Here is a 121,896-nt window from a genome sequence, read left to right on the forward strand (position 1 = left end):
TTATGATTTCTGGAGAGTGGGGGAGGGGCGGAGGTAGAGTGTGAATGCATGAAAATCATACATTCAATCAGCCATATCTTTTATTGAATGAGAAATTTGAAAAAAACAAATAAACATTGAAACATTACTATTGTTGGTTTGTATCAGTTTTTTCTGTAATGTTAACTAAGTGATATGTAGTAAGTACTCACATCTATGATTAAATGACAATAACTGTTAAATGAACTTACAACATGGTTGACATCTGTTATAATTGTTGAGAAACAGACAAACGAAAACACTGATAACACACAAGAGAGGAATAATACTTTCATCAGGTTTGTGGTGGAAACTCAACAGATGTAATATACTAGTGTCAGACTTGTGGTGGAGACTCAACAGATGTAATATACTTCTGTCAGGTTTGTGGTGGAGACTCAACAGACGTATTATACTTCTGTCAGGTTTGTGGTGGAGACTCAACGGATGTAATATACATCTGTCAGGTTTATGATGGAGACTCAACAGATGTATCATACGTCTGTCAGGTTTGTGGTGGAGACTCAACAGATGTAATATACTGGTGTCAGACTTGTGGTGGAGACTCAACAGATGTATTATACTTCTGTCAGGTTTGTGGTGGAAACTCAATGGATGTATTATACCTCTGTCAGGTTTGTAGTGGAGACTCAAAAGATGTAATATACTTCTGTCAGGTTTGTGGTGGAGACTCAACATGCAATATACTTCTGTCAGGTTTGTGGTGGAGACTCAACAGATGTAATATACTACCATCAGGTTTGTGGTGGAGACTCAACATGCAATATACTTCTGTCAGGTTTGTGGTGGTGTAATATACTACCATCAGGTTTGTGGTGGAGACTCAACAGATGTAATATACTTCTGTCAGGTTTGTGGTGGAGACTCAACATGCAATATACTTCTGTCAGGTTTGTGGTGGAGACTCAACATGCAATATACTTCTGTCAGGTTTGTGGTGGAGACTCAACAGAGGTTTGTGGTGGAGACTCAACATGCAATATACTTCTGTCAGGTTTGTGGTGGAGACTCAACAGATGTAATATACTACCATCAGGTTTGTGGTGGAGACTCAACAGATGTAATATACTTCTGTCAGGTTTGTGGTGGAGACTCAACAGATGTAATATACTTCTGTCAGGTTTGTGGTGGAGACTCAACAGATGTAATATACATCTGTCAGGTTTGTGGTGGAGACTCAACAGATGTAATATACATCTGTCAGGTTTGTGGTGGAGACTCAACAGATGTAATATACTTCTGTCAGGTTTGTGGTGGAGACTCAACCAATGTATCATACTTCTGTCAGGTTTGTGGTGGAGACTCCACTGATGTATTATACTTCTGTCAGGTTTGTGGTGGAGACTCAACAGATGTATTATACTACCATCAGGTTTGTGGTGGAGACTCAACATGCAATATACTTCTGTCAGGTTTGTGGTGGAGACTCCACTGATGTATTATACTTCTGTCAGGTTTGTGGTGGAGACTCAACAGATGTAATATACTACCATCAGGTTTGTGGTGGAGACTCAACAGATGTAATATACTTCTGTCAGGTTTGTGGTGGAGACACAACAGATGTATTGTACTTCTGTCAGGTTTGTGGTGGAGACTCAACAGATGTAATATACTTCTGTCAGGTTTGTGGTGGAGACTCAACAGATGTAATATACTTCGATCAGGTTTGTGGTGGAAACTCAATGGATGTATTATACTTCTGTCAGGTTTGTGGTGGAGACTCAACAGATGTAATATACTTCTGTCAGGTTTGTGGTGGAGACTCAACAGATGTATCGTACTTCTGTCAGGTTTGTGGTGGAGACACAACAGATGTATCGTACTTCTGTCAGGTTTGTGGTGGAGACTCAACAGATGTAATATACTTCTGTCAGGTTTGTGGTGGAGACTCAACAGATGTATATACTTCTGTCAGGTTTGTGGTGGAGACTCAACAGATGTAATATACTTCTGTCAGGTTTGTGGTGGAGACACAACAGATGTATTATACTTCTGTCAGGTTTGTGGTGGAGACTCAACAGATGTAATATACTTCTGTCAGGTTTGTGGTGGAGACTCAACAGATGTAATATACTTCTGTCAGGTTTGTGGTGGAGACTCAACAGATGTAATATACTTCTGTCAGGTTTGTGGTGGAGACTCAACAGATGTAATATACTTCTGTCAGGTTTGTGGTGGAGACTCAACAGATGTAATATACTTCTGTCAGGTTTGTGGTGGAAACTCCACTGATGTATTATACTTCTGTCAGGTTTGTGGTGGAGACTCAACATGCAATATACTTCTGTCAGGTTTGTGGTGGAGACTCAACAGATGTAATATACTTCTGTCAGGTTTGTGGTGGAGACTCAACAGCTGTATTATACTTCTGTCAGGTTTGTGGTTGAGACTCAACAGATGTAATATACTTCTGTCAGGTTTGTGGTGGAGACACAACAGATGTATCGTACTTCTGTCAGGTTTGTGGTGGAGACTCAACAGATGTATCATACTTCTGTCAGGTTTGTGGTGGAGACACAACATATGTAATATACTTCTGTCAGGTTTGTGGTGGAGACTCAACAGATGTATCGTACTTCTGTCAGGTTTGTGGTGGAGACACAACAGATGTATTATACTTCTGTCAGGTTTGTGGTGGAGACTCAAGAGATGTAATATACTTCGGTCAGGTTTGTGGTGGAGACTCAACAGATGTATCATACTTCTGTCAGGTTTGTGGTGGAGAATTAACAGATGTAATATACTTCGATCAGGTTTGTGGTTGAAACTCAACAGATGTAATATACAAAGGAGTGACACCTAACTTGAAAGTCATCACAGTATACCGATATGTGCATGTGAGAATCGTTTGATGTACCTCAAAGAATCAAACTAGTCTTTTCTACTTGTCCAAAAGGTGTCGTACATGGAATCTTTAATTTTGCCATTATATGTCCCAGGGGTACAGAGAGCAAAAGTGACCATAACCTCTAGAGTATCCAGGATGTGTACTTCTGTGAGGTGAGCGGTGTATTATATAGTGGCATTGTACATTGTAAGTCTGTGTATAGGCAAGGGTGATGCACTCAGTAGAAGCAACTACAGAGGCCTAAAGCTGATTGATCAGGTCATAAAAATCTTGGAGAGAGTTATGGAGCAACAGATCAGACAACAAAGCCGGATAGATGACATGCAATTTTGTTTCATGCCAGGCAGAGAAACGACTGATGCCATTTTCATCCTACGACAACTGCAAGAAAAGCATCTCGCAGCTAATCAACTCCTTTACATGGCGTTTGTTGACCTTGAGAAGGCGTTTGATCGTGTACCAAGGAAAGTCATCTGGTAGGCAATGCGAAAGTTAGGAGTTGAGGAATGGCTTATTATGACTGTGCAGGCCATGTACGCTGATGCTAGAAGCCGAGTTCGAGTTGGGGACAGCTACAGCGATCAGTTTGATCTCAATGTTGGTGTCCATCAAGGATCAGTACTTAGTCCATTGTTATCCATCATCTTTCCGGAAGCGTTGTCACATCATTTCAGAGTAAGTTGCCCATGGGAGCTCCGAGTCAGCATGAATAAGACTAAGGTAATGATCTCAGGTCCAAATCTGGATACTCTAAGAAGATCTGGAAAGTATCCATGTTCTGTCTGTCTCAACAGTACGGGAAGAAACTCCATTCTCTGCACGAGTTGCTCTAGTTGGGCGCATAAGAAGTGTAGTGGAATCAAGGGACCCCTCAAGTCTGACCCGAACTACAAGTGCACTCGCTGCAATGGACTTGCTTGTCCCTTCGATGGTAGACCCATGTCAGAGGTAACAGTTGGGAGGAAAAGCTTGAAGTAGTAACAGACTTCTGCTACCTTGGTGATATGTTGTCATCTAGAGGTAGAAGTGAACTTGCTGTAACAACAAGATGCAAGTCAGCATGGAAAAGTTCAGAGAGCTGCTTCCAATCTTAACAAGCAAAGATCTGCCTAATCACAACAAGAGGCTGCCTCTACTCAACCTACATTAGACCTGTGTTGCTGTATGGCTCTGAAACATGGACAGTAACAGCTGCTACTCTTAGGAGGTTTCAACGCAATGATATAGCCATGATAAGATGGATCTGCCTTGTCAAACCGGAAGACGATGTTCCCATCCAATCTTTTCTCGATCAGCTAGATATCAAAGATATCTCAGGAATTCTCCAGACTAGCTGGTTACAAATGTGACCTGATTGGTGCTGACAAATATGAACTGGTAATGTGCGGTAACAAAAGTAACCTTGTGATGTTCACTTACAAATGTGACATTTTGATGGGTTGCAAATGTGTCTCGTCATGTTTGCTTACAATATGACCTTGTGTTCTGGGCGTACATGCAAATGTTATCTTGTGCTATGCACTGACAAATGTGACATTGTTATGCACTGATAAAAATGTGGCGTTGTCATGTGCTGATACAAATGTGACGTTGTTGTGTACTGATATAAATGTGACGTTGTTATATACAAATGTGACGTTGTTATGTACAAATATGACGTTGTTATGTACTGATACAAATGTGACGTTGTTATGTACTGATACAAATGTGACGTTGTTATGTACTGATACAAATGTGACGTTGTTATATACAAATGTGACGTTGTTATGTACTGATACAAATGTGACGTTGTTATGTACAAATGTGTTATATACAAATGTGTTATATACGTTGTTATGTACTGATTACAAATGTGACTTTGTTATGTACGTTGTTGATGTGACGTTGTTATGTACTGATACAAATGTGACGTTGTTGTGTACAAATGTGACGTTGTTATATACAAATGTGACGTTGTTATATACAAATGTGACGTTGTTATATACAAATGTGACGTTGCTGTGTACTGATTCAAATGTAACGTTGTTATGTACTGATACAAATGTGACTTTGTTATGTACTGATACAAATGTGACGTTGTTATAAACAAATGTGACGTTATGTACTGATACAAATGTGACGTTGTTATGTACTGATATAAATGTGACGTTGTTATGTACAGATACAAATGTGACCGTGTCAATGTTTGATTCCAAATTTGACATTGTGTTCAGTGTCTAGTTCCAAATGTGACCTTTTGGCCGAAGTCTTGTCCTAAATGTGATATTGTGGATGTCTGAATTCAATTTATATATATAGAACGGGCCTTGTTCAAGACTATACTTTTGCGGCCTATAAAGTTACCAAGCGATTGAATATCAAGTTTACTGTGTTTTTACTCAGATGCGAAACTAAGAGTTATTTTGTGGTACAGCTAACTTAAATATTCCATTGAGTTAATTCCGCTGATATTAGTTTTGGTGAAGAAGAAGAAGAAGCCCTCGACATTCTTCGGATCAATAACAAAGATAGTGAGGCGTTTTTTCATTACAAACGATGCATCTGGCCATCTGCTGCATGTATGTAAGACTTGAGGACACAGCTTGTATTGGACCTGGCTACGTGTACGGAGAACTGGCCACGAAAGTAACGACGTAGTGGGTGTCGAGTTGGCAGAGTATGTAATCAACTTCACGATATCAAGTCATTACGAGTACTGTGACCAAGTATGTCGAACAGTTGAGAAGTTGTAACTTACACAATACAATGGCGCCGTTGATCTGTGGTCTGAGGATAGTAATTATCTTATTCCTGTACTGTTACCGATCCACGGCCAGTGGAACAGCCTTGACATTTGAACTGCCCGAGACTGAAAAAGTGTGTTTCACAGAAAAGTTCAGGGACACGACAACGAAATTGTTTGTGTATAAAGTATTACGGGGCGGAAACAACGACATCAATGTATGGATCTTGTCGCCGAATGGAAAGATTGTGTACAAGGCGGATCGCACTACAGAGAACAAAATCTTGTTTGATAGTTCCTACGGTGAATACCAATTCTGCTTTGACAACGAGTTCTCAGCGTTTTCTCACAAAGTTGTTTACTTCGACTTGCGCAAAGAACAGATAGACAATTTAGCTGTAGAGGCGGGCAACACCATTCCCACGGTGAACACCGCCGCCGAGTCCTCCTGCGACAATATACACGAGGTGATGTCAATGGTGGTGGACTATCAGCGGGACTACCGACTAAAAGAGGTGATGGGGCGCTACATAGGGGAGGTAATTAATGCAGGAGTCATGTGGTGGTCTGTCGGTCAAACTGTCATTGTCATGGTCATTGGCTTCGGACAGGTATTTATACTGAAGACATTCTTTACAGAGAGGAGTTCGAAAACGTCAATATAAAATGACATTGGCACAAGTGAGAACAAGAAACATTTATACGGAACACGTGATATAGACGATAGACGAAAATGTTGACTGTGATTTCACTAAGTTGAATTTCTTTTCCATTACGACTCATCGATTTGAAATGTCCTTTCATTGATAATATTGGTATACATACATCCCTTGCTGAAGTCGCTAACATGAACAGCTGTGTGTTTTGTGACAGTGTGAAATAGAATATTATATTCGATGGCCTATTTGAAAGAACACTTAACAAGCTAATCGATCAAGTCAAGCTCGACAGATAATCCGGCCGTTGCATTGAATTATTTTCAGTTCATCAAACTCAAGTTTTGCACAAGATTAAACTAAGCTATCTGGTTCACTGACAGGCGGTGACACCTTTTATCGACATGTGGTAAAAAACGCACCTAGGCTAGACAACACATGCTACCTAGACTCCCGGTTAATGATTTTAGATTTCGATCCAATGTTATCCATGTTAAGGTATTATAGTTGGTGGTCATTTGATGGGTGTCATTTTTATTACTGAAACAACAAATATATATATCGGACAGGTCTGTTCTGGATCCTGACTTAGAATTACACACATTCATCGCAAGCTTTATGTATATGATACCCTTTTTCTTTTGCTAAGCCTCCACAACACTGTAACTTTTAGGGAACTTTATTAAATATCCCTTGATGTATAATTCAAATCCCAAACGACGGACTTCGTGTTGTTTCGGGTATTGTGTAATTTGAATCTGCATGGAACCTTTAATAAAAACCACTTAGTACTTGTACTATGGTAGTTACACTGTACTATGATTTTGTGGAGAAAAACAGTTACTAGTAACTAACAACACATTATTTTACCTAGTTATAAAAAGTGAAGTTCTACATCAGCTCGGGAGGCTTCATCAAATCTTCCAAGATAATACATGCATATTGTGTATTTAGTCCAAGAACTCCGACTTTAAAGCATGTCAATATGTACCAGATTGTCCAGATTCGCCCTGATTATATGTAATTGGTATGAAATGAAATTAGTTTAATGAAAACTCATCTTGAATTGATATCAACAATAAAACAAAATCGAAAAAAAGTAGATAGCTTTTATTGTTTTATATCAAAATATCAAAACAGTTTACGTCTATATATATATAGAGGAAAATGACTTCCCAAAATGAGTACATTATAAAATATTTAATATTTTTATCATATTATTTAGATAGTCAATGTCAACAAATAAGATATTTGTTTCCTTTAAACTTCTTACTGGTAACAAGAAATAATTTACAAAACAATGTTTGATATATAACTAGGATGTACACTTCAACATGAACAAAATGAGGAAAACGTAACAATTTCAAATATCACCAATTACTTAAAGCAATAACACTTGATTTTAATATTATCCTGTAAACCTACCGTGACCTATTATCATATATCCATCCTGCAAACCTACTGTGACCTATTATCAGATATCCACCCTGTAAACCTACTGTGACCTATCTTCAGATATCCACCCTGTAAACCTACTGTGACCTATTATCAGATATCTACCCTGTAAACCTACTGTGACCTATTATCATATATCCACCCTGTAAACCTACCGTGACCTATTATCATATATCCATCCTGTAAACCTACTGTGACCTATTATCATATATCCACCCTGTAAACCTACTGTGACCTATTATCAGATATCCACCCTGTAAACCTACTGTGACCTATTATCATATATCCACCCTGTAAACCTACCGTGACCTATTATCAGATATCCACCCTGTAAACCTACCGTGACCTATTATCAGATTTCCACCCTGTAAACCTACTGTGACCTATTATTATATATCCACCCTGTAAACCTACTGTGACCTACTATTATATATCCACCCTGTAAACCTACCGTGACCTATTATCAGATATCCACCCTGTAAACCTACTGTGACCTATTATCAGATATCCATCCTGTAAATCTACTGTGACTATCAGGACAGACTTCAAACTGTTCCATAGTTGTTCACGAAACTAACTGACCAGGGACACCATGTTTGTTTTTAAGCTTGATCAGATTTATCACTGGTTATATCATATGTATTTTTTGTGATTATATCAATGTCAATATTTCATCAATGTTATTGCATTTTAAAGTAATTCAAACCACACTGGGCTATACGAGTACCGTATCTAATACTTTTTTGGTAAATAAACATCCATAGATATATACATATGTAAAAAAAACGTAACAATGAAAAAGAGGGAAGTATAGAAAGCACCAAATAAGGGCTCTAAGATATATCACAGCAAAGTAGGACAGCAACAACAACATGATCAAACATCTGTAATACTGACTAAAATACTGAAGCAAGCAAATTGTAGAAGTTGAGCAACTCAAAACTACGTAATACTGATACATACACTAGATTCTCCTAACTGCAAGTGTTAAGCTACATACAAGTGGCAAAAAATTTCACCGATACCTGGGTGTCAAAAAGAAACTCGTAACAATTAACAGCCTGTCTATAATGACGACAAGGCTAATACTGATATCATTAAAGTGATTGATATATATGTTCCACAATAGACATGACAGCTGTATAACCTGTGGGTAGATTAATACTGATGTATCATAATTAATGACGTATATGTATACCACAAACAAATACACATCACACCTGTATTACCTGTGGGTAGCATAACGCTTCAAATGGTAAGATTGAGCGTAAAGTGTAAATATATACAAATTTTACAAAAAAATGAAGAACACACAATGTGGCGACATGAGGCCTTGGTGAAATGGACGGAATGGAAACATCTGGATTCTGTTTGTTTAGATATTGTCCTTTATCAATGTAGTTTGAACAGTTTGTTGGTTGTATGCATATCATCCACATACCTGTAATTGAAAAAAAAACAGGTTCAAGCAAAAACAAAAGACAATAAAATCATATATATGTATTTGAAAAACAACTTAATAAAGGATGGAGCATCAAGTGGGAATTTTTCCCATATATTAGAAAAGAATAAGATATTCCGCTAACGTGGATGTGTGTCTCTGTGTGTCTGTGTGATTCAATACAAACTACATCTGTATTTCTAATTTACATGCGGTTTAAGGAAGTTGAACTGGGTAAACAGTTGGTTTCATGGCGTTTTAAGGTTTGAGGGTGCGTGTAGTTATAAGTTCAACTCATCATCCATATTACATGTATGGATACCTTAAAAACCATCATTGGAATTTGAATAGATACCGTTAAATGCCTTGGTTTCAGGGGTGTTTTTAAAGCCCTTGTCCCATGGATTTCGCGGCCCCATAACCCAGAGAAACCTAGACAGCATAACAATCTTTCCGGTGTGTTACTTTCAGAGGAAACTTTTCCTTACTTACATTAAATAGTATATTTAAAGTAGAAGCTAATAATCATTTACATATTTCTATATTTAGAGAGAAAATGACGAAGATATTAGAAACAGTACATATCCACATCCTCTTTTACAACCTATACACTTCTACATTTTGTAGAGCTGAAGTTTGTCTTGACAAGTTAGCTGAACATGTATCATTAACAATTTAACTGTCGATATTCTATAGGCGATGAACAATAAATAGTTTTCACACCAAATTAAACAAAGGCTGGGTATAAATAAATGTAACGAACATGTATACCTTGTGATATGCAAGCTACAAACCGTTGATGGAGAATTTCTCTTTGGCTTACTAAGGAATAGGTAAGTTAGTACATTGTATTACCAGTGGTGCTGGGTTCGATACCTAATGGCATCTTTTACATATAACATGTATATTTCAATATAGATAACATTACAGCATTTTTTTTTAAATACGTATGTCCTTAATCGGAGACAACATATATGATACTTTTTACAGAATACAGAGCTATTCATTCAGGAATACACAAGAGGCAATGCAAACCATATATATAAACAATTCGTTAATGGTAATATACACGTAAATCAGTAATTTTGCCGTGTTTTACCGCTAGTTGATGTGTTTTATATTAATGATATACGTTCATACTCATTTCCCTTGGGCGAAGAGAAAGTAACGCAAATTTTAAGAGAATTTAGCTACATATCTATTTTCCCACCTGATTCAGGTACAAATTCTTGAAAAAAAATCGTGTTGAGTAACGAAATGCAAACTTCTTTAAAACAATACTGTACAGTAGAGTATGGTTAAGAATATTTTTTAAGAAATGAAACACATTCACGGGTACGTTGCACATATACATTCTGTAAAGTACTATAAGTAATGAACATATAAAACATGTTACACAATTGCGGATATCTGTCCCGGGCTGGAAATACTTACTTGGTCATTGGACTGTTGATCATGGGGTATCGGCGTGATGGTACCAATGAGTGCATAACAGGAACCCCTCCGGCAGTACCCCAGTTGGGAGGGGCCACTCTGATCAGACTTCCACTGGATGGCAACATTTGCTTCAGTGTTGAGTACTCCTCACATCGAGTGCTGGGATGTGATTTAAATATAGCTGCCTCTGGACCTCTATCATAACTTCTGAGAGGAGGTTCAATGGTAGGGACCCAATGGGTCTCTGCCTGTGGAAGGTCTTTAGGGGCTAACAGTTTATGACGAGGAACAGGAGCAGTAACACGAAGGTCAGTTGGAATGTATCGCTTTGTTACCCACACGGTTTCAGGCCCTTCCTCCAATTCCCTTCGCTCCTTTTCCTTGTCCTCTCGTTCCTGTAAGTATCTACTGTAAGCGTATTTGTAGGCGCCAAAGGCGCCCATACTGTGGGCCGTCATCTCCCGATAAAATTAAATAAATATCAAGTATGATGATTGACGATAAAGGCAAGGTAACCAAGGAAGCCGCAGATCACAGTGACTTAAGCGCTTCAAAAAAGTCGATATCACAATGACGCTTTAAATGCCACCGGTGTACCCTCGAATTCACACCCAAATATTTTAAACGCCTGTGTCTAAAACGGTTGTAGAAAGACAAACACAATAATAACGCCTATTAACACAAATTAAGAGAAGCTAGACAACTGTAATACTTCGAATTTGAAAAGTTATCGATTTCTTGTTTCATATACATCTAGACAATAACTAAATACATGACTTCTACCACTGGTACGACCTGTTGTAAACTCTACGAAAAAAAGCAACATGGCTGTGACTATTTCACGCATCGACCTCTCAGATAGTCCATTAAATGACCGACTGGATTTGCTTTGTTCTTCGTTTAGAAAAGGATTATTTATGTATCACTGTTGTTATTTCATTTTAGTCCCGTTTTCATTTGATTATTGATTTAGCCGTGTTTCCGTTAATTAAAGATCTGATTGTGCTATCGCATGGCGCCATTTCCGTGTTTTTTTGTTTCTGTCTCTTTCGTTTTTTAATGGAGTGTTTTGGTATTGGTGAGATAGGCCGTAAAGAAGTGTTAATGCATTTTAATACACACTATTCCATTGTATTGTAAAATTAAACAAACAAATTTGAATTTAAAAGTCTGATAACCGTCACCAGTATGTAACCTATGAGGAACTACATTGTTTCCCTTGCACACGCCTTACATGTATAGATATTAAAAGACGACCCGGGCTTCGAACATCGATTTGTATTTAAACTTCACTCGTCCTATACCAACACGGACTTTAGAGCCAACGATCGTATTACACATTGCACTTTCTAACATCAACCAGATAAAAACAGGAATGCCGTTTTAACATTATATACTGTAACTGAATTTAATCATTTACATACGAGTATAGTAAAATTGTACCTATGTATAAAATCATCTCCCTAATTTATTTGAAGGTGTGTTAAATTGGTTTGTGGTAAGGCACAATGTATGTATACTAAGGTTTTAGTCGGGTTTTTAAAAATTGAACCTAGGTATTATATAATTGTACACTGTACCTTGGGTTACACCAATTATACATCGATTCAATGCGTTATAGATAGGTTCAAATAAATAAACACATACTTACGGGAAAAAATATGCTGAAAAAAAATTCTCACCGAAAATTTCATGGATTATACTTGAAGTATTAAAATATTACTTGATTGGTGACTTTTTTTTAGTTTTGAACTAAGGCAACACATACTAAAAAAGAATCAAAAGTTTTTTTCATGTGGAAAGTTTTGCCTGGAACATGCCACGAAAAAAATTAGTGTTTGCTTATTTTTCGGTTTCAAATTGGTACGATAAAGACATGATGAGACGTCTTCAGTAGACAAACACGGCACGGGACCACCCACCAATAGAATATAGGATGTTTATATAGAAGTCGCATATACGCAATCGGTTCCAGTCGTCTTTTTTAACTTCTGGAAGCATTTCAGGCCAACATTCCAGTTTTGCTTCAGCGTCACAACACACTTACCATGGTGACACACTGGCCTAAATTGCTGTTCACAGATGAGTCCAGATTTCACCATGATAGTAGTGACGGCTGTGTTGGGGTGTACCGTTGGCCGGGAGTACGGTACATTGACGTGTTCAGCGTCGTTGATCCAGCGGAGGAAGTATTATGGTCTGGGATGAAATTACAACTCATGGGGCCATATCTTAACAGCAGAACGTCACCATGCTACCTTGGCCTGCTGTATCACAAGGATTTGTTTTCAAGCCTGCATAGTTGGGATGAAATGAAGCGACGATTGCCTCGGGAGCCAAAACACCCCGCGACATAAAATGCATGACGTTGTAAATACTCAATCACACGGTAGAAGGTTCCTTGAGCATTTCTGCATAATTTGATCAGTTACATGTGTGGCATGCGTCCATGTAAAGGGTGGACATACGTAGTATTGAACCTGTAAAACTGGAATTGCACCCTTCCTTTCTGTGACTATCAATTTCATTCCCAAATGACCTACTCTCTGATTCTCAATGTCACAATAAAGATAATACACAGTAAAGACAGATTTTGTGTAAACTATAACATACAATACACATATGTATTATTTTGCATATGAATCTATGATCTGAACAGTTTAAACGCACGGTTTCTTTTTCCATTGATACATATTTTAAAAAAACATAAACATAACCACAACATATCCAAACTCGAACTCAACAAACTAGGGCAAAGTGTGAACAAAAGAAATATTTACACATACATATGAAAAAAATGCGAGGCGAATAAGACGTTCCGTGAAAAATCCAAGTCTAATGACGTTTCTGAATTGATTACCAACATTTCCAATGAAAAGTGATCTTAAGCATACTGTATACCAGAAAGGACTTTGTTTTCAACACCCCCACAACAATTTCTCCCAAAGAGTATGCAGTATCCTAATTTACATATATATCGTGACTGTTAAGGAACGATAACTCTGGTAGAGACTGCACCTGACAGATGCAATATGTGACACGTCACAACAGCAATTATACAAGTGATACCGCTATAACACGTGACATCAATAAACACATAATATCAGTTGATCACGTGACATGACATCGATACAACATATACATACACTATAACGTACAACACGAACATCGATATCAATAAAGCACGTAATATCGATAATACATTTTACATGAATAGAACTCGTGTCACCAGTTCAAAACACGATTTCATATTACAACTAGATGGTAAAGAATGAGCCCAATGTTATAGATTCCTCGTTTTTTAATTCCCTGGAAACATTTTTCTGATAAATCTACTCTACTCAGGGGCGTGTCCGCCAAAGCAAGGGAAATTTATCATTCAAACTTTGTTTTTATTCGTTTTTTATTTCAAATACCATATGGATTTGGAACAAAAAATATATTAAGTTAATGTCATCACTGTGTGTTTCGTCTCGACTAATCAGAGAAGGTTAAAGTTCAATACAAAATACTAGGTGACATGCAGAGTGAAGGCGGTGGTATTATACCCAGTCAGACTTACCACCAGCTACACAGCCAAGTAGGCCGCCTCTCTTCCGTGGTCCATTTATATTGGACAGTAATCCTGGTGCCAAGGAACAGTCATGTTATTGAAAGGGCATGTGGATGGTACAGTCACAGCAGTGTCACGACACAGGCTTGCTTAGACTCGACAGTTACGGACAGTCAGACTTAAATTGAAATATACAAACAATGATATGTGAGGAGGGAAGACAACACAGGACTTGGGAGTAAGTAGTTACTGGTGGAAATTCCATCAGGTGAGTCAGTAGTTGTATATATACATGTTTGTTTTGTAGTTCCAATTCAATTTCCCGTAATTTGATGGTAAACACGTGTTTAATACAAAGCATACTGCAGATTGTTGTGCTGGCATTAATTTCCGATTTCATGATATAAACGGCAGCTTTCTTCAGCTTCAAATTTAATAATTTGTTCAGAATACACCTGGTCCAATTCATAACTACGGTGATTATATCAATATTCTGTTATAACTATGATGTTCATGTCAATATTCTCTTAAAACTATGATGTTTAAGTCGATATTCTGTTTTAACTATGATGTTTTTGTCGACATTCTGTTATCTCGACGATGTTAATATCACTAAGATGTTAATGTCAATATTCTGTTATATCTACGATATTATATCAATACCATGAAATATATTTTGCAATGTACTATGTGCAATGTAAACTAATGTATGTACCCTAAAAATGTCTAATTATTTCTTAACCATAACATACCTATACTACGTTTAAAAAGAGGAAGATACGGATTCGTTAAAAAAAAATCTGAATTCTTATTCGAATCGATAAAACGAAAACTGTAATGTAACATGAGAATAAGTTCTGGTGTTTCTGGGTGGTAAGGTGTTCTGCTTCATCGACGACATGGAAGTCGTGGTCAATCCGAGTAATGTCACGTTCTAAACATACGAAAGAGACTATCGACTTTGTATCAAATATGTGTAGGAGCGACGAAAAAGTCAAACTTGATGTGACATATGTAAAAAACATATGTCCGTCCGGGACCATAAAACTTCGCCTTAATCTGTAGCAATAGTAACTGACACTTTGGAATCTGAAGGGATCACATACCGATATTTGGATCTTTGAACAAGATTTACACTATTTCAACAATGTTTCTCTTATTTCCACAGTGTTATAATTCCTATCCTTCATATTTTAACACTGAATTTTGTCTGGAAGTGTCATATTTCTCATATTTTATAGTGTCTATTGCATAACATATCAATATATAATGATGTTCAGCATCATAATGTGTTTCGCTGTATCATACTGCATAGTGTAATATTGTTCTATGCTTCTATATCAACGTCATTATTTGTCCGAGTCGACACGTTAACAAGCAAGTAAGTGAATCGGCCGGGGTTTCTGATATATAGAGTATTTAAATCAGTGCTGTCGCCTATTCAGGCAAGGGAATTGGATATTTCCCAGCTGGAATGATACATTATAACCCCCGTACGTGTCAAGCTTACATAGATACAGATATTTTAATTGCGGAAGACATTCCTATTAATTTTTCAAGATAGTGATGAGTAGTTTTATGAGGGGTTGGCTTCAAATCTGCCTCTGTTAGGATCCACAATCCAATAGCATTATCACCTCGTTATACGTTATAGACCAATAAAAAAATCACTGATAAAGGTTTCCTAAGAACTTTACTATTGAAGGGCTAACTAATCTATACACACTCGGGGGAACCATCTTATTTATCATCTCCTCGGGTCTACACCGAACGTGTCAAACAATTAAGGGCGATGTTTTGTTAATTCATGTTCCAAGGTCTAGGTTAACAGCGTGTTTGTCACACACCTAGGCTAGGGAATATATCTATTGATGTGGTGTGTCACACACAGGTGAGATATCCGCTTCATCATGGTCTCAGGTCTGCACGGGATGTGTCACACACAAGTGAGATATCCGTTTGATTATGGTCTCGGGTCTAGACGGAGTGTGTCACACACAGGTGAGATATCTGTTTTATCATGGTCTCAGGTCTACACGGGGTTTGTCACACACAAGTGAGATATCTCTTTTATCATGGTCTCATGTCTACACGGGGTTTGTCACACACAGGTCTTTTCTGAACTTAATGAACTGGTTTCATACTTCATGATATGAAATGACTATACCATACCCTATCCTAATCAGTCTATATTAACTGCTGTGTATTTCACGTGCTGATTGATACATCCTGACGCACTATACCAACTAGTACAATATCGATGCCAAGATAAATGGTGCTCTGCTATTCCATGTTTTTCAATACCGTGGAAACGACCATTACAACGATGCCAACCAGTTGGCCAAACACGTATGCAGTGTATAAAGTTCCCTATTGCCACCTGGCTTGCAGTTAGGCATTGTAAGTACGGAAAATGGGGGCTGATGATACTGTTATAGAGATACAGGTTGACGATAGTAGCGCGATCTATCACCCTGCACGCTCACAAGGAAGGGATGGCCGACACCAGAGGGCGTTCTGTCGATTTCACTTCCATCTGTACTATACTAACAGAAGAAGGCGGAGAATTATTTATATTGTATGCACGGACTTAGTTTGTAAAGTGTATAATGATAACCTAGGTACTGTGCCATGTGGTAACTGACACGCCCTCAGTAACGTGCTTTTGGCGCAGGTTAATACATAGTGATTATCTGCAAGTTACATGCATTTTTACTTGATATTGTTGTGACGCACAGTGATAGAACACACCAGATGCTTCTGTCATTGTGCTTTCTAAAATTAGTCTTTATAAACCGAGTTACATACAAAATTAAAGATAGCAAAATACCAAATTATTTGTTAAAATCGACCGCGGAATAAGTAATGCAATGTAAATAAATCCACAGATGGTTTAAAACAATAGATGGTGATTTCGGTATTCTCGGCAAGATGTCCCCATGTATTCACAACTTCGTCTTCAGAATACCGAAATCACTATCCATTGTTTTAAATCATCAGAGGACAAAGTTGTGAATACATAGGGACATCTTATCGAGAATACCGAAATCACTTTCTATTGTCTCAGATGGTTTAAAATGATGGTGGTGATTTCGGTATTCTCGTTGAGATGTCACCATGTATTCACAACTTTGTCCTCTACTTAATATTATGGTGTACTTCTCTTATCTGTCATAAATAATCGGATTCCCGGCGGTGTTATAGCAGGGCATTTAGTTTGGACAGCAGGGTTCTCCTTCAAACCAGATGCCACTCATCACGGCGATATCTTAACACAAGTTGATAGTCTTGGTGTGTTTTAGGAATAATGGAATTTCTACTAACATCATTGTCTGGAAGTTAAATTACAGATATATGACCAGGCAGAAGATAGGGCGTCAATTATCAGTTATCACAGACTCACGTGTCATGTTTTAGTGACAGGACAGGACATTTCCAATAAGGCTACAATGATGAACTGTCTCCTGAATGGCGGTGTTATATGGCTCTACACGAAATCTTTGAACACCATAATGGTCCCGCGGCAGCCATTTCTGATTTCAATGTCTATTACACTGCTGGAAAGAGAGAAAACGATCTCTTCTACCATTCAATTAAGAAAATAATTAATTTAAAGAGTTTCTTTCTTTATACAACTGTTTCATGCTATTTCGCTTCCTTCTACAGGACTACGATTTGTAGCCTGTCAGTTACAGAGGCCTGAGTGGTTCCATAAGGTTAAAATCATGTTTGAGAACATCCCCTACCCCGGTGAGTGATTCATTTAACGCAGCAGAAACACCCAGCTGTCATGGCTAATTAAGATTCGGCAATTACATCTTTCGTTGCAACCAGTGTATAGTATACTTCAGAAAAGCAGAAAATGTTCAAAGTATACTTAATACGACCTTTGTCAATTTCCTTCGACCGTCTTGCTGAGATTGTTAATGGAGTGACTGGGACTTTAAGAGAGCCTCTCCATCCTTTATATATAGTGGCACCAACAAATGATAACTGTAAACCTTCCTTATGATTAACATCGACTTGTATCTACATTACTAGAATTCCTTCTACTTCATTATAACTCCGTCTTCTTTCTCTAAATGTCCGTCTACATCACTATACTTCGGTCTTCTTCACTGAACGTCCGTCTACATCACTATCCTTACGTCTTCTTTACTGAACGTCCGTCTACACCAATATACTTACGTCTTCTTTACTAAAAGTCCGTCTACATCACTATACTTCGGTCTTCTTCACTGAACGTCTGTCTACATCACTATTCTTACGTCTTCTTCACTGAACGTCCGTCTACATCACTATTCTTACGTCTTCTTCACTGAACATCCGTCTACATCACTATTCTTACGTCTTCTTCACTGAACATCCGTCTACATCACTATTCTTACGTCTTCTTCACTAAACGTCCGTCTACATCACTATTCTTACGTCTTCTTTACTAAAAGTCCGTCTACATCACTATAATTCCATCTACTTCACTGAACGTCCGTATCTTTTACTACAATTCCGTCTTCTTCACGGAACGTCCGTATCTTTTACTATAATTCCGTCTTCTTCACTGAACGTCCGTATACATTGCTAAAATTCCGTCTTATTTACTGAACGTCCGTCTACTACACTATAATTCCGTCTTCTTCACTGAACGTCCGTATACATTGCTAAAATTCCGTCTTATTTACTGAACGTCCGTCTACTACACTATAATTCCGTCTACTTCACTGAACGTCTGCTTCACTATAATTCTGTCTTCTTCGCTGAACGTCCGTCTACAATATCTTTATCAATATCAATATCTTTCCATACATTAACACTCCTGAAAGATTTACTGTTCATTTACTCTTTATGCATTTTACCTTATTGTTTAATAAACAATTCTAGATATGATGATTCTCCCTTGTAGATCGGCCATTTTACATTGTATTCGAGACAATTGATGACATTCTTTTTCAATGGTTTCCCCCGTGTATAACATCTAGAATAATATATTGGCACGCGCCTATAAAGAACATTTATTGTGATTCGCAGTGACAACAGAATCCGAGAATACCATATAAGTTCGAACCAATAAGCCGGTTGTATCAGTACTACAAGCTGCGGGAGGTGACAAATTTTTGTGTTTTACAAAATTGTCACAATAATTTGTAGTCTTCACAGCCAGCTGTGTTAAATGACGATAATGTTGGTGAGATTGTCGAAAGTGAAATTCCAGATTTGTATCATTCTAATGTGAATATCCAAGTGAAATTCGAAATCGATACCAGTAACGTGATATATATATATGGAGGGTATTTATTTAATATCTACCAATGGAACCAATTGTAACGACCCCTCGATAAAATCAGAACGTCACGGTCTATTGTTTCGAAAAGATTATCATTTTTGAAGTAATGTGTAAGTCTAATACCAAATGCGAGTAATACTGTGACCTCAATGTTACAACTACGGTAGTGAAAACAAACCACAACGTAAGACACAACACTGAATATAACCAGAAAAATCACACAATCAGCTTTTAAGAAAATCATTTCAACTGTATGAAGACCGAAATCAGGAAGAGGCGGGGATTGTTACCACCAAGAAAAGGTTTGGTTCGGTTTTATATAGTTTAACGCCCTATAAATAGCTGTGGTAATTTAAGGACGGCCTTCCTATGTAAGAGAAATGAGAGTGTGTTTTAAGAGTGTGTTTGTGGGAGGCTACGATATGTAAGAGCCGACTACAAAGTGCTAGTACCGAAAATACCCAGCACAACGCCCCACCAGGTTGACATACAGCTTGGAGAGGTATCTGTTCTGCCAGGTACCTAGCCATTGATGTGTCTGTTCAAGTTCGAAAGAATAAATAACAAGGACTACATGTAAACATATGTAGCTTACTGACAATTTGTACTTTGTGAAGCATTTGTAGACAGACTACCTGAGTTTTGTGTTGGTAGTGTATCTACATTTTCTTTGTTTGTAGACTGGCGATGTCGTCCTTGTATATTTAGAGGAAGTATACTTTGTGCAATGTCATCCTGGTATGTTTAGAGGAAGTATACTTTGTTTGTAGACTGGTAATGTCATCCTTGTATGTTTAGAGGAAGTAGACTTTGTGATTTTAGACTGGCAATGTCGTCCTGGTATGTTTAGAGGAAGTATACTTTGTGATTTTAGACTGGCAATGTCGTCCTGGTATGTTTAGAGGAAGTATACTTTGTGATTTTAGACTGGCAATGTCGTTCTGGTATGTTTAGAGGAAGTAGACTTTGTGATTTTAGACTGGCAATGTCGTCCTGGTATGTTTAGAGGAAGTATACTTTGTGATTTTAGACTGGCAATGTCGTCCTGGTATGTTTAGAGGAAGTAGACTTTGTGATTTTAGACTGGCAATGTCGTCCTGGTATGTTTAGAGGAAGTAGACTGTGTTTGTAGACTGGCAATGTCGTCCTGGTATGTTTAGAGGAAGTAGACTTTGTGATTTTAGACTGGCAATGTCGTCCTGGTATGTTTAGAGGAAGTATACTTTGTGATTTTAGACTGGCAATGTCGTCCTGGTATGTTTAGAGGAAGTATACTTTGTGATTTTAGACTGGCAATGTCGTCCTGGTATGTTTAGAGGAAGTATACTTTGTGATTTTAGACTGGCAATGTCGTCCTGGTATGTTTAGAGGAAGTATACTTTGTGATTTTAGACTGGCAATGTCGTCCTGGTATGTTTAGAGGAAGTAGACTTTGTGATTTTAGACTGGCAATGTCGTCCTGGTATGTTTAGAGGAAGTATACTTTGTGATTTTAGACTGGCAATGTCGTCCTGGTATGTTTAGAGGAAGTAGACTTTGTGATTTTAGACTGGCAATGTCGTCTTCGTGTTTGTGGAGTAGCTATATTTTGTCACTAACTCTCACGGAAATCCTTTGTATTTGTACTCGGTGTTACTGATCAGTGTTGTCGGTAAGATGGTAGTAGAAGATATACGGTCCTTAAAACATGTTTTCCTATTTGTCAAATCTTCTTCCTGACGTCAGGATATTTGATTTCGACTATCAAAAGAAAATGCACTGACATAACCAGTGAAAATGTATAGGGAGATGTAAGATATAATATTATTAAATTAATAGTGTATGCGTGCCACTATTAGCCGGACTAGTTAGCCGTACCTGTAGGAAAGAAACCTCCAATTAGTGAACAGTTTGATCCGAATCTTGTTTATAATGTATAACTTTCTGTTAATTTCTGAAGCTAGACATTTCGGAACTCATTACCGACTATGAAAACTGACAACATTTAATGCACCTAACGGTAGTATTCTGATACAAACTATACCTTAATTTTATTTCTGTGATTTAGAGTCTATAAACCGACAGACGAGTGTTCAGCTTATTCGATACCGCACGTGCTATATAAATAAGTGAGTCTTGTTATAGCCTTAGCTAACAAAGATGATGTCTCTGAGTTAATCCCATTAGCAAATTACGGTTCGGGTTCGGAAGGTGGAAGTTTGGTCAATTCTAGAATTAATTGTAGTTCTAAAATAAACTTTGCAGAATATTTGGGATAGATTAAGGGTAGGTAAATGTGTTATAACTTCATACAAAACACGAATATTAGTACCAGGATTCTTACAGATAGCGTGGGAAACAACCTGGTGTTGAAGTGAATACAGCTAGTGAGTATCAGTATTTTTTTCTATGCAGATAAAGAGGCATCTATTGGTTTGGTCACATGGGAAACAACCTGGTGTTGAAGTGGATACAGCTAGTGAGTATCAGTATTTTTTCTATGTAGATACAGAGGCATCTATTGGTTGGGTCATGTGGGACACAGAATATTACGAATAAAATATTACGAATATAGTATTCCATTAGATTCATCTGCTACAATTAATTATTAATTTAAGTTATGTAGATGTATAAACAAATGACGTTCCTTCACGCGGATTTTTTTTAATATCGTCAGTGGATTAGATTAATCCAGTTAAGGCCAGTAGGAGCCTCCACAATATCGACAGTAAACATTACGTTTCAGCATTTTTGTTTCGTTTACATACCATCATTTTAAGGAAATCAATATATGTACAATAAATGGTCATTTAAGAAATATGGTGACGTAGGAATATTAAAAGATGTCGGTTCCTAGCGTAAAGTATGTCATTGGAAGGGTTATTCATCCTTTCGCCCTTGGGATTGTTTTATGACGAGCATTGTCAAAGTAAATATTTATATTGTCATATAAAGTATTGTTGGCAAAGTTATTATATCATTGTTAGTACCACATTCATTACTGAATCTCAGCTCTGGTAAAAAATATCGCTGTATCGATATCTCTGGTCGATATATCATTAAATCACCGTTACCTGCATGTCGTAGTGTTTCAATGATGCTGTTAAGCTTTATGTGATCGTTCGCCATGGCTTATCAAAGCCTTCCAGGACGTATATTTCACGTAAGGCATACGCATAGCAGAGATTTTGCTTACAATTTGATCTATTTTCAAGATAACTATTTTGCGCAGTTTCATTAATGCTAAACCTATTAAATCTATAATATGTTGTAGTACAGTCATTCGTTCCACATACTCGCAGCTTTACGCCCCTTATTTCGGCTGTAGTGACCACTTCAAGAAAATATTCATTTGTGGTCTAACTTTGAAAATCACGGAAATACTGCCACATAAATAGGCAATTTGGCGTAAAACGAGGTCGTATTGGAAGATTCTGTCGTCAAGCGTTACCATAGTTACAGGTTAGCGTGTTGTCAGGGAGACGATGTAAATTTGCTGTTCTATAGGATATATTTGTCAGGATAAAGATTACACATTTGCATAATTTCATGTAATTTATTTGTCCTAGACTATTCTTTTTTGATAACTTCAGCCTCATGATTATTCATAAACGAAGTATGACAATATTGTTCAATTATTGGTCACTTGACAACCAACTCTTTGCGAAATGTATCTACTTTAAATTCTCGATCGATAACGTTCTGTAGCGTTAACAGGTTAATAGCTCCCTTAGATGGTGGCAATATATCGGCTGACCCACTACTTCTACGAATCACTCATTAATAAATGACCTCTGCTGTAGGATCTTTAACATATTAGATGAAAACCATCAGTCAATAGACAATTGTATTTATGAGGTTAGCAAATATTTTATTTGTGAACCTCTTAGTTTCGTACTTGCATCAGTATTTTAACTGACCATTCATAACTGAATTTGAAAATGTTACAGAAAAATATTTTTTCTGCATTGTTATATCATTTAGTAGCAATATTTATTCGCGTGAAGACGATCAGTAATGCTGTAATCTTCTTTAGAGTTGGGGAGTTAATTTTGACTTTTGATGTGAGGTAATGATTGGACGCTTGTAAGACTGGTTGTATCAGTATTTCATATCTTTCAGAGTGGAATATTGATGGTTTAACCAGTTTCACTACGACCAGGGGTGAAATATTGACAGAGGTTGGGTAGTTTCACTACGACTAGGAGTGGAAAGTTGATAGAGGTCGGGTTGTTTTACTGTAACTAAATCAAGGGGACTCTTCAGCCGCTTACCTCAATCTTTTCCTGCAACGAAATCAACATGGACAGCTGTTTCACCAAGCTGTATGATAAGGGTGATGATTTCAATCTTCCTATTGTGAGTGTTCCATTTCTTGACAGCAACATTCCTGTATCCAAAACCAATGGTGTTGATAACGCAGTTGCTTCAATATTCAGTGTTCCCATTACCACGATTTTCATGCAAGAAGTCTTCAACGTACGGGCAAACTCATAACACAGTTGGTGAAGTTTAACTCCCGTCATAGTGATTCTACTTCTTTGTGCGATATGAATCTGGACGTGTTTGATGCTCTTTAGACTGACCAAGGTTTACATGGGGTGTTGTCTATGAAGCAGAAGACACTTACTCTTCCGGAACACATGTCCCTTTTCTCCTTGTACTTTTCTCCATGTAAATCTTTTATTCATATTTTGTCCTAGTTTTATTGAATTTGAGTTTGGATTATGATAATGGTAACACATTGGTATTTTCTTAATGTTTGCGGGTATGTTTTGCTACGACCTGGGGTGAAATATTGATGGAAGATAGTGTGATTGACAGACGGATACACCTGCGAGCTAAACACTAGTAATCAATGCTCTTGGTTAGTTACATATATCTATCTTTAATTACATTATCGACCAAAGAGATGTCACAGGGTGTATATTTCTTTAACAGAACATTTAGAATGCAGATATCCTTGTCCTTAGTGGACGGTCAATACTACACGCTGGAAATATTAACAGTCACTACATTAAAATCACAGTATTGATATAACGGTTATTGATATGAGATGATTCATAAACGTATTGACATAAATTATATATATATATATATCTTCTAAATTACAGTTGGGGCGATAATTAAGGCTACAAGAAAGCATCGATTGTAGCCTACTGGGTCTGTCCACAGTAGATAGTCTTGTGGTTATGTTTACAGAAGGTAGCCTACTGGGTCTGTCCACAGTAACTAGTCTTGTGGTTATGTTTACAGAAGGTAGCCTACTGGGTCTGTCCACAGTAGCTAGTCTTGTGGTTATGTTTACAGAAGGTAGCCTACCGGGTCTGTCCACAGTAACTAGTCTTGTGGTTATGTTTACAGAAGGTAGCCTACCGGGTCTGTCCACAGTAGCTAGTCTTGTGGTTATGTTTACAGAAGGTAGCCTACCGGGTCTGTCCACAGTAACTAGTCTTGTGGTTATGTTTACAGAAGGTAGCCTACTGGGTCTGTCCACAGTAGCTAGTCTTGTCGTTATGTTTACAGAAGGTAGCCTACCGGGTCTGTCCACAGTAACTAGTCTTGTGGTTATGTTTACAGAAGGTAGCCTACCGGGTCTGTCCACAGTAGCTAGTCTTGTGGTTATGTTTACAGAAGGTAGCCTACCGGGTCTGTCCACAGTAACTAGTCTTGTGGTTATGTTTACAGAAGGTAGCCTACCGGTTCTGTCCACAGTAGCTAGTCTTGTCGTTATGTTTACAGAAGGTAGCCTACCGGGTCTGTCCACAGTAGCTAGTCTTGTCGTTATGTTTACAGAAGGTAGCCTACCGGGTTTGTCAACAGTAGCTAGTCTTGCAAGTTTGACTAGAAGAACTAGTCCATCGGATCATGTCTACAGCAGCTTGTCTTCCGGGTTCGGTCTATAGTCGCTAGTATATCGAGTTCTGTCTACAGTACAGTAGCTAGTCTACCGTGTTTTGTCTACAGTAGCTAATCTACCGTGTCTTTCTATAGTAGCTAGTCTATAGAGTTCTGTCTACAGTACAGTAGCTAGTCTACCGTGTTTGTCTATAGTAGCTAGTCTATAGAGTTCAGTCTACAATACAGTAGCTAGTCTACCGTGTCTTTCTATATTAGCTAGTCTATAGAGTTTTGTCTACAGTACAGTAGCTATTCTACCGTGTTTTTTTCTGTAGTAGCTGGTCTATTGAGTTCTGACTACAGTACAGTAGCTAGTATACCGGGTTTTGTCTATAGTAGCTGGTCATTGATGTCTGTCTACAGAACAGTAACTACTTTACCATGTTTGTATATAGTAGCTAGTCTATTGATGTCTGTCTACAGTACAGTAGCTAGTCTATCGAGTTCTGTCTACAGTACAGTAGCTAGTCTACCGTGTTTTGTCTACAGTAGCTAATCTACCGTGTCTTTCTATAGTAGCTAGTTTATAGAGTTCTGTCTACAGTACAGTAGCTAATCTACCGTGTCTTTCTATAGTAGCTAGTCTATAGAGTTCAGTCTACAATACAATAGCTAGTCTACCGTGTCTTTCTATATTAGCTAGTCTATAGAGTTTTGTCTACAGTACAGTAGCTATTCTACCGTGTTTTTTTCTGTAGTAGCTGGTCTATTGAGTTCTGTCTACAGTACAGTAGCTAGTATACCGGGTTTTGTCTATAGTAGCTGGTCATTGATGTCTGTCTACAGAACAGTAACTACTTTACCATGTTTGTATATAGTAGCTAGTCTATTGATGTCTGTCTACAGTACAGTAGCTAGTCTATTGAGTTCTGTCTATAGTAGCTAGTCTATCGAGTTCTGTCTACAGTACAGTAGCTAGTCTGCCGTGTTTGTCTATAGATGCTAGTCTATTGAGTTCTGTCTACAGTACAGTAGCTATTCTACCGTGTTTTGTCTGTAATAGCTGGTCTATTGAGTTCTGTCTACAGTGCAGTAGCTAGTATACCAGGTTTTGTCTGTAATAGCTGGTCTATTGAGTTCTGTCTACAGCACAGTAGCTATTCTACCGTGTTTTATCTGTAATAGCTGGTCTATTGAGTTCTGTCTACAGTGCAGTAGCTAGTCTACTGGGTTTTGTCTGTAGTAGCTAGTCTATTGAGTTCTGTCTACAGTACTGTATTTAGTCTACCTGGTTTGTCTACAGTCGCTAGCCTTGTGTTTTTTCTACTTTCTACAGTAGCTACTCCTGTGGTTTCGGCTACATTTGTTATTTTTGTGTTTTGTCTATGATAACTACGCGCGCGCGCGCGCGCGCGCGCGCGCGCGCGCGCGCGCGCGCGCGCGCGCGCGCGCGCGCGCGCGCGCGCGCGCGCGCGCGCGCGCGCGCGCGCGCGCGCGCGCGCGCGCGCGCGCGCGCGCGCGCGCGCGCGCGCGCGCGCGCGCGCGCGCGCGCGCGCGCGCGCGCGCGCGCGCGCGCGCGCGCGCGCGCGCGCGCGCGCGCGCGCGCGCGCGCGCGCGCGCGCGCGCGCGCGCGCGCGCGCGCGCGCGCGCGCGCGCGCGCGCGCGCGCGCGCGCGCGCGCGCGCGCGCGCGCGCGCGCGCGCGCGCGCGCGCGCGCGCGCGCGCGCGCGCGCGCGCGCGCGCGCGCGCGCGCGCGCGCGCGCGCGCGCGCGCGCGCGCGCGCGCGCGCGCGCGCGCGCGCGCGCGCGCGCGCGCGCGCGCGCGCGCGCGCGCGCGCGCGCGCGCGCGCGCGCGCGCGCGCGCGCGCGCGCGCGCGCGCGCGCGCGCGCGCGCGCGTCTTCTGTGTTTTGTCTAAAGCACTTACGTTACTGGCTCTGTTTACAATTGTTAGTCTTACGGGTTTGTCTATAATAGCTAGTCACTCGTGTTTTGTCTCCAGTAGCTAATATACCGGTTCTGTATGGCGTATTAGCATTGGTGTATCTAATGTACGAGATGGTGAGCAATCCACCTTCTTTTTTGCTATACTATGATCATACGTACATAAGGTGGAAAATAGTGTGACGAGATAGTGAAACACTTTATAAAGAGTACATAAGACGGTAGTCAAGTACTGAGGTCGATTCGGCCACACTTTGTTTAACACTTGGTCATATATATGTGCGAGAGACTGAGTAGTTTCTAACAAGCCTTTGTTATAAGCGATGACTGTCTGTGTTGTCATTTTGTTCAATATCTTGGTATTTCCTCTGTTTGTCGTTTCTTTGCTAGCATAGCCATGACTTTTTTCTCATATTTGGTCGTGTCAAATCTTACTACGAGTCGACAGAGAGGCAGACCGGGATATAATTACATATCTTTCAAGATTTGAAATGATAGAGGCAAAAGCCGAGTGTTACCCTACGCTTAGAAGACTCAAAAATATGTTGGCGAAGTGTTATGTGTTGCTCGGATGATGGCCATGTATAAGAAAGTGAAAACAACGACAGCGATGATGATGATGATGATGATGATGATGCACTCCACTTCACACTTTCATAAAGTTATCTTTTCCTGTTATCTGTGTCTCACCGATAATTACAAACTGAGAGGCACTTGACATTGTAGTTAGAAATGGCTTCCTGTAGACCTGACTAGTACACATGTCGGTACTCGGTTAATATTTTGGCGCGGTATCATTATATACATTAATACACCTTCACCCGAAGAGTCGTCCTAAAACATTACTTACTGTGTAATTTGCAGAAGACTAAAGAGGTGTATAACATAATGTTTATTCATTCCCTGCAAAAGAATATTGAAAGAAAAATACATGACAAAATCATAAATGTATTTAACATCCCTACATCTCAAAGATGTTCTATTCCTAAAATGAATGTTAGAATAATGTGATGTGTATGGAGATGCCCTTTCACCAGATATTCCCCTGTCTTTGGTCCTATAGGACATATCGATAGAAGACGAGTTAGCAACAGGTGGCTAAATACAGTGGCGGTGCATTATCTTACGAGAACTCATTTAAATAATTAGCGATGTGTATCGATGGTTATTAGCGGGTTCTGTTGATACACTCCGGTATCGATACGAAGGCAACCATCATTATCCAACAACAATAGGGAATGAAATCTATGTAAGTGTTGTGTTTGTTATTAAACTAGTGAACATGTGCTTCATCAATTAGGATGTCGGGTTAGCGTGTCCGCAGAAGTGAGTGATGTTTGTACTGCTTTATCATACACACACAAGGCATCAGAAATAATATGATTAATATCACCATAACACTCCATATCTCAAACCAAGGCTCAAAGGTCTTGAACCATACATCAAAATATCATGTTTGATGGTAATTTTCAGAGACATGTTACACTGCCGTCATAAACGGTAAATGCTTTCTGGGGTCTACCACTTTGTCAGGATCTGTATGAAACAGGTCGGGGAGGGAAAATAACATCTGATTGGTCATATCCACGCAATCTTGCCACGTGTTTCTCCATTTCTCTTTAAAACATGATAAAAAGAGTTCAAATTTAGTTTGTCTTGTTTAAAATCTTAAAACAAATACACTCACTCATTATAAGCGTGTGATGAAAGTTTATCTATTTATTTATCTATTTATTTATTTATTTTATTCTGTCGTTTCATAGTACACAGTTATCTGCTCTTGTCAGCAGTCATTATTTGTTACGGCATTTAATTGTGAAAGTAACACGAGAAAACGATGTAAGTTTCTCAAGCATAAACGACCACAGATTCTTCAACAAAGTAAATTAGAATGCAAATTACTGATAGCTGGGGACACTTTACAACTTTAACAAAAGTGTTGTCCTGTTCCCATTATGGAAAGTATCCTTTTAACTATGGCGAAATCTGACAATTCTTCAAGTGCACGCCTGGATTATAACAATTCAACAATTCACTACATTTGCGGAGAACTAACTGTTTATGAAGGAAACCACAGCAGACAAGTGTCGTAGTGTAATTTTTTTAGCGTTTCTAAGTAGGGTATGGCACTTTTATGCGCGTTTTTTTTTTACATTACAGTGATAACGGGTATACGACAATGATGCATTAAAAAGCGAACGGAACTGAGCTTACTGTGTAATTTATCACGAGGATATTCACATATCACTCGAGATATATTGCACAATCGAGGGAAATGGGATACGGAGAATTAGCTCGTATATCAATGACAGAAATATTTATTTACCGAACCTGGTAGTGTCTGTAATAGGAATGAGGTAACATGTTCTGTATGACAAGTCTTTCGGATAAGAAATGTAACAGATATTAAAGACTAAGTTCTCTCCTTCCCCTTGGCACCGCCCAGAAGAAGCCCGACGGAACAGTATCGGGCTGTTTTTGGTAGTATTGGACAGACCGGGCGGTGCCAGGCTGTTGTTAGTACAGCTGCTGATAGCAGAGCAATTTAATTTCAAAGTCGAACTGGAGAGGGAGAAAAACTCACTAGAATGGCTTAAAAATAGCAAACTATAAGATCTTAAAAGGGCAAATAAACTTGTTTGTTTTGAGATGAACCCAAGATTTCTGGGTACGCCCCGAAAATAATTCTTTAATTTTACCACTTTAATGGACACATCCGTTCTGTCCCTAAAATGAGCACAGTCTACAACAAATGTAGATATCAATAGCAATATGATAAATGTGAATATTGTCAATATATTTTCCATTTAGAGACAGAAATGTCCTGCCCATCCTAAATGTACACATGACCTTTAACATTTTGATATAAGGTTAATGACGTGGAGACGGGGTGCACCCCTATGCGTAAACCTGTATCACTCCAACACCGATTGGTGTCGCGGAAACGCAACAACAGAACTGCGGAAACTGTCGATCAAAACTAGAATACAGTCAACACATGTACTATGTCTACATTTGTAATGTAAGGATAAAACCACAGCTAAACCACATCCCGGAAACATAGAACGTTTCTTGTCCCGCCCAAGGACACGCATACTTGTCTAAAGCATGGATGTAACCGTGATCAGTTTTACAGAAAAAGTTTGGGGTAAATGATCACTTCCCTAACAGTGATGATGTCTTGCTGCTTGTGAAATTTTCAATCCCCCGTCTTATTTTTCCGATATTAGAATTCGGTGAACGCCCATAAACTCTACTCTATACTTTGCCATTAACAACAGGTCAAACATTACCGGAACTCCCCAGGGATGTCATTTGTCAGACTTATGTTTTCTGTGTATTCATCTATGTATGGTATTACTGTATATCTAATCCTTAATAGTACATCCTCTGGAGACGTACTTTGATTGTGTTTACCTCGATCATACCACATAAAACCATTTATATATTAGCTTAGGATTATCAATAATTAACGTAACACATCGGATACATTCTACATGTATCCGAGTTCTATATATCTAATATAAAGTTTTATCTAGTATCACGAATCCTAGGACAAAACATCTGTTCGATGAAGTTTAATTCACTGTTTCTTATTCTATATTAAAAGGCAATAGTTTTCTCTTGTACAATCTTTGTATTTTAGATGGTATTCACTTGTGTGTCTCCTGTACAATCTTTGTATTTTAGATGGTATTCACTTGTGTATCTCCTGTACAATCTTTGTATTTTTAGATGGTATTCACTTGTGTGTCTGTTCTACAATCTTTGTATTTTTAGATGGTATTCACTTGTGTGTCTCCTGTACAATCTTTGTATTTTTAGATGGTATTCACTTGTGTGTCTGTTCTACAATCTTTGTATTTTTAGATGGCATTCACTGGTGTATCTCCTTTACAATCTTTGTATTTTTAGATGGTATTCACTTGTGTATCTCCTGTACAATCTTTGTATTTTTAGATGGTATTCACTTGTGTGTCTGTTCTACAATTTTTGTATTTTTAGATGGTATTCACTTGTGTATCTCCTGTACAATCTTTGTATTTTTAGATGGTATTCACTTGTGTGTCTGTTCTACAATCTTTGTATTTTTAGATGGTATTCACTTGTGTATCTCCTGTACAATCTTTGTATTTTTAGATGGTATTCACTTGTGTATCTCCTGTACAATCTTTGTATCTTTAGATGTTATTCACTTGTGTGTCTCCTGTACAATCTTTGTATTTTTAGATGGTATTCACTTGTGTGTCTGTTCTACAATCTTTGTATTTTTAGATGGCATTCACTGGTGTATCTCCTTTACAATCTTTGTATTTTTAGATGGTATTCACTTGTGTATCTCCTGTACAATCTTTGTATTTTTAGATGGCATTCACTGGTGTGTCTCCTGTACAATCTTTGTATTTTTAGATGGTATTCACTTGTGTATCTCCTGTACAATCTTTGTATTTTTAGATGGTATTCACTTGTGTATCTCCTGTACAATCTTTGTATTTTTAGATGGTATTCACTTGTGTGTCTGTTCTACAATCTTTGTATTTTTAGATGGCATTCACTGGTGTATCTCATGTACAATCTTAGTATTTTTAGATGGTATTCACTTGTGTATCTCCTGTACAATCTTTGTATTTTTAGATGGTATTCACTTGTGTGTCTCCTGTATAATCTTTGTATTTTTAGATGGTATTCACTTGTGTGTCTCCTGTACAATCTTTGTATTTTTAGATGGTATTCACTTGTGTGTCTCCTGTACAATCTCTGTATTTTTAGATGGTATTCACTTGTGTGTCTCCTGTACAATCTTTGTATTTTTAGATGGTATTCACTTGTGTATCTGTTCTACAATCTTTGTATTTTTAGATGGCATTCACTGGTGTGTCTCCTGTACAATCTTTGTATTTTTAGATGGTATTCACTTGTGTATCTCCTGTACAATCTTTGTATTTTTAGATGGTATTCACTTGTGTATCTCCTGTACAATCTTTGTATTTTTAGATGGTATTCACTTGTGTGTCTGTTCTACAATCTTTGTATTTTTAGATGGCATTCACTGGTGTATCTCATGTACAATCTTAGTATTTTTAGATGGTATTCACTTGTGTATCTCCTGTACAATCTTTGTATTTTTAGATGGTATTCACTTGTGTGTCTGTTCTACAATCTTTGTATTTTTAGTTGGTATTCACTTGTGTGTCTCCTGTACAATCTTTGTATTTTTAGATGGTATTCACTTGTGTGTCTGTTCTACAATCTTTGTATTTTTAGATGGCATTCACTGGTGTATCTCCTGTACAATCTTTGTATTTTTAGATGGTATTCACTTGTGTATCTCCTGTACAATCTTTGTATTTTTAGATGGTATCCACTTGTGTATCTCCTGTACAATCTCTGTATTTTTAGATGGTATTCACTTGTGTCTGTTCTACAATCTTTGTATTTTTAGATGGTATTCACTTGTGTGTCTCCTGTACAATCTTTGTATTTTTTGATGGTATTCACTTGTGTGTCTCCTGTACAATCTTTGTATTTTTAGATGGTATTCACTTGTGTGTCTCCTGTACAATCTTTGTATTTTTAGATGGTATTCACTTGTGTATCTGTTCTACAATCTTTGTATTTTTAGATGGCATTCACTGGTGTATCTCCTGTACAATCTTTGTATTTTTAGATGGCATTCACTGGTGTATCTCCTGTACAATCTTTGTATTTTTAGATGGCATTCACTGGTGTATCTCCTGTACAATCTTTGTATTTTTAGATGGTATTCACTTGTGTCTGTTCTACAATCTTTGTATTTTTAGATGGTATCCACTTGTGTGTCTCCCGTACAATCTTTGTATTTTTAGATGGTATTCACTTGTGTGTCTCCTGTATAATCTTTGTATTTTTAGATGGTATTCACTTGTGTGTCTCCTGTACAATCTTTGTATTTTTAGATGGTATTCACTTGTGTGTCTCCTGTACAATCTCTGTATTTTTAGATGGTATTCACTTGTGTGTCTCCTGTACAATCTTTGTATTTTTAGATGGTATTCACTTGTGTATCTGTTCTACAATCTTTGTATTTTTAGATGGCATTCACTGGTGTATCTCCTGTACAATCTTTGTATTTTTAGATGGCATTCACTGGTGTATCTCCTGTACAATCTTTGTATTTTTAGATGGTATTCACTTGTGTCTGTTCTACAATCTTTGTATTTTTAGATGGTATTCACTTGTGTATCTCCTGTACAATCTTTGTATTTTTAGATGGTATTCACTTGTGTATCTCCTGTACAATCTTTGTATTTTTAGATGGTATTCACTTGTGTATCTCCTGTACAATCTTTGTATTTTTAGATGGTATTCACTTGTGTGTCTCCTGTACAATCTTTGTATTTTTAGATGGTATTCACTTGTGCCTGTTGTCACTCTTTGTATTTTTAGATGTTATTCACTTGTGCCTGTTCTACAATCTTCAATGTCACTCTTTGTATTGAAGGGTGTTATTCACGTGCGTGTCTGTTATACAATCTTAGTATTTTTAGATGGTATTCACTTGTGTGTGTTTTGTACAATCTTTGTATTTTTAGATGGTATTCACTTGTGCCTGTTGTCACTCTTTGTATTTTTAGATGGTGTTCACTTGTGCCTGTTGTCACTCTTTGTATTTTTAGATGGTATTCACTTGTGCCTGTTCTACAATCTTCAATGTCACTCTTTGTATTGAAGGGTGTTATTCACGTGCGTGTCTGTTGTAATGTCTTTGTATTTTAAGGTGTTATTTAATTTTCTGTGGCTGATATACCATGCATTTTGGCCTATTACCGTGTTAACATGCAAGACATCATTCAGATGTCCTAAAGTTACAGGAAACACTATTGATGTAAAATTATTTTCACATATGCCTTGAAATACAGCTATACATATGCGTACTGGATGACGAATAATGTAGTCTCCTTATGTCATATATATGAAACAGCTCGAAAACTGACGATGACACTGTCCCTTTTCAAAATTTCGGATGAGGAAAACTTCCGACTGTGCCATGTTTTTGCCTAGATTCTTTCATGTCTTCAAGATTGCACACTTTATCTCTATTTGTAATTTCACTTGATTCGACGGTTCAGTGTCTGTCTGTCCGGTTTAAAACGAATCTGTAGAGTCTCTATCTATCCTGATTTGTCCGGTAGATGGCGAACCTGTACCCAGGATTAGTGTCTATATCTATCCTGATTTTTCCGGTAGATGACGAATCTGTACCCAGGATTAGAGTCTCTATCTATCCTGATTTGTCCGGTAGATGGCGAACCTGTACCCAGGATTAGAGTCTATATCTATCCTGATTTGTCCGGTAGATGACGAATCTGTACCCAGGATTAGAGTCTCTATCTATCCTGATTTTTCCGGTAGATGACGAATCTGTACCCTGGCTTAGAGTCTATATCTATCCTGATTTGTCCGGTAGATGACGAATCTGTACCCAGGATTAGAGTCTCTATCTATCCTGATTTGTCCGGTAGATGACGAACCTGTACCCTGGCTTAGAGTCTCTATCTATCCTGATTTTTCCGGTAGATGACGAATCTGTACCCAGGATTAGAGTCTCTATCTATCCTGATTTGTCTGGTAGATGACGAATCTGTACCCTGGATTAGAGTCTATATCTATCCTGATTTGTCCGGTAGATGACGAACCTGTACCCTGGGTTAGAGTCTATATCTATCCTGATTTGTCCGGTAGATGACGAACCTGTACCCTGGATTAGAGTCTATATCTATCCTGATTTGTCCGGTAGATGACGAACCTGTACCCTGGGTTAGAGTCTATATCTATCCTGATTTGTCCGGTAGATGACGAACCTGTACCCTGGGTTAGAGTCTATATCTATCCTGATTTGTCCGGTAATTGACGAACCTGTAACCTGGATTAGAGTCTATATCTATCCTGATTTGTCCGGTAGATGACGAACCTGTACCCTGGGTTAGAGTCTATATCTATCCTGATTTGTCCGGTAGATGACGAACCTGTACCCTGGGTTAGAGTCTATATCTATCCTGATTTGTCCGGTAGATGACGAACCTGTACCCTGGGTTAGAGTCTATATCTATCCTGATTTGTCCGGTAGATGACGAACCTGTACCCTGGCTTAGAGTCTATATCTATCCTGATTTGTCCGGTAGATGACGAACCTGTACCCTGGGTTAGAGTCTATATCTATCCTGATTTGTCCGGTAATTGACGAACCTGTACCCTGGCTTAGAGTCTATATCTATCCTGATTTGTCCGGTAGATGACGAACCTGTACCCTGGCTTAGAGTCTATATCTATCCTGATTTGTCCGGTAGATGACGAACCTGTACCCTGGGTTAGAGTCTATATCTATCCTGATTTGTCCGGTAGATGACGAACCTGTACCCTGGGTTAGAGTCTATATCTATCCTGATTTGTCCGGTAGATGACGAACCTGTACCCTGGATTAGAGTCTATATCTATCCTGATTTGTCCGGTAGATGACGAACCTGTACCCTGGATTAGAGTCTATATCTATCCTGATTTGTCCGGTAGATGGTGAACCTGTACCCTGGATTAGGGTCTATATCTATCCTGATTTGTCCGGTAGATGACGAACCTGTACCCAGGATTAGAGTCTATATCTATCCTGATTTGTCCGGTAGATGACGAACCTGTACCCTGGGTTAGAGTCTATATCTATCCTGATTTGTCCGGTAGATGGTGAACCTGTACCCTGGATTAGAGTCTATATCTATCCTGATTTGTCCGGTAGATGACGAACCTGTACCCTGGGTTAGAGTCTATATCTATCCTGATTTGTCCGGTAGATGGTGAACCTGTACCCTGGATTAGAGTCTATATCTATCCTGATTTGTCCGGTAGATGACGAACCTGTACCCTGGGTTAGAGTCTATATCTATCCTGATTTGTCCGGTAGATGGTGAACCTGTACCCTGGATTAGAGTCTATATCTATCCTGATTTGTCCGGTAGATGGTGAACCTGTACCCTGGATTAGAGTCTATATCTATCCTGATTTGTCCGGTAGATGACGAACCTGTACCCTGGATTAGAGTCTATATCTATCCTGATTTGTCCGGTAGATGACGAACCTGTACCCTGGATTAGAGTCTATATCTATCCTGATTTGCCCGGTAGATGACGAATCTGTACCCTGGATTAGAGTCTATATCTATCCTGATTTGTCCGGTAGATGACGAATCTGTACCCTGGATTAGAGTCTATATCTATCCTGATTTGTCCGGTAGATGACGAACCTGTACCCTGGATTAGAGTCTATATCTATCCTGATTTGTCCGGTAGATGACGAACCTGTACCCTGGATTAGAGTCTATATCTATCCTGATTTGTCCGGTAGATGACGAACCTGTACCCAGGATTAGAGTCTATATCTATCCTGATTTGTCCGGTAGATGACGAACCTGTACCCAGGATTAGAGTCTATATCTATCCTGATTTGTCCGGTAGATGACGAACCTGTACCCAGGATTAGAGTCTATATCTATCCTGATTTGTCCGGTAGATGACGAACCTGTACCCTGGATTAGAGTCTATATCTATCCTGATTTGTCCGGTAGATGACGAATCTGTACCCTGGATTAGAGTCTATATCTATCCTGATTTGTCCGGTAGATGACGAACCTGTACCCTGGATTAGAGTCTATATCTATCCTGATTTGCCCGGATGAGACCTGTACCCGAATTTGTCCTGAACCTGTACCCTGGATTAGAGTCTATATCTATCCTGATTTGTCCGGTAGATGACGAACCTGTACCCTGGCTTAGAGTCTATATCTATCCTGATTTGTCCGGTAGATGGTGAACCTGTACCCTGGATTAGAGTCTATATCTATCCTGATTTGTCCGATAGATGACGAACCTGTACCCTGGATTAGAGTCTATATCTATCCTGATTTGTCCGGTAGATGACGAACCTGTACCCTGGCTTAGAGTCTATATCTATCCTGATTTGTCCGGTAGATGACGAACCTGTACCCTGGCTTAGAGTCTATATCTATCCTGATTTGTCCGGTAGATGGTGAACCTGTACCCGGGGTTAGAGTCTATATCTATCCTGATTTGTCCGATAGATGACGAACCTGTACCCGGGGTTAGAGTCTATATCTATCCTGATTTGTCCGATAGATGACGAACCTGTACCCGGGGTTAGAGTCTATATCTATCCTGATTTGTCCGGTAGATGGTGAACCTGTACCCTGGATTAGAGTCTATATCTATCCTGATTTGTCCGGTAGATGACGAACCTGTACCCTGGATTAGAGTCTATATCTATCCTGATTTGTCCGGTAGATGACGAACCTGTACCCTGGGTTAGAGTCTATATCTATCCTGATTTGTCCGGTAGATGGTGAACCTGTACCCTGGATTAGAGTCTATATCTATCCTGATTTGTCCGGTAGATGACGAACCTGTACCCTGGATTAGAGTCTATATCTATCCTGATTTGTCCGGTAGATGACGAACCTGTACCCTGGGTTAGAGTCTATATCTATCCTGATTTGTCCAGTAGATGACGAACCTGTACCCTGGATTAGAGTCTATATCTATCCTGATTTGTCCGGTAATTGACGAACCTGTACCCTGGCTTAGAGTCTATATCTATCCTGATTTGTCCGGTAGATGACGAACCTGTACCCTGGGTTAGAGAGTCTATATCTATCCTGATTTGTCCGGTAGATGACGATCCTGTACCCTGGGTTAGAGTCTATATCTATCCTGATTTGTCCGGTAGATGACGAACCTGTACCCTGGGTTAGAGTCTATATCTATCCTGATTTGTCCGGTAGATGACGAACCTGTACCCTGGGTTAGAGTCTATATCTATCCTGATTTGTCCGGTAGACGATGAACCTGTTTTGGGGATGAGTTGCTATATTTATTTCTACAGTTATCGCTGTTTATTCTGTACGTTCCAGAACCAACATTAATTCACACAGTTAAGACGTTATAAGCCTAACGTAGCCATGCTGAGTGGGACTAGATGTAAACACTTCTGTACCTTACGTCTGAGTAGGTAGAATACAGAATGGGTAAATGTGGAGTTACTTTACCCCAGGTGTCTCAAAACTGATCGACATTTGGTCAATCTCGACGTCGTATTTATCTTAGTTTATTGGAATCTGTCACTAAACCATGGCCAGGAATCCGGAAGCACGGTAAGACAGACCAGTGTTTATTAAACTCTATCATACATCATGGTCAATCCATTGGGTAAGGCTGGGATATATCACTTTAGATTACCAAACACTGAGTGATTAACGTATATTTTTGTACATTGTCAGACCAAACTCTGATAGTGAATTAAGGAGTTAACATCGATTACCAACACCATTTATCATCAGACAGGTTTTACTTCAAATTGTTTTTGAGTTGTTTATGAATATTTATTCTAAATCAAAACGCTTGGTTATCACGTCCGTGACATTGAATTATGTTCCGTTATAACATGATCAGTGAAGGGAAGGTTTCGCTGCTAAAGATCGTGTTGTTCACGTCAGTTATCTAAAGCCGTATTGCAGTATGTCCTGTGTATACAATATGTACTGGCGATCAATCTGATACTGTCAAAACATTGGAAGTTTTATTACAGGTCTACATAGATGACATTTTAAAAAATCCATTTCATGTGAGATTTCTGGGACCAGTTTAAGATTTTCTAGGTAAGATGAAACCATTTTGACGAGTTTTATCTTTTATCAATTGAAAATGTAAGATTATGTTTATCACATAACTATTTATAGTACAAAACAAGATAAAATGTTTCTGTAGTCTCTATATATTTTGTATTCTAACGTATGTAATGTGACTATTGTTATCTGTTAATTGGTAGAGGTCATTATAAAACTCACTGACCAATCATTTTGACATGATATATGGCGATAAGATATGTCTAAATTCTAATCGAAATTAAAAAGCAATACATAACATAAATGCATCAGCAATCATTCATGAAGATAACATTTAATGAGAATTGTATAAAATCTTATCTCGTTTTATCCTGCAACTGGTGCTAGTATTGTCAGAATGCACCTGCCGCATATAATTTTGTTGTATTTGGCTTGGGAGGGAGGGGGGCGGAAGAGGACTGTATTTTAGCATATGCGTTAATTTGAATTTCACAGAATTAATTCTTGATTTAAGTAAATTAATATTTTGTATTTAACTAAATTATATATTAAGTAATTGTTTGAAAAACACTGAATAGAACGTTAAAAAACTATATGTTTCGATAATTTGAAATTTCAATAAGTGTTTCAGGACAGATAGACTGTATGGTCAGTGTATATATTTTCTGTCCCGAGCTAAAATGCAGCTTATATGTTAAGACAATGGCCATTTATTCCCAATACATTCTCACTTCACATCTTCGGCGATGCCACTCCACCGGTGACGTCAAGAAGTATTGTGTCACGATCGAAACAATCGGAATATTCAACCAATCACAGTTATTACACGTAGGGTCGAAACCTTATTGATGTAATTCTTGTTTGTACACGATAACAGGGTAGTTCTGCGATCAATTATGGAACAGACGTGAAGGAAATCTGTACTCTAGTAGTTGTCTTGGTTCCTTCCAAACAGTTTCAATCTCAGCTTTGCAGGATATACCAACTTAACTACTGAATTTCCAGTCTTGTCGTGGGTTTTAGTAATAATCCTACAGGTTGTTGTTACTTAAGTAATTCTCATGAACAAATTGAAGTTAAATGAATCCAATAGTGTTCCCCCAATATCTCAGAAATATATATATTTGATACGACACATCCGTATGTAAAAAACAAATTCATTTTTGCAGATACCTTGGTCTGTTTTACTCATTATAGATACGACTTTGGAAGAGAATTCGTAAAACGAAGGGAAAAGATATGCGAGACATGACTTTCGCGTGTAGTTTAACCTCAGCCGTTTTAAATGTTGTCTCTGATACGATGTTAAACAATCCCACACATCTGTCGAGTTAGCTACCTGATAAAGGTTTTGTCGGAGAACTTGGGTTGATTAACTGCTGCCCTAAACTTCCGTTGAAGATGGGCTATAGTGTATAATGTGTATTTGATGTGGTTGGAATATAATTCATTGTTGTTTGTCCGACACGTCACGAACGTATTAAAACGACGAAATCGAAGTGAAAGTGTTCAACAGTTTTTTGGAAAGGATTTTTTAAAATTTTAAACCGGCGTTATATGATAAAAACTAGACGTGTTTATGACACTCTATGCCCTCAGTTGCATCAAAATTCTGAAGTGGGACATTATACTGTACAAGTCAAGCGCTAACTACATGCACACTTTGTGAAACACTTATGTCTTCATTAGGGTATTTTTTTTCCTTTAAAATGAAGGTCAAAGTTCACGGTCAATGTAACTTTGTCAAATATTTTGGTACCACCAGAAAAGGTCTTGTCACAAGGAACAGGCATGCCAAATATTGAAAGCCCTAGCTCTTACGATGCAGTAGTTATGGGCAAGGTTAATGTTAACAGACAGCACAAAAACATTGTGCTTCCTGATCTTTCGATCCAAGTGCATATTAATATCATAAACCACAGCTAATATGTAAAATGCACAAGTATCAGATATCCATACACAAGGGCAACATGCCGTCCACTAACCAACACAAAGTGATTGCACAGTATTCTTATTTTTATAGGTTTCTAAGTGGTTGCACATTACCGACTACTCGAAGGGTGGAATTAAGAGTTCAATAACGTCATAAATCACAATGAGATGATGAGGTCACGTAACATCGTCAGCTAAGCTGGTATACTATGTACTTTATATATCCATCTCCAGCAGTTTGTTTTGATACCGAATCAAGGTAAATGAGTAGAATCATGTAGACAGGCGTACTCTGCACGTGTGATGCATAGGGGGAACGTGTGTCTTACATGCAGAGAGGTGCAAATTTTGACATAATCCACAGAGTACCAACACCTGTCATAAAACATACGATAAGATGTTTTGATAGTCAGTTTAACGAGGAAAATTCGGACAGAATCACCCTGCTGTGTAGACGTTCTATACCACGTACACTACTTTGACTTTGTTTATCAACATTATGAATAAGGCGGTCTGAATCGGCGACGGTGCTTATCACTAATTGATAAACCATTAGATCATTAGTAGCTTTGATGTCTAATTAATATGTTGTTTTTCATGTCTTTAAGATATGTTTGGTTTTTCCTTCCTGTTTGCTTATCAAAGAGGACGAGGGAAGGGTTGATTATGTTCTTTTGAATCAGAGTGGTACAGCTGAGTTCTCGTACGTCAGTGTGGGTACAGCAGTGTGAGAAATATGACGTCACACAGAGCACAATATGGAGACGTGGTCCTCCAAATAAGCATCTCCGTAATTTACATTTAACTATGGAGACTTGTACTGACGACTGAACACTGCGCGGAAGGAAAGTCATCGGAATTAGTCTGTGTTTCTGTGATTTACCACAGACCCAGTGAGACTGGTACTATTTTACCAGTCACGTGACTTCTCAGCCCGGAAGGAAAATTGTCGTCGGGAGGAATGAGTCTCTATATACCGCAGATATACGTAGACCACACTGTCCGGAAGAAAAGTCGTAGGGATGAATGTAAGCCGACACTGGTTTACCAGTCAGATTGCTTTACGACTCGGAATTTCCTATTCTCAATACAATATATGTTTTGTTAAATTGGTTGTCCTATCAAAAACAGGTGGTGGCCGTTGCCGTGTTTTAGAATATTGGTTGTAGGTTTTTTTCTCGGCAGCTCTAATAGGAAGACTGTCGCCTGTTTCGGAATCTCGACAGCATCGGAAATCAATAAATAATAATGTCGGCATTGTTTGACCGAGTCGCCTTATCATGAGAGGTTGTCCCGTTAATGATTGCTTATTTATACTGATATATCACAGATTTAAACAACAGCTGCCCATAGATTACACAGCTTGAAAAAGAAGCATCCTTAAGGGAGAAGGAAATAATTTTGTATGAATGATGGGTGTCGGCCCTCCAAGACCTGAGGGTCGGAGTCCAAAAAAAAAGAGATACATTATTATTCTCTTTGGAGGAAGAGAACCAATTACATTTGTATGTATAAATGATGGGTACCAGCATCCGGTTGATAAGACGAGCCCACGAAAGAGAAACTTTTGAAGGAATGACAGCATTTTATTCGAATTTAGTCTGAAGCATCCTGGTGTTAAGGGAAATTTTGTATAAAGTCTAACCCCTTCAGGACAGAGGGGCGGGGTCCCGTACATGAAATTAAGGAATAGCCTAATTCCCTTTATGCTGATGGAATGAAGGTTGACCAATGCGGCTTGAAACATTCATGGCAGATATACGCAAAATTAAAAAAAAAAAATAAACCTCACTACTGTTGCAAGATATTTTGACCATTTTTATATACCCACCAGGTTATCACTGGGGCGGGTTGAGGTTGTTTGTCTACTTCGTGTAATACCCATAAGGTTATCACTGAGGCGGGTTGGGGTTGTTTGTCTACCCCGAGTAATACCCACCAGGTTATCACTGAGGCGGGTTGCGGTTGTTTGTCTACTTCGTGTAATACCCATAAGGTTATCACTGAGGCGGGTTGGGGTTGTTTGTCTACCCCGAGTAATACCCACCAGGTTATCACTGAGGCGGGTTGCGGTTGTTTGTCTACTCCGAGTATTACCCACCAGGTTATCACTGGGACGGGTTGGGGTTGTTTGTCTACTCCGTGTAATACCCATAAGGTTATCGCTTAATTAGGTCAAAATTGATACTAGTCTGCATAAGGATATAAGCATGTAACAATCTGAGGCATTCGTCAGACAGCAATAGCAGGATTACCTCGGATATTGCTGTCACGTCAAGGCTATCACGTGACAAGCGGAACACAATGCCTGTATATAGTTGTGGTAGGATGTCCGTCGCTACGCCGGAAGTTGTCTGCCTGATAGTACAGCCCGACTAGTTGTATTTCGGACAAACAATATCTGGACGCCTCGGCGAAGTAGTTGTTTAAGGATTCATATATCATTTACTTTAATCGTCTATCTGATTGTAAAACGTGACACAATCCTTTCCATCGCAAAGCAGAGAAACACCCTTGTTTCTTTAAAACGATCAACGCAGTTTGTGATTGTGTATTTTAAGTCAGATGGAATGAGTGCACACCTGGCAGACGGGTAAGCTGGATGTTTTTATAGGATTGTCAATATATCGTCAACTCAAAATAACAAGATACTACCATATATTTATGTTATATATATTGAATATAAGTTGATTGATTACTTGGAGACATTGCGCTCTGCTGGTACCAACTCGGCGATCTCGAGGTCAAAGTTCTCTCAGTTGTGAACTACATGTAGTTGGACAATATTGCATTATATGACTTGTGTTTTTATTATATGTGACACTACTGGTGTTTGTTTCAGTCATAAAACTAAACGGTTACAGCATGTATAAAACACACAAACAGCCCAGATTCTTACCGTATTTCCGTCATGTTGAAGACCAGAATTACACCAGAACTATGGCTAATCGTTTGTGGTCTGTTTAGTTTATCTTGGTGTTATCGTAAGAATATGAAAACGAATGCTGTGAAAGGGGTGTTGTCAGTAATTGTGATGTTAGCCTGGTTGATAATCAGGTTGGGTGTGTAAACCCCTTCCCAGTCACGTGTATTGTCTTACCGAGAGTTAATTATCCTTTGTATTAAGTAGTATCATTATCTACAATTAGTGTATAGTAAAACTGGCATCATCCACCTAGTGACTAAGAGTTGGCAGTGTATCTTTTACTGTTGCGAAATAGTCCCGCACATAGCGGGTTACAGGGTTCGAACCTGTTGAGTTGTTCACGTGTCAAGAACCAATGCTTGTATGCAGTGGCGGTGCTTGTACGTGTTCTTCTACTTATATCCGTGAATGGTGCAGACTCTTTAGTATTGCTCAATAGTTACAAGTTGCGCATACTTAATGCGCTTATATATCATTGTGTCATCGTTATCTCTCTCATACATACAGAGTGCTGTATCATATATACTCATAGCAGTTAAATCTTTATATCCGCCCTATCCGCGTGTTCTATACAGAAGTTTCATATATCTCAACATAATCCAGGAAAGGATGTATGCCAGACATGTACGTATGTTTAGTTCTTCCCTATTTTAAATTACTGTAGCAAAACAATCCAAGCATTTAATGAATTTCTGGGGACTGGACATAAATAAGTAATGGGGCAATAATTATTCCTCATAATTGTGTCGTCGTTTCATCGTACGTTCCATGGAGAATACTATGATTTTGTTTATAGTCAAAGATCATGAATAATCTGAGCACTTTGTTTATTGTTTTCAGATGGCCTTCATTGACATTTCTTGAGTTTGCTTCGGTCAGCGTCGCTAAATAACCAGAGACTTCGCATGCTGAGATCCTAAAAGACATCAATAAACAGCCTACATCTAACATGGCGGACGACTTTACATCGGAACGCCCAGGACAGGCCAGTGTTGATACCAATACACTATTGACAACACAGATGATGGTTCTCGCTTCTTCAACAACAAATTTGAATATTTCGAACAATTCAGGTCAGGCCATTTCAGCGGAAGTTATGATACGCATGCTTAGCATAAACAAGTTCGAGCGCCTTGTTCCCGCCATCGTCTACACTGCCATTCTGATGGCAATAGGCACGCCGGGTAACGCCATCGTGTGGTTTATATATTATTCAAGATGGCGACGAAGCTCTACTAGAATTTTTATCTTAGCATTGGCCACATTAGATCTTATAAATTGCACTTTAACACTTCCGGTTGAAATCTTCATGTTATTTAACTACATCGTGTTTGATCATAGCTTCATTTGTAAGTTATCACGTTTTACTACATACACGTGTAATTGTGCGGCAGCTCTTATTCTTATAGCGATAGCTGTAGATCGATATCAGCGGATATGTAGACCGCACGAAAACGCCATATCCACCCGAACTTCTAAACTCATATGCTGGCTTTCTGTGACTCTGTCTCTGTTGACGACGTGGCCATCCCTGGTGATCTACGGCACGCAGGATTACCCAGTGCTCGGCGTAGTGTTAAAGGTGTGTCTGATCGAGAACGCATATGTGTCCACACCATATCCCCTGGCTTACTTCACCTTTAACTGTATCTGCACACTCATTAACTTCCTCACCCTCACTGTTCTCTACATATTCGTCGGTGTGCGCGTGTGTCAGCGCTGGAAGTTCAGATCGACTTCTGTCCGCTCATTTTCCTCTGTATCCATGGAAGATGACGAAGACTACCCAACAGAAAGACATTCGTTGAGGAAACAAAGCAAGCGCAGTGCGAGCAACGAACCGCCTCCAAGCCCGCGTGCGGCCATCAAGATGGCGTTCTTGGATCTTAAATCTACTTTCAAACGTACGAAGAGCACTGTATCGGACAAGAGAGTGTTACGTATTGGTAAAACCACGCTGATGTTATTCCTAGTGACGTTGGCGTATATCATCAGTTTTTTACCGTTTCTTGGCATCGCAATACACCGTTCTATCAACCCTGCGGCTTGGAAGGTACAACAGAAGGCGAATGAGATGGTGTACCATGTGTTTCTGAGGTCATATCTCCTCAACTGTGCCATTAACCCCGTCATATATTCATTCTGTAACGACATCTTCAGGAGGGAGTGTGTCATTCTCTTCAAGCGGATTTTCTGCTGTAAAAAGACTCATTAGTTTGTCTATGATAACTGTTACATTGCTGTGTGTTTATCGGTGTATTGAAATACAATGTGTTTTGCTTTCCTTTGTAAAGCACCCTAACGTTACTAGTATAAAGACGACATTTAAAATTAACAGGCTTGGAGCAACATTAGTTGCCAATAATTGCTGGTTGCTCAGTTCCGGTGATTTGTTTTTTCCCGCTGAACCATCGGAAACAAATGTTCAACTGAATGTTCACTAAACTTTGATATCTCTTTACCATTATATGCGTTTCAATATCTTATGGTAGCTACAATACTCTATACAAGGTCCAATTTATTTTGTATATTTACGGAAGAAAAGTACACTATTAAGGTTGCCCTTGAAACTTAATCAAACTGACCTTGTAAGGCAGAGATAGTGACCGTACTAAACAATGAAGCAGGGGTAGTTACAGTGCGAGATGATGAAAGTGACTGTGTGAGAGAGGGATAACAACAGTGACCGTGTGAGTATGGGATAGTGACAGTGCGAGACAATGATAGTGACCGTGTGAGACAGGGATATTAACAGTGCGAGACAGGGAGAGGGCCGTGTGAGGCAGGGATACTGTCCGTGCTCAACAATGATAGTGACCGTGTGAGGCAGTGATAGTGACAGTGCGAGACAATGATAGTGACCGTGTTAGGCAGGGATAGTGACAGTGCGAGACAATGATAGTGACCGTGTGAGGCAGTGATAGTGACAGTGCGAGACAATGATAGTGACCGTGTTAGGCAGGGATAGTGACAGTGCGAGACAATGATAGTGACCGTGTGAGGCAGTGAGAGTGACAGTGCGAGACATAGATAGTGACCGTTTGAGTCCGGGATAGTGGCTGTGTGATACTGGAATAGTGACCTTATCAGTCAATGATAGTGACCGTGATAGCCATTGTTAGTGACATTTAGAACTCTGGAAAGTGACAGTGTGGGTAGTGGAATTTACATCTTGAATCAAGAGTAGTGACAGTGTGAAATATGAAAACAACCTTGTGATGCAAGGAAAGTGATGTGGCAGTGAAATAACCTGGTGATGTGGAGACCGTATTAGACAAGGAAAGTGATGTGGCAGTGAAATAACCTGGTGATGTGGAGACCGTATTAGACAAGGAAAGTGATGTGGCAGTGAAATAGCCTGGTGATGTGGAGACCGTATTAGACAAGGAAAGTGATCGTATAAGTGACCTCGTAATGAAGGGAACATGACCTTGTGATGTAAGGATAGTGACCATGTTAGATAAGAAAAGTGACCGCATGTGGAATTGAAAATGTCCTAGTGATGACAAGAAAGAGATCGTTTTAGACAAAGAAAGTGTCCATATATTGACGTCAAACTTTTAAACACCAACTTAAGATTCTATTTTTGATAATGATTACTTTTGTGTAATTACTATGTAGTCTTGACCTTCCTGTACATAATTCTATATAAATGTCACTTTTTATGCATATCGTACCATCTGCTTATGACATTAGAATAAAACAAGTCGCTTCATTCTGTATGTTTCAATATCATCAGTTGACATCAACATAGTCACCTTAGCATTTATTTCAGAAATCTTGATATATTGTTGTAATGCTACTACAAAAGTCTTTTTAGTCAGAACACTAGAGAATCAGGTCACGTGTAACATCAACTAAATGTAGCGTCGCTTAATTGGCGCAAGAGAAGTTTAATTGCCAGTGTTAAAAAAAACAGAAAGAATTTATAAGATATCACAATATCGCTTAACAATGAAAACAGACGAGCAAAATTATTACATGCAAATTATATAGACGGATGTTTGTACCCAAGTTAAATTTCATCATTTAATTCCGGAAAATGGAGCATTTGAAATAAAGATTCCCACATAGACACGTTCTCGAATTAGTGTTTCGTAAAGACGCTGTATCACGGCGCGTCCATCACAACAGAGCAATAAAGATCAATGGAAATGGCCGCTTCTGATTAAATTCGCGTGCAAACACTTGTGTAGGCCTTATCAGCTTGTTAGTCGCCCCAGTGTAATTGTGGAAACTTGCATTATAGCAAACCATTTAAATACGTGGAAATTTAGTACCGGTCCTTACGCACGCAACTCCAGTCAACGAATGTTATAATTAACATCACATGGTTTCCAAAAAACCTATCACTATCATCATTATCTAACAAAGTGCACACGTTTGACCTAATGAAGATCACAAGACAATTACCCAACATTTATATATAACAAACGTAAGGCCTGGAGAGCAGTACCACGCCGTTGTCTGCTCTAGACTCCGTGATAATTTAAGGACCTGCCAGGACAGCCTATGCATATAATAGTAACTTTGCGATAAAAAATGTGTCAAAGTCATTGACCGGATTTAACCTAAGATAATCGCCCTTTTTCGACAACCAAGTACATTTTGAAAATGGCCGTTTTCAATAGGTTTCTTACAATTTTTTAAGGCGGCCATTAAAAATGTTTTCACTGCAAAATCCATATTATACAGTAACTAGTGTTTCCATGGAAACACGACACGGGGAACAAAGTACTACTAAACGTTACCAGAACAACAGAAGAATGGAAAATGTTTCCAATTAATAAAACTTTAGAAAACCACAATTAAAGAAAAAGAGAAAAGAACCGGGTATTACACAAATATGTAAAACTAAATACGATGTCCAGTTGAGGAATCAAGAATTTAAAAGAAAAAGAATGAAACACGAAAGTATGCATGTTGAAAGCAACAGAGGGCCCATTGAAACAATATTAAAAAATACAATAGAACAAGCGGAAACAACATTTAATAGTAAGACACAACAGCAGGACAATGGAAACAACAGTTCAAGGTAAATTACTACAACAGGACAATGGGAAACAACTGTTCAAGGTAAATTACCACAACAGGACAATGGAAACAACAGTTCAATGTAAATAACAACAACAGGACAACAGGACACAACATTTCAAAGTAAATAACAACATCAGGACAACAAGAAACAACAGTTCAATGTAAATAACAACAACAGGACAACAGGACACAACAGTTCAAAGTAAATAACAACATCAGGACAATAGGACACAACAGTTCAAGGTAAATAACAACATCAGGACAACAGGAAACAACAGTTCAAAAAACACTACAACAGCATGACAACAGGAATCAACAGTTCAAAAAACACTACAACAGCATGACAACCGGAATCAACAGTTCAAAAAACACTACAACAGCATGAAAACAGGAATCAACAGTTCAAAAAACACTACAACAGCATGACAACCGGAATCAACAGTTCAAAAAACACTACAACAGCAGGACAACTGGAATCAACAGTTTAAAAAACACTACAACAGCAGGACAACTGGAATCAACAGTTCAAAAAACACTACAACAGCATGACAACCGGAATCAACAGTTCAAAAAACACTACAACAGCATGACAACAGGAATCAACAGTTCAAAAAACACTACAACAACATGACAACAGGAATCAACAGTTCAAAAAACACTACAACAGCAGGACAACTGGAATCAACAGTTCAAAAAACACTACAACAGCATGACAACAGGAAACAACAGTTCAATGAAAATTACAACAGCGGGAAACAGGAAACAACAGTTCAATGAAAATTACAACAGCAGGACAACAGGAAACAACAGTTCAATGAAAATTACAACAGCAGGACAACAGGAAACAACAGTAAGAAGTGATATACAAGAGCAGGATAAGAATAAATAGACTACTGATAAAATCGAAAACATATATATAAACATGAAACGGTGGAACTCTAAAGGAGATAACAAAGATGAAATGGTCCCATGAAAAACAGAAGTAAAAGCTGACAATCCCAATGATATAATTTACTACCCTACTCATACCCCATTAACTCTAAACCAGAAAAAATAGTCTTCACAGTAAGTGGTACAATACATCACTGAGATTCATGTAGACATGCTTTATAATATGTCTGCCAGGCATGTTCACTAACCATGTTTCCAATCTGAAAGTTCAGAGTTAATCATTGACGAAGGTATTGTGTCATTACATAACGGACATTTGAATAATTCTAAAGCGCTCCTTTAAAACCAGTACACGATACCCTGCAGTCGTGATATGTATACAAACCGCAGACGAGAGTTGTCAGACGTCGAGGCCGACCTTCGTGTAGATATTTGATGAAGGAGTTGCTGGACCCCGCCATATGTTCAGTGTAGATTAACAGATACTTAACCTCGTCGTCCTGGTGAGCTACTACACAATTCGTCATTTTAATTAGCTGAATAAAGATCGAGCTGTTACCATCCAGAATCATACATTTATTTTTTGTAAAAAAATGTTGAGTGTGAACAAAAGTTAAACCCAGCGAAATGATTTGTTTCCCTTTCAAACTGCTGACAAACCAATGGAGATTACTTCAACATGTGTTATGAATCACAAAAAAGTATGCGTTTCCGAAAAGCAATGAGCCATCCATGAGACCAAAATAAGTCAATTCTCCACATTATCACAATCTGCGATTTTGTGATAGATTACCCACTCTTCAAAAACATAAAATCACGAAGAATTGATACACAAATTCTGTTTACCTTACATTGATTAATATACTACACTCTAAATGCGTTACACATTTTATCTACATATTCTTATCTAGATATCATGCTAAATTATCTATCTAACTTCTTATCTATATATCATGCTAAATTATCTATATAACATCTTATCTATATAGCATGCTAAATTATCTATATAACATCTTATCTATATATCATGCTAAATTATCTATATAACTTCCCATATATATATCATGCTAAATTATCTAACTTCTTATCTATATATCATGCTAAATTATCTATATAACACCTTATCTATATATCATGCTAAATTATCTATCTAACTTCTCATCTATATATCATGCTAAATTATCTATCTAACTTCTTATCTATATATCATGCTAAACTATATAACTTCTTATCTATATATCATGCTAAATTATCTAACTTTCCATCTATATATCATGCTAAATTATCTATCTAACTTCTTATCTATATATCATGCTAAATTATCTATATAACTTCTTATCTATATATCATGCTAAATTATCTAACTTCTCATCTATATATCATGCTAAATTATCTATCTAACTTCTTATCTATATATCATGCTAAATTATCTATATAGCATCTTATCTATATATCATGCTAAATTATCTATATAACATCTTATCTATATATCATGCTAAATTATCTATATAACTTCCCATATATATATCATGCTAAATTATCTAACTTCTTATCTATATATCATGCTAAATTATCTATATAACATCTTATCTATATATCATGCTAAATTATCTATATAACATCTTATCTATATATCATGCTAAATTATCTATATAACATCTTATCTATATATCATGCTAAATTATCTATATAACATCTTATCTATATATCATGCTAAATTATCTATATAACATCTTATCTATATATCATGCTAAATTATCTATATAACTTCCCATATATATATCATGCTAAATTATCTAATTTCTTATCTATATATCATGCTAAATTATCTATATAACATCTTATCTATATAAGATGCTAAATTATCTATATAACATCTTATCTATATATCATGCTAAATTATCTATATAACTTCCCATATATATATATCATGCTAAATTATCTATCTAACTTCTTATCTATATATCATGCTAAATTATCTATATAACACCTTATCTATATATCATGCTAAATTATCTATATAACTTCTTATCTATATATCATGCTAAATTATCTATATAACACCTTATCTATATATCATGCTAAATTATCTATCTAACTTCTCATCTATATATCATGCTAAATTATCTATCTAACTTCTTATCTATATATCATGCTAAATTATCTATATAACATCTTATCTATATATCATGCTAAATTATCTAACTTTCCATCTATATATCATGCTAAATTATCTATCTAAATTCTTATCTATATATCATGCTAAATTATCTATATAACATCTTATCTATATATCATGCTAAATTATCTATATAACATCTTATCTATATATCATGCTAAATTATCTATCTAACTTCTCATCTATATATCATGCTAAATTATCTATATAACATCTTATCTATATATCATGCTAAATTATCTAACTTTCCATCTATATATCATGCTAAATTATCTATCTAACTTCTTATCTATATATTATGCTAAATTATCTATATAACATCTTATCTAAATATCATGCTAAATTATCTATATAACATCTTATCTATATATCATGCTAAATTATCTATCTAACTTCTTATCTATATATCATGCTTAATTATCTATCTAACTTCTTATCTATATATCATGCTTAATTATCTAACTTTCCATCTATATATCATGCTAAATTATCTATCTAACTTCTTATCTATATATCATGCTAAATTATCTATATAACTTCTTATCTATATATCATGCTAAATTATCTAACTTCTTATCTATATATCATGCTTAATTATCTAACTTTCCATCTATATATCATGCTAAATTATCTATCTAACTTCTTATCTATATATCATGCTAAATTATCTAACTTCTCATCTATATATCATGCTAAATTATCTAACTTCTTATCTATATATCATGCTAAATTATCTATATAACTTCTTATCTATATATCATGCTAAATTATCTATATAACTTCTTATCTATATATCATGCTAAATTATCTATATAACTTCCCATATATACCATGCTAAATTATCTATCTAACTTCTTATCTATATATCATGCTAAATTATCTATATAACTTCCCATATATATATATCATGCTAAATTATCTAACTTCTTATCTATATATCATGCTAAATTATCTAACTTCTTATCTATATATCATGCTAAATTATCTATCTAACTTCTTATCAATATATTGTACTAGGTGACCTATCTAACTTCTCATCAATATAATGTACTAGGTGACCTATCTAACTTCTCATCAATATAATGTAATAGGTGATCTATCTAACTTCTCATCAATATATTGTACTAGGGGACCTATCTAACTTCTCACCAATATATTTTACTAAGGGACATATCTAACTTCTCATCAATACATAGTACTAGGTTACTTATGACATCATACGCGTGACCGATTTAAGTATTTTTTCTCATCAGTTGATTTGACTATATGCCCTCCTTAAGGTTAGCATAAAGTAACACAACAGTCAAAATACTGAAGGAATTTAAAGAAAAAAACCACAACAATGCGTCAATACAGGGACACTTGTAATATAAACCACACGTGGTACACACACGTGGTATAGGAATCGATGGATAACACAAACTAAAACAAACAAAAGAGGGGTGGGGACGTAATCAGTCCAACAGCTTTGTGGGTATCGACTGTTTCTGTATCACATGCAGTAATCATAAACTGGAAAGCAATGTCAATCATAAACAATCATAATATTATCTGCAGTGATTTACAAATCAATAAAACACCCATGATACACATAAACAATAATGTCACTACAAACGAACATATTTCATATCATTAGACCCACAACAAAACCACAACTTAACAATGTATAGCAATAGTTCTAACATATAACACCGACGTTATCTTCAATATGAAGCATTACTTCTACAATAAACCACAACACAGGAGTTATCTACAATATGTAGCATCACTTCTACAACAAACCACAACACAGGAGTTATCTACAACAAACCACAACACTGGAGTTATCTACAACAAACCACAACATTGGAGTTATCTACAACAAACCACAACACTGGAGTTATCTACAACAAACCACAACACAGGAGTTATCTACAACAAACCACAACACTGGAGTTATCTACAACAAACCACAACACAGGAGTTATCTACAACAAACCACAACATTGGAGTTATCTACAACAAACCACAACACAGGAGTTATCTACAACAAACCACAACACTGGAGTTATCTACAACAAACCACAACACTGGAGTTATCTACAACAAACCACAACACTGGAGTTATCTACAATATGTAGCATCACTTCTACAACAAACCACAACACAGGAGTTATCTACAACAAACCACAACACTGGAGTTATCTACAATATGTAGCATCACTTCTACAACAAACCACAACACAGGAGTTATCTACAACAAACCACAACACTGGAGTTATCTACAACAAACCACAACACTGGAGTTATCTACAACAAACCACAACACTGGAGTTATCTACAACAAACCACAACACTGGAGTTATCTACAACAAACCACAACACTGGAGTTATCTACAATATGTATCATTACTTCTATAATAAACCACAACACCAAATTTACCTTCAATATTTCGTGTTAGTTTTACGATAAAACCTCAAGACCAATGTTATCTACAATGTATAACTAAAACTAAAAACAGCATGATGAATAAATATATAAGTTGTCCTGGAGAATATCGTACCATTTCAAAAAGATGATTGCGATCATAATTATATCATACTTATCAAATCTTAATCGTAGAATTCAAACCAAACGATAAGTATGCAATACTCATAAAAAATTCATTCGGCCAGACCTTGTATCTTAGCACTGGCTACACCAGTAGGACGTGGTATTGCAGAAAACATATATTTATGTTGCCAAGTTACTGAGGTGAATAGTTCAATCAAGTTTTCCTCGAGTTTTCCACCTCCAGTAGGAAACAGAATTTACATATCGTTTTCTTCTATCTCGTATGGACATGGAGTAAACATGTCCGACCATTGTAAAATATTCCCTGTTACAGATCTCCAATGTATGATCTATACTCAAGTACGCCTAGAAGGATTTTACCAAAGACACCGACAACATCGAGAGATATTGTTAACCAACGAAAACGTCCACGAGACCCAGTTATGTTGAAATAAGTATGAGGATATGTTATGACCAAGTAAATAGAAAGATGTAAACAAATCCGAATTCAAACTTAAAATTTATTAAATATTGCAAAAAATTGAACAAAACAAAAATTCGTTCAGAGAGCCTTGAAAAAGGTTCAGAGAACCTGTAGAATAAGACCAGATGTTCTTGAGAGTAAGTGTCTTCATCGACCCAACTAGTCATGGAAGTAGACTGATGTTACGTTTTCAAATAATAATCTGGATTCTCTTCAAGAATTGTGTGTTTTCCATTTCTGGATATAAACCACCCAATACCTATGTTGTTTACATGTTGCAGATGATTCAATGCTCAAGGGTGTGTTCTAATTATCACGCTTTTCGCGCAAGATGTCGGCAACTGACAAAGTCACAATACAGAGTTTCAAGATGGTGAAGATAATCGGGATGTTTTACGCTTTGCATGATTGTCTCACTGACAAATGCTCTATTCCACTCCTGTGTGTGATATGAAGCTGGGCTTGTTTGATGTTCATTAGTATGCCTGTATTACTTATTCAGGAGTCTCCATTTTTATTTTTATTTAGCTCTTTTTTCTGTTTTTTTTTTCATAGTTCCGTCGACTTTTTGTTTGAAAAATGATTCTGTTAACGTGTCGGTATTTTTCTCTGTTGTTTTATCTAACAATTTAAAAATGTTAAACTACGGAGTATCGAACACGTCATCTAACTCATATCTCCTGAAACTGACAGGGATATTTTTTTTTCCATTTAGAAAATGAAATCCCCCATCACGCTTAGTTATTATCAACCTATATCTCTGGAAACAGTGTTCAGGTTTAGCTGTCAGTCGTCGGCATCATTCACAGAAATCAAGATATCGGAAACAATTCCTTAAATGACTGAATCAAAATATGTAGAAACTTTATGTTAGGGACGTAAATTTACTATAGTGTATCTAGATAAAGAATCTTTACAACAAGCAAATATCATTACGCTTGTCATAGAACTTAATGCACAGTTCTCGTTGAAGACGCCGTAGGTAGAAATAGAGGTAAGTCGCTGATGTAGAAGTGTTTGTCCTTGATTTCCAATTCTGGGGGTATATATAATAGACATGGTCTAATGATTTCTTGTTGTATAAATACGATATATAATTGATATACATGTCAGTGGAATTGGAGGGCTTTATATTGGTATTAATTAGATCATCAATTTAATATATTAAGACATATACTAAAGAGACACAGACGAGAGCTGATAAACAGGCACCTAGATTTCGGATTGGAATTTGCCCGGGCTGGTGAAACAAATTTTTTACCACCTCTTTTTACAAAATCAATACTTTACATATGAAAAGATGTTCTCATATCACAAGCAGTCAGCGAATTTTAATGTCATTTCGTAATACGTATACCTCAGTGCAAATAAGCTTCACAATGGTAATTTTTTCTAATGAAGCTGACAACGTAGTCATCAAAATGCCATAGACGTAATTTTCTGACAGGTTGCGATGTAAGACCATCTATTTCATATACATTGCGATACACAAGAATGTTCCGATTATATGACGCCATAATCACATACAGTATTGTTAATTCAGAACGATGAATTACAGAGACAATTAATTAAAAGTTACTCAGTCTGAATATTATGTTAATTAATATACAGAACAGTCTCGCGGAATACGCTTTTTCTAGAGAAATCAACCAGCAACACAGCAATCAGGAAATGAAATAATTATCAAGTGTACATACCCTTGGTGTTCTCCAACGTAACAATTGTCATTGTTCAATATGCACTGGGTAATTAATTATTCAGACGGGTTTAGAACTTATCTGAATAAAAATAATAATAAATAGATAAACAAGTGAATAAATCAATAATGCGGAGCATCATGGGAAGGCCGTGACCAGGCTACCTCTATGAGAGTTCATTTTGTTAGAGGCTGTGATACAGTATGAGACCGTGTGGACCTGGGGTTGACTTTATAATACCAGGGGCGTAGCTTCCATAGAAAGAAAAAGCCCGGGCTTACACATAAAAAATCCGTGCATAGAGTATGTCGGACAAAACTGCAAAACTAAGGTTGAAAATAAATATCAGGGGTCGAAGTTTGTTGTTAAATAAGTAAAAAAAACTGTCTCAGAAAACATCTTTGAAATCATGAAATTCAGACCCCTTGCCTGGGCTTACATATCTCTGCTAGGCTGTCTACGCCCCTGAATACTACCCAATTAAAGTATACTGCCGACAAAGCACTGCTGAACATTTATACACCCAGTGCCTTTAGAGCGTTGACCTACGTAATTTCAGATGAAGACATACCTCTGGCGGTTTATCGAAAAGGCACCTAATCTTAACTTCTCGTATATAGCCCATTGATGGATCCGCCTGCTACTACACAAGGAGACCCCGCCTCAAATCGACCGCGACTATTCACGAGACGATAACAGGCAAAAGTTGGGCAGTGTCAAGGGAGACATTAGGGAGAAAATATTGTTAAGGAAGAAAATATTATATCCAAAATTACAATCATACAATAGGAGCAGATTATACAGTCCCTACGCCTTACCGACTATACAACCCCTACGCCTTACCGACTATACAATCCATCCGGCTTACCGACTCTACAGTCCATACGCCTTACCGACTATACAGTCCCTACGCCTTACCTATACAATCCCTACGCCTTACCGACTATACAATCCATACGCCTTACCGACTCTACAGTCCCTATGCCTTACCTATACAATCCATACGTCTTACCGACTATACAATCCCTACGCCTTACCGACTATACAGTCCCTATGCCTTACCGACTATACAATCCATACGCCTTACCGACTATACAATCCCTACGCCTTACCGACTATACAGTCCCTATGCCTTACCGACTATACAATCCATACGCCTTACCGACTATACAATCCCTATGCCTTACCGACTATACAGTCCATACGTCTTACGGACTATACAAATTCCTACGCCTTACCGACTATACAATCCATACGTCTTACCGACTATACAGTCCCTACGCCTTACCGACCATACAATCCATACGTCTTACCGACTATACAATCCCTACGCCTTACCGACTCTACAGTCCCTACGCCTTACCGACTCTACAGTCCCTACTCCTTACCGACTATACAATCCATACGCCTTGCCGACTATACAGTCCCTACGCCTTACCGACTCTACAATCCCTACGCCTTACCGACTCTACAGTCCTTACGCCTTACCGACTCTACAATCCCTACGCCTTACCGACTCTACAGTCCTTACGCCTTACCAACAGGTCAATTGTGCGTCCATGATATGTCAAGACAATTCAATCAAATCCAGCCTTGAACAAATTTGTGTATGTGTAAGTTTTGTTACACCTAAAACACTGAAAAAATCAAAATCAAAGCATTTATTTTTTTCATTTTGAGAATGATGATATCTATTTTCCAATCTGATGACATTTTAGTGTTATCAAACTAACAGAAAAAACGGGAAACATCCTCGAATAATTTAGATTAGTTATATTTCAATGGAACATATCCGAATGTCCTTTCTTTGATATGACTGACAAAAACCCGTACATTTCAAACTCACCATCTACACGGGTTATGTATGATGTATACTGCCCCACTTTCTGCCTTTTCATGGTTTTGTATTCTACAACAGTTAATGTAATTCGAAAACAGTAGGATTAAAAATGAACAAACATCAATAACGTATTTTACCACATATATAATGTTATCGCAACCCAAAACGTGTTATCATCACCGATAACATGTTATCACCGCCGGCAACGTGTTATCCCTACCAATAACGTGTTATCACCACCACTTACGTATTATCACCGTCAATAACATTTTACCCCCCCCCAATAACGTGTTATCATCACCGATAACATGTTATCCCTACCAATAACGTGTTTTCATCACCAATAATGTGTTTTACCACCAATGACGAGTTTTGCCACCAATGACGTGTTTTACCACCAATGACGTGTTATAACCACCATTATGTTATCACCTCCAATACCATATAAATAACCTTAAGAGAACCACATCGGAAATTTTTAAATGAAGCATTTTGAAAAAAAATCGTTTGTAAAATGATAATGTTTGGATCAGAGTGTATATCACATGAGATTAGAGCATGCTTGTGTTGTAGAGTATATCACCTAACAGGTGTATAATGGTATTATCTAGCTTGGTCAAGCATCTAGTTTGACAAATTAAGAATCGAAATCAAATCCGTTAATTCTACAAGGAAGTCTCGAATATTTACCTGTCCCCAGGTTGTGCTAAATGCTTAGTTGAATACATATATGGACACACCCTGGTCTGTTTATAAGGTTTTTAACATTATGAATCTCATATGAGATCATTTAGAATATAACAAAGTCAGCACCGAAACAAGTCATAAGTGTTTAGATTTAAATTAACTACATGATTCGTTCTTCGTGAGTGTTCCAGGGCCATGCTAAAGAAATAGTGTTTTCATATGGTAAGCAAACTAATTTTTCTTCAAGGAAATGTGTCGGTACATATTTTATTTTAGTTATAGACGATATATAAAATATCTAATATATGAGATATTTTATGAAATTTGGTGAAACACAATATCGACATTGCGCGTGGAATAAATGTTCAGTTGGCTTGCCATTTTTTAACTAATTTGATTGTATTAGTAAAATTGTCCGTGCCCGTGAATCAGAATTTAACATGTAAGAACTTTGATCCTTATTTCGAAACAATCTGCCTAATTAGAAAACAATCGTACATTTTTTAAAATCGCAAAATCACAGACTGCACAGAGGTAAAAAACACTTTGTAAAACAAGGATGGTATATCCGAGAGGTCTTACGACAGCGATTAAATGGGACTACTTCTTTACACCGATGAAGTGTAACTTCCTAAGCAGCTGGTAATGATGATACGCAGACAACAACTTAGGACTGGTGGGTAGATTCGGCCGAACATGCTGATAGTTGTCCATCTTATGTCTTCAAATTCTCAATAAAACAGAATGACACTCGGAAATGTTCCTAAAAGCTATTATCCTTTATCCAAAAACAATAATCTACAGCTACTGATGAGTTTGAAGTTACTCATTTCTAAAATTTTTTTTCAACGGTAAAACTCGAGGAGACTTTAAAACATAAAAAAGTTAAGAAAGTAGCCCAATTATTTTGTTTTTTAAAAAGTTTGCTAAACAGATGTAAAAGGCTTTTTTACCAGATTTTAAAATCATCAAAGATCAAAACCTGTCATTTTCTTAAACTTTCAATAACGAAAGAGGCTTCTCTGCTCATCTTTCTCAACTACTAGTTGAAGATCAGACACCATTTAAGTATCAATTACACTTTTATTGATCTGTAAATTAAGACTCATCACATGACATATCAAAACATCAGAAATATATCCTGTTTGGTTACATGTATTGATTTTCTTCTCAGCTTGAGTAAGTTTCTTGTCAGACATTTTTTCCTAGTATAGGGTTTTAGCTTTGGTTGTCGTTATGTAACATTCCGCCATTCACTTAGTTTCATAGAAATAAACAAATCGAAATAATGAAAAGCCGAGTACCATACCTAACAGTATGACCAAAAATTTGTAAATAGAGATTGGATCCCACCGTGACCATGTTCAAACTTACATTTCTGTCCATGTTCTTTTACACAACTTCGCTCTCATAAAGTTTAAATTCTTTCTAATATTTATATGAGGCCTTAAAATGCATTGTCACATGGACTAGTGGATGTTATTCTCGGGTTTTTATCGGTTTGTAAACAATTCGTGCATTATACAAAGAAATATGAAAATTAATTTTTTATTGTCTTTCAATAATACCCTGGCGAGGTTCTTGATGTTATAAACCATTGCAGGAAAGATAACTCTTTCTCATAATGCCCTTTGACCCGGAAGTTATCTGTCAGCCTCGAAGTGGCACAAAATAAAAACCAGCTGGCGATTGTCACCCAGTCGCCACGGCGATACCCGTATAAAATCTTAATTTCACCTCTTCTGATCCCAAAATAATGGAGGAATCAAAGAGCAGTGAACCATCTCGCTGTCCGTGTGGCTTTTGGGGGTAAGCATATCTTGCAGAAGTATATCCGAAAGAAAATTTGACAATGGGGTGGAAACCTAATCTCGTCATTCATGACTTGTCCGCACAGCTCATGTTTTCATTTCGTATTTAGTCGAATTTCTTAGGTTAGTCTTTGTTAGAATTATTGGTGCTCTTCCGGATGTTTCGTCTGTGTTCGCACTTATTTCTCCTGTATTGGTAATGTACGTTTTGGCTTATTACTAAACCACGAGAAAGATTAAAATTCCCATAAACATTAGATTCCACGGACTCGGTGTAGACTTCCTATGTCGACTTACGGTTTATATGGGACACTATTCATGTGCACGCTCACCCTCCCAGTATAGTTTCATGTAATTGACCAACAGACAGACATTCTAAGTAAGGTGCGTCAAAGTTATGTTTGAATACTGCTCATCGCTATAGTAATAATTAACGAAGGTTCGTTCACTGATACAGAATACATATACGATCACTGTGAATTAATTGACCCAGTAAAATATAACACGAGGACTTCATTCTTGAGATTTGTCTGTACTGACATAGTAACAAGCTCCTGTACTGGAAATCATTTCAAATTATATTTTTGGGTAATACATATATAGAAATGAAAACATTTGAACTGAAAAGAAATTGAATGCTTAAGTCTGGGATCATTATTTCCCTAAGTGTATATATATATAGAGTACAGTACAGCATGCAGTCATCCTTTAATCTGATTAATATATGTATTAACACCTAAGTTGTGTAGGTTCCTCACTTTTTCCAGCGTGATCTGAAAGCTGTTTCCAATAATTAGTGAGAAAAACCACTAATCTTATTTTTGAAATACCATGTAAAAAATGCCATTTCTGACCTTAGTTTCCTGCCTTGCTCTGACGCTTTTAGAAACTTTGTTGTGATTTTGGGCAATGTTAAACCTGATAGTTCGAATTAATTTTTAGAAGCATAAATTTGTATAATTCCAATAGGACCAACAATATATAATTAATTTAGTTTTAACTGACTAAAGGTTTACCGTAATCGTGTTGACACTACTCCTGGATCATTTTTAATTGTATTTGCTACCCACCATTTTACTTTGGCTGCTGGTCAGTACAATAATTGATTGCTATAAAATGTTTTTAATTGAGAAATATCTGGCTTTTGCAATAAAATACCTGAATTTCTTGAAATAAAAGTCATTGAAACTGAAAAAAGTCTAAATTTTTTCTTAGTTGAATTATAATTTTATAACATGCCATAAATGTTATTACAGTTTCTATCATAATATAGGTTAAAAATAGGGTAAATTTATACAAAGATCATTCTTTTTAGTCCAAATAGACACATGAAAACTGATAAACATTGAAATTTTTGTTACATCTTTCATTAACAACAAAAATGTGAAGAGCGTTTTGCATTATGTGTATATATGGCAGGCTTAAACCTCCCAAGCTTTCTGCCTTGAGAGAAACTCATTTGTCATTAGAGCTTTCTCGACATTAATGCACCCCTTTATAGCATACCCTTTAATTAGTGTAGCCTTATATGGTATTATCTGACCAGCTAATTAGATGCTGTCACTACTGCATTTAAATAATATTAGCAAAATAACAGTGTAATGTATGAAACTCTAACTAATTAACAAACATCATGGGACTGTAATTTTTCTTTTCATGAAATTTTCATTAAAATGTGTAAACCATACACTGCAGATTTGCTAGTCTCCCATAAATGTCCTTGAGAGACCTGTAGCAGAGACAAGCTGACATCCATTACATTTTAGCTGTATGATCAGTAAACAAAGGGTCCCTAGGCCTAGTGGCAGCTAATTATAAATCGGGGCTAGCAAAGAACACCCAGAAGTTCCTTGTTAACCTGTGTATGGGAGTTTAAATACTGATTAAAAAAACCAATGCAAGCTTCAGGTTAAAGCAGTAATACCTACAATATATAAAGCTGTTTGTGATATGTATACCAGTCCTACCATTATACTTTATAAGTATTCACATTTTGTGTCCGAGACATCAATGATAACCACCTAATCAGAATTAGACTTGAAATTTCCACTCGTCAACAATATTCCGCAATATTTACATAAATTTCATGATGTAGATGTCTAATTTTAATTAGGCCAAGATTTAATTTCATATGTACAGTATATATTATGGCATTAGTTTGTTAGTATATACATATAGATGGTGACAAATAATATCCATTTGTTTTAACTTTGCAGATCCCCCAGTACACTGGGACTTTGCTCTACATGCTACAAAGGTGAGTAATTGTAGTGTCAGTTGTTACTAGGTCCAACAGTGAACCTCTTAATATAAAGAATATTTCATTTTAGTCAATAAATTGTAGTATATGATTATCATTTACATAAACCTGACACAATACGTAATGATGTAAAATTAACGACTTATAAAAGTGTGTCACTTGTAAATTATATTTGATATGAGCCATGTATATACCAGATATGTGATTAGTCATTAATTTAATTTTTTTCTAATATATCTAAATTTATGGGTCTTGATTGTGATTGCCTCAATGTACATGTTGTATATTTGTTATGTATATTTGCATATAGTATAATACATAATAGTATTATACAGTGTATGCACACACATTTATCATGAACATGATTTATACATATTAGGTCATATGAACTGAGTAATGTAAACAATTTTAAAGAATTGAAAAAAAACCGCTTGCTGGTTTTATCATTTACATTGTTGTCTGTTCCATATTTCTAACTACACTCACTATTTTATTCCCTTTGTTACAGCACACCAAGAAAAAACCCAAGATGCATTGAAAAGTACACCCGACCATATGATCAGGAAGCAAGGTTAATAATCAGCTTTTGTTCAATATTTATTTGAAAATTCCAAGGTCATATATACAAATTGTGTGTTTGGCTTTGAATTCATACTATATTACAAATTTGTTTGATGCTGAAGATGATTGTTGTACTTAACTCCAGACAAATATGTAGTCGGAAAATTAAAGAAACCTCAACATAAAATTTCTCACCTACCTGGTGTACAATCATTTTAATGTCCAGTGTATTTTGGATAAAATATATGAAACCTACGTAATTCTGATGAATGTTTTGGTTACTGATTGGTTGTTTGAAATGTGAGGTCTAACACTGTATATAGTATAGATGTTACAGAAATAATCTCACTTATAATGATGATCCCATGTCAAGTGTTATCTGTTGTCTTGTAGATTCTGGGCGACAGCTAATGTCACGATCACATGACCTGGAGAGCAGCAACAACACTCCACAACCTAGCTCATCCAAAGATAATTCAGTGCAAGCCGCTGAGAATCTCTCAGAAAAATTACAGGAACATCTGAAACATATACCTGTGACAGAAAATGTTTGTATAGACACTAGCAGTGAATTACAGACAACATGTCTTACCACCAATAAAAACTTTAACTCTGCCAGTAGTGAGGAGAACAATACAAACCAGAATGGAAAGTGTAGTAATACAGACACGGCACAAGGACCGTCGGCTGTCGGGTCAAATACAGAGGATGAAACCAGGGGTATAAAAAGGTAATGATGATGGTCCCACAAAAAAATTTTGCCTGTATTGATAGAGTCGATGTTAAAGTATTGGTGAGAGTCAATATTAAAGTATTGGTGTACATAGATATATCAAATATTACTTAGTTGTATAACTAAATTAACACTTAAAATGAATTGACAATATAAAGTAATAAATTTTTCTCATATAACTAAGTTATTTGTCATAATGAATTGGAAATATGATATAGAAATACTTGTATCATTCCAGACCTTTAGAACCAGATTCCACTCCAGAATCTACCCCAGAGAAAGGAAAACAAAAAAATAGAAAGCGCTGCTTCCAGTGTAATGCAAAGCTGGAGTTAGCTCAACGACAGATTGGAAGATGTCGATGTGGTAATACTAATATTAAACTTATTCATCACACAGTAAAGAGCCGTTGTGTATCCATGTAACTACTGATGTGTGGCACACAAGATCATATAAAGAGATAGAACCATTATAATAAAACATATTTTCATATCTATCTGGCCCAGAAGTGACTATTACTGAAGCCTCTTTTCAGTTCAATTCTTAATGATCTTTTTTTTTTTTTGTTAAATCTGTTTGAGCACTACAGTGCAAAACCCTATGTATGATTATAAAAAGTGTGTTGGATGTAAATATTGTATATTGTACTGTAATTGGTGATTTCTTTTATGAATAAGCTCCTAAATTGGTTTAAGATCAGAATATTTTAAAGGTGTAGGATGTATAATGTATAATGCCACTGTTTCCGATACCTTTTGGATTTTACTCTGTTACTGTGTAGTGTGAGATACATTATTTGATTTCTGCTTGTATATGCACAGCTCTGCCTGATTTATATACTGTGTGTATTTGGAATTTGTCTTTACATGCATGGATTGATTATTTCTGTGTAGTGAACATAAAAATAAATGCAGCTTGACATGACATAAAAAATTCAGATTATATTTTTTTTCCCTTCCAGAATTGATCTTCTGTTCATTACACAGACTGCCTGAGCTCCATAACTGTGAATTTGATCACAAAGAAGATGGGCGACTTCAGGCTCGCCAAAAAATGGTTAAACCTACCAGGCATTTAGGAAATGAATTTAGACGTCTGGAGTCAGACTCGTGAACCTGCCATAAACTTTCATTTCATTTACATCAATATTTCTTTTGTCTCTTGCAAACTGCCACTGTTTAAATGAAGCATGAATTTCCACTTGCTGAATGCATTTTTATAGAAGATTTGAGTGTAAACATTTCAGATGTATGTCAATTTCTCAGTCAAAGATTTATAATTAGAATCATGCTTTATTTACATTTTTTCTTCCCAGTGAAAAGTTCTGTGTCCAAGCAATACAATGTAATCTCAGCCAGATTGAGTGATTACTGATGTTAATGTGCTAACAACATCAATGCACATTCTAAGCCAAATTTTTTTTCATAATTTTTCCTTTTTTTTCTTCTCAATTTTCTGGGCAAGTTTTGTTGTCCTGAGGTTGAAATAGATATATTTCAAATTATAATACATGTGCATAGTTCATAATTTTCATTGAACATTGAAGTCACAAAATAGAAACGCACATATCATCATATGGAAAATACTTTCCAGGGTGCTTTTTATTGTAATATTTATTTTCATCCTTTTTTTGTTGCTTCTGATTTGCAAAGAAACAACTATTCTATGTTTAGAATGATATATTTCTGAGAAAACAGTGCTGTTACAGGAGATTCCTTCCCAATGTACAGATGTGATTTTGTGTTTGACAGTAAGAGATAAACACACAACTTTGATTGTTTTATTTGTTGTAAGGTTTTTCATTCAAACTGAGCATTCTAAGTGTAAGTAATAACAGCTTTACTTACTCTCACATTCACCCAGTAATAGATTTGTAATGACATCAGATTTAATTAGCATGATATAGATTGTACAATATCAATTAAGTTGTTATCTGTGTGTCTACACCTTGCAAAATATTGAACAATGGATTCAGATGTTGCTTTCAGGTTAGCCATTGGGGATGGCTGTCTCCCTTTTTTGTAACTAGGTCAGATAGTTGTCTCCCTTCCCTTAACTAGGTTAGAGTGTGGTGTGTAATGCAGTTTCACCAGACATTCACAAACTGTTCTGATTCAATTCTAAGTAGTAACTACAATACACCTATTTCTGGTTAAAAGAAAAACTTGTGTATACCGGTGTAGAACAGCTTTATTTTTTCTTTGTAATTAAGTTATGATGAGAGTGTCAATAAGATTTGTTACCAGACTCTCCGATATCCATCACCAATTTATGTTGTCCTTAATGTCAGATCTCTACATCAACTTTACTATGCAGTAGTTAATTCTGAATGAAAATTGGAATGGACAGCATCACATACCATTGTTGTCATGTCAGGTCTTTTGATTTGCGTTTCATTACTGAAACCAATATTTTCCATCTGTAGATTTAGCAGAGCAATCAAAGTGATTGATTTTTGACAGATAATGAAGCTGTGTTAATGTTTGTACATTAAGTCTCTACATATGTATGCTGATTGGATTCCCATATCTCAAAAGAAACCCTGATGTTAGATACCTGTTGACCTGTGACCTCTAAACCAATGTGGAGTAACAATCAATCTAGTTAAGATTGGACTTGTAATTGATGCTCATCTACGATATGCTGCAATATAAGTACAATTTTGATTAGCTTGGAGTGTTAAATATATTTGTTGGCAGTTGACCTTCACTTAACCTCCAAACAAACTCTGTAGTAACTTTGTTTTTATGAATACAGTGGTATGTCATTGCTTGATTTTATCAAATTCAGAGATGCAAAAGTAAAGTTGGAATTTTTGACCTGATTGTGAAGACTATGAAAGTTATATTTATACCTACAAAATGAGTACATGTGAACTAAAAGGTACTACAATGTAGTCTTATATATTTATAGAATATTTTGTGACTTGTGTTGAGGTTTTTCCTCATTGTAGCTGAAACAACAAAGTGAAACTGTGTTGGATACTTTCTTCAGTTATTTATGTATCTGTAAAATGTTACTTTGTATGTGGTTTACTCATACAGCAAGCTGTTTTATTAATAACATTGTAAAATTTCAAAAAATGCTTAAACAAAGTTTCTATATGAAGTTCTCAGTCACTACATTTTGGCTGCATGATACAGAATTGGTCAGATTTTCATAGTTACTTTTAATTATTAACAACATATGTCTACGCCTATGTAATATACAACTGATAATGGTATGTACCTGCTGCAGTAGACCAAATCTGTGGATGTCTCTTGATGCTTATTGCTGTGGAAATATTTTTTACCAGTATTTACCAGTAAAGAAAGATTACTTGGAATTAAGACACTGACTGGAGAGAGCACTCTGGAACACTTTTTTACCTAAAATAATTACAGGTGTCTAGACAAAGTATATTTTTCAGTATTTGTGTAGGGTAGGGATGTTTTTAACTTTCAAGGATACCACCATTTAACAACAATACGCTATTTAAAACCATATTTTTTTTAAATTTGAACAAATGTTGTAATGCAGCTATAGGTCTGGTACTCCTTTATAAACGCAAATCTGAATCCAAAGGTGTCTGGCTCATGTGAGTAAATTGGTGTGGTGTTGGATTGTGTGGCTGTTGGATCCTCCGATATGTACGCTGTATATTTGCCTGACTGTAGGCTGTTATTGCTGTACACAAGATCATACCCGACTTGATTTTACATAATATATCCCTGTAAATAGCCATGAATTCTACAAGTTTGTGTAAAAGTGTGTTTATCATTTCTACAAACCCACACATTTGAAATGATTCTGTGTAACTATTGAATCATCACCCTGTTAATGTTGATTGTCTGTTACCAGTTCTGTATTGTCCTATATATGTTATCAGTTTGGAAAGAACATTAAATCACCCTGTACCAAACATACATGTTACACAGCTTTCTACAGCTGTAGTAAGGTTGATATGGTTAGCTACTTTACTGGAAAAAAAGAAATTGTGAAGATATTATCAAATTTCCAAGGGAACTTAATCTGTGTTATTAAAGACGTTTTGATGATGTGATGTTGTATTTCTGACGGGTAACAAATGATAGTTCTGTCAGGTAGTTATTTATTTGTATACATGTCAAATTTTATTTAGGAAACACTAGGAATATTACATTATTACTGAAATTTATTAGTTCCTGGAATATTTACCAATTGTTATCATACAGCATAGTGATAGATATGTCTCATGTATGAGTTTTCATTTTACATGAAAATGAAACATGTTTTCTAATTTCTGTAATCTTGCTATGTTCAAACATGTAATGTTATTCAAGCAATCATTTTGATGCCTATGACTGAGAAATCAGCCGTCTTGGACCACAAAATTTACCATACAGTGTTACATCCCATTGCAATTCCACAGTGTAGATTGTGTGCTACTTTGTTGCTGTTTCACCTACATTCACGAAACACACAGATCTGATGATCTGACATTATTGTGGTTTTATGGCATCACAATTGGGAACATTACTCTCAGTCAATGCCATCCCTTTGTATACCAACTCACATCGTACTTTGGTATACATGAATGATAAAGTTCTTTCAATATACACTATTTAACCTTTCTAGGTCTTGTATACTGGTACACATGTACTTGATTACTGATCAGTCTAATGTTAGGGTATACAGTTTACAGCCTTTCTAAGGGAGACAAGTCTGTCCTTAAATACTTATATAATAGAATTAGAAGAAATATATCTGTCCAAATTTTCAATGTAGGATAGTTGTGTCTGTTCCAATGTTATGTAGTCGTAGTGTAGTTTTGTTCTGTTTATCTGGTACAGGAATTCAACGTTTTGACTTTCCCTTATTTTCATCAGTAGCAATAATCCTGTTAAGTTTATAGCAAATATAGTATTGTAGTTTATAGTGTTGTTCTTTATTTGTTTGAAATCGTATGTTTGAAATAACTTACTTGGCATATTGAGTTTTTACATGCAGCATTCAGTTTGACTTTCAGAATTAATTTCACATTCTAGGTTATTTATTTCAAGATTATAACTCATGCTTTCAGAATCATTTCATGGTGGTATTTAGGGACATATTTGCCCTCCTGTTGGTGGCAGTAACCAGACACAGCCTGCTGGGTCAGTAATTATCTTATATGTTGTAGATAATGTTTAGTTATTTCCTGGTGTCTTGTGTATAGTCGCCAATAAGGAATGCTACAAGTACTTTATAGGTTCCAGCCAGTAAGGTATTTCAAGAAATTTGCTGGAAAAATTTATCAAGCATGTCTTTGCTAAAGTGTTTTTATCATACAGTTCTTCAACAGAAACATATGGTAGTAATGTTAGTACAAGACAATGTTTTTATATACTTGAGTTTACCTATAAACAGTTTTGTAAAAAAAATACTGTTGAGTCCTGGTGAGATTTCAATCACATTTCCTATAACACGCAGAGATTTGAAATATGAGGTGATGCTATAAAAAATTCACTGACATCTATTGACCTTCTGCCATTTCCCAGCATAGGATTAGTTGGGAAGGGGTAGGAGGCTGAATGTGTTAAAAATGATTCTGTGCAGTGTTGGTGAGATTCCTAGCCATCCCACTCTTTAATTCTTAAATAGCAATGGTTCACTAATTTAATTGTCTAAAAGGCTTTGACCTTAAGTCATTGGCAGTTATCTACAGAGGATGACATAAACCAAATAACATAACCACACTCAACAAGTGATCAAAACATAGCATTTGTAAGGAAGACACTATATTTTGGTGTCTTACCAGTTACACAGTCATAACCATAGTAAGATAGACACATGTAGTGTCTATCCAGTTACATAATCTTAACCATATAGACATGTTTTGTCTTGCCAGTTTCACCATCTTAACCATGTAAGAATGTAGACACAACCAAAGGAAGATGGTGTTTTACTAGTTAAAAAATCTGAACCATAAATACCACAGCTTCTGTCGTCTGTCGAGCTTTTCCTACAAGTGCTACTAGTCATGAATGACGGAGTGAATTTTAACCAAAAATGGTAAATATCGGGCAAGAGAAGCTGGGCCCAATATAGGAATTAGGGTAAATTCTTTGAAATTGTTCTTTGTATGTGGGATTGCCTGGATTCTGTCCCAATTTGGTCCGAGATAGGCTTGAGTGAAGAGGGATCAATTTTTTGTGAACAGTGGCTTTCCAACTCCCAAGATGAGAGGGATGGGGCCCCATAGTGGAAACGGAGCAAAATTTCTTAAATCCTTCTGTTGTAACGATTTGATTTTGTCCAGATTTGATCTGCAGCATCCTTGGTGAGGAAAATACAGTTTTGTACACACTGTACATTAACCCTCTCTAGGAGGAGGGGGCCAAATAGGGAAAATATTTAACCTTCAATTTTGTAATCGATCAATTTCAACAAGCTCAACCAGGTGAGCAATACAGGCATTATGAGCTTCTTATTATAAAAGACATCTGGGGTGTCTTACCATTTACAATAGCTTGATCCTATCGACACACGGTGTCTTTCAGTTGCACCATCTTACTCTGACAGACACATGTGGTGTCTTACAAGTCATAATATCTTAACAATAATATGTTGTCTTAATAGTTTACATTATCTTAATCATAGGAATATAGACACTAGTGGTGTCTTACCAGCTGTCACTTAAACAACAGTGAGTTGTTGACCACTTCAAGCAAAAACTTGAACTGAATATCCACACATCACCAATAGTTCACTACATTGCTAACTTGGAGCTTGGAAGTAATCACTTTGAAAAAGTATAAGAAATATAATTAATATATTTTACAAATATACCATTTATGTAATTGTATGTCACAGTATTTTCCCATACTACCTCTTTGTATAAAATACAATATACAGCTATGGATGCATCTGAATAAACCTCTTTTACTGGGCACATTGCTTTCATGTTTGTATTTGATAACACCAGCTGTAATGTATCCCTGCTTCCAGAATGTTCTTGGGCACCAACATTAGATTAGTTTTCTTTTTTCTATCCTCAAATGAGAATTAAGTATAAATCATGTCCAGGTAACTGAATCCCAACAAACCTTCATAATCAGGACTGGAAGAACAATGACCACAGCACAGGCTTTTATACTAGAGCTTATTAAATACTTCATATGTTGACAAGGTGTTGGTGATCAACAAAATTTGCAAACTAACACAAAGTCCTCAATTGATCAGTTTATTGTCTCCAGAGAAATGTAAATGAGTACATGTACCAGTATACGACAAGTCCATATCTCGAATCAAATGGTCACCAACAGACACCCCTATAGATTCTCTACCAAGTATGGTCACCCAAAAGACACCTTTCTAAATTCTTTACCAAGTAAACATAGGTATTACATTTAAATATTCCTCGGTGTTACAGGTGTACATCCATCTGGACATTACAGGTATACATTTGTGGAGGTTACAGGTACAAGTATGAGTTGGAGGGGGATTGGTTTAAAGTACAAGGTGTTTTAGGTATAAATCTGTGAGGGTTACAGGAGACATCTGTGGGGGTTACAGGTATACATCTGTGGGGGTTACAGGTATACATCTGTGGGGGTTACAGGTATACATCTGTAGGAGTTACAGGTATACATCTGTGGGGGTTACAGGTATACATCTGCAAGGGTTACAGGTATACATCTGTGGGAGTTACAGGTACACATCTGTTGGGGTTACAGGTATACATCTGTGGGAGTTACAGGTACACATCTGTTGGGGTTACAGGTATACATCTGTGGGAGTTACAGGTATACATCTGTAGGGGTTACAGGTATACATCTGCAAGGGTTACAGGTATACATCTGCAAGGGTTACAGGTATACATCTGTTGGGGGTTACAGGAATACATCTGTGGGAGTTACAGGTATACATTTGTAAGGGTTACAGGTATACATCTGTAGGGGATACAGGTATACATCTGTAAGGGTTACAGGTATACATCTGTGGGAGTTACAGGTATACATTTGTAAGGGTTACATGTATACATCTGTAGGGGTTACAGGTATACATCTGTGGAAGTTACATGTATACATCTGTAGGGGTTACAGGTATACATCTGTGGGAGTTACAGGTATACATCTGTAGGACTTACAGGTATACATCTGTGGAAGTTACAGGTATACATATGTAGAGGTTACAGGTTTACATCTGTAGGGTTTACAGGTATACATCTGTAGGGGTTACAGGTATACATCTGTGGAAGTTACAGGTATACATCTGTAGGAGTTACAGGTATACATCTGTAGGAGTTACAGGTATACATCTGTAGAGGTTACAGGTTTACATCTGTAGGGGTTACAGGTATAGATCTGTAGGGGTTACAGGTACACATGGGGGCGTTTAAAAGTAAACATGGGTATTACTGGTAAATATGTCTAGGTGTTACAGATGTACATCTAGTGGTTACATATATACACATCTGTGTGAGATACAGATACACAAATATGTGGGTAACAGTTATACATGTGTGTGTTACAGGAGTGCATATGTCCTGAGGTTACAAGTACATTTACAAGTTTCATCACTGGACAATTATTGATACCAGAGACAACATTACTCAATAGTTACACACCAACACAAATGAAAGTAGAAAACGTTTTTATTTTTGCAAATGGTACCCTCTGAACAATCTTTCAAATCTAAGATTTCAAATGTGCATGATGATTTTGAAATGATTTTATGTGTAAAATGAAATGGGAACACAGGATATGTTTATCACTTAATCACTATATATTACCTTATACAGGAAAAATTGATCACATATTGGTACAACTGATATTCAAATGACTCCCAGATATAACCCTTGTTAAATGTTGGGTGATGTGTCCAACTTAACAACATGTACAGTATAATCAACAGACATGAGCTAATGAATCTGAATAACATAAATTAAAACTCCTTTGTATATTTATCCATACAGTAACATCTCTGGATTTCGAATTTTCAACATACAATTACAGTAAATCAAAACATTTTCATCAAAGGAATAAATGATCAAATCACCATAAATTCATCTTATGGGTATTCATGAATAGAAAATATGTTGTAAATAGTTTGTTCAATGCTATAAGAAACCATTTTACTGTGCATAGTCACTGTCCGATGAAAAGTATATTACATACTAATATCTTCTTAGCAAAGTGATCTTATGTGAAGTTCTTTCCAATGACTAAATTTTAAACAAAATAGGATTAAAATACACCAAAAATCAATATCAAAATTTTCCAAAAGAAACGACAACTGTAGATATTTTATGCAAATTACACCAACACATACCCACCATACAATAGATAACAATCTGTCCCCATACACTCCTCTACATTCTAACTCTCTCCGTTAACACTTCATGTGATACAGATATCACAGTTTTGCTATTCACAGTTCATCTTTGCGCTCAATAGATATTAATTCAACCTCAAACACCAGAGTACTGCCGCCTGTGGAAAGATAAAAATATCATTATGGCTACCATAACATGAAAAAGTTTGTAGTTTCGCACAAGTAAGAAATCTATCAAGACTCGGAAGGTGAGGTTTGTAGATATTTACCTTCTCAACATTAGGTGAGATTTGTGGCTATTCACTGTCTCAGATTGGAAAGTGATATTTTTGGATATTTACTCTCTAAACATGAGGTGAGGTTTTCAGTTATTTATTGTCTAATTTTGAGATGAGGTGAGGTTCATGGGTATTTACGGTCTCAATGTGAGGTGAGGGTTACTGTCTCATTGAGAGGTGAGGTTTACTGTCTCATTGTGATGTGAGGTTTGCAAGTATTTACCGTCTTCCTGCAAGGTGAGGTTTGAGGGTATGTGCTGTCAATGTGATGGGAGGTTTGCGGGTATTAAATGTGTCATTGGGAGGTGACGTTTGTGGGTGCTTATTGTCTCATTGTCAGGTGAGATAAACTGTCTCATTGTCAGGTGATGTTTATGAGTATTTACCACCTCAACATGACGTGAGGTTTGTGGGTATTTACCACCTCAACATGAGGTGAGGTTTGTGGGTATTTACCACCTCAACATGAGGTGAAGTTTGCAGATATTTAATGTCTCATTGTCAGGTGATGTTTGTGAGTATTTACCACCTCAACATGAGGTTAGGTTTAGGAGGATTTACTCTTCCAATATTTATCAAACATTAACTTTCAGCTTAATTAATAGCACATACCAGGAATCTTTGGAGGGGCACCATTGTCACCATATCCAAGTTCAGGAGGAATAACAAGCTTTCGTTTCTCTCCTTCACACATTCTGAAAATAAAATTGAAGTTATCAGTTTTACTGTAAATCGTTACTTTTTAACTTCTTATGGCTTTACTCCCCCTTTTTATCATTATTTGTTTGACATACCAGAGAAGTCCTTGCTCCTTCCCGTAGTATTTACTGTGATTTGAGGTAACCGGGAAGTCACTGCTTCTACCCTTAGTATTTATTGTGATTTGAGGTAACCAGGAAGTCACTGCTCCTAACCTTAGTATTTACTGTGATTTGAGGTAACCGGGAAGTCACTGCTTCTACCCTTAGTATTTATTGTGATTTGAGGTAACCAGGAAGTCACTGCTCCTAACCTTAGTATTTAATGTGATTTGAGGTAACTGAGAAGTCACTGCTTCTAACCTTTGTATTTACTGTGATTTGAGGTAACCAGGAAGTCACTGCTTCTAACCTTTGTATTTAATGTGATTTGAGGTAACTGAGAAGTCACTGCTTCTAACCTTTGTATTTACTGTGATTTGAGGTAACTGAGAAGTCACTGCTTCTAACCTTTGTATTTACTGTGATTTGAGGTAACTGAGAAGTCACTACTTCTAACCTAAGTATTTACTGTGATTTGAGGTTATATTTATTTAACTGTGAGTTGACATACCCCAAAAGTCCCTGCTCCCAGCCTTTAATGACTTGGTTAGAGCCAAGTGTAAATGTGAAAGGTCTTCCACGTGGTATGCTGCTGTCAAATTCTGTTCCATCTTCAAGTTTACCCTAAAATTATAAATTAACAAATCTTAGGGTTTCATTAATAATAAGTCAAATAAATCTCCTATTAGATAACAGAACTTCTATCCAGAAGACTAACTACAGGCTACTTGTAATGGGCTTAGAAAGTAAAATATTTAACCATTGCAATATCTATACATATAACTAAATACTAGTCGTGGATAGAGTAGTGTCTTGTAAAAACAGAACCTCTATAAGTTTTGGAATAAGCTTGTAAACTTACATATCAAATCCCAGGGGACAAAACATTTTATCCTACTGGACATCACAATGTACCCTAGATGACATCACATTGTATTCTATAGGAGACCACATTGTATCATCAAGGACATCATAACTTATCCTACAGGTCATCACATTCTATCCTATAGGACATCATATAGTATTCTAAAGGAAAGCATCCAGTATGTTATAGGACATCACATTGTACCCTTCAGGACATCACATTGTACCCTTCAGGACATCACATTGCATTCTACAGGGCACCATATTATATCTTACAGGACATTAGATTGTATTCTGATGGATTTCATATTATATTCTACAGGACATCACATTGTTTATAATCATAGGACATAACATTGTACCCTATATGACATCACACTGCATTATATATCCTATTGATGGTACAGAAAATACCGAGACTTACAGTATAGTGCATGTTGAGAGTATCTCCCTTCTTGGATTTAATGGTGCACTTGGCTGGATCAGCTCTTTTCTTCACACCAATCTGCAATCGTTTGTCCTTTCCATCATTACACGACACTGTGGCGATCAGTGCAAAAGCAGCCAACTGGCAAATCAGTGATGTCTTCATTGTTGTAATTTTTTTACTACAGGTAAAAAAAAAACATACACAGGTTGCAATGCAAAGTATTTGAAACATCAAATATCAATATAAAAGATGGAGCACCATAATGACCTAGGGCTCAAACTAATAAGCTTGCACTCCCAAAGCCAATGCCCTGCATCTAGACTAAAGAGAAACTCCCACAAGTCAACACTAGTGAGGTGATCTGTACATATGTAAGGATGATTTCTGACATCCTGTGCTGTACGAGGCGATAGAGTTATATATATTGTATAAGTGCATACTCTTATCAGATGTAATGTTCCCCTAGACCGAAATTTTCTGTTTCTAAAATGATAATTTTGTAGTCAATAAAAATGTGAATATCAATAACAGCATAATAAATGTGAATATTGACATTAAATTATCATTTCAGAGACACAGATTTTCGGTCTAGTGTGATTCTTGAAATGATGGCGCAGTGTAACCAGTTGTGTATACAAAGTATCTGTGAAATATGTGATTTAGGTATGAACGCATCGGTTGCAGGTGACTTGAAATCAGGACAATACATCACGTTACACCACTGGGGCACGTTACAATGAGAATACATAAAAAGGGTAGGATCAGTGGTAATATGTTCCAATCCAGCACATAATATTCTTATCAGTCGAGTGCATTTAACTATTGCGTACCTGATTCACCTTTGCAGTTTTTTTGTTTGTTTCTGTTTTTATGTAGCAGGGTTTAATTTCGTTGATACTGCGGCTGAACGACACGTTTTCTTCCCACTTTATGGAAGTGTATAAATAAATACAGCCCAACACAGCCTGGAGGGAACGGCACAACCTAGCATCAATGGTCAGTTTTTTGTTTTTTGTTTTTATTTATCAAACGACGATCGATCCCTAAGTGACAAATCTGATGATGAAGTTTTGCATGAAAAACAAATTCACTTTAGAAATAACCAGTAGAGCGATAGACACAAAGCGCGATCTGAGTGTAGGCGTCTTCTGTCGGTATCATCGGCTACACCACACCAATGACGTCTAATGACTGTATGATTTAATTCATAAGTCACTGCTTATAATAATGATAACGTTGTTAGCAACAATGAAACCAGTAGACAATATTTATTTTTAAGTCATGGGACCTCAGATGAGTCGGCGATGGCAGACTTGCATTTGCACGGTTATGCCAGAGACGTATGTGATATATACGTCTCTGGTTATGCCAATCGGAGACGTCTCTGAGCCAACGGAACTTTAATATGAGGATTGTTGAAAATATAATTTCTTATAATTACGCCTCATCGTTGGAGACCAAACAAATGTATTTTTGAACTCAATACTAATCTATCATAATAGTAAAGAGCTATATAAAATAAGTTTATATCAATAATTCTTGGAGTGCCCAAGCGTAGTTGAAATGTCCGTAAGGGTAATTATTATCTCCACAGGAACCGGACGTTAGGCATTGTGAACATGCGCACTGAACAATAAACGTCAAGCCGACGCGCTGAAACTGCAGCGAAATCTGTCTTTTAAATTCAAATCCGACGAAATCAAAGCATCAATATGTCGTAAGTTCATTTTACTGATATTTCGTTGTGAACAACTTAAACAAAAGTGGATGCATGACATTATTTTCCTTCTAAAGTTCTATGAAGTACATGCTTTTAGACCAAAACAATGTTCGCCGGCGCCGGTATTACAATCATAACAATGATACTTACAGAAATGTCATGTTATTTACAAACGCATTGAGTTTTGCAAAACGATTTTAACTTGCATGCGACATAAGTATGCTGTATTGTTTTATAAATGCACTGTCACAATTATAAACACCAGAGAAATATGGAAACTGATAAACTTCTTGTGTACATTCGTGTTATACTTCAAGAGAGCATTTGCACTGAACTTTTAATTGCACATAGACCGAAAATTTCAGTCATTTAAATAATAATTCAGCATTCACAGTTTTTACGCCGTTGTTCATGTTCATAGTTTCACCGAAAATGCACATTTAGAGACGGAACGTAGGTGTTCTTAACTGGAAGAAAACTCGTCCACCATTTTATGCGTTGAATCAACGTTCCCGCGACGAACACAAACATCTTTTATTTCACAGGAAAACAACTTTCCTTGATTCAGTTATCTTGTAAAACCTTGTTTCCAGTTCTTGCATACGTGTCGCAAATAATGTCCTTTACCTCATCTTTATTGGTCAGTGAATAAGCTTATAATATTAATGTTGGCACAAGTTAGCTGTTATAATTGTAAACAGATTATTTGTTGAGAAAACACTATCATCAGTTGATTAACTTGTGATGAAATTGTGCAGGTCTTAATGTGAATCTTCAATTGGAAATTAAGTGAAGTGTGATTTGGCATTTCAATATTACTAATGAAGTTCTTTCGTTGTTAGGGCATTAATGCAGAAGCCCAAGAGTGAGATGACGCCAGAGGAGCTCCAACAGCGAGAACAGGAGGAATTTAACACCGGACCCTTGTCAGTTTTGACACAGTCTGTTAAGAATAACACACAGGTCCTCATCAACTGTAGAAACAACAAAAAACTTCTTGCCAGAGTGAAGGCATTTGACAGGTGAAATTATTGATATCAGTGTTGACATTTGCAGGTTCCAAATTGACAGGGTTAGCATAAGTGAAAGATGGCCTTTCTGCTTTCACCTCTTCAAATTCTTTTAAAGTTCCTTGTTTGAGGAGCCTCATGTCTTGCCCACGTGACTTGACATTTGCACCAAGAATGGGCAGTATAAATGTGAACACATGCACCTGTGCTGTAGACCATGAGACATAAGGAAACACTTATTAGTGTACAAAATTGGCCAAAAAAATTAATGGGCAATAATACCACCCCCACCCAACAGAAACCATTTAATCTTCCAAAATCACAAAGAAATATCTTGGTCTAAGAAATTGTAAGGTCAAGTGTTCCTTATGTAAAATTTCATTTAGATAGAATTACAATTAGCAGTGTTCAAAGGATTTTAGCAGTGGTATATAAGAAGTAAAGAAAATTTCTAGCTACTTAAAACATTACTTTCAAATATCACTTCTTTTTCCTGTGGGACTCCCTCAGTTTTTTATGAACCTAATATATGTTTGTAACTGGACACATCAAAATTTTGGAAATGGCGTTTTGGATTCAACAGAAAACAAAATACTGCAAAAATACCTAATGTTAACATTTTCAATGCAAGAAACAAAAAACTAAAACTCTTTTGCATATACACAAACAGTTCGATTTCAATTATCATATATGAAACTGGAACCGATTCTACATAACTAGATGATATGGCAATGAAAAACTGCAGTCGGCTCGGAAATCAGAAATGCACATTTTTATTTTCTCTATAAAAGCAGTTGAGGATTTTGAATGTTTTGCTAATGATTTGTTAAAGATAGATTCATGAGCAGATATACTATCCTAAGGTCTTCATTTTGATTTTGTTCAAGGATTCCAGCCCAGAGTTACCACTGTGTAATTGTTGCTCTTTATCTTGTAGGCATTGTAATATGGTGCTGGAAAATGTTAAAGAAATGTGGACTGAGGTACCAAAAACAGGAAAGGGAAAGAAGAAATCAAAACCAGTGAACAAAGACAGATACATTTCAAAAATGTTCCTAAGAGGAGATTCTGTGATATTGGTGCTTAGAAATCCAATGGCAACAGGAAAGTGATATATAATTATTCGCCTAGAAGAAACATTGATCAAGACTTTACATGGAGTATAATGTCAGTTGTAAACACCATAGAACACTTGGCCAACTGACTCACGCTATTGACACGGTTGGCTCAGTTTTTTACTGAAAGTTACGTATTTAAAGATCAAGTTTTACAAGATGGATTGTATCAAGAGTATGGCAATGTGTCACTTTGCTGTTGACTTCCAAATCATGGAGTTGTGTCCCTTACAATTCCCCAAGAAGAATGTCTTGTTTCTTAAATCTATTTTTTTTTTTAGAATGTGTGATATGATTGGTAACCAGAAGAATGTTTGGAAGCAGAGAATGTTCGTTTGTGTGTATAGGGATAAGAAATAGCAATTCATTTAGCAACTACCTAGAAATTTCCAAGATTTTTGATGAATCTGTCATGAAACCGTCATGATAGAGCTGAAACTGGAACCCAAGGCCACATGACAATAAGATGAAAGATCCAAGACCCAAGATCAAGGCAAAGAAAAGATTTGTGTGGCATGAATGGTGAACATGGAGATGGAGCCTAGTCACAAGTAGAATCATTCTATCGGTGTTATGTATGTTCTGTGAGGTGGTAGAGTATTGACGCCATATCACCTTCCACAGGGAAAAGTGACCATTTGTTCAGGTTTCACAAGGTTTCTAGAAGTTCTGACTAATTGTGGTACATATTTACGGAATGTTGGATTAAAACTTGTGTGGCATTTGAGAAATATGGTTACAATGTTGTACATGATAGTAATTGGTTTCAGTAAATTGAGAACAGCACCAAGATCACCAATCTTAAGTTATATGTCAATCCTAACAGTTTGGGATTACATGTATAGAACTGAAGTGATTTCATAAACTGTCTGTGAGATGAAAAAGGTATACCATCCACAACAGCTTAACTTAACTCGTTCAAAAGAATGAGGAGAGGTTCTACAGATCTGGCAATCTTGACCAGGACTAAGAAATCTAAGTAACAATACAGACTGTACAATGGAATCACTTTTAACCAGATAACATCTATCATGTCTTTTAAACATCCTCATCATAATTTCATTGTTTCATGATCATGAATTGTTCAAATTTCAAGTTAAAAAGGAATATCTCTTTAAACTTTTTTTCCTAGAATGCATTGTGTGATAAAAAGCTTGAGAATGGTGTGTGGAAGTGGAGAAAATGTTTGTAGGGATTACAGGAAATAGTTCATTTATTAAATACCAAGAATTCATTTCTATTTCTCTTGTGCATCACTTGTATCATTGTATAGGTCATACTTTTATTTTAAAAGTCTGTGTCATTTGTTTTAATTAAAGGTAAATTGAGTTATTTTTCATAAATAAAAATCATTCATCAATGTCATTCATGTCAAACTAATGATCTATCTGCAGACTGTGTCAGGAGTACAGTTTGTACTACTCTGGAGTACATGTATATGTTGCATATTGTTTAAATGTTTTGATATAAAGAAAATTGTGAATAAATGATTTGTAAACAATGGTTTCTTTTTTTCCTTAGTCGTGTGTATCTCTGTTATAGATATCACAATGCACTGAATGCAGATTCACATTTTAACTTCAAAAATATATAAACTAAGATATACATTTTTTTTGTATTTTTTTATTTTTCAAATTTTGCATGGTACATTAAAATAAGACATGACACACCCATCATTCACACAATTGACTTATTATCATGTATTATGTTTATTAATTTGTTAAATAGAACATGAAAATTGCCATTGTATCGATGAAGCTAGGAAGGGAATAATGATCATTGCACTTGTTGAATAAAACCACAAAATAATGAATTAAATCCACCGGAACTTACATTCATAATTCTAATTATTGAAGCAAGTGGTTATGTATGGTCAATTTTATTCTTAAAACATTTAATAACTACGAACCCATGATAACAAAATCATTACCCTAGTACAGAGTTCTTCACAACCATTGGCGATTTAGATAGTAAAGCCCAAGGTCATTGGTAAAATCAACTTGACGTTGCCAATACATTTAAATGACAATTCTAGATGTGAACAGTGTCTACGGTCACGGCAAAAATAAAGAGAATAAGACTACATTGTCTGTAAATATGGGAAGTCTGTCTCCTCGGAAATACACTCACGTGGTGCTAAATTTGTCGCATTATTCGGATAAGATGCAGAAGATCCAAACATTGAATAGTTACATTCGGTATATCATGGAACATCGTATGACAAGTTTATTGCTACACAACGATACAACAGTCTCGTCTTTTTGTTAAGATGGTAAACTTTCCTTAAAATACTTCTGAGCTAACAAAGCTTAAATGTGCTTCAAATAGGTTCACTAATGCATATATAAACACCATGGCGCCGACTCCATTTTGCATAGGCAACACTGAAGGGTTTATAATTCAGTGTTACAGGATGTCTACACTGGCACCCAAAGCTGAAAAAAATCCAACCTCCAAAATTGAAATCGTCTACCCTCCAAAGTAAAAATGAGCAATCCTTAAAAGTTGAAATCATCTACCCTCCAAGGCTGAAGTCATCAAACCTCTAAAGTTAAAAACCAATGTCATCTACTTTCTAAAGTTTAAACTGTCTACTCCCCATAAGTTAAAATCGTCTACCCTTTAAAGTTAAAAATCATTTGTTCTCCCTTCAAAGCTAAAGAAATATCTACCCTCCACAGTTAAAATCGTCTACCTTCCAAAGCTAAAGAAATATCTACCCTCCAAAGTTAAAATATACTTTCCAAAGCTAACACTTCCTAACCTCCACAGCTGAAATCTTCTTCCAAACGCAGTTTGATTAGTTCCTAGAATCATTATTTTCCTACAGTTATGTTCAACAGCTACAGCTAAATCCGTTACGCCCTTACGAAATCTCGCCATAAGCGGAAGTGTAATTTTACCTGTTTTTGTGAGAGATTTAAATGACACGTTTCAATATATGGGTAAAACATTCATGGAGTAAAAAAACACAAACCCCAGAGTAATATTTTATTGTTTCTATAGCATTCCGTGGTATATCTTCACATGTTGTACTCGTATGTCCTCTCTTCACCCCCATCACGATGGTCGACAGGAAATGGTTTTCGTCACAGGATGTAAGTCAGCTACCTTAGTGACAACGCTTACAACATAACCTCACCACTATAACGGACAGTCGTTCCAAACAGATAGAAGTAGAGCTTAACCGACTGGAACAATAACTAAAACGTTTGTTCATGTTTTACTCTCTACGTGGTAGTTATACAAGACGTCAACGACGAGACTTGAACCAATGAAAATTAATCAAACGAACAAACATTGGACGGTATTTACCATAACATATGTCAAACTGGTGACAAGTAACCCCAAGAAATGAATATAAGAACAATTATCAAAAACAAACGTTGTTGATAAACATTTACCTAACAAGCATTAACATGATTAACTGGTAATTAAACAAAACGAACATTATTTACTAGTACATATATATCAAGTTGACAACCTTTACTGTAGCAAGCACTAAACTGACAAACATTTACCTATAACAGACATTAACCTGATGAACATTTGTTTATATCAACCTGGTGAACATTTAGAAAAAGAAAAGTTGTTGAACCGTTACCATTTGAGTTATTAAACTGATGACTATTAGACTGTCCGTTAAAGCTGAACGCACTCACCTTAAGATAAACATCGATGTTAATCCCAAGACCACACCAGCCAAACTCCGTGCCCTGTTTATGTGACCAGTGACGCAGTAGGCTAGCTCGTGTGGTCTTCGGGTGTCCACACCTACCCCATAGCCCTAAACAGGGATGGCGGGGTCGCTACGGCATGGATCCGAAAACCGGGAACGGATCCCCAAGTGCGAAAACTTGGAGGTTACGAAGTAAGCGTTTGACACTAAGGTGGGTTGATTTGCACCTTGGACAAAACCCACTTCCAGTCCACCATCGTGTAACAGTGACTGAAAGCGGCTGGGCAGTGGTTCCGCCGATTGACAGCCTATCACAGTTTATATATACCTAGAGGACTACGTCACCTTCTATAAATAGTACCGTTTGTCATTAGTCCGATATCGTGCTTAGCTTGCAGGATTTTCGAGAATACCCGATATCATCATAAGAGTATAATGAAAGTGGAAAAGGTATTCCGATTTTGTTTTGCTAACGTAGGTGTTTTATACTCACGTGACGAAGATTGATATGACACAAACGTCCCTGTTTATACGGAGTCACATACACACATACATATGTAAACACAGGGTACACATACATATCTAACCATTGGAAATTAAATCTATGGGAAAGATACCTGTGCTCTCTATTTCTGTTCTTACTCCATACGACAATGACGTCAATTGTTTAACACAATAATTCATTATTTATTGGCTTACAGTTTGTACATGCGTCTACTGTGTGGTTCAGGGTTTACACAGGAACAGTTTGTACTTGTTTTTGGTGGTTCAGGGTTTACACAGGAACAGTTTGTATTTTATTTGGTGGTTCAGGGTTTACACAGGAACAGTTTGTACTAGATGTGGTGGTTCAAGGTTTACACAGGAACAGTTTGCACTTGATATGGTGGTTCAGGGTTTACACAGGAACAGTTTGCACTTGTTTTTGGTCCTTCCTGGCTTACATAGGAACAGCTTGTATTTTATTTTGTGGTTCAGGGTTTACACAGGAACAGTTTGCACTTGATATGGTGGTTCAGGGTTTACACAGGAACAGTTTGCACTTGATATGGTGGTTCAGGGTTTACACAGGAACAGTTTGTACTTGATATGGTGGTTCAGGGTTTACTTCGGAACAGCTTGTACTTGTTTTTGGTGGTTCAGGGTTTATACAGGAACAGTTTGTATTTTATTTGGTGGTTCAGGGTTTACACAGGAACAGTTTGTTCTAGATATGGTGGTTCAGGGTTTACACAGGAACAGTTTGCACTTGATATGGTGGTTCAGGGTTTACACAGGAACAGTTTGCACTTGATATGGTGGTTCAGGGTTTACACAGGAACAGTTTGCACTTGTTTTTGGTCCTTCCTGGCTTACATAGGAACAGCTTGTATTTTATTTTGTGGTTCAGGGTTTACACAGGAACAGTTTGCACTTGATATGGTGGTTCAGGGTTTACACAGGAACAGTTTGCACTTGATATGGTGGTTCAGGGTTTACACAGGAACAGTTTGCACTTGTTTTTGGTCCTTCCTGGCTTACATAGGAACAGCTTGTATTTTATTTTGTGGTTCAGGGTTTACACAGGAACAGTTTGCACTTGATATGGTGGTTCAGGGTTTACACAGGAACAGTTTGTTCTAGATATGGTGGTTCAGGGTTTACACAGGAACAGTTTGTACTAGATATGGTGGTTCAGGGTTTACACAGGAACAGTTTGTATTTTATTTGGTGGTTCAGGGTTTACACAGGAACAGTTTGTATTTGTTCTGAGTAGAGCCAAACAATGAATTAAACTACATTTTGCAGCTGTTTAGTCCTTCTAGAACTCGTCAGTGGTGCTAAGGATCTAAATTTTGAAGCTAAAGGGGCGACTAAGGAAAATCATAATCTAGACGAAGAGATGCAGCAGTCCCATAATTTAATAAGTGAAGAAGGATAGACTTTTCGGATATATTGTAAATTGTTTTGTCTTCCTAATTGTTCATTCGTATTTATTAGTTTCCGTTTATACTGTATCTCGTCTTAGAGTATAGTCTAGTATCGTCTGCTAGTATCGTATCGTGTGGTCAGTTTAGTCTTTGTCTTACGTCACAGTCTTATGTCTTATTTCATTGGCTCGTCGATTTCGCGGTAGTTTTTAGGTTCCGGTCATTGTGTGATTGTGTGACCGGCCGGTAAAGGACGAGCATTGTAAGTTTAATCTTTATTATCCTGTACTCTCCTTCTAGTGGTATTTAATTATTATATTTATAAAGAGTAAGATTCATATTACGTTGATGTCAAATAGTTTCATTGTTATGTATTTATACAAAACTACAGTAAACCAGTGAAGGAATTAAAATAGCATATTATTTGAATCTGTTAAAATCCATTTTTGATATATGTACATTATAATATTACATAATGATACAGTTAATTTAGTCCGGATTTCTAGTTTCTCTGTTTGTAACTTTACAGACTTGTCCTACCAATATGTAAAAATAAGTGACAATATACCTACAAACTCTGTGCCATACACAGGTAATTAATTTTATATGTATTCCATTAGTATGTAGATAATTCATAGTATTCAGGTTTAGTTATAATACTTCATATTGTAAATAATAAACTAGGAACGCATTGTTCATAGAAATATCTTTATGTTCGCTATATCTGTAATGGAATTATGTAACAACAATTAATAAAATTCAATATTACTCAATGCTGTACTAGTGTTGCAAGTATACAGTTAAATGATCTATTTGTCAAAGTGATATATGTATGTTTTGCGTGTGTGATATTTGTTATATGGTTAATGTTATTTGTGTATTGTCATTGCAGAGTTCATCTTGTACGTACAACTGTCTAATGGAATAAACGGACCGAACTTACACCTGAACTTACACAGGCGTCGTGTGATATATATACATGAAGATCTGACCCTGTAACTTAAGTATCGTTATTTTCATAAAACAGACAATTCTAAAACACCGTCAAATACAGGTGTATACTCTGAACAGTGCCACTATTCGAATGTGTGTGAGAGAGACTGTCTTCTGCAACTCCTGTTGTATATATGTGCGAGAGACACTGTCTTCTGTAGCTTCTGTCGTATACGTGTGTGAGAGACACTGTATTCAGTAATCACTGTCGTATACGTGTGTGAGAGAGATTGTCTTCTGCAGCTTCTGTCGTATACGTGTGTTAGAGAGACACTGTATTCAGTAATCACTGTCGTATACGTGTGTGAGAGAGATTGTCTTCTGCAGCTTCTGTCGTATACGTGTGAGAGAGACTGTCTTCTGTAACTCCTGTCGTATACGTGTGTGAGAGAGACTGTCTTCTGTAACACCTGTCGTATACGTATGTGAGAGACACTGTCTTCTGTAACTCCTGTTGTATATATGTGTGAGAGAGATTGTCTTCTGTAGCTTCTGTCGTATACGTGTGTGAGAGAGATTGTCTTCTGTAGCTTCTGTCGTATACGTGTGTTAGAGAGACACTGTATTCAGTAATCACTGTCGTATACGTGTGTGAGAGAGACTGTCTTCTGTAACACCTGTCGTATACGTATGTGAGAGACACTGTCTTCTGTAGCTTCTGTCGTATACGTGTGTGAGAGACACTGTCTTCTGTAGCTTCTGTCGTATACGTGTGTTAGAGAGACACTGTATTCAGTAATCACTGTCGTATACGTGTGTGAGAGAGACTGTCTTCTGTAACACCTGTCGTATACGTATGTGAGAGACACTGTCTTCTGTAACTCTTGTCGTATACGTGTGAGAGACACTGCCTTCTGTAACTCCTGTTGTATACGTGTGAGAGAGATTGTCTTCTGTAGCTTCTGTCGTATACGTGTGTTAGAGAGACACTGTATTCAGTAATCACTGTCGTATACGTGTGTGAGAGAGACTGTCTTCTGTAGCTTCTGTCGTATACGTGTGTTAGAGAGACACTGTCGTATACGTGTGTGAGAGAGATTGTCTTCTGCAGCTTCTGTCGTATACGTGTGTTAGAGATTGTCTTCTGTAGCTTCTGTCGTATACGTGTGAGAGAGACTGTCTTCTGCAGCTTCTGTCGTATACGTGTGTTAGAGAGACACTGTATTCAGTAATCACTGTCGTATACGTGTGTTAGAGATTGTCTTCTGTAGCTTCTGTCGTATACGTGTGAGAGAGACTGTCTTCTGCAGCTTCTGTCGTATACGTGTGTGAGAGAGACTGTCTTCTGTAACACCTGTCGTATACGTATGTGAGAGACACTGTCTTCTGCAACTCCTGTTGTATATATGTGTGAGAGAGATTGTCTTCTGTAGCTTCTGTCGTATACGTGTGTTAGAGAGACACTGTATTCAGTAATCACTGTCGTATACGTGTGAGAGAGACTGTCTTCTGTAGCTTCTGTCGTATACGTGTGTTAGAGAGACACTGTATTCAGTAATCACTGTTGTATACGTGTGAGAGAGACTGTCTTCTGTAGCTTCTGTCGTATACGTGTGTTAGAGAGACACTGTATTCAGTAATCACTGTCGTATACGTGTGTGAGAGAGACTGTCTTCTGTAACACCTGTCGTATATATGTGTGAGAGAGATTGTCTTCTGTAACTCTTGTCGTATACGTGTGTGAGAGACACTGTCTTCTGTAACTCTTGTCGTATACGTGTGAGAGACACTGCCTTCTGTAACTACTGTTGTATACGTGTGTGTGTGAGACACAGCCTTCTCTAACTCCTGTTGTATACGTGTGAGAGACACTGCCTTCTGTAACTACTGTTGTATACGTGTGTATGAGAGACACAACCTTCTCTAACACCTGTTGTATACGTGTGAGAGACACTGCCTTCTGTAAGTCCTGTCGTATACGTGTGAGAGACACTGCCTTCTGTGACTCCTGTTGTGTACCTGTGTGTGAGACACTGCCTGCTGTATCTCCTGTTATATACGTGTGAGAGACACTGTCTTCTGTATCTCCTGTTATATACGTGCGAGAGACACTGCCTTCTGTGACTCCTGTTGTGTACCTGTGTGTGAGAGACACTGCCTTCTGTATCTCCTGTTATATACGTGTGAGAGACACTGTCTTCTGGAACTCCTGTTGTATACGTGTGTGAGAGAGAAACTGTGTATTTATTGTCATTTATGTTGATATGTACTTTTGATACACTTTTATTCAGAGCTCTTATTTAGAAGTTTTGTATCGATATCACAACGTATTTTCTTATCCATTACTCATCATCGCCTCATAAATAAACACTGAAGAAGCATACATGTACTTGTGAAAATATTTTAATTACATTTCAAAAATTTGCGTTAAAATTTCGAACAGACCAATTCAACGTAGATTTTCCTTGACTAAATTTCAACATTCATAAAAGAATTACAATAAAATAAGAAAGTAATACAATGGACATGACAAACAGTTTTCTGTGACTTCCACATGGACGGAATATATAAAGATAAAATTGTTGAGAGTTGTCTACCTCCGACTGAGATCAGATACATTTTCAGATATTTAGAAATGTTTCCAGTCGACATGATTCTGATTACGACATATCTGTCTGATAATTTTTATGTTGAAATACATCAGAAATCGATCAGAGACTTCCAAGTATCTACCAAATCCATATACAGTGTTAACTGCAACAGCTAATTACAGCAGATATACTTAAATGATTCTACTTTCGTTTTGTCACCCACTGTTATCTATCAACACTAGCCGTGACCAGTATATAGATACCGTCAGGAATACTGTCACTGTAAGAGGTCGACTATCCGACTATCTACACACCAACAATAATAGAGATGAGAAGAATATACTCTAACTTTCAGGATTGCATTATAAGATCTACTCAATAGTGATGAACATTCGTCCCTCTCTGATAATAAAGATCCATAGTGACAATAAGTTCATTGCTAAAATATTCAACACGACTATCCTGAAAAAAGTAGTAGATCAGACTCTAAGCAGTAAATAAATAAATAAAAAAAAAAAACCATGTTATTTTATGAAGACTTTGCACATGTGAAGCCTTCTAATGCTGTCACATGTCTCGTTTGTTTTCCGTCACATGGTTGTGTACCTATGTTATCACAGTGTAATAAAGTCCATGTCGAATTATCACAGATGCTTGATAACATCTCAGTATGTTAGCCACTTGTCAACATATCAGTGACTGATGTTTGTCAACATCCTAGTATCCAAGCCCGACTTGTCTGGCCTTCAGGCGAAAACGGGATGCCACTAAAAGAAAACAAAATAACATATTTCAAACTTTCAAACACCGTGAATGCTTCAAACTGTAGCCTCTTAGTTTATTTCATTCAAAGTATTATCAAAACGGCAGTAGGCCCATATTTCAAAGCTGAAGTGTGATTGCAGTAAAGATATTCAGGATGTCGTGGAGAGGCATATCGATCATAATATATGTATATAGTTGTAAATTAATGTTTGACTTCTTAATACACTTTGACAAATATTGAGGTACACAATATTTTCTAATCTTTCAAGATATTGATATTATTCATAGAACAACGTCAAAGTCAGCACAATATCACAAAAACACTCACATCTGTGCATCCAACTCAATCAACACACGTTTTACATGCGAAATCAAGATTATGATATCCATACAATGCATTTCAGGGTACGCCTTCATTTTATAGGACTTTTCCCCCGTCATCTCCAAATAATAACACTTCAAAATTATCTTCTTGTTTCTAAAGATACGATCACAGCTCTTTGTAACGTATACAGCATAATTGGATATACATGTATAATGTATATTATCTATTGTAACATCACGGAATCATTCAGTAACATCCAGTGATATTGTGTATTCAGTAATATCCTTGTGTATTCCGTAATATCCATTAATATTACACACCCACATTCAGCAACACGGCACATGCTATGCTCTTTTTCATGCTATAAGACAAAAATCCTGTGACACAAATTTCAAAATTGAATTATTTTCAAACACATCATAGTAATACATATACTTAATTAGTATAGTCCATAATCAAACGACTTTAAGAGCACATCACACACCAGCAGGCCGTGCGTACACACGTGAGGCGAGGGTTAAGATAAGCGAACAGTAAATTTGTAAAATACCGCTGAAAAAGGGGAATATAGTTGTAAGTATCACACCCATGTTGGGGCGGGGATTAATGCCTCTCCCGGGACACCAAGCCAACGCCCGCTAGCCCCGAAAGACTTCCTCAATCCAACTGAAAGTTAATAGGCATAAACACGATGGTAAATGTGCATTTATATTTACTGTGCAGATTAAAGTGTGATAACACATTACTTTAATTCGATGACCGAAAGACCGCTGAAAATTGCTAATGTTTAGGAAATGATGTATTGTTCGACTCAATGAACAATGAAAATGACACAGAATCAATGACAGTTGCAGGGAAAAGAGAGAGAGAGACACCAATCACCCTTTTATACACAGAGAAATACTAGCGAGTATTAATGGCAGAATGTTTAAAAGACAAATTTGAGATAAATCTCTGTACAAAGCAAACGGAAATAATAAACAACATACTTAAACACAATCTAGATTACCGTTAACATGTAATGATAACACAAGAAATACACGCCTACATCAACACTGTAATAATCAACAGGACACGGAATTATTACACGACACAGTCGGGTAAACCCTACTCCATAAAACTGACGAAGTTACCGATATTTGTTTGGCGTTGACTAAACTGTCCCACAATGTTTCATCATGATCTTGACCTAGATCCCCTGTAATACACGCAAACATATATTTCATGACCTAGATATAATGCTACAATATATGTCAAGAAACATCAATAGCGACGTAAGGATTCGTCAATATTACATTTCCCTTAACGTATAGAAACATCAGTATTGTGACCTTGCCTCCATTTGTGTAAATGAACATCAATGTTGTGACCTTGACTCCTGTAACGTAAAAAACATAAAAGTCTGACCCAGGTTCATTTGACGAAAAGAAAAATATTGTGACCTTTTAGTTATTTAACGTAAAAACATCGATATTGTGATCTTGACTCCTTTGACACAGAGAAACATCAAAATTATGACCTTGACTACTTTAACGTAAAGCATCAATACTGTGACCTTGACTCCATTGGCGTAAAGCAATATCAATACTGAAGCCCAAATCTACTGGAGTCTGTAAAGTTATTAAAAACAAACACAAGTACTCTAGTCTCATATATCAACTCCCGTCACTACCACGCGCTCCTCAGTAGTAACTTAACTCGTATTTCAAATGATAAACACATGACACAGACTATCCTATAAGTTTTAACTATCTATGTACTTTACTTAAACTTATGTATGTTAGATTTGAAAATTGATACTCAAAATATTAAATGGGTTTTATGTGCGTAAATGGTTTGATATAAGTAGTATCAATACCTAGGTTCTAGGCGAGGCTGAAAACAGATAAACAATCACAGATGAACAGAAAAACAACGATGTACTTAGTCTTAGAGACATAAAGTATACCTTGGTAAGGCTGAAAACAAGTAAACATTGATTGGACAATACACGATACCTGGGGTTTAGGTCTGGCTGTAAACAGATAGTCAGTCACAGAGGAAGAAACAATACCTGGAGTTAAGGTCTGGCTGTAAACAGATAGTCAGTCACAGAGGAAGAAACAATACCTGGGGTTAAGGTCTGGCTGTAAACAGATAGTCAGTCACAGAGGAAGAAACAATACCTGGGGTTAAGGCTATAAAGAGATGAACAGTCATTGGAGGACAATCAAAAGCTTGAATGGAGGCGAGAAAAAGTCAAATAGAAGCAGAAGAACCATAATACCGATATTTGAAAGCGTTATACATAAGAATGTTCCTCCAATAGGTAAGATAGAGGTTCAGCGTATTGTGTTTGGAGAATAATACATGGATGATAAATAGGTTCTTGTGAGTAAAATAAAGCTATATTAAATAATAAAGTATTGATAAAAGGTTTGTTTTCAAATTACCTTTACTTTTCATCACGCCTTTACTATTCCAGGTAAATAGTTTACTGTCAATGATAATCATATATGTATATACAGTATGAGGGGATGAATATGTACAGGCTGAATCTCAACTCTGAACGCAGAGATGATTACCAGTCTCCAATATGTGTTCTCCTGATCAAAGTTATCCAGGCATGTAGATTTGGCGTAATTCTATAGTACGTCAAATATCACTTACTGAATTACTTCAAACAAGGACTATTATCTACAGACTGAATTACATCAAAAAGGGACTAATCTGCACTGACTGAATTACATCAAATAAGGGACTAATCTGCACTGACTGAATTACATCAAAAAGGGACTAATCTGCACTGACTGAATTACATCAAATAAGGGACTAATCTGCACTGACTGAATTACATCAAATAAGGGACTAATCTACACTGACTGAATTACATCAAATAAGGGACTAATCTACACTGACTGAATTACATCAAATAAGGAACTAACCCCTGCACTGATTAAATTGCATCAAACACAGAATAACGTCTATTGACTGAATTACATCAAACAGAGATTAACGTCCACTGACTGAATTACATCAAACAGAGAATAACGTCCACTGACTGAATTACACGACACAGAGAATAACGTCTACTGACTGAATTACATCAGAGAATAACGTCCACTGACTGAATTACATCAAGCAGAGTATAACGTCTACTGACTGAATTACATCAAACAGAGAATATCGTCTATTGACCAGAGTATAACGTCTATTGACTGAATTACACGACACAGAGATTAACGTCCACTGACTGAATTACACGACACAGAGAATAACGTCTACTGACTGAATTACATCAGAGTATAACGTCTACTGACTGAATTACATCAGAGAATAACGTCTATTGACTGAATTACATCAAACAGAGAATAACGTCCACTGACTGAATTACACGACACAGAGAATAACGTCTACTGACTGAATTACACGACACAGAGACTAACATCTGTCTATACTTACTGAGTAATCGTTATTTGGAAATCAAACACATTGATTAAATTACAGTTATGGGAGGACTAAAGTTACTGACAGCAAATATTTTCTGACTGACATAATAATGCAGAATTACAGCTCAACATGAAAAATATTGTAGAAGGTATCCAGAAAACACTTTATACATTTTTTCTTTTAGACAATATTCCAGAGAGAAGATTATGTTTTCGTCCACCTTTTAGATGTTTAGATGAATCTACAGTACTTTATCGTAAAAGAAACACATAGAGTATACAAACGATTTTGAATGTGGTGTAATATGAAAATTGAGAAAAAAATGTTTGTCACTCGATGGAGAAATTGTGAAAATATGATAGCAAATGTGCACTAGAAAATGTCCAGTGGTTTTTGAAGCGAGATAAACTTACGGTCAATCGGTTTCTGTTCTTGATACCAGTATTTGAATCCATTCTTGGCTTTTTGATTGTAAGCGGTGTCCTTGGAATACTTGCGACCGGGCGATGGGGCACGTCCTAACGGCCTGGGCTGACCATACTTCGGCATCCTAGAGGGATTTACTCTCATCGGATCTGTTAACACATTGTCAACCTGCTTGACGGTCCCTTAACAGAGGTAACAACTAGTTAATATGGGAAAGATGTATAATCAACCTGTACACAACACTGTGGGTTGTTTTTCTTATCAATACATAAAATTTATTTTTCTTTTAACAATTGAAACAATTGTGTTGCCTGTAAATGTAATTATACATTTTACAATGCCCATTTCATTGCACATTCATTAACTTACCTTCAATAAAAGCTAAATTACTTCCTGTGTTAGCCACACACGATTCTATATGTCTCCAGCGGCCTCCCGCTCTACCCATTCTGTTAAGATTTCTGTCAATTATAAAATATCACATGTAATCAATATTTAATGGACTCGAAAAATCTGCATTAGACAGGGCTAGAACAGCGGTTCATCAAGAATAACAGTCAGAAAGTAAGTCAGAACCACTCGGTGTATATTTTGACTGAAACATGTGATAGATTTTGATTGTTTCTGGTTACAAGCAATACTCACACGTTTGTTGACGGAACACGGGAATTCCATAATCTGTTGTAATACTGCTTGGTAAAAGGATCCATGTCTTCTGCGCCAAAACCGGCAAACGTTGCCCCCCTCTCTATTGGAGGAGGACGAGGACACGGTCCTGGGGTATACGAGGCGTAGGCTTTGTGTCGCATGTCCTGATTTGGGTCCGTCTAGAGAGAAAAGTTAACAAGTTTGATTTAGCTTTCCTTGTTTTTGAAGGTGTTTCAAACAAGTTATGTCATGTATCTCAGACTTGCATTTACCTTAGATATGTATTTATATATCTGATACTGATTGCTTTGCTTGGTGGAAACACTTTGGTTATCTCCATCTAAATATCATCTAAAATATTACTGAAAGTGTCATAAGTAAGCATGGCAACATGTTTAGTTAAACTGGAAAGCATGGCACCATTGAATGAATGATACACAGAACAATACACAAGTATGTAACCATCATTCAACAGAAACTAGCTCAGGTATTTAAACACAAAAGCACTGAAAGTCATTGACAAGGAAAATAAAAATCACAAAACATTACAGCAATGAAAGAATAAGACTGACTTTCAAACTACCGTTTAATGAGGATGTTTCTCTACATGTGGGGACAGTTGTGTAATAGTGGGGACGTGTAAACCAGAGATCTCTACACTTGGGGACAGTTGTGTAATAGTGGGGACGTGTAAACCAGAGATCTCCACACGTGGGGACAGTTGTGTAATAGTAAGCACGTGTAAACCAGAGATCTCTACACGTGGGGACAGTTGTGTAATAGTGGGGACGTGTAAACCAGAGATCTCTACACGTGGGGACAGTTGTGTAATAGTAAGGATGTGTAAACCAGAGATCTCTACACGTGGGGACAGTTGTGTAATAGTGGGGACGTGTAAACCAGAGATCTCTACACGTGGGGACAGTTGTGTAATAGTGGGGACGTGTAAACCAGAGATCTCTACACGTGGGGACAGTTGTGTAATAGTGGGGATGTGTAAACCAGAGATCTCTACACGTGGAGACAGCTGTGTAATAGTAAGCACGTGTAAACCAGAGATCTCTACACGTGGGGACAGTTGTGTAATAGTGGGGACGTGTAAACCAGAGATCTCTACACGTGGAGACAGCTGTGTAATAGTAAGCACGTGTAAACCAGAGATCTCTACACGTGGGGACAGTTGTGTAATAGTAAGGATGTGTAAACCAGAGATCTCTACACTGTGGACAGTTGTGTAATAGTAAGGATGTGTAAACCAGAGATCTCTACACGTGGGGACAGTTGTGTAATAGTGGGGACGTGTAAACCAGAGATCTCTACACGTGGGGACAGTTGTGTAATAGTGGGGACGTGTAAACCAGAGATCTCTATACGTGGAGACAGTTGTGTAATAGTGGGGACGTGTAAACCAGAGATCTCTACACTTGGGGACAGTTGTGTAATAGTAAGGATGTGTAAACAAGGCATCTCTACACGTGGAAAAGAATGGCTGAGGTATGATGTTTTTTCGGTCTTTGTCTATTTGATCTATTTTTCACTTAAAAAATATTACTTGAAAATGCAAAACATGTATATTAAACAAACACTACAATCAGACAAAACAATGAGACGAATCTGGTATTTTACACACAAATTTTGTCATACCCGGCCATCTAGCACATGAAATGATACAGGTAATACACCATAAAACATGAACAATATTTTGCATCACATGATAAAAGTATGTAAATCACAATTAAGCGACTTCTGTACAATTATTGAAATCAATTAACATTTTAATCTTAAAATTTTGCCACGGGTTAATTTTCACTATGCACTATATGGTCAATTTTGATCAACGGTATATTGTGGGTGATACCCTGTAAACGGTATATTGTGGGTGATACCCTGTAAACTGTGTATTGTGAATGATACCCTGTTAACGGTATATTGTGGGTGATACCCTGTAAACGGTATATTGTGAATGATACCCTGTAAACGGTATATTGTGTATGATACCCTGTAAACGGTATATTGTGGATGATACCCTGTAAACGGTAAATTGTGTGTGATACCCTGTAAACTGTGTATTGTGAATGATACCCTATTAACGGTATATTGTGGGTGATACCCTGTAAACGGTATATTGTGAACGATACCCTGTAAACGGTATATTGTGGGTGATACCCTGTAAACGGTATATTGTGAATGATACCCTGTAAACGGTATATTGTGAACGATACCCTGTAAACGGTATATTGTGGGTGATACCCTGTAAATTGTGTATTGTGAATGATACCCTGTAAACGGTATATTGTGGGTGATACCCTGTAAACGGTATATTGTGTATGATACCCTGTAAACGGTATATTATGAATGATACCCTGTAAACTGTGTGTTGTGTATGATACCCTGTAAACGGTATATTGCGAATGATACCCTGTAAACGGTATATTGTGGGTGATACCCTGTAAACGGTATATTGTGAATGATACCCTGTAAACGGTATATTGTGGGTGATACCCTGTAAACGGTATATTGTGTATGATACCCTGTAAACGGTATATTGTGTATGATACCCTGTAAACGGTATATTGTGAACGATACCCTGTTAACGGTATATTGTGGGTGATACCCTGTAAACGGGATATTGTGTATGATACCCTGTAAACGGTATATTGTGGATGATACCCTGTAAACGGTATATTGTGTGTGATACCCTGTAAACGGTATATTGTGGGTGATACCCTGTAAACGGTATATTGTGTATGATACCCTGTAAACGGTATATTGTGGGTGATACCCTGTAAACGGTATATTGTGTATGATACCCTGTAAACGGTATATTGTGGGTGATACCCTGTAAACGGTATATTGTGGGTGATACCCTGTAAACGGTATATTGTGAACGATACCCTATAAACGGTATAATGTAGAATATGCACATGATTCTGCCTAACGTGTGACCTAGACCGAAATACCTGTTATTAATTTTTCACTTCAATTAGCATGAACCATTAATTATTTGTGGTTTGTCTATCGATCTGGTCATGGTTAGATTTCACCATAAATGTGGACTATATAAACACATATGCAGATTTTAAAATAATCAATTGTTTTCGAGTAGTTCACTAGGATACGATAATTATGTAGATATGGTGTTGGAATCTAACATAATATTGATTTAACACTCCTCGTTATCAAGGTTTAGATAAAAGTGTTATACAATGCCTAGCACCGAGGCTAAATCGTGATAAGGTGTGTCATAACACCAAACAAAAAAATGTAACTTGCAAATACATGTTATTTACCATTTCACAAATCTAGCAAAAATAAACTCATTAGCTATTTCCAAAACTAATTAGATCTAACCATTTACCAGACATGTTGGTTTACTCCGTCGGCCTCCCATCAGTAGACCATAACGTGCCTGTGTACCAACGTGTCACACAAGTATTATGCAATTACTGTATCGTGTTATTAAATATCGTGATGAAGACATCATAATCGTGATGAAGACATCATAATCGTGATTAAGACATTAATATCGTGATTAAAACATCAATATATATATCAAAACACCAGTATCACAGTTAAAATATTATCGTATATTACAAACTACACATTATTATCTTGATTAAGACATAAGGATAGTGATTAAGACATCATAAACGTGATTAAGACATCAGTGTTGTGATTAACATCAGTATCGTGATTAAGACATCAGTAATGTAATTAAGATATCAGTATCGTGATTAAGCAGTTTAATAAATCTAACTAATGCTATTATAAGGGATTATAATTCTAATTTATACAATGATATTGCAGTGTGGAGGTAAGTGAACATCTTTACCATACTTATAACATTATTTTGTAAAACTTGAAATACCGTTAGTGCACTAGAATCTCCTGCACAAGGCTTATATGGACTTACACAGGGGAGGGGCGGGAACGCAAATTTATTACTAGCATAAGATACATTAAAGTTAATATTTGTAATATAAAGAGTGCATGATCAAGATAAAAACTTGTCTTGCAGCGTAAAATAGCATTTGCAGTTGTAATTGGAAATAAAACAATATGCATTGTTCAAAGACGACCAAGTGTTTCACAAAGTACGATATTCAGAGAAATTAATATGATATCGCTGTAAGGAAATAAGACACTAATTCACAACATCCATAAGACGACAAAATGACACGGTCCATTGATGTAAGTAACTAACTTGCCATGCCAGTAAAAAAGCAAGAACAAATGTTTTGTGTTATATCCAATAATAATGTTAAAGCCATCTGTGAGATAACTAACACTAAAGCGCTCTGTTAGTGTATAATTACCTGTTTCAAATAATCCAAATACTGGTGTTCCGAGTATAGAAAACAAAGTTTTATTAGTAAATACATCTATCACTGTTGTTTAAACAACGTACGCAAAATTGTCATCACCTCTAATACACATTCTTATAACACGTAATACCCATACTCGTCACTAGTAATACAAATACATGTGTCATATATATATAATGCGTAATACACATCATCATCATCATCATCATCATCAGAAATACACAGATTTGTAATACGTAATGCACATCATCATCGCCGGAAATACACAGATTTGCAATACGTAATGCACATCATCATCACTAGAAATACGTATTTGTATGACATTTAATCATCATGTGCTACAATGTGACATTTTAAACTTTGTTCAGAAGACGTCTGGCTCGATCAATGGATTAAGATAGCAGAAGTAACACTACTCTAAAGATACGGATTTTAAAAAAAAGTTTCTTAAAGGAAACAAAAATAGCGTGAATAGAAAGAAATAAGTGAAGCTGAAAGTCAATATGAATCAAAAAGATGGAAGCACCTAAATACAACTAGATTCCTCGTTAGAACCAGAAACGGAACTAGGCACTCCAGAGAAGTGTTTTCCACACCACCAAAACAGGCAGTTGTATTGATTCATTCATGGTACTAGACGTCTGAACCATTTCACCATTTCCACCCTTATCGTGCGCTTCTTGTCCGGCTCATTGATCGAGATGTACCGATCTCTACTAGATTCTTTAACTATGCCAGAATCAGATCTATAAATTACAATATCGCTTTATTTCTGTAATGTCTGCCAATGTTTGATATGTTTCATCAACATTTCATCAGAGATGTGAATATTTCCACCCGTTATAAGGTCGTGTGACATATAACCCGTTACATTAATTACAACAGATCCTTCTGTCTATCGAATGTCCCAGATTCACATCCAGCGGACAGTTTTCCACGACGATCAAGTATTCACTCCTAGAGGATAGTTACTTCCCAAACTTTGGGTACTAGATGTCGCATTGGATTTTGTATTTTAGTATATAGTTCTGATATCACGATTTCTGAGACAAGATGTCTACAAACGACAGCTAAACTTACACAATTCGAGAGATGAAGGCTGATGAAGACTACGGCAACAAACCTATCTCACCAATTCCATAGATGTGAAATGAAAAATGGTTTTCCTAATTTTGTTCAATTCATACCGTAAAACTTTTATAACCTACTACTTAACTCTAACTAATCTTTGAACCTGGTTCCCATTTGAGAACACGACATATAATGAATTGACCAAGATTTACGTGGTGGGGTGTCGTGGAGGAAACTTATAGTATCGACATTGAGTGCGAGTTATTATTTGTTTACATAAAGGTATGTCTTGTCTTCTGTCATGCTAGGAATAAAGCAGTCGCACAATTCTAAAAAGATTAGAGAGCTTGTGATACGAAATATTAATCGTTTACTGAAAAAAAAACCTGTTTTTCCTCTGATTTCCTACCAAGCTTGCGTCAGAAGCTGACTCACAAGTGAATAAGATATGCCCCAATCACCAAGGCCCTTACGGAATTACTACAGCCAGATAGTTAGATAAACGGAAGCATTCTTTATATGTTAGGTAGTAAATACAGTAAAACAATACCTTTCTGTAGGCCTTTAATGAAATCCGACAACAGAAACAGAGACGAAAATAGGAATAATTGAATCATCATAATAGAAATCTCAATGCATTGTTTTCTACAGCGATATTACAACGTAGTAGGTAAAACCTGTGTACGTGGATGTAATATATACTACTTGGGATACTTTGTTATTAATATTTAAGCAGTTTTCTTTCTGATATATAATAACTCCGTGTGTCATACTAGTAACATTATATATCAATACACACTCAGTAAAAAGTACATAACATTGATTCCTCAGGTACACTCCCTCTTGGCTGCCATGGAGACGCTATGGAGACACCTCTATCTTCATTATTTATAGATCTAATTAGTATCAATTGTATTCCCAAAACGCCCGATATATTTTTTTAATCTACAGTTCCACGTTTCATTTTGATTCAATATACACACACACATGGGTACACGATTACACGTAACATGGTTTTTATGTATACGTCACAAGGTTTTTTGTATACGTCACGGGATTTTTATGTATACGTCACGGGATTTTTATGTACAGGTCACAGGGTTTTATATATCGTCACAGGGGTTTATGTATACGTCATGGGTTTTTATGTATACGTCACAAGGTTTTTGTATACGTCACGGGATTTTTATGTACAGGTTACAGGGTTTTATATATCGTCACATGGGTTTATGTATACGTCACGTGTTTTTATGTATACGTCACAGGGTGTTTATGCATACGTCACAGGGTTTTATGCATCCGTCACTAGGTTTTCTTATTTATATCATACGGTTGTTGTAGTTATGTCGTTTGACTAAGATATATGCGCCAAATGGAAGTGAAAGACTTCAAATTGACATATCATTTCAATATTTATTGGCACGTTTTAGTTATGAAATAACTTAAGGAAAACAACAAACAAAGTTAACACATAAGATAATTAGTAACTATAATTTACCACCATAAACCAAGTCTAGACCAAATCTCCTCAGCCACGACTAAATGACATGGGTATCGATACTCACGGTAGCGTGTTTCACTATAACATACCTTTTCATGTGCAGTAATTGTCAACATTTTTATTACATCTTGCAGTAATATTTATGATCATGTCACATAGGAAATGCGGTTGGTCATTAACTTTGTTTGGTTAAGAATTAAGGATGACCCAGTTATTTATGATGACAATATTAGATCGTCATAAATTAAGCCGTTATGACCCTTGTGTTCTCAAGACCCGGCAAGGGCTCATCTTTGGTTTATGATGTTTAATATATTTGCAGAATAAAAACCTTAAACTATAAGCTTGGCCTTTTTGGCGAATGATTGTCCGCACAGACCTATTTTCTAGGGCATGGGCTACGCCAACTTTCCTATCCACTTATACTTATAACATGCGTTGTGAACATATCTTTTATGATGACTTTCTGCGAGACATGAATAGGTTTCAAATGTATAATATTGTTTTGAACTGTCAGGCTGCAAAACTGTCCGGGTCAAAAGTTGATTGAACAGCGAGAGCTTTTATGCCTAACTGTTCCATTCTTCCAACAGGAGCACAACACGATAGACCAGCACTTCTACCCTAAATAATTCAAGATAAGGGAGATTTTCTCCATTTGCTATTCTGAGCGACTCTAAAATAGATTTTTTAATGTTCTGGTTTTCTTTATCTGCATATATTTTGGAAATTCTGATTGGTGTTACGTAAATTAGAGTGAGGAGTCTTACTTTATTTCAAAGTGCATTTAATTGTTTTGTTAATTTCAAAAAGAGACAAATGCTTCTTACCTGTGTTCCGAAGTCCTGCCGAGATGCTGACCTCGACAGTGGTCGGTACATCTGTGAGTTGGCTCGCCTTAGAGGTGACTCTCGACCTCTGTTGGGCGTCCTTGCCCCATATCGGTCCATACCTGGCGTCATAGCGCCATCCCTTGCCAAGTATTCCGCCTCGTACCCATCAGACGGATATCTGTATCAAAAATGAAAATTGACAGATGATAACAATTAGATGTCAGTGATAAACAACAGGGCATTATGGTAACACTAATGTCGCCAGTTTTATACCCGAAAATCAGCTTTGTCCATACCTAGGTCTTATTTTGGTCAACACATGTCGAAGATTGAAGCTTATTGACCTCTGTTCAGGAGGCATATCAACTAATATTATAGGTTTTTTGTAGTTCTACTTCTTTCCGTAAAGCATGGAAGAACATCTTACATATTTATTTAGATTTTTTACAGTATATATGTAGATTTCCGATTATTTACCTCTATTCATTAAGCATATTTCATATATGATGTCACGCGAGTTCACTTTCTGTTAATCGGTAGAAAATTAATGCTGTATACTGATGCATCTCGATTACACTTAGTATCTGTACAATGATATTATGGTATTATGATAACGATTCTCCACACCCCAGGCCCGTAAATGGTGGAGCGACAAGCCGATGATATTCATTAGAACCTACCTTGGACTAGGAACAAAGTACATGATAGGATTACTAGTATTCCTGGGGTGGTGCTGATTGTAAGACATCCTAGAAATATTGACGGTAACGTGACACGGTTGTCCGGTGTGGTGTAATGCACTATCTTTACCAGAATGCTGCATGTTAGGTACTGTCTGACTTAGGGCGCCACGCTCTGCTGACAGGCACGCCTAACGCGATAGGCTACATTCGAGTATTGCTGTATGTATGAGTTACTACCTCAACCCGAACCCTCCCCTTCTACCCAACGGGTCCGTTACTAAACAATAAACTTACCGAAAACAAAGGTGTTCTCGCTAATCATCGCGCGCCTGTTTATTTATTTATAAGGGGTCTCTGTTACATAGCGGGTGAGTCGGGAGATGGATGTTACCTTAATCGATACTATTACGTATAGCAGCCCTGTCAAAGGGCCTGACACCATATACATTTGGTTCCTCACTATGTCAATAGGATAAGTATTGTTATAATTTGGTGTTTCATTGTTGCTAGGGTGTTGTAACATTAAATAATCGTAAACCCTTTCCCGTAATATTTTGTCTAACCTTGGAGTTCCTATAAACGTATTAGAGGATACTTAAAATGTAATAACATATCACGGGTTAGGAGAGCCTGCATAAAAACTAATGATTCATTGACATTTAATCTCGCGGCAATTGTTTACATAACTTATAAAACTAGTATTTAATAGAATTGCTAAGCTTTAAGGAACTGCAATATAGATCTCGTTAAATATAAGCGATGTACTAGTTTCACAAGGTTAACAACCCTAACGCCTTAAGACATATTATTCATGTCACAATATCACTGTGCTATTTCAGCGGTGTCACCATGCTATTTCAGCGGTGTCACCGTACTATTTCAGCGGTGTTACCGTATTATTTTAGCGGTGTTACCGCATTATTTCAACGGGGTCACCGTACTGTTTCAGCGGTGTTACCGTATTATTTCAGCGGTGTCACCGCACTATTTCAGCGGTGTCACCGTACTGTTTCAGCGGTGTTACCGTACTTTTTCAGCCGGGTCACCGTACTGTTTCAGCGGTGTCACCGTACTATTTCAGCGGTGTTACCGTATTATTTCAGCGGTGTTACCGTACTGTTTCAGCGGTGTTACCGTACAATTTCGGCGGGGTCACCGTACTGTTTAAGCGGTGTCACCGTACTGTTTCAGCGGTGTTACTGTACTACTTCAGCGGTGTTACCGTATTATTTCAACGGGGTCACCGTACTGTTTCAGCGGTGTTACCATACTGTTTCAGCGGTGTCACCGTACTATTTCAGCGGAGTCACCATACTGTTTCAGCGGAGTCACCATACTGTTTCAGCGGTGTCACCGTACTATTTCAGCAGTGTCCATGTATTTTCATTTATGTTTTGTTACCCGACGGTAGTCCTTGCTGTTATTAGCCTCTAAAGAATGACAGACAAACGACATCTATCATATTCAATTCATCAACCTAATCGAAACAAATTAGGAATGTCGGTTTACTTCAAGCAGCAGCATATGGACCAATGAATTTATTCTCATGTATTGTCAATATGACCATGTATTACCAGAGTTTTGGTATGTTGACCAATGTGACATCTCAATCACCGAGGAGGTTGGGAGGGTATTGTCGGTAACAACTACAGGAATATGTATATAACCAGACAGGACATGAGTCCAACATTATCTTCTTCTATAGACATATCATGGTACAGGGTGGTCTGGTGCAAGCCGTGATTGGAAAATCGGTAAATTGTAGTATAAAATGGGGGTAACAAAGAAAGCCAGAGAAAACACACGGAATGCTACAATGTTACGTGATTTAAATAATACTGTCACAAAGAAATACATTATGTTGTTCAATCATTACTTCAATTTGACCTTTGACACTGAACCGCCCACACCTTTCAGACCTGACCTTTGGTAGATAATTATCAGGGACTTTTTAAACATTACATAAACGTTGTTTGGTGTCTTCCGTTGATAATTACTTCAGTTTATAACAGATTTTGATTGAAATGATTCTCCAAACACGTCAAAACACGGTAATTACCGCCTTCTTTGTATATTTAAAGTAAAACATTAGCAGCACTTATTCAAATATTTGTTGAGTCGATAAAACAAGACGATCCTTTACCCTGCCATAGTGTCATCTTGGCCCGTTAGGTTTTGTTTCTGGCACTTAAGATTAAAAACATATCACTAGATTCGTATTTCATGCCATCCGTGTTCATTACTATACATTTGTGAATTTTATTTCTTCCGCGCTTTTATGTTAGCATTTTCCAGTAATTTGACTGATGTGTGATCTTTTATAGAGAAGTCATACTGATGACTACCAACTATCCTTTTAATTCTATGGTCAACCATGTGGTACGATGAAGTAAAATATTTTCTACATTTAGAATATAGATATATATGTGTGTGTGCGTGCGTGCGCGCGCGCGTGTGTGTGTGTGTGTGTGTGTGTGTGCAAGACCCAAGCTCCCAACGTCAAGGTGTCGAGAAACAGAAACTGAGAAGTACCAGCTAGGCTAAGATCAGACCATGAATGTTGTTTCAGATCGTTTTAAAATGTTTTTCATCTTGTCTTGGTCTGTTTGAAATGGAGTTCTATTTTGTGTTTATGATTAGAGGCAGCAAAGCAACAGTAACACTGTCGAAGAAGTATTGGGCAGGAAAGGAGTCCAGCATCTCTATAAAAATTGATCTATAGGAAGTAGTATTTAGAGATTGCACAGAAGACACAAAATTGGGAATCAGAATAAATGCAATTAATCAAACTGTATCAGACAGTTTTTCCGTCCTTCTAGGGCTCGTCAGTGATGCTGAGGGGCGTAAATCACGAAATTTATTAGGCGACATATGAAAATAAAAAACGATAGATATAAATGCGAAAACCAGGTGGAAGGGTTTACTAAGCCTACAATTCAACTGAAATAATATAAAAATATACATCACGTTTTTAATAGTAACTGCTTGTCATCATTGAAATGAATGCTGGCAGCCAGACAGTCATGAACTAGAGAAACAGAAATATATTTGACCTTACTTGCTGCATTACCAGGTATTATTGGATTAGAACCAAGGTAGGTCAATAACAAAGCCATTGGCCCTGCTGTCCCTAGATACCACTCTATACATCGGTCACTCAGCACGCCTTTATAGGTCGGATATAAAAACATTGTACTATAATGTTGTAATGTGATAGGGTTAACACAATAGATATAGGTTCGTGTGATTTATAGCCGTTCAACATTAAACATATATCATATTGATATATCAATACCCCATATGATGTATATCGAAATGTTACCCAGTTATCCTTAAAATGTATAAATATGTAATACTGACTACATCAATGAATATGTTTAATATCATAGATATATATGATATAGATACATTTACTTCCTTAATCAAACCCTACCAAGTTCCTCAGTAACCTTACATCATCATCATCATCATCATCCTTTATTTCCATTTTCCCCCTTACGCAGACCAGACAACATGAAATACGACAAGAAATCAAAAAATCGATTAGATTTGGGTAAGAGAACATCAATGTTTGGATAGATTTAACAGACAGTTCACTCCAACACTCCTCTTGGGGGTGGGGGTTAGTCAGGGTTCCGGCACAACGATATGTTATACAAGATAAGCATGATATAACCTAGAAATGTTGCACATTTCAGATGATTTTCTTTCACTTTGTTAATAACAAAATGGAGACAAATTAAAGGAATGATCCTTTATCATATGGTGTAAATTTTTTTATGAATATTTTGAAAAAATACGGCTTTCAATACGCTTTGAAATCCGTTTTGGATCTAGTGACGACGTCAGATTACGTACTCTGCACAATATGATATGGTATGCTGTATCACCATTATCTCAGGGTTGGGGTATAGTATATTTTTCTGACTTTTCACACTACTAAACCAACAATAGCGTTAACACGTCGACCTAATGACAAACTGACGATATATATATATATATATGTGTGTGATTCAGAACAGATTTTAAGATTACAGTAAGAAAACACCTTTCCTCCACCCGTTGTCTCCTGTGTCCTTTACTGTATGGTTGGTTATAAAGCCGCCGTGGGGGATACACCTTTACTAACCGATGTGGTCCTAATGGCAGACAAACTGTTTATAGTGTATATGTTTTACCCCTCCTGCAAAGCTTTTAAAAGATTTTTTTCTTTTAATCCATGTAGAAATTCCTTAAGGAATTATTATAAGCTGTTAGCTTGTTTTCCAATCCCCTTTATCTATTTGTATTAAGATTTGTAATGTGAAATAAAACATACACTGTTGATGGACTATAAAATAAATGTATGTAAGTCGTACTGATAAGTGGTATTCTATACGCGGTGTCACTTACCTGTCATGAGAATATACCATTAGTATATTAATTATTAAGATCTAAGTACTTGATTTTGTATTTTTGGTATTTTTAAAGTTTATTGAACCATGTTTAGATCAATAAAGCGTACTAAATCATCATGATTTTGTTTCAACTTGTCGGATAAATTACATTGCCAGTTAAAAGACATCCTTCATTATCGATTTTATAACTTACATAGATGGATGATTTCCAAGTGTCAGGAGGGAAGATCAAAGCAGAGTTTTTATTGTCTTTTCTGGTTATTTACATAACAGTTAGAATATGTTGAACCTACCTCGAGTCCCCCTCCAGTTTGCTGGTTTCTCTGGGAACACTGTAATGTTGGAGTGTTTAATAAAACACAAAATATGATCCTCCCACAAATTGTATATATATTACACCATCAAACAGTCTAACAGATAATAACACTATGCAAACCGTAATATATGGCCCTGTATAAGTACAGCCAGTCTAACGTAGACTGATAAATATAAAAACTAAGTACATACCGGTTGTATGTAGAAGGAGGTAGTAGGACCTTTGTCACATGTCCTTTGTGATGTTTTACGATAGTTGGAATATTGACAATACTACAGCCTGTGTAATACGATATAGACTGGGGTATCACATGGTTTTAGATATACATATATACCTCAGGTAGGAACCTATTTACCAAATTTATTATTTTCTTTTGTTTTCTTAATTTAAGATTTAAAAACAGAACAATACATTTACATATGAGGAATTGAGAACGGTGGGGAAATATTGATAGAGAAAACAGTGATGGGAATGTTATTTGATACAGAATGATGGGGAAGATTTGATAGAGAAAACAGTGATGGGAATGTTATTTGATACAGAATGATGGAGAAGATTTGATAGAGAAAACAGTGATGGGAATGTTATTTGATACAGAATGATGGAGAAGATTTGATAGAGAAAACAGTGATGGGAATGTTATTTGATACAGAATGATGGAGAAGATTTGATAGAGAAAACAGTGATGGGAATGTTATTTGATACAGAATGATGGAGAAGATTTGAGAGAGAAAACAGTGATGGGAATGTTATTTGATACAGAATGATGGAGAAGATTTGATAGAGAAAACAATGATGGGAATGTTATTTGATACAGAATGATGGGGAAGATTTGATAGAGAAAACAATGATGGGAATGTTATTTGATACAGAATGATGGGGAAGATTTGATAGAGAAAACAATGATGGGAATGTTATTTGATACAGAATGATGGAGAAGATTTGATAGAGAAAACAGTGATGGGAATGTTATTTGATACAGAATGATGGGGAAGATTTGATAGAGAAAACAGTGATGGGAATGTTATTTGATACAGAATGATGGAGAAGATTTGATAGAGAAAACAGTGATGGGAATGTTATTTGATACAGAATGATGGGGAAGATTTGATAGAGAAAACAGTGATGGGAATGTTATTTGATACAGAATGATGGGGAAGATTTGATAGAGAAAACAGTGATGGGAATGTTATTTGATACAGAATGATGGAGAAGATTTGATAGAGAAAACAGTGATGGGAATGTTATTTGATACAGAATGATGGAGAAGATTTGATAGAGAAAACAGTGATGGGAATGTTATTTGATACAGAATGATGGAGAAGATTTGATAGAGAAAACAGTGATGGGAATGTTATTTGATACAGAATGATGGGGAAGATTTGATGGCGGAAAACAATGATGGGAATGTTATTTGATACAGAATGATGGGGAAGATTTGATAGAGAAAACAGTGATGGGAATGTTATTTGATACAGAATGATGGCGGAAAACAATGATGGGAAGATTTGATTGATTTGAGAGAAAACAGTGATGGGAATGTTATTTGATACAGAATGATGGATACGATTTGATAGAGAAAACAGTGATGGGAATGTTATTTGATACAGAATGATGGAGAAGATTTGATAGAGAAAACAATGATGGGAATGTTATTTGATACAGAATGATGGGGGAGATTTGATAGAGAAAACAGTGATGGGAATGTTATTTGATACAGAATGATGGGGAAGATTTGATGGCGGAAAACAATGATGGGAATGTTATTTGATACAGAATGACGGAGAAGATTTGATAGAGAAAACAGTGATGGGAATGTTATTTGATACAGAATGATGGAGAAGATTTGATAGAGAAAACAGTGATGGGAATGTTATTTGATACAGAATGATGGGGAAGATTTGATGGCGGAAAACAATGATGGGAATGTTATTTGATACAGAATGATGGGGAAGATTTGATGGCGGAAAACAATGATGGGAATGTTATTTGATACAGAATGATGGGGAAGATTTGATAGAGAAAACAGTGATGGGAATGTTATTTGATACAGAATGATGGAGAAGATTTGATAGAGAAAACAGTGATGGGAATGTTATTTGATACAGAATGATGGGGAAGATTTGATAGAGAAAACAATGATGGGAATGTTATTTGATACAGAATGATGGGGAAGATTTGATGGCGGAAAACAATGATGGGAATTTTATTTGATACAGAATGATGGGGAAGATTTGATGGCGGAAAACAATGATGGGAATGTTATTTGATACAGAATGATGGGGAAGATTTGATAGAGAAAACAGTGATGGGAATGTTATTTGATACAGAATGATGGAGAAGATTTGATAGAGAAAACAGTGATGGGAATGTTATTTGATACAGAATGATGGGGAAGATTTGATAGAGAAAACAGTGATGGGAATGTTATTTGATACAGAATGATGGGGAAGATTTGATGGCGGAAAACAGTGATGGGAATGTTATTTGATACAGAATGATGGGGAAGATTTGATAGAGAAAACAGTGATGGGAATGTTATTTGATACAGAATGATGGAGAAGATTTGATAGAGAAAACAATGATGGGAATGTTATTTGATACAGAATGATGGGGAAGATTTGATAGAGAAAACAATGATGGGAATGTTATTTGATACAGAATGATGGGGAAGATTTGATAGAGAAAACAATGATGGGAATGTTATTTGATACAGAATGATGGGGAAGATTTGATAGAGAAAACAATGATGGGAATGTTATTTGATACAGAATGATGGGGAAGATTTGATGGCGGAAAACAATGATGGGAATGTTATTTGATACAGAATGATGGAGAAGATTTGATAGAGAAAACAGTGATGGGAATGTTATTTGATACAGAATGATGGGGAAGATTTGATAGAGAAAACAGTGATGGGAATGTTATTTGATACAGAATGATGGGGAAGATTTGATAGAGAAAACAGTGATGGGAATGTTATTTGATACAGAATGATGGGGAAGATTTGATAGAGAAAACAGTGATGGGAATGTTATTTGATACAGAATGATGGGGAAGATTTGATAGAGAAAACAGTGATGGGAATGTTATTTGATACAGAATGATGGGGAAGATTTGATAGAGAAAACAGTGATGGGAATGTTATTTGATACAGAATGATGGAGAAGATTTGATAGAGAAAACAGTGATGGGAATGTTATTTGATACAGAATGATGGAGAAGATTTGATAGAGAAAACAGTGATGGGAATGTTATTTGATACAGAATGATGGGGAAGATTTGATAGAGAAAACAGTGATGGGAATGTTATTTGATACAGAATGATGGGGAAGATTTGATGGAGAAAACAATGATGGGAATGTTATTTGATACAGAATGATGGGGAAGATTTGATAGAGAAAACAGTGATGGGAATGTTATTTGATACAGAATGATGGGGAAGATTTGATAGAGAAAACAGTGATGGGAATGTTATTTGATACAGAATGATGGGGAAGATTTGATAGAGAAAACAGTGATGGGAATGTTATTTGATACAGAATGATGGAGAAGATTTGATAGAGAAAAAATGATGGGAATGTTATTTGATACAGAATGATGGGGAAGATTTGATGGCGGAAAACAATGATGGGAATGTTATTTGATACAGAATGATGGGGAAGATTTGATAGAGAAAACAGTGATGGGAATGTTATTTGATACAGAATGATGGGGAAGATTTGATAGAGAAAACAGTGATGGGAATGTTATTTGATACAGAATGATGGAGAAGATTTGATGGCGGAAAACAATGATGGGAATGTTATTTGATACAGAATGATGGGGAAGATTTGATAGAGAAAACAGTGATGGGAATGTTATTTGATACAGAATGATGGGGAAGATTTGATGGCGGAAAACAATGATGGGAATGTTATTTGATACAGAATGATGGGGTAGATTTGACAGAGAAAACAGTGATGGGAATGTTATTTGATACAGAATGATGGGGAAGATTTGATAGAGAAAACAGTGATGGGAATGTTATTTGATACAGAATGATGGGGAAGATTTGATAGAGAAAACAGTGATGGGAATGTTATTTGATACAGAATGATGGGGAAGATTTGATAGAGAAAACAGTGATGGGAATGTTATTTGATACAGAATGATGGAGAAGATTTGATGGCGGAAAACAATGATGGGAATGTTATTTGATACAGAATGATGGGGAAGATTTGATGGCGGAAAACAATGATGGGAATGTTATTTGATACAGAATGATGGGGAAGATTTGATAGAGAAAACAGTGATGGGAATGTTATTTGATACAGAATGATGGGGTAGATTTGATAGAGAAAACAGTGATGGGAATGTTATTTGATACAGAATGATGGAGAAGATTTGATAGAGAAAACAATGATGGGAATGTTATTTGATACAGAATGATGGGGAAGATTTGATAGAGAAAACAATGATGGGAATGTTATTTGATACAGAATGATGGGGAAGATTTGATAGAGAAAACAGTGATGGGAATGTTATTTGATACAGAATGATGGAGAAGATTTGATAGAGAAAACAATGATGGGAATGTTATTTGATACAGAATGATGGGGAAGATTTGATAGAGAAAACAATGATGGGAATGTTATTTGATACAGAATGATGGGGTAGATTTCATGTCACCCTTAAAAACTACAGGGACTTCATACATCGTCATGGTATATAAAATATGACATTTATACAGTCACATCTCGCAGGGACGTGAAACATCGTCAGGGTACATAAAATATGAGACTCGTACAATTACATCTTACTTACCTACTTACAATATACAGGGATGTCCTACATCGTCACTGTGGACAAGTTCAACATTTAGATAAACATGTGTTAATGTGACAGTTCACATGTGTTGAATGACAGCTGAACATATGTTTTAAAGGCCTAATTCGTATACAGCTCTTATTTACACACGATTCAAATGACTAAAGCCTCAATACATACAACACAAAAAACTTTAAAGGTCCACAGCTTATTTAAAACCTACTGTCATGATAAAAGAAAATGAAGCAGTTTGTTATGAATTAATAATAGTAAGTAAATTATGACGGGATGTCAAAACACGACAGTCAACTGTTGGATGGTTATAAATATCTTCAGAGTTTATCTTGTTGTTAAGACGATTCAGCAATTTTTATTTTTGTTGTGTGATACATATATACATGTAAATTACACCTGGCATTCAAGTTGTGACAAATTTAATTTTGTCAATGAACATTACGAGATTTCTGATAAGATATCACAGAGAGACCAAACTTTAATCTAATCTAAAATGCAGCTTTTATATCATCCCAAACACCGGTAATGTGTGAGAATGTCCTCCCAAACACCGGTAATGTGTGAGAATGTCATCCCAAACACCGGTAATGTGAGAGAATGTCCTCCCAAACACCGGTAATGTGTGAGAATGTCATCCCAAACACCGGTAATGTGTGAGAATGTCATCCCAAACACCGGTAACGTGTAAGAATGCTATCTCAAACACAGATATGTGACAATGTCACATAAAAAACGGTAACGTGTGAGAATGGTATATTAAACACAGATGCAGTGTAACAATGCCATTTTATATCAATAAATACGGTTGTTATGTCATTATAACAGTATTAGACGATGTATGCAGTCGACTTGATATCTCCTGCTTTATCGATATAAATACGATGTAGATTATGTAAAGTTATGTAAAGTCTAGCTTTCTGTGATCAAATAATTCTGCCCTGTATATTCGGGGTGTGGCTTTTTTTCTATAAATCACAATTTATAAGTGTGTTGTATATACGGACTTACATGTCATAACCGCCGTCGTATCCTGGTCCATACACTGTGTAGTCCTCTACACGGGACCCAGGCCTGGAACCCGGCATATCTGACGATTTCTACTGATAATGATATCAACACTCCTTTAGGAAACGTATTATTGTCTCTCAGACCTGGTAGCAGTCACCATGGAAACAGCAGTACTCTCCCTTTATCCAGATCGTGTGTCATGAATAGTAGGTATAGGTAGGTAGTGGAAAAGTTGAAATTGACAAGCGCTATACAAATTCCCAATCGAGCGATTACAAACGTCTCAATGCAAGTTGTGAAGAGTGTAAACAGATCAGCCCATTGAGCGCGAAAGGGGTAGGTAAGGAATTTGAAATGGAAAGTACTTAATTTAACTGGGGATTATCCGTGCCGAACTGGGATAGTTCCTTTCAATATCCCTCCGTCAATGTAAGGGTATTACAGGTAATGAATAAACGGAAGCAGTTTAAAGACTAAGGTGATATTATAGGACCAATATCTACCTACAGAAACGATAATAGAATGCTACCTACTCCGATATCTTTCTTAGGTGTATATATTCCAATCTTTATCAACTCAAATTGCCTTCGACTTAACGTTGTTGTAGACTAAACATTGGATAATGTCATGTGTATTTAGAATTACACTGACGAACAGTTTTAGTTCTTTCATTAGACGTTTAATTTGTTAAAATGGTACCCAACACACCAGACGTAGGTATTTACGGACTAGGAGTAGCCAGTCTGAGGGGTTTTAGTACGTGTTAAATCCTCGGATCACCTCCTTGTATAGAACTCCACAGACTTTAATTGATTTTCTGATATATAGACTTCTTGAGACAACGTTAGTCAGTTATTTGTTTACCTGTCTACTGTCACCAGTAATTGATTCTACATAACAATAATTACCTGTATGGTAACCCTAGTCCCATTATCTACGTCAGGATGACGGGTAAAATCCCACTATCGTTTGTATTATCTGACGCCCAGACTAATAATAATAATGAAAATTGATTAACAATATTACATGATGTGAATGAAAATATTAGTATAGCGACTTACAGTGGTATAACTACACGCAGAATTGGAAGAAGTTAAATGACCGTGTGTGTGTTATGTTCGCTTCAGCGTCAGAATGAGACAGTGCCGAGTGTAATCAAACCATGAATTCCCTCGACAATATTAAGGGGTTCCCTTCTCGATCAGGTTCTTTGTAGGAATGTTTTAAGGAGTATCGAACTCTGCATTTAAGAAAGGTTTGTGATATGGTTTTAAAAATTCACCAATTCCCCGTGTCTCAGATTTCTGCAGAAATAGGTCTTGTACGGAAAGTAAATCATGACAACGCCATATTATCTCATTATGTACCTCTCCAAGGCATACTGAACATCAAATGTGATTACTGTAACACATGTTTTTAAAAAAAAAATCGTTAAATATTAAAGAAAAAATATCTTGATGTTTGGCAACTTTTGTAACAAGAACTTTGATTGATTTAAAGTGCCGAAACAGTTGACCATCAGACTTCGCAGGTACACTTTGATATACCTTGCACTGGGACGAAGTAATTATAGGGTTTAGGAACAGAGATGAGGAAAACATTGAAGTTTCCAAAGAGGATATACGCTTTAATCTGTAATACAGAAAACAGATCCCGGGCGACTTATTAACGATATCAATAATAAATCATTTAAAAAATCTCTCAACATTCTCAACATCTGACCATATCAGGAGAAGTGCCATGTTCCAATCGCGATATTCGATATATCACTAGACAGTCATGAGCTAGCGCAGAACCTAGTGTCTAAACCACATGTACTAGCCTCGTCTGTCAATACACTCACAAATACCAGCCTCGTCTGTCAATACACTCACAGGTACCAGGTCTGTCAATACACTCACATGTACCAGCCTCGTCTGTCAATACACTCACAGGTACCAGCCTCGTCTGTCAATACACTCACATGTACCAACCTCGTCTGTCAATACACGCACAGGTACCAGCCTCGTCTGTCAATATACTCACAGGTACCAGCATCGTCTGTCAATACACTCACATGTACCAGCCTCGTCTGTCAATACACTTACATGTACCAGCCTCGTCTGTAAATACATTCACAGGTACCAGCATCGTCTGTCAATACACTCACAGGGACTAGCCTCGTCTGTCAATACACGCACAGGTTCCAGCCTCGTCTGTCAATACACTCACAGGTACCAGCCTCGTCTGTCAATACACTCACAGGTACCAGCCTCGTCTGTCAATACACTCACAGATACCAGCCTCGTCTGTCAATACACTCACGGGTACCAGCCTCGTCTGTCAATACACTCACAGGTACCAGCCTCGTCTGTCAATACACTCACATGTACCAGCCTCGTCTGTCAATACACTCACAGGTACCAGCCTCGTCTGTCAATACACTCACATGTACCAACCTCGTCTGTCAATACACGCACAGGTACCAGCCTCGTCTGTCAATATACTCACAGGTACCAGCCTCATCTGTCAATACACTCAGTTGTACAAGCCTCGTCTGTCAATACACGCACAGGTACCAGCCTCGCCTGTCAATACACTCTCAGATACCAGCCTCGTCTGTCAATACACTCACGGGTACCAGCCTCGTCTGTCAATACACTCACAGGTACCAGCCTCGTCTGTCAATACACTCACGGGTACCAGCCTCGTCTGTCAGTACACTCACATGTACCAGCCTCGTCTGTCAATACACTCACAGGTACCAGCCTCGTCTGTCAATACACTCACATGTACCAACCTCGTCTGTCAATACACGCACAGGTACCAGCCTCGTCTGTCAATGTACTCACAGGTACCAGCCTCATCTGTCAATACACTCAGTTGTACAAGCCTCGTCTGTCAATACACGCACAGGTACCAGCCTCGTCTGTCAATACACTCACAGGTACCAGACTCGTCTGTCAATACACTCACAGGTACCAGCATCGTCTGTCAATACACTCACATGTACCAGCCTCGTCTGTCAATACACTTACATGTACCAGCCTCGTCTGTCAATACACTCACAGGTTCCAGCATCGTCTGTCAATACACTCACAGGGACTAGCCTCGTCTGTCAATACACGCACAGGTTCCAGCCTCGTCTGTCAATACACTCACAGGTACCAGCCTCGTCTGTCAATACACTCACAGGTACCAGCCTCGTCTGTCAATACACTCACAGATACCAGCCTCGTCTGTCAATACACTCACGGGTACCAGCCTCGTCTGTCAATACACTCACAGGTACCAGCATCGTCTGTCAATACACTCACGGGTACCAGCCTCGTCTGTCAATACACTCACAGGTACCAGCATCGTCTGTCATTACACTCACTTGTACCAGCATCGTCTGTCAATACACTCACATGTATCAGCCTCGTCTGTCAATACATTCACATGTACCACCTCGACTGTCAATACAATCACAGACACCAGCTTGGTCTGTCAATACACACACAAAAAAGTTGAACTCTATCGGCCTATCTAAACGTCATAATTTCGGGTAACAAGTGATTATCACTAAACAATTCAATGTATCTTGCTGGGAGTGGTCTAAAGTTGACAAATTAGTGAATTTTCATAGTTTTTGTAAATGACTATGTTTATATTATGCTATACTTCACCAAACATCGTTAAATTGTCAGATTTCAGCCAGTCGGACACTCATTTGGCAGCCGAATCCTAAAAATTAGCTCTAAAACCACATGTACATGACATGTACGGGATTGAACTTAACATACAGTGCTAATTGTGAATATTTATTTATTCTTGTTCAGCACAAATTAAAAACTTTCGAAATTGAGGCTGGTAGTTTGTGATTGAAACTATTACTAGTTCAAGTGAGCAAGGCCAAAAATAGACAAGAATGAAAAATGCTTCGCTTTCGTCTTAGATTAAAAGTTCGGATGAGAAAGGTTTTTAAGACTTTGATGAAATAAAATTAAATAAGTTAGTAATCTTAATTGCGGTTTATTCCCTGTTAATTTGGTTGACAATCAGTCATGTCGACGTGACATAACGTGAAGGGTGCAGAACATGTTCTGTTTTATAGCTATGTAGAATGTTAAATGATATATTGCCATGTATAATGATAAAAGAAAAACCATGTTTAGACATTTAACATGGTATATATAATAATACACTTTGTATGGCTATAATTCTGTAGATATTAATATCACACGGTGTTATTTGTAAACGTGTTCAATTATCTGTTGACTTTTACATTGTACACTCATATTATATATCAGTATCATTTTGTCTTCTATACTAAATCTGTAAAATTTATCCTGTGTTCATTACGATGGGGTGATTGCTAACATATGCAATGATTGATTGTGACATTTTTTGTCTAATTTTTACGTAATGTTTATAAACAAAAAAGTTAATTTCACGAAGAGCGATAAATATCACCTTATGTTAGTTTTTTTTTCATTACTGTTAAATTACAAATAGATAAGTTTTTATTTCACGATTCACTGCGTTACCTTATTTAGCAAATCTACAAACCTGATTCCAATTTATCTACTTACACAGTAAATATTACAATAGTGCTCATGGTTACTAAATCAAAACTCTGTTACTGTGCACGTGTTCATTCCATTTTATTTATTTATACAGTATATATTACAAACGCGTGAGCGTGCAGGCGTGCTAATTCCAGTTTATCTATTTACACGGTAAATATTACATGCAGTGTGCGCGTGCTAATTCTTACATAGTGAATATTACAAACATGTGCATGTTTGCGCGCTTTTAATGGGTCCATTTATAATGAAAACCTGTAATCATGTGTTAACAGTAAATCCTTTGTATCTATCAAACAGTAGATATTATTTAAATCTATGAATTTATGTTTTTTAACACCATACACTAACCTGTGGCCGTAAATTGGCGGTAGAGTGGTCATGGTTTTATCCTCGACGTTCTGGTGTTACTAAGGTTCCGGCTGTGCTGTACCCACATGTGTAGTACACTGGACTACAAACTATGTGATCAACTTATTAAATTCACTTGTTAAAGCTACTTTGAAATGCAAACCAAAGTGGTAAAGTATCTGCCAAATACAAATGGGATTAGACGGTCTTGCAACCACCGCGTGGTGTTGATATGCATTGTGTACTGTTATAACAGACCTAAGTGTTAACAACGGTCAGACCGATTGTAAGGGTATTTGTAGCCGGGATCTGATATAACATGTTAATATAATCAGTAATAAACAGTCACAAAAAACAATGACGAAGACAATGGTCTCTCGGACTTGGACACGCTTATTGGTCCGTATTAATACACTACATTATCGCGGGTCTACCTTAGTACACCCAATACACTACAAACGCATCTGGATTTTTTCTCATAGTTACATAAAACTGTTGAACCATTCTTCGTCACCTTTATAGTGTGTATATATATAGATAAGGCCCCCAATGATACCCATCTCTAAAATACTATTATCTACTTCACACGCTGATAACAAGTGCGTTAGCGCTTCTATGTGACTCTACCTACTTGGTACTCACAATAGCATTGAATGCCAATTGATAACTGTTCATTAGTTCTATATGCTGATATCTGTTCAGTAGTTTTTAGAAAAGTTAAGTGATATAAAATAACTCTAATTCATAAAGGGGGAAAATGGTGACTGTACACGTATATTGTAGTTTGTTCCGTGAAGAAAACAACACTCTTAAATGGAATCTCACACCGTCATACCCACTCGTAATCTCACACCGCAACAACCACACGAATCTCACATCGTAATACCCACACGTAATCTCACACCGTCATACCCACACGTAATCTCACACTGTCATACCCACACGTAATCTCACACCGTCATACCACACGTAATCTCACACCGTCATACCCACACGTAATCTCACACTGTCATACCCACACGTAATCTCACACCGTCATACCACACGTAATCTCACACCGTCATACCCACACGTAATCTCACACTGTCATACCCACACGTAATCTCACACCGTCATACCCACACGTAATCTCACACCGCCATACCCACACGTAATCTCACACTGTCATACCCACACGTAATCTCACACCATCATACCCACTCGTAATCTCACACCGCCACATACATGTAATCTCATACCGTCATACCCACACGTAATCTCACACCGCCACATACATGTGATCTCACATCCCACCGCGATCTCAAACCCATACCCACACCTATTCATGAACTCACACTTATTTTCACGACCACCTCCTTGAATTACGTGCGTGAGCAATGAACAACTTCAGTACATGAACGTGTTGTAGGTTGAAAAACACTTTTGATGTGGGACCTTAATGATTGCCAGATCTTCTGCACGTGAAAAGTCTTCCGGTTGCAAGACAGTCTTTCCATCATTCTGTGAGATGATATCAAATTCAATAATGACGGGTTTTGGTTGTTTCCGGTGACGTAGAAGTTGAACAATAGACAACACGACTTTAGAATGACTGTACTTCCATCATAGTTGGGAAAGAAGCGAGAAGATTCTTGACCACAACCCGACCAGACACTCTAATTAAAAGATGAATATATCTTTCCGTGGACGTAATAGCGGGTGATATTTAGGTATATATATTAGATGTAATAAAGTGTTTTGTTTGTTTTGGTCGTATAGTGATAGAATATGATTAAGTAGGGGATATTTCTAATCATGTGTTGTATTTTGGAAGGATGCTGCGAGCATGTGTATCTTGCAACAGACTAACCTCGTTTCACATATCATAGGGTGGTCGGTGGCACAGTGGTAACGCACCCACCTTTCACCAAGCCGCCCCCCCCCCCACGTGTATTCCGCTATCCTCCCAGAGTACAGAGTAAGACCCTTCGCACGCTTTCATCCGGGCCAACAAGAGTGATTAATATAAGCTGGGAAAACTTGTTTAAAAATTGTTATAAAATGAATAAAGTTTATTATTATCACAAATCACACTGAAACTCCTGTTGTCGTATTTATGTGGAATGTTCTTCATACATTGGATCAGCAAATGACTGACATTCAGATTGACCGGTTAATCTGTCTTAGACGATTAGGAGCTTGCAGCTCCTGTTAGTACACGTTGATCAGGCTTAAAGGATTGGGTTATACCTACATCATGGTCAGTTGGTCAGGCTGCTGGTCATACACTTTGGTCGATTACAGCCCCAGAATAACTCCGATCCGCAAGAGATTTCATGAGTGGGATATATTTCAGGATTAAATGAAATAAAAGTCTACAACAGGAATTAATGAGGCAGAATTCTACAATTAGAATCGAGGAAACGCCAGGTCAAAAGTTTACAAGAACTAAGAAGAGACAAGATCAAAAGGAATTAAGGCGACCATCAGATCAAAAGTCAACAACAAGAACTAAGGCGACCACCAGATCAAAGGTCAACAACAAGAACTAAGGCGACCACCAGATCAAAGGTCAACAACAAGAACTAAGGCGACCACCAGATCAAAGGTCAACAACAAGAACTAAGGCGACCACCAGATCAAAGGTCAACAACAAGAACTAAGGCGACCACCAGATCAAAGGTCAACAACAAGAACTAAGGCGACCACCAGATCAAAAGTCAACAACAAGAACTAAGGAGACACCAGATCAGAAGTCAACAACAAGAACTAAGGCGACCACCAGATCAAAAGTCAACAACAAGAACTAAGGCGACCATCAGATCAAAGGTCAACAACAAGAACTAAGGCGACCATCAGATCAAAGGTCAACAACAAGAACTAAGGCGACCATCAGATCAAAAGTCAACAACAAGAACTAAGGCGACCATCAGATCAAAGGTCAACAACAAGAACTAAGGCGACCATCAGATCAAAAGTCAACAACAAGAACTAAGGCGACCATCAGATCAAAGGTCAACAACAAGAACTAAGGCGACCATCAGATCAAAAGTCAACAACAAGAACTAAGGCGACCACCAGATCAAAGGTCAACAACAAGAACTAAGGCGACCACCAGATCAAAGGTCAACAACAAGAACTAAGGCGACCACCAGATCAAAGGTCAACAACAAGAACTAAGGCGACCACCAGATCAAAGGTCAACAACAAGAACTAAGGCGACCACCAGATCAAAGGTCAACAACAAGAACTAAGGCGACCACCAGATCAAAGGTCAACAACAAGAACTAAGGCGACCATCAGATCAAAAGTCAACAACAAGAACTAAGGCGACCATCAGATCAAAGGTCAACAACAAGAACTAAGGCGACCATCAGATCAAAAGTCAACAACAAGAACTAAGGCGACCATCAGATCAAAGGTCAACAACAAGAACT

At 37.0% G+C, this 121,896-nt stretch overlaps 7 protein-coding genes across 11 annotated transcripts; 4 read left to right on the forward strand and 3 right to left on the reverse strand.

Annotated features, from left to right (window-relative positions):
* Positions 1–5,632: 5,632 nt before the first annotated feature.
* Positions 5,633–6,292, forward strand: LOC132561081 (transmembrane emp24 domain-containing protein 7-like). Its single transcript, XM_060225803.1, has one exon. It carries the CDS (start codon positions 5,633–5,635, stop codon positions 6,272–6,274), a length of 642 nt encoding a protein of 213 aa, XP_060081786.1. The 3' UTR covers positions 6,275–6,292.
* Positions 6,293–9,112: 2,820 nt separating this feature from the next.
* On the reverse strand, positions 9,113–11,056 carry LOC132561051 (uncharacterized). Its single transcript, XM_060225767.1, has 2 exons — positions 10,596–11,056; positions 9,113–9,161 (listed from the first exon to the last, which is right to left on the reverse strand). Exons 1-2 carry the CDS (start codon positions 11,054–11,056, stop codon positions 9,113–9,115), a joined length of 510 nt encoding a protein of 169 aa, XP_060081750.1.
* A 3,190-nt stretch (positions 11,057–14,246) lies between these two features.
* Positions 14,247–47,776, forward strand: LOC132561052 (tachykinin-like peptides receptor 99D). Of its 5 annotated transcripts, none has more exons than XR_009554682.1 (3): positions 14,247–14,419; positions 21,827–21,890; positions 23,534–23,592. XR_009554682.1 is itself a non-coding variant. In XM_060225769.1 (3 exons), the coding sequence occupies exon 3, from the start codon at positions 44,662–44,664 to the stop codon at positions 45,925–45,927; it is 1,266 nt and encodes a 421-aa protein (XP_060081752.1). In that variant the 5' UTR covers positions 14,253–14,419; positions 21,827–21,890; positions 44,553–44,661; the 3' UTR covers positions 45,928–47,776. The 5 variants fall into 5 exon arrangements, 4 of the variants coding, with proteins under 4 accessions (XP_060081752.1, XP_060081753.1, XP_060081755.1 ...); XM_060225769.1 differs by lacking the exon at positions 23,534–23,592 and adding an exon at positions 44,553–47,776 and having other exon boundaries at positions 14,253–14,419; XM_060225770.1 differs by lacking the exons at positions 21,827–21,890; positions 23,534–23,592 and adding an exon at positions 44,553–47,776 and having other exon boundaries at positions 14,253–14,419.
* Positions 47,777–60,755: 12,979 nt separating this feature from the next.
* Positions 60,756–71,310, forward strand: LOC132561059 (AN1-type zinc finger protein 3-like). The gene is made up of 6 exons (XM_060225778.1): positions 60,756–60,869; positions 63,088–63,128; positions 63,640–63,702; positions 64,086–64,422; positions 64,664–64,791; positions 65,387–71,310. The coding sequence occupies exons 1-6, from the start codon at positions 60,817–60,819 to the stop codon at positions 65,536–65,538; spliced, it is 774 nt and encodes a 257-aa protein (XP_060081761.1). The 5' UTR covers positions 60,756–60,816; the 3' UTR covers positions 65,539–71,310.
* Positions 71,311–73,003: 1,693 nt separating this feature from the next.
* On the reverse strand, positions 73,004–76,991 carry LOC132561056 (peptidyl-prolyl cis-trans isomerase FKBP2-like). The gene is made up of 5 exons (XM_060225776.1): positions 76,904–76,991; positions 76,068–76,251; positions 75,291–75,403; positions 74,592–74,674; positions 73,004–73,859 (listed from the first exon to the last, which is right to left on the reverse strand). Exons 2-5 carry the CDS (start codon positions 76,233–76,235, stop codon positions 73,798–73,800), a joined length of 426 nt encoding a protein of 141 aa, XP_060081759.1. The 5' UTR covers positions 76,236–76,251; positions 76,904–76,991; the 3' UTR covers positions 73,004–73,797.
* Positions 76,992–77,690: 699 nt separating this feature from the next.
* Positions 77,691–81,419, forward strand: LOC132561058 (small nuclear ribonucleoprotein Sm D2). Its single transcript, XM_060225777.1, has 3 exons — positions 77,691–77,790; positions 78,636–78,815; positions 79,741–81,419. The coding sequence occupies exons 1-3, from the start codon at positions 77,786–77,788 to the stop codon at positions 79,913–79,915; spliced, it is 360 nt and encodes a 119-aa protein (XP_060081760.1). The 5' UTR covers positions 77,691–77,785; the 3' UTR covers positions 79,916–81,419.
* Positions 81,420–89,604: 8,185 nt separating this feature from the next.
* On the reverse strand, positions 89,605–103,177 carry LOC132561082 (uncharacterized). Its single transcript, XM_060225804.1, has 8 exons — positions 103,035–103,177; positions 102,352–102,532; positions 100,571–100,582; positions 98,941–98,961; positions 94,622–94,803; positions 94,346–94,437; positions 93,964–94,158; positions 89,605–89,798 (listed from the first exon to the last, which is right to left on the reverse strand). Exons 1-8 carry the CDS (start codon positions 103,175–103,177, stop codon positions 89,749–89,751), a joined length of 876 nt encoding a protein of 291 aa, XP_060081787.1. The 3' UTR covers positions 89,605–89,748.
* Between the last annotated feature and the right edge of the window lie 18,719 nt (positions 103,178–121,896).

Source organism: Ylistrum balloti, unplaced genomic scaffold (genome assembly GCF_031769215.1).
Source record: "Ylistrum balloti isolate Yb309-2 unplaced genomic scaffold, AGI_CSIRO_Ybal_v1 Utg371144, whole genome shotgun sequence".
Lineage (NCBI taxonomy): Eukaryota > Metazoa > Mollusca > Bivalvia > Pectinida > Pectinidae > Ylistrum > Ylistrum balloti.

Excerpts from the sequence above, each read along its gene's own strand:
- LOC132561081 (XM_060225803.1), top strand. The coding sequence starts at position 5,633 with ATGGCGCCGTTGATCTGTGGTCTGAGGATAGTAATTATCTTATTCCTG.
- LOC132561051 (XM_060225767.1), bottom strand. The coding sequence starts at position 11,056 with ATGACGGCCCACAGTATGGGCGCCTTTGGCGCCTACAAATACGCTTAC. Across the intron at positions 9,162-10,595 it reads ATCAACAGTCCAATGACCAA|GTATGTGGATGATATGCATA; the intron begins GTAAGTATTTCC and ends TTTCAATTACAG.
- LOC132561052 (XM_060225769.1), top strand. The coding sequence starts at position 44,662 with ATGGCGGACGACTTTACATCGGAACGCCCAGGACAGGCCAGTGTTGAT.
- LOC132561059 (XM_060225778.1), top strand. The coding sequence starts at position 60,817 with ATGGAGGAATCAAAGAGCAGTGAACCATCTCGCTGTCCGTGTGGCTTT. Across the intron at positions 63,129-63,639 it reads TTGCTCTACATGCTACAAAG|CACACCAAGAAAAAACCCAA; the intron begins GTGAGTAATTGT and ends CCTTTGTTACAG. Across the intron at positions 63,703-64,085 it reads CCATATGATCAGGAAGCAAG|ATTCTGGGCGACAGCTAATG; the intron begins GTTAATAATCAG and ends GTTGTCTTGTAG.
- LOC132561056 (XM_060225776.1), bottom strand. The coding sequence starts at position 76,235 with ATGAAGACATCACTGATTTGCCAGTTGGCTGCTTTTGCACTGATCGCC. Across the intron at positions 75,404-76,067 it reads CTCTCAACATGCACTATACT|GGTAAACTTGAAGATGGAAC; the intron begins GTAAGTCTCGGT and ends TTATAATTTTAG. Across the intron at positions 74,675-75,290 it reads TGGGAGCAGGGACTTTTGGG|AATGTGTGAAGGAGAGAAAC; the intron begins GTATGTCAACTC and ends TTTTATTTTCAG.
- LOC132561058 (XM_060225777.1), top strand. Across the intron at positions 78,816-79,740 it reads AGAGTGAAGGCATTTGACAG|GCATTGTAATATGGTGCTGG; the intron begins GTGAAATTATTG and ends TTTATCTTGTAG.
- LOC132561082 (XM_060225804.1), bottom strand. The coding sequence starts at position 103,177 with ATGCAGCATTCTGGTAAAGATAGTGCATTACACCACACCGGACAACCG. Across the intron at positions 94,438-94,621 it reads CGTGTTCCGTCAACAAACGT|AAATCTTAACAGAATGGGTA; the intron begins GTGAGTATTGCT and ends TATAATTGACAG. Across the intron at positions 94,159-94,345 it reads TAATTTAGCTTTTATTGAAG|GGACCGTCAAGCAGGTTGAC; the intron begins GTAAGTTAATGA and ends ACCTCTGTTAAG.